General features: G+C 38.5%; 2 protein-coding genes across 3 annotated transcripts in view; both read right to left on the bottom strand.

Annotated features, from left to right (window-relative positions):
- Positions 1-56,839: 56,839 nt before the first annotated feature.
- On the bottom strand, positions 56,840-122,761 carry NSG2 (neuronal vesicle trafficking associated 2). The gene is made up of 5 exons (XM_034405345.3): positions 122,525-122,761; positions 121,639-121,789; positions 93,209-93,328; positions 61,908-62,018; positions 56,840-60,417 (listed from the first exon to the last, which is right to left on the bottom strand). Exons 2-5 carry the CDS (start codon positions 121,765-121,767, stop codon positions 60,226-60,228), a joined length of 552 nt encoding a protein of 183 aa, XP_034261236.1. The 5' UTR covers positions 121,768-121,789; positions 122,525-122,761; the 3' UTR covers positions 56,840-60,225.
- Positions 122,762-141,086: 18,325 nt separating this feature from the next.
- The window catches only part of C2H5orf47 (chromosome 2 C5orf47 homolog), a 13,552-nt gene continuing 10,459 nt past the window's right edge, over positions 141,087-144,179 (bottom strand). For both annotated transcript variants that reach the window (XM_034405374.3, XM_034405383.3), the window contains exons 5-6: positions 143,375-143,424; positions 141,087-141,907 (exon numbers count right to left, since the gene is read on the bottom strand). In XM_034405374.3, the coding sequence (XP_034261265.1) occupies positions 141,881-141,907; positions 143,375-143,424 (77 nt within the window). In that variant the 3' untranslated portion in view covers positions 141,087-141,880. The remainder of the gene's footprint in view (positions 141,908-143,374; positions 143,425-144,179) is intronic.

Raw genomic sequence — 144,179 nt, 5'->3', positions numbered from 1 at the left:
TTCACACAGAAATGCCAAACCTTTTTCTTCCTTTTTTTTAAAAAAAAGATAAAATCTTTACTCTCTAGAATAGAATTCGCATGCCACATGTTCACTTATTACTCATTTTACATACACTTCTCTCCTATCTTTTTGCAATGAAGCCCCTGAGGAGATTACCATTATATAAATTTACAAGCCAAGGCCAACCAATTACCAATCCAACCAAAGCCAATCAATAAAGCATAAAAATAGTAGTGCACAGAAAATCAGAAGAAAACAGCTAGCCAGCAGAACCCTGCTAAAGCCATTTTGAAATTCATTCATTTCATTTCACCCCTTGGTGGGTTACAAATTATATATATCTATGCTTCTCATTTTATGGGTAAGACACTCAATGAGGCATCATATCTTCCGGAGATGCTGGAAGGTTCCTTCTTCCCTGTTTTAGGGAATCCCCTTTTTCAATTTCTTCCAGCCTAATGTGTCTTCCTGGGCTACTGCTCAGGACACCAAGAACATACTGATCAAACATAATGATCAAAAGGTAATACTCACTTTGCATAGCTGTGAGGGATGGGTTCTACTTACCTTTACTACTGGTTTGCAACGGGGTCATGCGTGCTTCTGTGCGTGCACAGAAACTTCCTGATGACGTCGGGGTCGGTGGGTGGAGCCTCCTGCCGGTTTTACTACCGGTTCTATAGAACCGGTCTGAACCAGGGGCAACCAACCACTGCTATGGACTACTTTCCTCTTTCCTCCACAAGAATGACTCAGGCTTTCTGTACTGTCTACAGTATGCCTATGCCATTCCTAAGAAGGAGGATGAACACACTCAAATTGTGTAAAAAGGGATGTCAAGGATGAAAAAAACATGAAAGGAGGGACAGGTATCATTCAAAGTAGGAAGATACCACATCACAAGGTCATGTAAATTATAGTGTTGCCTTTACAGTTGGAATATAGCATCTGATAAGAACATGGGGGACCTTATATGGGCTGATCCAACACTTCTACATAAGAGAATAATAGAGTTGAAAGGGACCTTGGAGTTCTTCTAGTCCAATCCCTTTTCAGGCTCTATACTATTTCAGATAAATGGTTGTCCAATTGTTACTTTCCCCATGTTCTTTTGCAATTATATTTGTATTTTGGTCTGTGACTGCAAATAAAAGTTATTATTAAACTGTATGGTTGTCCAATCTCTTCTTAAGAGAATCTCTTAAGAATCCCTTCTCATTTCTAAGGATGCCTCCAGCCAGTCCTTCTCTACTGATTCTAGTATCCACTAATATAAACATTGTTCCTTATTGTGACCATATATTGACTCCTTTTACATTACAAGGAAAAGACAAGAACCCGGTTTCTGTTACTTGATTCTTTCTCCTTCAGGGTCATCAAGCAGGTTCAGTTTACCTGCTCCTTCTGCTGTCATAGATTTAATAATTGTTCCCTACATTACAATTCATATTATTAAATTCAAGTATAAAAACAGTACCAGAAGGCAGCTGCGCCATAAAGTTACTCAGAAGTAGTTGCCTTCAAAAGCATACATTGATGTATACTGGTCTTTAAATGATGAGACTTTCTTTCATTTGTTACCTACTACTGTGCATCACAAATGAGGATGGATGGGTTTATAAATATGTTTATTTCATTTTCATTCTAGTTAGCTTCAATGGACTGTCTAGCAGCTTGTTTAGAACTGCAGCCATAAAGACATTACAAAGGCATGCATATTCTCAATGCTTCTGCAGCACACATTCTGTGAGGTGTGTGTTTTTTTATCACTATAGAAAACCCTTTTTCTGTTACTTTAAAGATAGGAGCTTGATGCCAACCTATATAGCTAAGGGATGGATCACAAATCCAACAAGGACACAGCTCCTCTTTTTAGACCGTGATTTTGTTAAATCTTTCATTGGCTATTCTTAAAATTAAAATACAGGGTATAAAACAAATCAGTTGGGAACATGCAACATAAAGAAGCAAGGGGAAGGCAGGAGAAATTAAAAAGTTGTCTGAAAAGTTAAAATGGTGACTGCAATCACATAACAAAGTCCTGACCTTTCTAAATGCAGATGAAGTCAATGCACTTAGAAGAGTCAGAGCTTTTATTGCAGGGTAACAGCCAGCTTCTTGATTTTTTTTAATGCTTCCCATTAGTTGCCTTTGCAGAATAACCGATAAAAAAAGTTAGTGATAGAGATAGTGTGGCATGAGGCTTCAACTTAGTTCCTTTGCTCTTTTTATTTTTTTTCTCCAGCTCCCCCAATTTTTGGAGTGCTACCACAAGCTAAGTGATATCCATGACCCAAAGCAGATTGGGCACTCCTGATTTGTACAAGTCCTATCTTAGAAATAGGCAGTGGTGGGATTCAACCAGTTCGCACCACTTCAGGAGAACCAGTTGTTAACTTTCTGAGCAGTTTGGCAAACTGGTTGTTGGAAGAAATCATTAGGGCAGAGAACCGGTTGTTAAATTACTTGAATCCCACCACTGGAAATAAGGAAAAAGTATGTTGATAAGAACATGAAGGAGAATTCTTTTTTGGAAAGTATGCTTTCTGGAAGATACTGAGACTAGTTCTTCTAATATGCAATAAAGAAACTATAATGAGCAACTCAAAACTTTTCACTAGCTAATATTTATCCGCAATTTAAAAATGAAAAATTTAGAGTTGAAGATGTTGTGCAGTACACTTTATTTATTTTCAGCCAGAGGGGGAAATGTTAAAGTCATCCTATTTTTATATTATAGTTTGCATGTGTATAAGAATGTTGGACTTATCCAAAATATGAAACTTGGATTTTAAAAATATCAATCTCCTCCTTGTTTGTGAAATTAGGCAGTCTTTAAAAAGAAAAATCTGGTAGTCTTGGGGATTCAGAGGATAATCTGTATGCATTATTCACATAGTCTCCCATTGCTAATCTAATTTCCAAGAAAATATTTTGTTTTTCCGAAAAAGGATAGCACTAATCTCCATTTAGTCTGGGTGCTTTGCTGAATTCCTAGGTGTTTGCCAACAGAACAAGACTTACTGGCTTCATTAATACCTCTGGTCATGAACTAATCCAGTCAAGTGAGAATTTTCCCAGCTAATGGGTAGACTTTTGAATACTGTAATACTTTTTTTCTTTGTATTTCTTCCATCACTTTATTTTTTTTTTAATACAATTTTTATTGATTTTTTTTTTTACACAAATAAAATATAATAACAATTCTGTTTAACATCGGATTCGCAGTGTTTATACATATATACATGAATAAGTGTCTGGTGTCATTTATACTATACATTTCTAATTGATTTCTGCACCTTTTATTTCTTCCTTAATTCTATCATCTATCCATTTGTACCATCTTCCCCACACAGTATCATAGTCAGAATTTTCATCATCATTTATCTCGTGAGTTAATTTACTTATCTCTGCACACTCTAATATTTTGTTAATTATAAGGTCATCTGGTGGTAGGTCTTTCTTTTTCCAGTATTGAGCATATGCTAGTCTGGCAGCTGTAGTTATTTGTATTAGGAGGTGGACCTTTTCCTTTCCGTACCCTTTCTTTACCATTCCCAGGAGAAATATTTCTGGGTTCAGATCAATGTCTTCTTTAAGTATGTCTTTCAACCATCTCCAAATTTTACTCCAGTACTTTTTTGCTTCGGGGCATGTCCACCATGTATGAAAGAAGGTGCCATGACCATGGCCACATTTCCAACAATTTGGCTGCGCATTGGGGAACATCTTTGCTAGTCTTGCAGGTGCCAAATGCCACCTATGAAGCATTTTGTAGTGATTTTCCTTATATGTGGCTGCTCTAGTTAATTTATAATTTTTATTCCAGGCTTCTTCCCATTCATTAAAGTTCAAACTGTGTCCAATATTTCTCTCCCATGCTCTCAATTGATTTCTGATTATATCCTCGTCTCTGTCTTCCTCTAATAAATAGTTATACAGCTTGGCCAACGCTTTTTTCCCTGGTCCCATCAAAATTTTGTCTAGTCCCTTATATCCTAATTCTAAGCCATACTCTTCTTTATCTTTCTGGTATCTTGATTTTATTTGCAGATAAGTCCACCAATCTAAGATTATACCTTGATCTCTCAGGGCTTCATTTGATTTAATATTTCCCCCTCCATCGATAATATCTTTGTATCTGCACAATTTCTCCATTCCCCACCTGTTGGGGTAAATCATTGCCTCTGCCGTGGAAAGCCAGTTTGGGACTTTTGAATAATATCTCTGCCTAATTCCCACCCACGTTTGTATTAGGGAGTCTCTAATTTTATGCCTGTGGAAGTAGGTTTTCTTTTTATTGTCTTTGTCCCATAGATATGCATGCCACCCTTTCTGTAGGTCATGTCCTTCAATCACTAAGATTCTCTTATTCTCCAAGGTGATCCAATCCTTTATCCATATCAGCTTTGCTGCTCTGTAATACATTTCCCAATTTGGGAGTCCAAATCCTCCCACATTCCTTTTTTCTTGTAGAATTTTGAGTGAGATCCTTGATTTTTTTCCCTCCCAAATAAATTCCCTAACGGTCTTATTTAATTCTGAAAAGAAATTTTTCTTTAAAATTACTGGTAAATTTTGATATAAAAATAGGATCTTGGGGAGGATGCTCATCTTAATTGCCGCAATTTTGCCAATAAGTGATAATTTGATCTTTTTCCATCTATCCAGATCTTGTTTTAATTTATTAATTAATGGAGTATAATTATCTTCTTTTAGAGATGAGCACCTTTTGGTTAGCCAAATTCCTAAGTATTTTATTTTTGGAACAACTTGTAAGCCCAAGGTTTCTTCTATCTCTTTCTTCTGCATCTCAGTTACATTCTTAGTAAGTATTTTGGTTTTAGATTTGTTCAGTTTAAAGCCTGCCACCTCTCCATATTTACCCAATTCCTCTAGTACTTTTTGTCCAGATATTAATGGATCTTCTAATATTAACGCCACGTCATCCGCAAAGGCTTGCGTTTTATAAATCTCTTTTCTAATTTTTAGGCCTTTGATTTCCTCGTTGTTTCTAATGTTTCATAGCAAAACTTCCAGAGCCAAAATAAATAATAGCGGTGACAAAGGGCAGCCTTGCCTTACACCTTTCTTAATTTGAAAAATTCTTGTCCTGTCACCATTTACTAAAATGCTCGCCCTCTGATTTTCATAGATAGTTTTAATCATTTTTTCGAAGTTTTGCCCGAATCCCATTATTTTAATTTGCTTGGTCATAAAATTCCAGTTTAGATTATCGAATGCCTTTTGGGCATCCAAAAAAATTAAGGCCAGCTGCTTTTCTGGATGTTCTTCGTAGTATTCTAGAGTATCTAATACAATTCTCAAATTGTCCCTAATTTGTCGTCCCGGGAGGAATCCATTTTGATCTTTATGAATCCAATTATTTAATATTTTTTTGGTTCTTTCTGCCATTATACACATAAATAGTTTGTAATCAGTGTTTAGAAGTGAGATCGGTCTATAATTTTGAATTTTTTTTGGGTCGGCACCTTCTTTCGGCAGTAGTGTAACATGGGCTTCCCTCCACGAGTCAGGAATTTTTGAGCCTGTCAAAACCTCATTGAAAATTTCCATTAATTTGGGTTGTAGAATTTCTTCCAATTTTTTATATATTTCTCCTGGGAATCCGTCTGGGCCAGGTGATTTATTGTTCTTGAGTTTGGAGAGGGCTTTTTTAAACTCTTCAGTTGTTATCTTAGTATTTAACATCTCCTTCTCTTCCTCCGTTATTTGCGGGAGCTCCGCCTTTGCCAAATATTGATCTATTTTTTCCTCCGAGGTCTCCTCTTCTTTGTATAGGGATTCATAGTACTCTCTCGCTCTTTCTAGTTTATCTTCTTCTTTGTTTAAGAGATTTCCCTCAGCGTCTTCTAATATCTGGATTGTCCCTTTTTCATTTTCCTTTTTTAATTTATAGGCCAGCCACCTGCCCGATTTATTTGCGTTCTCAAAATAGTGCTGTTTTGTTCTTTTTATTTTTTGGGCTAGCTCTTCTTGATCTAGAATATTTAATTTATGTCTCCACACCAACCAATTTTCTTTTGCCACAGTATCTCCAGGCATTTTCTGGAGTTTCCTTTCTGCTTCATCTAGGTGTTTGATAAGATCTTCCCTGGATTTTCTTTTTAGTTTGTTTTTATATGCGGTGTAGGATATTATTACCCCCCTCAAATAAGCCTTCATTGTGTCCCATACTATTTCACGGGGTGTCCCTTGGTTCTCATTTTCTCCAAAAAAAGTCTTTATTTCTCCTTTCAGTTTTTCTACGCACTCTTTGTCACATAATAGTTTTGTATTGAACCTCCATCTCTGTTGTTTCTTTCTCTTTACATTTCTCCATTTTATTTCCAGGGGGTTATGGTCTGCCCAGATGTTTGGGCTAATTTCTGCCATCTCTATTTCTAACCCCAACGTCCTGGTAACCCAAGCCATATCTAATCTCGACCATGACTGTTGCGAGTTGGAATAGAATGTAAATTGTCTTTCGCTTGGGTGCAGAGTTCGCCATATATCGATTAAATTCATTTCCTCCACCAAATCGAAAAAGGTTTTTGGTAAAGTCACTCTTTTATTTTTATTCATTTTATTACTTTTATGGTCATTATCTGGATCTACAATTCCATTGAAATCACCTATCATGCAAATTTCATTATGTTCCATATTCCCTAATTGTTCACGTAACTTTTGAAAAAATTCTCCTTGTTTTTTATTTGGAGCATAAATGCCCACTAATAACATTTTAGAGTTTTCTATCGTAACTTCAACCATAAGTATTCTGCCCTTTGTATCGTTATATTTCAATTCTGCTTCAATTCCTTTTTTAACATAAATTGCTACCCCTCTCTTTCTTTTTTCTGCTAATGAAGTAAATAGTTTACCATATTTTTTATACTCCAAACATTTGCCCTCATCCTTTTTTATATGGACCTCCTGTAAGCAAATTATATCCATATTTTGTTTTGCTAGCTTTGTAAGTGTTAATTTCCTTTTTTTACTATCGTTTAAACCATTGACATTTACTGAGATTAATTTCAAATCCTTCATTCCTATTTTCCTTGCTCGGTTTTAGTTCTTATTTAGTCTTACGGCTCTTACTGGTCTTGTTTTTTTCTCCTTGGCTTCTTCTTCGGTCTTCTTCTCCTCCGCGGTTTCTTCCTCTCCTAGATTTGTCGCCTCTATTTCCTCCTTACTACTTTGTTCTTCTTCTGCACCTCTTAACTGGTCGAGAAAGTCTTGTGCTGTGCTCAAGCTGTCTATTTTTATTTTTCTCCCCTGCCAGGTGATTAGCATCCCCTCTGGCAGGAGCCATCTGAATAATATATTTCTTTTATTCAATTGCACAGCCAAAAATCTGTATCCTTTTCTCACCTCCCTCACTCTTCTCGGGATCTGTTTTAGTATTATCACTTCTTTTCCTCTGTATGTTATTTGTCCATCCCTCGCCATGCTGTATAAGATGTCTTTTACTTTTTTTCTTGCGAATCTAATGTGGACTTCTCTGGGGAGCCTATTCCTCCTCGCATAGTTTGTTTGGACTCTATAGACGTCGTCCAGTTCTCTAATAATCTCGTGTTTGTCTTGTTGGAGTACTTCTGCAATTAGTTCTGCCATCTTCTCTCCCAAATCCTCGTCTTTATCTTCTTCCACATTTTGAAAGCGCAAGTAGAACGACGCCCTGTCCATCTCTAATTGTGTTAATGAATCTTCTAATTCCTTATTTTGCATCGTCAACGTCTGATCTACCATGTCCAATTTCTTCTCATTTTGTTCTATTTTTTGCTCCGCCTTCTGGATCCTTTGCTCGTTGTTCGAGATTGAGACTTGAATCTCATTCATCTTCTGGTCCAGTTGGTGGATATCTGTTTTTAGTTCGGTATGGTTATTGGACATCTTTTCCTGCATGGCCATCATCGTTTCTTGGATTAATGTCAGTGTTGACTGTACTGTTAGTAATGTTGGTGTAGCTATGGCCTTGTCCGTTTTTTGTGAGCCTTCCATTGATTTTTGGGTAGCCGGGGAGGTCATGGATATGGTGGGATTTGAGGGGGTCTTCTTCCCTGTTTTCAGGATCGTTGATGACATGCTCGTCATTTCTTTCAGAATTATTTTTTGTTCTCTAATTATTTTCTCGATATTTCTCCAAATTTTCATACACTGGCTGTCACCTTTTTTTATACTTCCTCAAAGTATAGGGGGGAGATTTTTTTTTTCCAATCAATGTCCAAAATCAATGTCTATTTATCACTTGTGTCACATGTATCACTTCCAATCACTATCTTAAATAGACTTAACAATCAATATCAATTCATCAATCTATATTACTTCCAATCAGTGTCTTAAATAAATAACAAGAGTTGATTTATGACTTATAGTTATGTAATTATAATAGTAATTAATTAGTGTGTTAAGTAAGCAAGACCTGGTAATTCTAATCACAATAACCCGTTAACTCCTAAGTAAATCTATGTTCTATAACTACAATTCTTATATCTAAATTACTGCTTAAAAAAAAGTATTAATTCAAATTTCTATACTTCTGATTACCAATAAGTTAATATATGTAGGAATTGTAATTCTAATATAGCAATATATCAATATATGGAAATATTATTTGTACAGATAAATATAAATGTAAATAGATATAATTAAATACAATTAAATGGTTGAATAAATAAATGTAGATCTAATAAACTTTATAAGAATATATCTTGTATATAAGCAATTAATTAATATAAAGATCTACGCTTCTTGTTGATAACAATAATAATATGCAGAGAATCAAAATATTAAAAAAAAAATTTCCAAAGAAAGAGGGAAAAAGAGGGGGAAATCTCCAAGTTTTTAGTTGGGGGCAAGCAATATTTTCCCAAAAGCAAAGGGGTGATATTCTTTCTTTCTCACTCAGCCGCCAGTCTCATCCAGTCCTGTCTTCTTCTCACGTTTACTTTGCCACTGTCAAAACTCTATGGTAAGCCTCGAAGCTAGATCGTCTCCGTGCCTGCCCTTTTCAGTTTGCTCTGTCAGACTTCTTCAATGGCTGCACTTCCTGTTCTCTGGCACAATTAGATAGAGTCCAATCTCCAGCTTAGTTCATCTTTCTGCTTTAACCAGCAAATAGAGAAAAAAAGAAGTTCTTCCGAATTCTTTTAGCTTCCTTACTCCCTATGCCCACCGATCCTCTTCTTGCGCAGGTAATTCAGCGACCTCAATTTCTTGTTCTCTACGCCGGCTTGTCGAGCTCCGTGGTCTTTCAATCTATTCTCCACTATCCGTTGCCGCTCTTTTCTGTTTAAGCCCTTCTCGCCCGACTCCGCCGGCCCCTTCCTGATGTTCACTCTCACATAGGCAGGGAGGACACGGTTCAATCTCGACACTGCAGCCTCCGATCTTCCTTGCTTCCCGTCTGGTTGTCAGCTACCACAGCTTCGGGTCAGCCATTGAAAGGCTGACTTCACACGCGTTGGCTTGACAGAGCCGCCCGGTTTAGCGAGAAGTGTGTGCGCTTCACTTTCTCGCTCACCCGGCTCTCTCTATTGTCCGCGGGGCTCTCCAGGACCCGTGCCCCCGAAGGGATCCCCAAAACGCGGTGACAAACGGTGTTGAGGGGTGACAGTCACACACTCAGCACCATGTCGCTGCAGCTCGCCAACCGGAAGTCCTCTTCCATCACTTTATTAGCTTTCTAGATTGTCTACTTGTTTGGTAAGGCCAAAGCCAATGTAATATAGTCACCTGTTCTACTATTTCTTTGGATATCCCATAATTGAATCTGATAAGATGACCCAGATGAGGTCTTGCAATTAGATGACCTACAAGCTCCCTTCCAACTCTGCTAATCTATTAAATTTATCTGAACAGCTACACAGCCTTTCCAAAAATCATTCAAAACCATCCACCATTCTTTGCTCTATCCAAGCCTCAGTTATAAATTCTTTTTTGGTGTTCGCTTGCTGCACTTCCATTGCCAGCATTGTTTTGGTTTGTTGCTTTGTGTCTCTTCCTTTTTATGTTTTACTTTGCATTTGTAATGGAAGAACAATGACTAGAATATGTTGCTTTGTTTTTATTTTCTTTCATTTCCTAAGGAACTAACATTAATTCTTTGTTGTTATATAAGTATATCAATAAAAACTCTCCTACATGTAAAAGATGGCTATATGAGATTTGACAGGATTGAATTTATCAACACATACTTCAGCCTTGGGCAGATCTCAGTGCAAGAAGAGCAATTCACTTCCTTGGGGATCACAAGAGACCATGACAAGGAGTGAAGTGAATTTGAGGTGGGAAAGAGGATTGTGTCTGGGAGAATTTAAAGAGCAAGAGTGGGAGCATAAGGCCACTTCCATTTCCACTCTTATCCTTTCCAGAATGTGAAAAACAGCCAAAATGTTGACATTTATTTTCAGTGTTAAATGACAATCTTGGGGGAAAGTAATTGCTTGGAGAGGAGGGTAAGAGAGGAAATGGAAGCAGTTTGATTCCCATTTCCATTTGAACTTTAATTTTTGAAAAATAAATGAAAAGGAATCAAAAACGCATGTTGCTGAATACCAGCTCTCTTGCTATCATATTCTGGCTTTGCGATCTTGGAGTACTGGGGATTGCAGAATGGATTCTGGGGAGCCTCTTAGGGACAGTAGTATTATCATGGCCCATTTCTGACTTGGTTGTTAAGAATTTAGAAGAACCTTTGAGTCGGACTCATATTCATAAGCATTTTTTAAAAAGAAACTTGGATTCTTGCATGAGTCCCCTATTCTTTGCCACAGGGAAGGAGACAAAATAGAGGTTGCATGGATAAATAAAAATACATAATACATAATCACTTCACTCCCATTGCTTAGGCATGGTTTAGAACCCATTAAAAATTAGCTAACTTAGTACATGAGATGTAATTATGAACATGATGACTCAGTGGTTAAAATGCAGTATTGCAGGCTAATTCTGCCAACTGCCAGCAATTCGATCCTGACTGGCTCAAGGTTGACTCACACTTCCATCCCTTCAAGGTCAGTAAAATGAGGACCCAGATTGTTGGGGGCAATATGCTGACTCTGAAAACTGCTTAGAGAGAGCTATGAAGCACTATGAAGCAACATATAAATCTAAGTGCTAGTGTTATGTGCTGTGTGCTATCAGGTTGCTGCTGAATTTTAGCAAACACATAGATAAAATTTCTCCAGAATAATCTGTCCCCAATCTGGCCCTTCATAAAAGTATAATCAAACATGCACTGAGTTTTAATCATATTCCTCATTTGTCTTGATCATGAGGTATAATATTTCACCTGTTTATTCAAAAACATCCTTTTGTGAGGAATCCAACTTGGAATGAATTCTCCAACGTGATTATTGTTTTAGAATGTTTTGCTTTAAACCACTGATGCTGTGGTTTAGTTTGCTGCTGCTATTTTAGTGAAGGCATGCTTGTAAATTCTATTTCCAAATCTCTAATGTGACTATACCCAAAGAACCTGAACAAATCCCTGTTAATCCTCCATTATCATTATCGTGTTCAGATACAAAGCTAACTGCAAAATGTAGGACTGCAGAATTCATGTCTTACTTTTTCAAAATATCTGGTGTTTATGCTAATGGGAAAACCTTTGAATTTTCAAAGGAGCTATCAACAAGAGATATGTGAAAAAGCTGAGGAAATCTCTGAAGTCTTCTGGCAATCTCACATCAAGAAACATTATACAATAGGGCATGTCAAAAATTATCCAGAAGTGCTCTGCTAGTGAATAAGTAGCTCAGCTTTTTTAAGGCTTTACTTGAGGAATCCACTCATTTAAGTTAATGTGAATCCTGAAGCAGTGGAGTTTGAAAATCCCTGGGATGCAGACCAGGCAGAAAAATTAAACTAAAATCTCCTGGGAAACGTCAGTAACCTATCCACTCCAAATTATTGCAATGGAAGCTATATAGATCTCTCCACGAAGCCAGTAGAAGTCAAGCTTGTGATTTAGAGGGCTTTATCTTACCTTTCATGCTTGTTTACATAAAGTCTTGTTGGGGAGAATGTTGTTTTACTATTTACTACAATAATTCAGGGACTGACAAGTCATTCTCAAACTAACTTTGCAATTGCAGTCTTAGGAGTGGGAGGCAAGACTGAGGGTGGGGATTGTAGACAACAATCAAATTTCTTTGCCACATGGGATCTCTCTCTCTCTCTCCCTCTCTCCCTCTCTCTCTCTCTCTCTCTCTCTCTCTCTCTCTCTCTCTCTCTCTCTCTCTGTGTGTGTGTGTGTGTGTGTGTGTGTGTGTGTCTTATTTTCTAGCCATCTCATTTTGTACTATAGAGGCAGTATTATCAGAGAGATTGAGACCAGGAGCTTCAATCAATGTATCCTGGCAAAGAATTACTAGGAGCACTCCAGGAATGTTCCTGCTTTTAGTCATAGTAACCTGAAATCCTGTCTGTTGATTTTATGCAGCTTGGCATGCTTCACAATGCCCTAGCTTTCAGTTAAGCCCCAATCCATCCTGGAGCAAAGTAAAATATGATGGACATTTTAATAATCTAGGCTTGCAAAAATATATATATATATACAGAATCTAGAAAGCCTATGTAAGATTTTTATAACATGTGACATGTTCATTCCATTGTAGTAGTCTAACATTCTTTCAAAACTCATCACATTCCAAACAATGCTTTTCTGTGTTCATCTGACTCTGCTGCTAAATAATAGGAAGGCAGAACTCTGGTGTTCCCACAGAATAGCTAACCATCAGAGAAGCCTTGGAGTGTGTTAGTCCCAGACCAACACAATTTCCTTTCTGGACTGGGGAATCTGACTGCAGAGGGAGGTGGAAAATGCTTACTTGATCTTTATGATTATAATCATGTACTCAGATTGCAAAAGTTTCAGATGCAGCTGATAAGAAGAGCAAATATAAGCAAATACGGATCATAAATGCATTCAGTTTTGTTATCAGGTACAGTTAGAAGCTATGTTGATATATATACTGCTCAAAAAAATAAAGGGAACACAAGCAGAAGACATCCGAGATCTGAATGAATGAAATAGCCTTATTAAATACTTTGTTCTTTACATACAGTAGTTTATACACTGCTCAAACAACTAAAGGAAACACAAAACTACTGTATGTAACGAACAAAGTATTTAATAAGGCTATTTCATTCATTCAGATCTCGGATGTCTTCTGCTTACGTTCCCTTTATTTTTTTTGAGCAGTGAATATATAAAAAAACCCTAGAAACTAGTGGATTGTGATTTCACTGAACTAGGGCTGCATAAAAATCTTGGTTTACATAGGAAGAACCTGGCTAAAGAGAAATACGTACGTACGTACGTACGTACGTATGTATGTATGTATGTATGTATGTATGTATGTATGTATAATAGTAACAGAAATGTGACCCTTTCTTTGACAAAAAGCACAGGTGGAGAGATGAAAATTATAAAGTCTTGAATTAAATGATAGAAGGAATTAGGATTATTTTTTTGAAACCATCTAATTCATATGCCATACTTACATACTATAAAGGTGAATCAGTCAGTTTTGATTTCACTGCGTTTCTTTGTTTGACTGTGTTTCTAACTTCCACATCAATTTGAGATGTATTTATTTTTTAATCACCTGAAAAAAAATCATTAAAATTGCATTCTCATCTCTGAATTTATATATATTTCTATGTATTTTTATCTTAATTCTTTACCGAATGTATTTTAAACTATTTTCGCTATTAATTAATTCAGAAAAGTACACATTCTGAAATGCAACCTAGTTTCCCTTGACAATTTGCAAATGTAAGATTATGTAAACTGTTATTAAAATTGACATTGAATTAAGCTTTCCTCTATTTCTACTTACACATAGTAACATGTTTTTAGCACACAGAAATTGACCTATTCCAGAGTTGCTACAGCTTTGTTCTATATGAGGCAATTTAATTCCATATTTGGATGAATATCAGTTATAAACTCCCTCTAACATTTTCATCTCACATGTCAGGTCTATACACAAATAGTCTTTGAACTGCTAAAAAGAAGGGGAAAAAACACATCCCCATTTCTATCAACCTATTTCTATAGTCCATCCAATTTAAATAAATCATGTACCATTGTAATGTCTGATTAATTTGGCTGAGAAAGCCTGCAGGTAATTTCCAGGCTTCTGAAATCATTTTCAATGCTTAATAGCAACTCTGCTCTAGATGGCGTGACCAGTTAAGAATAGGTGACAGCTTAGAAGGAGCAATCAACAGCATTTGCCCAACTGCCAAGGGACACACCGAATTATCTTTCTTGTTTTTTTTCTCTATATCTCCGAGCCCTTGTCAGTCTTTCTTTCACAGACTTCTCTTGTCACATTCACCCCATACTGTTCTATTTTTGGAGAGTTATCACGCTGATGAATCAACCGATCCTCTCTAAATAAATTCTTTCAAACATGCTTCTTGGTTGAAAAAAATAATAAAAATCCTCAAACATGAAAAGGAACACTTTCAGGCACTTTTATGGACATGGATGAATAGCATTCCCCACCTGCCTCGTCACCGCTTCCAACAGGGACACGCTTTTCCATCTTTACAGTTTTTATTAGTTTATAATATAAAATACAAAAGTAGGAAAGCCAAGAGTAGGAAAAATAAGGGAGGGAAAGGGGAAAGGAGAAAGGAGAGGTGTAGAAAAGGGAAAAAAGTGGGGGGAGGAAAGCATTCATTTCCAACTCCCTCTGGTGCAGTAGAATAAAACAGTAACATCAAACCACAACTTTTTCCTTTTACATAATAGTATAAACTAGCCATTTCTATAACCACAAATCTATCCAATCAGTAAAACCCAAAATCAAAGTTTCATTTTTTTCCACACCTCAAGCACAAAGTCTGCAGCCACACTTTTCAACAAAAGTTCACTAACTGAATGATTTTAAGGCAAGGATTACCTATACATTAGATAGGCATAGGTCTGTTTCAGCCACGCTTTTCAACAAAACAGACCTATGCCTATCTAATGCACAGGTAGTCCTTGTCTTGCAATCATTCATTTAGTGAACTTTCAAAGTTACACCATTGAAATAAATGACCAACAATTGGTTGTCACATTTATGACCATCGCTGCAAGCTCACAGTCACATGATCAAAATTCAGGTGCTTGGCAACTGGCATGGTCTGAAATGTTCCGGGATCGCACAATTGCCGTTGTCACTTTCCTAGCTAGCTTCTCACAAGCAAAGTCAATGGGGGAAGCCAGATTTGCTCATGTCAGAAGCAAGGTGTTTCTGGATTGAAAGGATTAGCCAGTGACATCATCATTGCCCAGGGGATGCCCGGTTGGGGGCTCATTCCCTGTTAATGTATCCTATTTGTCATTGCAAGCAGACAAATAGACACCTATCTATCTAATTTATGATGACACACTTTCAAACTGCTGGGTCAGCAGGAACTGGAGCAAATGATGGGAGTTCACCCATTATGCAACGTTATCAGGGTCTCAAACACAGACTTGCTGGTTGTCAACCCAGTGTCCTAACTAAATGAGCCACTGTGTACCCTAGCTAGAGCTGTGTAAGTTTACTTTTATTGATGGATATTATGTCCCTTTCTCCTCCAGTTCTTTCCAAGTTTTAAATACTTCCTTTAATGCAGACTTCACACGCATTAGTCTTACCTGCATAACTTAGGGGAATGCTTGTTATTAAAAACTATACTAGGCTTTACTCCCAGTTTCTCCTTCTCAGCGAAAATAGTGCAAAGCATTTGTTTGGGTTTCTGAAAAAAGTCAGCAGGGAGCCGTAGCTGAATGCAGGCTGTCATAGAAAAGAATTCAGCAAAAGACAGCTTAAGTTCAAAAATAAGCTGGATTTGACCAAGAGAAGGAAAATATCATCCCTGAATCGTTATGGTAGAAGCAGATGGGCACTGGCTTGGAATCCTGCTGACTGCTCTAGCCTTAAACCCTGTTTCTACTCCCTTCTGTTCATAGGGCCTAAAATGGAGCTATTTTTAAGCTATGCATGCTTTCTCCCATCATATTAATTCCAAAAGTGTTTCTAAGCCCTAATGGTCCTCAGAAACTTTTTTTTTTAAAAAAAGAAAAAAAATCCAAAAGCATAAAGCCAACGCTTTGCAATGCACACAACAGATGTGTTAGAGAAGGAAAGGCTCGGAGCATTTTGGTAAATCAGTTCTTCACAACCGTTCTCTCATTTTGCAACTGGGAAAGGTCCCCAAACAGACATTTTCTGAAAGCACTCACAACATTTTCTCAAAATGTGCCCAGCTGACCCAAAGTAAGTGAGCAGCGACTTAACATATGGATATGTTCGTATGACTAACATTTTCAGTGGGCAACATGGCATAGGGATTACCCCCCCAAAAAAAAAATCTGCAGAACTGCAAGTCTAATTTTTCCAATAGGCCAACGGAATAGCATAATTGTTAAAAAATGATTTATTTCTCCATGTTCACTGGCAAGAAATAAAGTATCGTGTCACAATGATTCAGAGACTGTATGCTAAAATATATGAAGAATAGTTGCAGCAATTGGGCATGGATAGTCTATTGAAGAGAAGGACCAGGGGTGACATAATAGCAGTGTTCCAATATTTGAGGGGCTGCCACAGAGAGGAAGGGAGTCGATCTCTTTTCTAAAGCACCTGAAGGCCAGACAAAGAATAATGGATGGAAACTGATCAAGAAGAGATTCAACCTAGAAATAAGGAGAAATTTTCTGATAGTGAGAACAATCAACAAATGGAACAGCTTGCCTTCGGAAGTTGTTGAAGCTTCATCACTGGAAGCTTTCAATAAGAAAATGGACAGCTATCTGTCAGAAATGGTATAGGGCAGTGATGGTTAACCTTTTTGATGCCGAGTGCCCAAAGTGTGTGCATGCATTCGATGTTATTCGATGCTTCTATTTGTTCACATGATCACCATATAAAGAGACATGTCTTTTTCTGTTATCAACATGAAAACTGTGCTATTAGTGAGTCATTGAAGGAATAGAAAGAAAAGTGAGATGCAAATCTCTCTGTCTCTCTCTCCCTGTCTGCGTGTGGTTGTGTGTGTGTAAAAAAAGAGTCATGTGCACACAACTATGGCCCCAAATGTACCCAGCAAACAGTGTGGTTCACAAAAGGTTTCTGAACAGGTTGCCTATTCACTATTGATTGCTTTTATTGAAAAAAAACTTATCAGTGCCCAACCAAACTGTCACTGTTTTTCTACCTGCCATAAAACTCTGAATTAGCCATGCTATGCCACTGCAGGCCATTGATCCTAGTACAAAATTGATAACAGCATTTTCATTCTGTCCCTCAGTTCCATATAATAAGACATTGATTATTTATAACCAACAAACTTGTCTTAAAAATAAATCAGTTGTCTCCTACTTTATAACCCATGTTCTGTGAGAGAAACAGGAAAGAAATGGATACAAAACTTGTACATTTGGTTCAACTCCATAGCAAGATTCAGAATTCTTTTACGGAGTCTACAGCATCACCTAGACATTTATTCTTTTGAATCACATTTAAGAGGTTCTCAATGGGATTGAGTCGACAAAGTATTTAGGAGACTGGTTCACTCAAAAGCGAATATCTGAGTGAACTATCAGAGAACAATCATAGCAGATAGAATTTTCACGGCACCAGCCATCATCTCGAATACAATATTTTTCAGTTCATGCTCAAAATGAAGAAGAAGTCTGTTATGGATTTCTGTGGAAGCAGATTTGCAAATAAAATAGTCTCCAAAGACAGCATGTCAGTTTCATTGAGCAGAGTCTGCAAGCATCAACTGCTTTCCTTTGTCAATTTTCCACAATTCATTAAGAATACGTGCTAAAGAGGATGATTGCATTCAAGAAATACATTTTAAAGACTGAAAATGTATGTAACAAAGGATTACATTGTTTAGTAGTACCTAGACAAGATGCCCTTTGCCCCACTGTAACTGCCCCATTTGATTGATTTACCTATTTCTTCCTTTCTTATTGCATTTCTATTCTATTTATACAAGGGGAGCCTCCCCTTCTTTTAGCCTATGAAGAAGTAACTCCATAATGTTGATTGGAATAGAAAATAGTGGCTTATCCCAAGCTACCTAATGAACATCTGTGGCTCAAGATCCTATTGAACCTCTTCAAAGCATTAATTGCTGCACCACATGGCACACTCAGATGCAGTTATGAGGGCTTTGCATGCTTTGAAAAAAATGATTCAAAAGAGGTGCTTTGATGAATATTAGAGCAAACAAGCATGTCCCAAAGATGCTTTTTTTTCCAAGGGGCAACTTTCTTGGACTTTCTTGTTTTTTTCTTTGAAGATATTTCATTTCTCATCCAGTTTGAGATGCAGACAACACAGACTCATCACCAATAGCCTGTATCTGTGTTCAACAGTGAAGGGACACAGAGCAGGAAACATCCTGAAGAAAACACAGCTGCAACTTCCCAATGACTCAGGTGACCCCGAGGACACAGATAACCCCCCCCCAAGTAGCTTCAACAACTCTCTAAAAAAATGCAAGTGACCAGCTGTCTGCAAGAAGTACAAATCCTTCCATTTGTTGTGGACCGTCAGTGGCCTGTGCAGCTAGTAGCTGATTCTGACAGCGAGGAAGCTGGTGTGGTGCTGCGCCAGCAGCCTGTGCAGCTGGCACTCAAATCAGACAATGAGGAGATTGGAGAAGATGTGGTGCCAGAGGCGGGGATTCAGTCAGGGCCTTCAGAACCTCCAGAAGTTCCCATAAGTGAAGAGGAAGAAGAGGAGGAGCCTCTTCTCAATGCACGGGCACGCAGAGCTGCCAAAAGGCAGGAGTGGCTCCTCAGGAGGAGGTCTCCTTGAGAGTAAAGCTTGGGGCTAATTGGCCACTCCCTTAGCCTATTTAAGGAAGGACGACAACTGAGGCAATTTGCAGGGAATAACTTAGTTCACTCTCCTTCGCGTCTTGATCTTAGTTCTCTGCAAATTGCTTCTGGGATTCCTGCCAACCACAGTAAGATTACGATTATTTATTCTTTGGATTCTTGTTGGCTGTTAAGAAAGTTAATTAACAGCCTTTGTTTGAAAAAGACTGGTTTAATTTAGTAAACTAAGGTTTGTACAGACTTTGTGTGTGCTGCGTTCTTTGGGGTCCATAGCTGGGGCAGAACACCATTTCCCATCATCCAGTCAGAGCTGAAGAAGCTTCTTGGATGAGAAGTGAAACGACTTCAAAGAAAAAACAAGAAAGTCCAGTTGCCTCTTGAAAAAAGCACCTTTGGGACAACCATGAATTGGATGACTGAGAATCTCCATAGATATTTAGCAAAGAAGCATATTTCAAAACAGTCATGCTTAGACAAGTTCAGTGCCAAATAATCACTCAGGGTGCTCTGCATGTCAAAAGGCACTAGTTTGGTTATTGAGAAAAAGATTGGAATTTCTATGAGAAGATTGGAGGAAATGATGTAGCTGACCAAAGCTGTGGAGATGTTTTGTCACTGGTAATTCCAATTTTGAAAGTTAAATTCTTCACTTTACATAGGAAAGCACAATTGGCTCATGGAAAGTGAGAAGCACACACTAAGGAGATTGTGCACTTATCAAAGTGGAAATGAAGTAAGTCCATATAAAGGAACAGAATGCCACTGAGACTCAGTAAGGATATTGCTAGGTATATTCTTGTCTGTAACTGAAGAAACAACATCAAATCAGTTAGAATTCATGGATATCTAATAAACATCAATATTATACAATTGCCTCCACAGAGGTCAGCCAAGAAAAGGGTGTTAAAAATAAAAATAAAAATGACACTACACTGAATGGTATTTCAATTGCATAACTGATGGTTACATGGTTAAATGGTTAGTGTTTATAAGTTTGTAGTTGCATTTGTTGTATACTCTATGGCTTTTTTTTATGAATATAACAATTTCTTGCTTCCTGTGGCAGTTAAGCAGTAAAGCCCATGTGGACTGTGCACTTTTCTTCTGTAAGGTTGTATATAGAATTTCTAACACTTCTATCAATAAAAGAATATATTAAGCAACAGGTTTGAAATGCAACATCAAGAAAAGATGGAACAAGCAATGGAATATAGAAGCTGGCAAAATGAAGGAACCTAGATTCACAGGAAAATGTGAATTGGAATACAATAATGCAGTAAACTAGACACAAAAAAGAGTTTTTCCCTCATGCCATCAATCTGATAAACACCTAATTCCTACAGCACTGTCTTATGCCTAAGGACATTTACCCATGTAGTAGGGCTGTATTACTATTATTTATTCGTTTGTTTATTTTTATTTATTTGTTAATTTGTAAAACATTTACAAGAAAACAAGTATAGGTATTATCCTTCTCATCTTTTCTATTACCTTCTCCTATTGGTATCTTATGATTTCTCACTTTGTTGTTTGTATGTACACTGAGGGCTTATGTACCGGAGGCAAATTCCTTGTATGTCCAATACACTTGGCCAATAAAAAATCTATTCTATTCTATTCTATTCTATTCTATTCTATTCTATTCTATTCTATTCTATTCTATATTATACTATTCTATTCTATTCTATTCTATTCTATTCTATTCTATTCTATTCTATTCTAAAAGAACTATTCTAAAAGAGTTTTTATTGTTGTTATTTGTTGTTATTACTCTCCCTTCAAGTAATGTGAGCAGACCTAGATATCACCAATGGGCAACATTGGAAACTAATAGCCTATACATATTCTAGGAAATAGAACATGTAAATGTGCAACTCATTTGTGCAACACTTTTAGATGCAGACAGTACAACAGCCCATAAATTATGGCAAAATTTAGAAAATTAAAGAGATGCCAGGAAGATATCACCTTGAAAACATACAATCAGAATATAAGATCAATGAACGTATTCTTTACTTATATGAAAGAGAACATGAGAAGATATTGGGGGGGAAAATAGGAGGTGTCATGAAAATCAAAGTGGGAGAAAATTTCCAACTTTTCAAAGAGGAAAAGATCTAAGTGGTTCTCTGAACGAACTGTCATGATAGCCAAAAAAAGACAGGGCATGAAAAGGTCTAATGACTGTTAACATAGAATTGCTTTTCAATATCAAGTAAAAAAGGACAAAGAAAATATGCCAGTCAAAAGTATCAATATATGGAGGTATATAACAAAAAAAGGAAAAATTAAAAAGCTTTTAAAGAAGATCACAAAAAATATTTGAATTTTAACACCTGAAGTAAGAATATGCAAAAACAACTTCAAAATAGATCTGAAGCAGGCAAATAAATTTAAAGGAAGATGGAAATTCTTTAATAATAACATTATGCAATAATATAAACATAGGCAGAAAGGGAATGTCTTCAGGAACAAAGCCCATTTGAAAGTGAGATATGACGGTGAAGTAAATCATCTGTCAAATTGATGCAGATGGAATATTTATATTCAACTGTTTAAGACTGCAGGAGAACAGACAGTTAAAATGCTAACAATATTATGTCAGTAAATATAAAACAAGTTTAAGTGGCCTATTTTGGAAAAGATCAGTGTATAGAGCTATTCTGAAAAATAAAAATATAAAAGAATGCAAACATTCCTGAACCATTGCACTCAATTTTCATAAATGCAAATTTTTATTTATGAATTTACAAAGAAGAATTGAATTATACATGGAGAGAAAATGAACAAACAGATATCAGAAAAGGCCAAATTAGTTGGCAGGATTAATAAAAGACAGAAGGACACAAGATTAGACAATTTAAAAAGATGTAGCTGCTGTTATGGAATTTAAAAAGGAAAGTGAAATATCCAGGTTAATATTACAATAATAAGCAGACAAAGGAAAATCAGGGGGGAAATGATGGCAAAGAAAGGTGAAGGTGGCAGCTGCCTTGTTTTGCAGGATACAAGTACAAATAGATTAACAGTGTGCAATAGAAGTGAAAATGAAATTAATTCTAAGGCAATCAGAGACAAGTTCATGAAAAAGAGTTAAAACAGTAATAGTATACATTGGACACTAGGAAAGCTTGCTTCTTTCACACACCCAGCCTTGAAAAAGCAAGGCTGTGTGTCCAACACAAAAGGCCAAGTCCACACATGAAGATTCAAATAAGTTAGTTTATTACTAAAAGCCTATGCACAGGAACCTACTCAACTAGTGGTCAACATCTGGTTAGTGTTGGATAAGAGTCAATGGCAGGGGTCCTCAAACTTTTTAAACATTGGGCCAATTCACAGTCCCTCAGACTGTTGGGGGACCAGATCGGCTGGGTGGATGTGGCTAAGTGGTCATGTGACTAGGTGGGCATGTGACTAGGTGGGCATGGCCAATTTAACAGTCCATTAAACAAGGCACACAAATTAAACTTTAATTTGTTTTGCTCCTGGGGCTGTTTTATTTGCTTTTGTTTGCATGTTGCTCTTTTGGTTGCATTTTCTTTTTACTAGATCGTTTTTTCAGTGGTTTAGGAGTCTAGTGGTCCATTTCAGGAAACTCAGTTTTGCAGCAATTCTTCTCAGCCACAAGAAGCTTGAGAAATCTCTCTCTTTCTCTCTCTATCTCTTTGTCACTCTTTCTCTCTCTCTCTTTCCTTCTCTCTCTCCCTCTCTTTCTCTTTTTTCTCTCTCTCTCTTTCTCTCTGTCTGTCTCTCTCTCTTTCTTTGTCTCTCTCTCCCTCTCTCTCCCTCTTTCTTTCTCTCTCACTTTCTCTCTCTCTCCTTCTCTCTCCCTCTCCCTTTCTCTCTCTCTCCTCCTCTCTTTTTCTCTTTCTCTCTTTCTCTCTCCTCTCTTTCTCTTTTTCTTTCTCTCTCTCCCTCTCTTTCTTTCTCTTTCCCTCTCTCTCTTTCCTTCTCTCTCTCCTTCCCTCCCTCTTTCTGTCTCTGTCTCCCTCTCTGTTTCTCTCTCTCTCTCTCTTTCTGTCTATCCCTGTTGTTGAGTTCCAGGCTGCAGGGCTCCCGAAGGCAAGTCCTGCACTCTGCTGAAGGGAGTGGGACAATGTGGGCTGGGCAACCTCGTGATGCTCCGTGGGCCGGATTAATTGCTTCAGCGGGCTGCATGCGGCCCACGGGCCATAGTTTGAGGACCCATGGTCAATGACATTCAAAAGTGTTGGGCTTAGTTTGTTTGTGGCTACATAAGGATTCTAGGCTGATACATATTTTCACTCTGCCCTCACATTCTGCCATTCCTTCTCCTACACTGTGGGATTCAGCCAGTCTCACTAAATGTTGTGTCAGTTCCAGCTGAAGTTGGCCTTATTGGCCGTTTTGGTTTTCTGTCTAGGAATGAAGAAAATACTATAATATACACACTGCAAAACCTTAAGAAAGCCTTGTTGATTACAATGGCTTAAGTGGAGCCACTTATTGACCGTATATTTCCAAACATTGACACTAATTGCGCTCCCTTGGTGGACTATGGAATGGCTGGATATTGCCCTCCAAATATTATTTGTTCCAACCATAATGGAACAAATTAGGAACCTGTTGGAGAATGCCAGCACATGCTAACTATTAAGGAGGAAATATTCTCCACATTAAGGATTTGTCCATAGCAACAAATTATGGGCAGGAGAAAGAGCTCCTGCAGAATCATCCGTGCAAGGTCTCCTTGAATCCAGATGCTTTTAATAATGAAGAAGAAAACCATACATGTATCCTAAAAGCATTTTTATATATACCGCATGATCCCATGCAGAATTATCAAGATCCATTAATCCCACACCCAATGATACTGCCACAATGCAAGTACCATTGAATGATGCCAACTTTATCCTTAGAATGTTGGATTCCCCATGAACAGCCAAAGCTAAACCAGCTCTTGGCAGAGATTCTGCTGCCCTTCTTGGTTGACCATTCCAACATCATGTTCTTACAACATTGACTTGCCAAATCCAGTTCATCTGATTCTTCCTGGATGCTCTCTATTAAACTGGAATATTGCAGGTTGATCAAGGTCAGCAAAATACCATTTTTTATAGATAGTTATGGCAAATTGACATTCTTTTTTTTTTTTTTACAGGAAAGCTAGGCCACATGAAAGGTGGAGTTAGATGGTTACTAGTTCAATTCAATCTTAGTTGCCCCAAGTTACACTGGCATAGAGTGCATTGTTGGATGCACTCCTGGATGATTAGTTATGGATAAATCATCATGGAGAAGATCTACCTATGCAGACTTTATAGGACTGCATAGATAGATCTAGTCCATTATAGGACTTAGAAACCATTTGATGGTACATAATCAATCAAGTAATCAATAATATTTAAATATTTTTTATGTCTCCCACTTTGTTCTGAAATTCTGAGAATTATTCGGAAAAATATTGATAGAGAATATATAGATAGATGGATAAAGATGGATATTGAATAGGAAACAAAATATATTTTTAAGCTCTGCCAAATTACATGCTTTTTATAGTACTTGTGTACTTTTAAAGTTTTGAGTTTGGAAAATGATTTTTTTTTATTATGACTGGTGGTGATGCTTTAGTTTCTTTTAATGAAAGAAATGAAAAATTACAACCCTGATATATTGTGTGTCTGAAATCAGATAGGAATGGATATGGGGGCCATCAGCTCTTGAATATGGGCAAGCAAGTCCTGAGGACTTTTCCTGCTATATTATTTTAATGTAGCACTCTCAATAATAATGGCCAAATTTTATTAAATCACCCATACACAACATATTTCATTCATAAGTCAAATCTTCAGTCCATTCAGGAACTGGGAACATAAATTTATCTTCTCAATCTTGAAGAACAAGTTTTTAGCAATAAGAATAGCATGGAAAATCTATTTCCATTGTCCATCCAACAATTTCAATGTAGTAGAAGTGGATATTGCAAATATCAAAATCTGCCACAAAGTCAGATTGTGAAAGGACTTCTTTCCAGAATATAACACCTAAAGCATATATTTGAGTGCAACAATTATAGTTGCATATCAAACAGGATGGTTTACTTTTTTCTTGTTATACAAGCACATAGGTAGCACTTAAGCTGAATATGTTGTATTTTAAAATCCATTGAAATTTTTTGATGCAGACATGAAGACATTAATAAAAGAGAGATCTTTTAAAGTTTTGAGTTTGGAAAATGATTTTTTTTTATTATGACTGGTGGTGATGCTTTAGTTTCTTTTAATAACTAACATTTTTGTATTGTTATCTTCCTATTGTTTCATGCAAAGGCCAGAGATGGACAGTTATTTCCAAAATAATAAGAACAATTTGGGAAAGACTCAGTGAATTGATAAAAGTGCCAAATCCACTCTAAACATATGGTTGACTATGTGACCAACCATAATAATAAGTTCAGTTTCTCATTAAATTGATTCCATTTCTATAATATAATAATATAAATGTCTATATTTTGTTTTGTTATGATTTGTTAAATTGCATCAAACTTTTGAAATAATTTTAACTAGCTACATATGTTTATCTTTTAAAAGTTCTTTGGTTTCCTCAGCCTTTTTATTGTATTTCTCATCATCCAGCTCCCTCTCCTTCCACTTCACTTTTTTTTTATTTTTAAGTCCTTTGCATAATTTCCCTTTATTTCTTATTCTGCAGAAGGCCATGTAGCAAGGGATGCTATGCTTGAATATCAGAGTAAAGCATCTTTAGAAATCCCTGTATCATTCAGCTGAATTACTTAAGCATCTTGTTGAACAGCAGAAAAATAATCACGTGACATCCTGCCTTTAGTCATATCTTCCTGCTGACTGTTCACATATCTGCCCAGAAAACCACTGCCCAGAACAGCAACTTGCTATTTTAATCTTTGTACACCTCCAAAGTCACTGTTGCAAAATGGGTAGCCATTATTAATGTCAAGGTTGAACCACTTTGCTTCTTTTAAACCTTAACACTATTCAACTTGCCAATGAACTGGGGGGGGGGAGGGAAGGTTGGGAAAACCAGAGCTGGTTTTGATTTTTCAGTACCAAAATGGTGTATCCAAGAAAGTTTTATTTTTGTGAATTTAAAGCTCCCGAGAGTGTTTCTTATTTTGGGTTCACTAGTCAGACAGTTGACAATTTAACTAGATGGACAAACTTCAAACATATATTCACTGATAAGGAGAAGATAGAAGTAAAATACAGTTTAGTTTTTCAAAGAAAAAGTTCCCATAAGAGGAGGAAGTACTATCATGCAGATATTAGAGTCTCAAATTAGCTAAACCAACTCTAGGAAAAAGAATGGGAGGTAATGTTTAGCACCTATGATAGACCTATGAAGATCTAGCTGTTGAAAAGAATTTATGAGCTGATAAACTTGGCTTGAACTAGGCAGCATTTACACTGCTAATTGCTGGCTAATTCAAAAAAAAACAAGAAAAGATTTCTGAAGAGACTTGTTGGTAACCTAGAAAGGTATGCAACAGAAGAAAAGGAAGATGCACCATGGGACCTATTTCCCAAATACAGATTGCCCTAGTAAGCAGAGGGAGGTTTCAGCAGGTTCTGACCAGTTCTGGAGAACTCGTAGCGGAAATTTTGAGTAGTTCGGAGAACTGGTAGTAAAAATTCTGACTGGCCCCGCCCCCATCTATTCTCTGCCTCCCAAGTCCCAGCTGATCGGAAATGGGGATTTTGCAGTACCCTTTTCCCAGAGTGGGGTGGGAATGGAGATTTTACAGTATCCTTCCCCTGCCATGCCCACCAAGCCATGCCGCACCCACCAAGCCACACCCACAGAAACGGTAGTAAAAATTTGTGAAACCCACCACTTCTAGTAGGAATGAAAGATGATGAAAGATTAAAAATTTTGAGTCAGAGAAAAGCCAGAGGCTAACCAGAAAAAAAATACCATTGATATCTGTAAACCTTCCTTAACTCTAGATTAGAAATGTAAATTGAGTATAGAAATGAGCAATGCACATATATCACAGTATTTATGTCAACATTGCAAAGTTCACACATATCCAGATTGAAAGTATTTATGCTACATAAGATTAAGGACTACAGGAGAAAAAAAAGTATTTAGTCATTCCAGTGAAGAAGCTACTTGGGTGAAAAATGTCTTCAAGGAAATACAAGGTCCAGCTGCCTTTTGAAAAAGCATCTTTGGGACAACCATGACCTGCATGACTGAGAATCTCCACAGATTTCCAGAGTTTGGAATCACAAGCTGTTATGGTTTTCTCGCAAAGGAGGAGAACAAGGTGGGAGAAGTTGGCATCTGTAACCAATTTCCCAGCTACCAAATTTGGCTGGGAAATTAAAAGTAAGGCAATGAATAAAAATAACTGCTTGCAGGCTTCTATGTCTGATTCTTTAAAATAAAAGAGGAAGAGGTCTGAAATATTTGCATGGAGCTTCTTTAAAATCCTGAGAATTCACATAAAGCTCCGGTCTCGAGCCAGATGCCAAAAAGGAAAGGATACAACTATTTTAAGGAGAGAAAAGAAAGAATTTTGGTAGATACAGATGTGGTATCCCACCAATAAAGATGAACTGCTTAAAGTATCCTAGAAGATTCCAAGAGCCTTGGTAGTACAGTGGTCTAAGGCACCCTGTTATTAAGCTGGTTATTAAGACCAGCTGCCTGCAATTACTGCAGGTTCGAATCTCTCCAAGGCTCAAGGTTGACTCAGCCTTCCATCCTTTCTAAGGTAGGTAAATTGAGGACCCAGTTGTGGGGGCAATAAGCTGACTTTGTATAAATATACAAAAGGATGAAGGCTATTGCTGAGCACATTGTAAGCCGCCCTGAGTCTCCGGAGAAGGGCGGCATATAAATCAAATTAAAAAAAAAAAAAAAAAAGATTCACAGCAAGCTGAATTCACCCTGAGTGGCAACAGGAGGAGGAATCAGACATGGACTAGTGGCCCAGTAAACCAGATTAATTCTATTCACTGATTCCATCTAAAATATAGTATGGCTAGCCTGCCAACCTAGAAGGAAGCAATAGACCAGATGGGTTTATCAGCCACATTCCAATGTCATGCTGTAATTTCCACTGGGTCCATCTTTTCCTTTTGTCTTGTCTTTGAAATGCAGCAGATTAAAAGTATATAAACTGTGGTTCTGCTTTTGCTCAGGGCCTCTCAGCAAGCTGCCAATACTTTGCTGGGAACTCAGCATATTCTGAATCTGTATGCATGTTAATAAATTAATATTGTATCTTCAAAGGGATTTGGTTGGTTTACGTGAGTCAGGTTTTGGCCGCGACATCATGCAGAGATAAGAAAAGTCATACTTTTGTGAAACTGTTAGCATCTGTTCTCGCTTGCATACTTTTCTCCATGAATGTCTACAAGATGTATATATCAGGTCTGGGTATTCTTTGATATAAATGGAAGGAGAGATGGAGCCAAGACAATTTGCCAGATGCCAACTCCAACCACATTGTCACTATGATCCATAGTAGGTTAGAAATGAATTGAAAGTCATAAGGCTATATACTCTAAAACTGGTTAAGAATCCTTTGTCTTTTGGAATTGCTAAAAAAAAAAAAATTCTGCTCCCTGAAAACCGCCCTGTAGCCCAAAGATTAACCCTAGCCTTGATCAATCTAGTATAAAATTGCTTTGCAGATTCCTTACAACATGACTTTTATGACTATGCAAAAGGACTGAACCATGACAGTGGTTTAAAATGTAAAAGTCCAAGTCTGTCACTTTTCCTTTGTGCTAGGATTAACTAGGATTTGGAGAATTACATTCACATCCCATAGAACTGTCTCTTTTGGAGTTCTCTTTTGTTTCTTTTCTTTTGGCAAGATTGAACCCTTGGAAGGATTTACTTTCTCTTGGTGTTCAAAAGGGGCAATAATATGTTTGCTCAGCAGCAAACAATTAGTGTTTTTGCTATATTTTCACCCAACGGCCTTGGAGATTAGACTCTTCTCTGAGGTGGCAAGCGTTTAAAAACAACAACAAGAAGAAGAGAAATATTTCTGTACAATCAAGGAACAAAAGCAAGAGGAAGAACATTGCTTAGGAAAGAAAATTTGCCTACTGGTTGAAAGGGGGACTTGTAACCAGATAATAGGGGAATGGATTTCAGGAAGATGAAAAAGTGATTTGAAATGGATGCATCACTAAGAAACAAGGGGGCAGGTGCTCCCCCAAAAAAGGAGGGTGACATATTTCCAAGACTAGGATAAAGGTGAAGCATATACTGATTATGTAAGAGCAAAACAACATCCTAATAAATTAACAATTCTCTAAGCCTAAACTGCAGTTCTGAAACCCTCGGAAGAAGATGAAAACATTGGAGGAGAAGGGAATAATTTCAATACAAGAATAAGATTATATATGTGCATTCCAGTGGTGGGTTTCAAATTTTTTTACTACCGGTTCTGTGGGTGTGGCTTGGTGGGTGTGGCATGGCTTGGTGGGCGTGGCAAGGGAAGGATATTGTAAAATCTCCATTCCCATATCATTCCACGGAAGGTTACGGCAAAATCCCCATTTCCTCCCGATCAGCTGAGACTTGGGGGGCAGAGAATAGATGGGGGTGGGGCCAGTCAGAATTTTTACTACAGCTTCTCCAAACTACTCAAAATTTCTGCTACCAGTTCTCCAGAACTGGTCAGAACCTGCTGAAACCCACCTCTGGTGCATTCCATTTCTGAATGGTGAGATTATTTTTAAAGATGCCAGTGCTTAACCAGAGGTATAATCCATGGGAGCAGAATCATTGGAAAATGTTTTATTAGCAACTGCAATAAGAAAGAGGTGAATAAAGTAAGAAAATCACAGCTCTGGCAGTCCAACATTGTCCTTTTTTCTGTTAGACTCTGAAGCCGGTCCATAGCACTACTATGGTATCTGCAGAGAGAAAAGACAGTCCTCTATTGTCTCTTCAGTGCCAGTTTTAGCACAGCTTGAGTTCTTGATCAAAACAGATGAATCATCATTGTCCATCACGGATGTTGGGTCACCCTAGCTGTTGCTGAAAAGCACAGTCTGCCCTTTTCACAGGTGCTAAGAGGCATTATTTCTGAGGAGTCTTGGTACTTCAGAGTTACATGCTATAAATCAATTGTAAAAACCTATCTCATTACCAAGTGTTGGTGATTTGCAACCATATTAAATGGTTAAGGAAACATCAACACACTTTGAAAAATGAAAAATTACAACCCTGATATATTGTGTGTCTGAAATCAGATAGGAATGGATATGGGGGCCATCAGCTCTTGAATATGGGCAAGCAAGTCCTGAGGACTTTTCCTGCTATATTATTTTAATGTAGCACTCTCAATAATAATGGCCAAATTTTATTAAATCACCCATACACAACATATTTCATTCATAAGTCAAATCTTCAGTCCATTCAGGAACTGGGAACATAAATTTATCTTCTCAATCTTGAAGAACAAGTTTTTAGCAATAAGAATAGCATGGAAAATCTATTTCCATTGTCCATCCAACAATTTCAATGTAGTAGAAGTGGATATTGCAAATATCAAAATCTGCCACAAAGTCAGATTGTGAAAGGACTTCTTTCCAGAATATAACACCTAAAGCATATATTTGAGTGCAACAATTATAGTTGCATATCAAACAGGATGGTTTACTTTTTTCTTGTTATACAAGCACATAGGTAGCACTTAAGCTGAATATGTTGTATTTTAAAATCCATTGAAATTTTTTGATGCAGACATGAAGACATTAATAAAAGAGAGATCTCCAATTCTTAATTTTATTTGGTCTTTCCCGTGATGGCGAACCTATGGCATGCGTACCAGAGGTAGCACACAGAGCCCTCTCTGATAGCATGTGAGCTGTCGCCCCAGTTCTGCTCTGCTGTGCATACGCCTCCCACCGGCCAGCTGGTGTTCACGTCTCTGCTGCGCATGTGCTGGGGGGCAGGGCGTGTGCGGGGTGCCATGCACCTTGCACGGGGGCAGGGTTCATGTGCGGGGCATGTGCGTTTTAGTGGGGGCGCACACGCATTGCAATTTGGGGGTTTGGGCACGCACATTTGGGCACTCGGTCTGGAAAAGGTTAGCCATCACAATACTAGGCTTTTTATCAGTGCTAAGCCCTGGGTTAATCAAAATGAAATGTTCCAGAAATAGAATATGACAACCATCAATCAATGTAAAAGTGACAATTTTGCCTACACTATTATATTTTCACCCCGCTACTCAAATTAACTCAAGGTGCTGCAGATACACTATTCCTGTAGTGGAATACAGGAATACAGTAGAAAGCTTGCTTAAAAGTATTAATAACCAAACACCTAAAAGTCAGAATCAAAATAAGAGATTCAGAAATAAACAATAAAATATCATTAACATTACAATATGTTGTCAACTACCTGGAGTCACCTGTGTGTGAGTTGGGTGCCCATATAAATTTGTTTAATATATTTATGAATGAATTAATGAATTAATAATAATTACTTAATTTTCCAATTAATTATTAGAAAAGACACAAATATTGTCTAACATCACCGGTTAATGGCTCTAAACATACAGTACATCAAAAAGAAAGAAAATCAAAAGAGAAAGCATAGAACTTTGTCTATACCAGTGATGGCTAACCTTTTCTTTGTCATGTGCCGAAAGCACGTGCATGTGCCAGCACCCATAATGCAATGCGCCCCCCTGTGCATGTGCGCATAAACCCCCACACTCCCCCCACCCCCCATACATACGTTTGCGACACCCCCTGCTCACCCTGGCCTCTCCTGTGCGTGCACACGTTTCACACACACACCCCTTTTGGACCTAGCAGGCCTCCCTGCAGCCTCCTGGGGTCAAAAATGGGTCGTGGGGTGGGCGCTGCACCCCCCGCCTGTTTTGGGCCTAGCAGGCCTCCATGTAGGCCATGGGGTTGCATACTGCACCCCCCATGCTTCCCCTGCCCCCGCACATGCATGCATGACCCTCCTGTGCATGCACACGCATTTCCCTCATGCGCCCCTGAGCATCCAGAAAATCAGCTGGCCAGTGGGAGGTGCACGCACATGAGCGGTGGTCCTAAGCTGGCTGACAGCTTGTGTGCCTACAGAGAGGGCTCTGCGTGCCAGTTATGGCACATGTGCCATAGGTTCGCCATCGCCGGTCTATACCATCCCTGTATAGAAGGAAAATTACATGGGAAAACACATTTACATTTACACTTTTGATTTAGTAACTGGACACATTTTCTAATTCCTTTGGGAAGTTCAAATATAACCAAATATAATGGTGTACTCTGCTTATATATTTTTGAAAAAGTGTTGTGTGTTCTGATCATATACAGTTTGTTTAGGTGCTGAAACAAATATTCATTTATGTATTCATTTATGCTGCTCTGAGTCACCTTCTGTGAAGGTAAATGAATCCTGGCAAAAATCCAAAAGAATATAAAATGGAACTGTGTTCTGCTAGATCCAACCAACAGCCCATGAAGTTAGTACATCTGTCATACACTGGACCTCACTTACAAAAATGTGTAAAAAGTGAGTTGAAAACTTAGTTTCCTATGCAAGAATAGAATATCTTCTTTGTTGGCTAACTGTACAAACAACAAAGAAACATGTGTCATCGTAAGATTCATATATTATTATTAAATAATACATCAATCAAGGCACTTCCTTTTTATTATTAAAATATTATAATACATTAAAGATAATTCATGTGTTCTTTTGGAAAAACTAATTTGGCTAGTCCTTTGGAAACTCTCCAGATATGACACCTTATTTGAGATGTTTCTTTTCACCACACCTTCTGCATTTTGTATTCGTTTATTCAATGACACCCTTGTCATCTACCGCTTTTGAAAACCAAGAATTACAAGAAAGGATGTTATTTATTTGATGGTTTGCAGCAGGGATGGTAACTGTAAAAATTGTACTAATGATTAGGGATGGAAACATGCTGTAGTCAAGCCGGATTTTATAAACAAAGTGCTTTTTAATCTTAGTTCTTTAATAACCCAAAGATTGTAACAAAAGTAGAGTGGAAGTTACAACGCTTTTCTTAAGTTATACAGGTAGTCTTGTACTTTTGACTGTGATTGAGCTCAGAATTACTTAATTAATTAGTCATGACCATCATTAAACAGGTCACCATGTGACCACACCCAATTTTATGACCTTTTTTGTTATGCTTGTTAAGCAATTCCATTATATCCAATAGGACTCATTTTTTCTGGAAGCAACTGGGCATAAATTGCAAATAATGGCAAAACCCACTAAAAATTATTGTCCGATGATTGCGGGATGTTGCAAATGGCAGTAAAGCTAGTTCCCAAGCACCCAAAATGTGATCATGTGACTGTGGGAGAGGGGTGCAGCCATCAGAACTCCAGAACTGCATTGTACGTACCTTTTGGAGGGTCTGTAATAACTTCAAAAGATCTAAGTGATTGGTCATTTAGCAAGCACCACGTGCATGAGATTTTTCTTTCTTAGCTTCCTGATTTCTTGTAATCTATACTACTTACTGAAACTTCCTGATTTTTCAGCCCAAAGTCATCTCACAGACAAAGGTTAGGGATAACAATAGAGGACTTTGCCATCTATTGAGTATTAGAGATTGACAAATTCTTTAAAAATAGAACCATCTGGCTTGAAGCATCTGTAACAGCAGCTCATCATTTCTGATTCTGTCAAGCATTATTGGCCCATTTTAAAGGGATCTCAGCAGGAAATAAAAGCAGAAGATCAGAGATCAGAGATCAGCAATCTCTTAGACAAAAACAAGTAAAGTCATAGACATTAATCGGGGACCTCAGTTAATCCTTCACTCTAAATGACGCCCTCCTGACCTATGGTCAATAGGTCATGAGGTCCAGAAGAGTTGGCTCTGCATTTCCAACAAGAAGAACTAAGAATACACAGAAGAGAACCTGGAAAACTCTCAGAATAAGTCATTAGAGATATCTGAGAAAGCATCAGTTATTGTCCACCAGTGGTTTGAAATTGTTGCTGCAACGTAGCTTCATTGAAATTGGTAAGATTACTTTGGAATAAGTAGACTGACCCAGTCTCATTCTTCATTGAGTTTTACTTGTTCTAATAAATGCTTGCTGCACAAGAAATAAGATGACAAATAATGTGCAAATGGTTTGAGAGCAGGCATATGATGCCTTTATCAGCCACAGCAGCTTCAGTATATCTGTGTTCAATTTGTTGCCTAATCAGTAAAATATCTTTTAAATTCTATCAGCATATGAAAAAAAATTGGAATGTTGGACTTCAAAAAAAAAAAAGACATCGTACATAAGCAACCATCTTGAGTTCATCACCAAACATCACAGTTGATCACTATCTAATCAACAGCAAGGAAAGAGTTGATCACTGAAGAATATAGCTGTCTCCCTCAATAAATTAACTATTATTCAGCCAATGTGAAAGTTAGCCTCTCTTTGGTTCTTCTGATGCATGGTCAGAATTCCCCACAAGAGGAATTCTATATGCAGAAGTAGGAGAAGATCAGCAGAAGAGAATCAGAGAGAAATAATCTGAATGTGGAAAAAACAAACAAATCCATAAGCAGCATTTGCTCAAGGAAACTATGCAGCTGGACTACTTGTTACATGACAAATACACTGCTCTGTCAGTATTGCATCACTGAAGTTCCAATGTTACTCAACTCCAACAAGTGGCAGACAATAAGATACTTAACTGAGCTCAGAGCAGGCTCATGGCTGTTTTTTCCTATGTCTCAAATTATTATACTGGTTCTGAAAGATTTTGAACCATGTTTTTGTAATATTTATGTAATGTTATTATTACTACTGATAATGTGCATGCATGCATCCCTACATCCCTACATATATATAAGAGATGGGGTTCAAGATTCTGTGTTTGCTTTCAGGTCATTTTTGACTCCTGGTTGATTTAAGAGGAATCTTCTGACTGCACAAGTCAAAAAGAGGGCTGTGAAAATATTTACAGACACCTCGCATCCTGGACATAAACTGTTTCAACTCCTACCCTCAAAACGACACTATAGAGCACTGCACATCAGAACAACTAGACACAAGAAAAGTTTTTTCCCAAACACCATCACTCTGCTAAACAAATGATTCCCTCAACACTGTCAAACTATTTACTAAGTCTGCATTACTATTAATCTTCTCATCTTCTCATCGTTCCCATCACCCATCTCCTCCCACTTATGACTATATGACTGTAGCCTTGTTGCTGGTATCCTTACAATTTATATTGACTCTTTCCTAATATGATTTGATTGCTTATTTGTTCCCTATGACTATCATTAAGTGTTGTACCTTATGATACTTGGCGAATGTATCTTTTCTTTTATGTACACTGTTAGCGTATTTTTTTTAATTTATTTTTTATTTATTTTTATATGCTGCCCTTCTCCGGAGACTCAGGGTGGCTTATAATGCGTTAAGCAATAGCCTTCATACTTTTATATATTTTATACAAAGTCAGCTTATTGCCCCAACAAACTGGGTCATCATTTTACCCACCTTAGAAAGGATGGAAGGCTGAGTCGACCTTGAGCCTGGTGAGAATTGAACTCGCAGTAATTGCAGGCAGCTGGATGTTAAATGCTGCCCTAGTAGGAGGCATTAGCCTCCTACGCCACTCAGGCTCTTGGTATGCACCAAGACAAATTCCTTGTGTGTCCAATCACACTTGGCCAATAAAGAATTCTATTCTATTCTATTCTATTCTATTCTATTCTATTCTATTCTATTCTATTCTATTCTATTCTATTCTATTCTATTCTATTCTATTCTATTCTATATTCCATGGCAATGTTTTTGGCTTTTCTCTAGGGCTAAGAGAGAATGACTGGCCCCACATCCTCCAGCTGGCTTCATACCTAAAACAGCACAAGAATTCATGTCTCCCCAGTTCTAGTCTGGTGCCTCAACTATTATACCAAACGGGCCCTCTTTTTCCAGATGCACCTTTAAATATCTATATAAACTCTCAGGAGATATCATCAAAGGATATGGACTGCAGTGTCATCACTACGCTTAGGTTCCCCAATTATCTTTATCAAAGACAGGTGATAAAAACAGTGTGCAGACTGGATGAGGGATAAGAATACAAACAAGGCAGAGATAATGCTCAGGAATAGATCCTCTGTAGTTTTATCCTGCTGTGAGGGGTTGAAATCTTCGCAAAAGGAGGAGGGTGGGCACAGCTCAGCCACTTGAGCTTCTGGTGCCATTGCTGGAAGGAGGCTGGTAATTATTTATTTTCTTCTGGAGAAATGAGAACAGGAAGCCTATGGGAATATTCACATTTCTACCTCTAAAATTCCCCAAATATAGTTGAACCACTATATACATAGCTGCTGGCAAGCTTTCTTTACTATAGTGAAATATAACAAAGATGAAAACAAGGTAACAGTGGTAATGCAGTCGCAGAACAAAAATTTACATAGCGGTGATTAAAGTTATCTAAAGCTGAAAAAAAGAGGAAAACATCCCTGTTATTACTATAGAATTAGTCCAGTCATTTGACATATTATTAAGTCAAAAGATCTATATATAAGCCTATGTTTTTGCAATATAAGATATTTCAAAAATCAATAGACAACTTATCCTTTCAAGCCACTCTTTAACATCTGAAACACTGTTTTGTTTCAAGCTATACAAGATAATTGCTTTTGCTAAGCCAAAGCTTGACAGAACCAGAATTCATCTTAAAATGTTGACATTTATTTATTTATTTATTTATTTATTTATTTATTTATTTATTTATTTATTTATTTATTTATCGGACTTATATGCCGCCCTTTCTCCACAAGGACTCAGGGCGGCTCACAGCAATAAGCAACAACAAGTCCAAATTAAAATTCAAACAATAAAAGAATCTAAAATTCCCATTAAAACCTGGCCCTTCAGTCCAGGCCAGCCTGGCGAAACAACCATGTTTTAAGGTCATGGTGGAAAGAGCGAAGGTCGGGAGCCACCCGGAGCTCCAAGGGGAGCTGATTCCAGAGGGTAGGTGCACCTACAGAGAAGGCTCGCTTTCTAGGGGCCGTCAGCCGACATTGCTTGGCCGACGGAACCCCAAGTAGGCCCACTCTGTGTGAGCGCACTGGGCAATGGGGAGCTGTTGCTGGCTGCAGGTGATCCGCCAGATACCCTGGGCCCAAGCCATGTAGGGCTTTATAGGTAATCACCAACACCTTGAACCTCACCCAGAGGGCAACCGGTAGCCAATGCAGGTCACCCAGGAGGGGTGTGACATGGGAGCGTCGGGACACTTCCATTAATACCTGCGCCGCTGCATTCTGCACCAACTGAAGCCTCTGAGTGGTTTTCAAGGGTAGCCCCGTGTGTGTGTGTGTGTGTGTGTTTGTTTTCGTAGATTTTCATGGGTACAGGTATCAAGTCTTGGCATATTCGTGTATTTTCCCGTGTAAGATTGAGAGTATCTTGGCGACGTTTCGACGAGGTCCCACTCGTCATCTTCAGGCTGGTGTCTTCGGCTTCGTGCTTGTGCGAGGAAAGCTTGTGCACTTTCCTTGCACAAGCATGAAGCCGAATATGCATATGTACTGAAAGCAAAAGCAGCCTAAAGGAGCATGAACAAACCAGGAAACTCAAATAACTCTCATATTTCATACAACACAAACACACGTCTTTTGTAAACATTATTTAACAAATTCAATAAACATAAAACCAGATTTTCCAATGAACTGGCTTTGTCCTAGGTCACGGGAGTCAAACTTGCTGCGGCACATTATGATCACGTGACGTTTCGCAACTTTGTTCCATTTCCAGAGCTGGCATGGCCTGGATGTGATGCATCCGGTCCGCAGGCCACCAGTTTGACACCCTTGTCCTAGGTCATAGGTTTATTTTACATTTCTTAAAATGTGAATCCATTAATTTTAAACATTTAATTAAACAAAAACATTTAGAAACAATTTTTGCAAAGTTTCGGCTATTTAGAAGACCATCCCACTTTCACTTTCTTTATACATATTGCAGAAACTTCCAGATATTGTTTTCTGTGTTGGTCAACATTTCTATATTTTATTGCATCACAATAAGTACAGGGTTATGGAATTACAAGCTTATGAATAATGATCAAACATGATTATAAATTGGGTCAAGTTGCTAACCAATAAGGAAAAGAGTTTATGGAGATATTAGCAGATTTCTTTACAGGAGCATTTTCATAGGGAAATAAATGAGGACACTCAGGATATAAAGTACAACAACAAATGTATTTGGGACTTTGGAACATGTCAAATATTCACATGTACCCATTGTAATTGGCTAAACATATATCATTGTACTGTACTTGGCTAAACACATATCATTGTCACCCATTTAAAATGTCTATGCTATTAATCAATAACAGATATAAGTGCATGTGTAGATATTCCATTTTAGAGAATTTAGATTTCAAAGGTACTGTATCTGTGCTAAATTATCTTTCCCCATGACCCCATTTCCCCATGTGCAAACCATTCTGTGCATGTGTAGAGGGTAAAAAACAGGTTACTTCCTGGTTAAAAAGCAGGAAGTAACAACGTCTGTGCAGTGGGCGGAGCCTCGTGCTGCTGCCGCTACCATTTCTCCGAACCACCTGCCGCTGCCACTACCGGTTCACCTGAACCGGTGCAAACCAGTAACATTTCACCCCTGCTCTAACCAGTATGCCACCTCAGCTCTTAAACTCACTCCCTATAGTCTACACTGTATTATCTCCTAAAATCAACCTGAAAATGATGTTGGGAGATGCAGCTGATTGTTCCCCACTTTCAAGAGGTCAGGGGAGCCAATGTTTGAAGCATTGTTTCTTTGGTTCTTTAGCATTTGAAATGGCCTTCTGTTTGAGGTCAGACCATCTCTTATCTTGAACATCTTTGGAAGATACTGAAGACCAAGCTCTTCTAGAAGTTCTTTGCATCGCAAGGCCTTTTTCTTTGGCATTGTATGCTTCATAGATTTTAGTTCTTTTCTGAATGTTTCTATGTTCTATTTTTGGGTTTGGAATTTCACATATTTGTAAACCACTGAAATTCTGTTAGATTATGGAATCTAAAAATCTAAGAATAACTCTAATAGTAAATATGACCGTGGGCGATGAGCTGCTCTCCAGAATATCAGAAAGAAGCCATCTCAACCTCCTAGAAGGTCTTCTATGAAACATTTATGAAACCATGTGCTCTACCATGAATCTTACATCTTTGAAATGCTCCTCTCCTCTATGAAAACACTCTATGTACCATTGGCATGATTAAAATAACCAAAGATTCCATGCTTCTATAGTCATCTAATTCAAGAATAATCCGTTTCTGCCGCCTTATTCACAGGAGGTAGAAACAGATAAGCACTGAATTCTAGGACAAATAATAGCTCTCAGAATCTCCTGATTAAAGTAATATGAAGATGTTTAAACATTCACCAATTAAATATTAAAAGGATTTAGATCCAAAGCCTCATTGAACACTTGGTTAAGCATTGCTTAACATGTTGCTGCCTCAATGATTCCTCTGTAAAGTGGCATGTGTTGTTTGCCCTAAAGGAGTAGCAATCATTACAGTTCATGATTGTTTGGCTATATCAATTTCCAAAATGACAGCTAGAAAAAATAAGCCCCACTTAATTAACTATTCAAGTAAGGGGGGAGAGAGAGAGGTTGCATGTTTCCCAACTGAAGAAAAACACATGGATCTTTCAATTCCTCTATTCCGTTAAAGAGTATTAAAGCCAAGATCTAAAGCGACCAAAAAATCACTATTGATTAAATATCTAAATCTTCAGACACAAATGAGTACAGAGATTGTAGCAATAAAAGTGGTTAGAATGCAGCAGTATTACAGGTGACTCTGCCCACAGCCTGGAGTTTAATCCTGATGGGTTCAAGGTTGGCTCAGTGGTGGGTTTCAAAAAATTTTACTACCAGTTCTGTGGGTGTGGCTTGGTGGGTGTGGCATGGCTTGGTGGGCGTGGCAGGGGAAGGCTACTGTAAAATCTCCATTCCCTCCTGATCAGCTGGGACTTGGGAGGCAGAGAATAGATGGGGGTGGGGCCAGTCAGAAGTTTTACTACCGGTTCTCCAAACTATTCAAAATTTCTGCTAACGGTTCTCCAGAACTGGTCAGAACCTGCTGAAACCTACCTGTACTTCTATCCTTCTGAGGTTGGTAAAATGAGGAGCCAGATTATTGGGGGCAATACAATCTCAATTTATTGAGATTGTAAACTGCTCAGAGGGTGAGGTAAAGCACTATGGAGCAGTATATAAGTCTAAGTGCTACTGCTATTGTTAATACAGCAAGCATTCTATCCTTTTATCTTGCTGCTTATGCAGACTGTACCCAGGACTTCCATACACGGATCGTTTCTACTCTTGATTTCCAATCACATTGTCACACTGAGATACATTTCAGAAGGAATTTTGCATGACTCATACACAAAAGCAGTGCTGGGAAAGGCTTGCTTTGACTTCTGACTGAGGCAATAATGTACCTTACTACCTCTTTTGTTCTTTCCTTGATCCAAAGAAGGAACCCAGTCTAGAATATCACGTGTCCCTTCTTGCTAAAACATTTGGTTTCCACCAAATCAGCCAGACATGCTAGGCATGAAACAGGTACCTAGTTCCCATTTACTGTAATTGAGGAAGACAGCCCAGGAAAGAACACTTGGAGAGCTTATAAAGAACCAAATGCATTAATAATAACTAATATCCTATGCATCCTTTTTTGATTAACAAAGGGAAGAAAATAAGATTTGTATGACACACCTTATGGGATATTCATTAGAACTTTTTTTTTAGCTTTGCCTTTTGCTCATTTATCCCTTTGTCCTCAGAACCTCCAAGTGAAGATAGTAAATGTCATTTGATTGGAAAACACAATCAATCTTCTCTCATTCTGAGAATTTGGCTATTGCTCTCCTCTTCATTTCAAATGGCAACGGAGACCTCTAGCTCTCTCTAACTTTCCTCTGCCAGGTTCTCTTGGGTTCTTGGCTGTAAGGATGGATGAATTCAAATTTCTTCCATAGTCAGATGTACTGGATCTGAAATTATGTTGGTAAGGTTTATCAAGAAATATTTTACAAAGTTCTTTAAAAAAAATAATCTAGGATGCATTGGTAGATTCAATAATTATATCTAGTCTCACAGTGAGGAGGATATGACATAGCTGCTTGTTACACTGCTGTAAAAGATTAGGACATAAGATAATTAAGATAATTTTAATTCATCTCACTGATTGAAAAGGAAGGAAGGAGAAAATCCAACAAAAATCTCACCCACTTTAGAATGTTTTCCACTAGTATAATAGTATAGTATATAGTATAGCTTCATCTCTATTTGGGTGACAGAATTGTTCTGCCTCCATTTAAATACGTTTAAATAATTTTTAATCATTTCTATGTGCAACTCCAACCGTACTTTGGACTATTTCATTTATTTATTAAACCAATTTATGTAGCTGTCCATCTCACAAATAAGCAATCTAGGTGGCATACAACACAGCTGAAAGCAATTAATAAATACATTAAAAGGTGTGAAAACCAAAATAAACCAAAGAATAATAGACAAAGGGATGTTTAAAATAGCAGAGCCACTTCAATAATTCACCTGTCCCCTGTAGTCCCCAGGCCTGTTGATATAGCCAGGTAGTTATAATGGAAGCTCAACAATGTTGAGTCCAACCTTGCCTCAGGTGGGAGAAGATTCCATAGTGCAGTCACCACAGTAGGAAAGACCCACCACCTATGGCCCACTAAATGTAACTCCCGAGGCAGTGGAACCCATAACATGCCCCCTCTGCTGGATGTAATATGGGCAGTTGAAATTGGGAAGAGGAAATCCCTCAAATAACCATAATAGTCTGTAACTTGCAAATTACGCTGGTTGCAAGAACTTTAATAACAGACAACATGGTTCCATGTAACAGCTATGTACCACTGAGGCAGACATAGACAAATGGACAAATTTTCTTAATCTCAGCCAAGTGACAATCAGGAGCTCTTCCAGGCCTATTGTGGTGATCTCCATCCATTTATCCACCCATCTATCCCAATAGTGGGTTTCAATTTCGGCCGCTACCATTTCACTTGTGGGCGTGTAGGTGCGTGCACAGTTGTGTGCATGTGCGACGCTTCTGTGCATGCGCAGAAGCTGCTGCGCATGTACAGAGACGTCTGGGCAGGTGGGCGGAGCCTCCCATCACCCAATCTGGGGCAAACCGGTAGCAATCCACCACTGATCCATCCATCCATCCATCCATCCATCCATCCATCCATCCATCCATCCTATCTATTGTCTTCTCATTTCTACTACTTCCCTAAACTTTGGCCACTATAGTTTTTAATCCATCACCTGCTCACACCAAAAATTTGTAGTTCTGCTTGGCAATCTTTGCTTCAAGGGAGCAGTCAGGTTTTTTTTGCCTTCCAGGATCGATTAATTCGCCTATGGTGCTCTTGGAAATAACTTAAGTTTCTGCCACCACCTCATTAGAAATACAGTAGCTCTTCTGTTGATTTATGTTTTTCCCTCCCACCCCATGTCTTTCCATTTCCATGATGTTTCTTGTCCCATTATGTCTTATTAACCTTTGAAATGTTTGTGCAACATCAAGAGACCTTTTCAAAGTTGTTGAGCTGAAAGATTGCTCAGCAATCAATAAGAAAATGGCTCATTAATTTCAATAGGAAAGTCCAACATGTGTGTTCAGTACAGTTTTCCCCTGAAACAAACACTTGAATTTTGGTCTATTGCCTGCATTGGTTGTTCTGCCTGTTTTTATATTAGAGTGGAACCTACATTTAACTCCAAATGTTGCAAAATGACAAAGTGGATTTCCTTCCACTTCTTAACTCTTTAACTGCACATACTTTAGTATTCCAGTTTGTTATGTAGTGCTTATGTTCTTAATTTATAAAAGAAAACAATGATTGCATAATTCTGTTTTAGACAATTTGCATAAACCCATTCACCCATTTTATACAGTTTTCTAAATTTTATTAAAGAAAACAATTTCTTGTAAAAAAATTATTTGTTTGATTTGTTCATCGAGTTTATTTAAGCATTTGAAAGAAACAAGAGTTACTAAGCTTAACAAATGTCTGATTCTAGCAATTAAATTTTCTGATGCTAACAGAGTCACTGTGGACTTGATAAATTTTGAGGCTTTTGATAGTTAGGAAGCAATCAATGATTCTTAATTGTTGTCTATTAATTTATATATTCATTTAAATATTTTCTATAATTTCTTTTTTTCCAATCATACTAAGCTCTTGGTGATTTCATGGCAGCAGCCAGCCAAATTTGGTTGCTGCCCAATAGCTAGACAGCACCAATTCTGATTAATACACAGGTGGGAACCTTCTCTAGGCTAGACTAGGGGGTAAAATAATTCCAGAGGTCAATAGTAAGTCACTCCGGTATTGCCAAGAAAATCATAACTATACCACCAAGTTTCCAACCCAACCCAAAGTACCCTGTAACAATATAGATTATAATTTAACTCCCTCTTCATCCAAAATGCACTGAAATGGATAAACTAGGAAACACATTAACCCAAAGAGGGCTAGCATGCTGAAAACTTGATTATTAATGTATTGAATATATATCTAAACCACTTTTCAGGGCTCATTGCCCTGTCCAAAAGAATTTAGAGGAAAAAGCTAAGACATGCAATCCGTAATGAATACATTAAACAAAAATATATTTCAAAGCTACTACCTTGAAAGTCAAATGTCATGTAAAAGGGGTTGTGTTCTTAAAATCTCCCTTATGTGGATTATGTACCCTAAGCCTAAGGATTGTTAGTGAGATGTAGAAAGCATTTCAGTCTGCCTGCAATTTGGCAGTTTAAATCTCACCAGGCTCAAGGTTGACTCGGCCTTCCATCCTTCCGAGGTGGGGAAAATGAGGACCCAGATTGTTGGGGGCAATAGGCTGACTCTGTAAACCGCTTAGAGAGGGCTGTAAAAGCACTGTAAAGCAGTATACAAGTCTAAGTGCTATTGCTATTGCTATTTTTCTTTTATCAGCAATGACCAATTCAAAGTGCCACCCCTTTTTTCCTCATAATCAGAGATCATTCAGTACAGCTATAGAACACCTCTGCCATTTGTAACAAGAAATATACAAAAAAGTGTGCGAATTTCCAAAAGGACTCTACAGGTAATCCTCGATTTACAACAGTTCATTTAATGACCATTCAAAGTTACAACAGCACTGAAAAAAGTAACTTATGACCGTTTTTCACATTTACAGCCTTCGCAGCTTCCCCATGGTCAGGCAACAGATTCATATTTAAGAGGCTTTCCCTGTCCCGGGATCAAGTGATCACCTCTTGCAACCTTCTTACAAAAAACGGGGAAGCCAGATTCAGTTAACAACCGTGTGACTAACTTAACAACTGCAGTGAGTCACTTAACAACTGTGGCAAGAAAGGTTGTAAAATGGGGCAAAACTCACTTAACAAATATTTCACTTAGCAACAAAAATGTTGGGCTCAATTGTGGCCATAAGTCGAGGACTAGCCGTAGTGCAATAATGACACTTTAACCAAGAACATGAGAACTAAGAACAACCAGTGGATGAGGCACCTGTGTAGGAGAAAGTCTTTTCTTCTAGAAGAGAATTAGTAACACGGGGATTTCAGGAGCTTTCCTTGGCAACAAGGCCCAAGGATTTGAAAAGTGCCACGGAAGTGCAAGGAAGGTTGGCTACAGTCTTTGCTTACTGACCTCGTTTATCTTCTTGTCATATGGCTAATGGTGATAAATATCTGCTTTCTTTATAGAAGAGCGTCAGCATTTAGCTGACTGAGAAGTGACAGTGGATGGAGCAAAAAGCACAATATTAAGACATCAAATAATATTATAGGCTTTAACTAACAGATGTCTGCAACAAAAAGGAAAACCAGGTCAAACATCATCAGTAGGAACCTCTCAAGTGAACAAGATCTATTCATCCAACGTGAGGCCATTCATATGAAAGACCAAAATAAGTGACATGAGAGTTTTACAAAATGTAATTCCTGTACATCTGTATTGGATTTTCAGTCAGCTGAAAATATTGGACATGGAAGTAAAGTACAGTATTTTTTATTCTACATCTGCTAAGTAGTCCATCCACCCCTCACTTCTCTAAGCAGGGTAAACATTGATTGCAGTCAAGAATATTGAAAATTTACACTAACAGGGCAGAAACTGATAATGAAAAACCTAATAGAGGAAGATCAAGTCCTGCAAGAGAAAATACTTACGCAAATAACCACAATATGGAAATTTTACACAGAGTGCAATTTTAAAAATGACACCCCCCCCCCCCCAAAAAAATGGAAGGGTAGAAGAATGAGCCCACTTGAATCCGGAATATCAATAGAATGTTAATAATCTGTTTGAAATAATATGCATAATGTAATCCCATTAGGAGACTGAACAGAATCTAGCGAAATAATGCTGGAGACAAATTATCAATTCTTTTCTAACACAACCGATGGCATTTGCAAAGTAATTCAGCAACAAATCAGCTGGCTTAAATATAATGGTTTGGATTACAAACAATGCTTCTATTCAAGTAAGGAAGTTATAAGGAGATGATTGTTCTTTATTATTCCATCTGCCATCCTCCATATCCTATCTTGTATCGTGCCCAAAGATCCATCAACTCACAATTTATTAGAGGAAGAAGATACTGCAGAAGAGAAGGCCACATTGGATAACTTATTTAAATATCAACTTGGTGAATTGATGCAATTGTCCTGACCCTCTGGAATCTTTTAGTAGCTTTCAATACTGTGTTTCTCCAAAAATAAGACAGGGTCTTATTTTCTTTTGACCCCTGAAATATGGCCTTGGCCTTATTATCGGGGGTCTTATCCCTAAACCTCGGCCCCGAAGCGCTGACCAGCTGCTTTGCCGGTGCCACTCAGGCTGCTGCCTCCAGCAATTGTGGCAGCTTTTTTGTTACTTCCCATGCAAATATCACGAGGTGAGGAGGCAAGGCAGGGGGCCAAAGGGGGGGGACATGCCCCACATGCCCTTGCCATCCATGCAGAATGACCTCACAGAGACCGTTCCTGCAAACCCTAGCTCACGCGCCCCTTCTCTTAGTGGCGGCTGCAAAAAGAGCAGCTGCAAAAAAACTCTTCCCAGTCCTAGCCCTCTCAACCTGGGACTGGAGGGAGGGGGACTGGAGCTCTAAGCAGTGGCCGGTGTGGGCTGTCTGCACAACCATGAAGCAGGATAGACATGGCCAGTTCTTGCCCACAGCATTGCTGCTGAGGATCAGGTCAGAGCCATTGCCGCTTCTGCCCAAGATGAGCAGGCCAGATTTGGTGAGCCGGATGCACCGCTGCTACTCGGGAGAAGAAGAGAGAGAGGAGGTGCTGCGAGAGAGTCCATTTCTGATGTTCTTGTCCTCCTGGGCAGCGGCAGCGCGTTCAGCTCCTCGAATCTGGCTTGCAGATCTTAGCCGGCGAGGGGGATGGCAGATGCAGAGGGGTGGGACAGCGGAGAAGCAAGAAGCATGGAGCGAGATGGGGTTCCCCTTGCCGTCTCTTTCCCCCTCCCTCGCTGGGCATGGCAGGAGCTGGAAGTCAGGTAAGACATGGCAGAGAAGCGAGACGCGTGTCTTACCAGACTTCCAGCTCCTACCATGCCAAGTGAGGGGAGGAGAAGAAGATCAGCCAAGATCAGTAAACCAGATTCGAGGAGCTGAATGGGCTCTCTCGCAGTGCCTCCTCTCTCTCTTCTTCTTCCGAGTGGCAGTGGTGCATCGGGCTCACTGAATCTGGCCTCCTGATTTTGGGCGGCAGTGGCAGCAGCTGTTATCCTATTGTTTGCGCAGCAGCTGTGCATGCGTCTAAGTATTTTGGGTGGGGCTTATTTTCAGGGGGAGCTTATTTTAACTCATGCGCTTGAAAGTCTAATTGGGCTTATTATCCGGACAGGTCCTAGTTTTGGGGAAACACAGTATAATTGTCTACAGAATTTTTTTGGACTAGCATTAGGGATTGGGAGGATGGACCAAAGTTTTACAGTGGTTGTACTTCTTTCTCTGGGGCCAGTTCTAGTCAGTGTTGATTGGTGGTGGTGGTAGTGGTGAGTTCCAGGTCTAGGCCTTTTAAGCTTTTGGAAGGCAGTAAAGAGCTCCCTTTTCCCACAGGGATCCTGTACACAGTTTTGTTAGATACATCAAAGGAGGACAGTTGAGGCACCATGTTTTTATGTTATGGTTTTTGTTGTTTCTTGGTCATATGTTTGTTATGACCTACTTAGAGTTATGTTCTAAGATAGGCAATCAGACAAATCTTTTAAATAACTAAACAAACTTTGTTTTATTCATGGCGTTAAAGATGATGGATGATAAGATCCAAGCCACTATTTCTTAATTTTGGTGTGTTAATTATATTATTTATTTGTTTAGTATAGTACAGGTAGTCCTCAACTTACAACAGTTCATTTAGTGACTGTTTGAAATTACAACGGCACTGAAAAAAGTTGTGACCATTTTTCACATATTGCAGCATCCCCAGGGTCACATGATCAAAATTGAGATGCTTGGCAACTGACTCATATTTGTGATGGTTGCAGTGTCAATGTGATCCCCTTTCTAACCTTCTGACAAGCAAAGTCAATGGGGAAGCCTGATTCACTTAACAACTGTGTGACTAATTTAACAACAACAATGATTCACTTAACAACTGTTGCAACAATGCTCATAAAATGGGGCAAAACTCAATAAATGTTTCACTTAGCAACAGAAATTTTGGGTTCAATTGTGGTTGTAAGTCAAGGACTACCAGTATAGTGTAGTGTAGTGTAGTGTAGTGTAGTGTAGTGTAGTGTAGAGTAGAGTAGAGTAGAGTAGAGTAGAGTAGAGTAGAGTAGAGTAGAGTAGAGTAGAGTAGAGTAACCATTTGAGATAACCTTCAGGTGTAAGGTATTTTTCTCTTTAAGGACATTATAGCTGTATACACTAGTTGTATATATGCTGACAGTAAATCTTGAAACAGGTATTTTAATATCACTTTTAGGGCTCTGCCTATTAATAAATAAATTCTTGCAGCCCAGCTGAATCAGAAATATCCTGATGGGTCAAATATAGGTGAATCTGGAAAATCCTGAAGTGGAATTGATAGATTTAGAAGAAGAATTACGTCATCTCAATGTTCATCTGGAATTGGTTGGAGATATAAGGAGCTCTGCTGGATCCAATCAAGGACCATCCATTCTATCCTTCCATGCCATTCTGAGGCCAACCAAATGTATCCCAGAAGTGCAAAAGCTGAGACAAGAAGTCCTTTTTTATTGTTGTTCTAAAACCCTGATATTTATGCTGTTTGTGATTCTGAAGGTAGCCATCAACCAGCCAGATTGTAATCATTAGTAGCCTGTTCTTCCATTTCTTTGTGGAATGTAAGTTATCAAACAAACAAACAAAACCCCCCACAAACCACTCTGGGTACAACTAGGAAATCATTTTGTGGCTCTTCCAATATCACGGCATAGACTTGTCTTCATGTTTAAACTCAGTTCTATTGTATTTTCAGCATTAAGGACAGCAGGATATATTTGGAAGCTTCCTGCATTCAAGAATAAGTTTGACCCATATTATATGATAGACTTTGGGATAATTCCAGTTTTATTTCTGCAAGAGGTCTTATCCTGTCTTACACACACACACACACACACACACACACACACACACACACACACACACACAGAGGAAAGCCAGCTTCACCCAAGGACTGATTACCAACAACTTCAGTTGAATGATAACCTATAGCCTATTGGGTAGTATCTTCCAAAAGATGAATCCTGAAGAGCAGGGGTGAACTCCAGCAGGTTCTGACAGGTTCTGGAGAAACAGTAGCGGAAATTTTGAGTAGTTTGGAGAACTGGCAAATACCACCTCTGGCTGGCCCCAGGAGTGGGGAGGGAATGGGGATTTTGCAGTATCCTTCCCCAAGCCACGCCCACAGAACCAGTAGTAAAAAAAATTGTATTTCACCACTGCTGAAGAGTTATTGCTTATCCATTGCTATTAAAAATACAAGTACACACTCACATACCTCCACCAAGCTGTCTCAGATCAAGAGATCTGATTTTTTTTTTCAATATAGAAGATATGTGATGGTAATATTATAGAGTTCTCTCCTTGTGCTGGCTGACTGAATATTAAGTCATTTTGCTGTTCTTCAATCCCTGAATCAAGCTACAGTATATATTTTAAGAAGTTTCTTCCACTTGCAAGAAGGGGCTTTAATTCAAAATATGGCACTGCAAACCAATTCCCCAAGCCGGCTTTGAAAAATGTTTTTCTGCAAGCTAAAAATCTAAGTCAAACTCATCAAACGCTGTTAGCTAACAGGGGACCAAACATGACTAATGACAGCCTCTTCAGGCCTAAAGGATACTAACAGAGTTTCATTTTCCTGTCCCCTAATGTTATTTCAAACATCAGTATGCCAAATTGGGAGAATGGGCTCATTAACAGAATATTCAACTATTGGTAATGGGGATGTAAGTATATATTTTCTTGTCTCATATCTTTATTTTCAATTGGCTTCCTACTTTGTAATCATTTTCTACACCTTACATAAAGTTGCAGGTCCTAAAAAGGATTGACATGATAAATATATGTGCACAATAATGGATTGATACCAGTTTTAGTCCTTTTTGAAGTAGGGCAACTGAAATCTATAAAATATGTTAGACATTAATGATCTACATTCATGGATTTCAATAGTTCTACTCCATATGTATCTGAAACTCAGTGCAATCTAATAAATGAACCAATCTCTGGCCAGTGTCATATGCCACATTTTACAAAAGTTTGGCCTGCCTATTTTTCTTTAAAGGATTTGGAACATTTCAATTCAAATTATGATATCAGCTAAAGAATCCCACCATGTGATCAATGTTAGTTTTTGTTTAATGATGCTCACAGAACGCTAAAGTCCTATACGGTACACTATAAACTACATTATCGATTTGACTTCAAAATTATAATGAAATCAGCATTCTTGAGACACTGATAGCCAACAAATAAATTGTGATTGCTCTAAATACTTCTGTGACATCACAGCCAGTGGTGGGATTCAGCCAGTTCGCACCACTTCGGGAGGACTGGTTGTTAACTTCTGAGCAGTTTGGCAAACTGGTTGTTGGAAGAAATCATTAGGGCAGAGAACCGGTTGTTAAATTACTCGAATCCCATCACTGATCATAGCAGACTAACCAGTGATATTTCAAGAAGCAGATCAAGCCAGAAATAACAGACTCAGAAGGACATAAAGCAGTGCAAAGGAGAAATGTTTTTATGGGAGAACAGTAGCATAGTTGCCTCACTAGCAGACTTAAATCTGTAGAAATACTCTACATCATTATTTAAATGCTTTAATTTAAAGATTTAAACTTAATGAGGTGAAGAAAGCAAAATCAAATATAAAGAAATTCTGTCAATCCAATACCAATAAAAAATATTTCAGTAGGATTTTCAAGTATCTAACATTTGAATGTGAGCACGTAATTTGATTTCATTAAAGCAACATTGAGAAACTAGGATCACCACAGGAATCATTGTAAATGTTCACATTGCAGTATTACCAGTAGTGGTTTTCATTTACCTTTGCTACCGGTTCAGAACTGTGAGCATGCACATACGCGCACTCGCTTCACTCACGTGCAGCACTTCTGTGCATGCACAGAGCATCTGTGATGACATCTGGGTGGGTGGGAAGAGCCTCCCGCCGCCAGCACTACTGTCTCACCCGAACCGGAGCAAACCGGTAGAAACCCACCACTGAGTACTACCCAGTGATAAGAATGAGAACTTGATTTTAATTCCTTTCAGGAATAATATATTGATGTTTGAAAAAAAAAAAAGAGCATTAATTCAAAGACTATTCATGTAGTAAACCTCAGTATCTGCTCTGGAGGGTGTCAAGCTAAAAAAAAGTTTACAGCAGACTCTATTGACTGGGCTAGCCGCATGTTAACTTTAAATATTTTTATGAGAAAATGTAAACCATCAATTCTGATTCCCAGGAAATGCTGTGTGGGTGTATGTGAGCAAAATGACTATTTGATATGATAGAGACAAATTGTGCATACAAATTAGGCATCAGCATTTTAGGAAAACTTGTTTTCGGGTTACAGTACATAGAAGGAATACAAATATCAAAAATTGAACAATTTGAATGACTACAAAAGATTCTCCTCAGCTTGGTTGCCATTTCAACAAAGAAACCTGGTTACTAATTCACAACTAGTGTACCTATCCACCATTCTTGGTTTGGGGGATTTGTTTCTGCTGTGCCATCTAGGCTGCAGATTCTGCTTTACTACTATGGAGAATGAAGCAACTGACTTAAGTGGAGATGCCAGGAGATGGCAAACAAGAAGCTAAATGTTTGTGTTGCATTGCCTGAAATAGCCTGTTGCCCACAGGTGAAACTATTGGACAGTAGTAATCAATCATGTCCTAAATGATGAATGACAATTTCCATCACAGGTCTCCAACATGAGATAACTTAATGACATCACTGTGAAGCATCGGGAAATGTCATTCCTGCCCTTGCACTTGCAGGGTGAAAGCTTAACTTCCACTAGGAAACAGGAGTTCGACCAGTTACTGGTAAATTCACTCCACAGCTTTCAGCTTAACCATAATTCTTCCTCTACATTGCCCAAGGATCACATATTATGAAAAGGGTAAAGAAGAAGAGAGAGGCATTTATGTGCAGAATCATGACTGTGTTGTGTCAGATGCTTATAAGGTTGTTCACAGTTTCTATTTGTTTCATATAGCCATTACGAAAGAACGCCCAGTTGTCCAGACCTACATGGAACAAGGTGAGGGATACTGTGGTACTATAGACCATAAATTCCTGGCCATAATTCAAAGATTAGTTGAAGTAATGGCTCTCTTTTGACTTTTGTTGCTTTTTTGTTTGTTGGAGTTCCTGGAATAATTAAACAGCATGATTCAATTCCCAAAAAATATGTTGGAATTCATCTCACACTGTGTACTTATTTTTCCCAGCTGATCCAGCAAATGACTGAACTGACAACAATTTCTTAGGTTAGCAGATTCTAACAGCTGCAGTTGGCATTTCTCTTCTGATTTTGTTCATAAGGCAGAACTAAGGACCTTCAGGCTTAATCCTCCCCACCCCACCCAAAATGACCCCCTGAGTTTGATATGAGGCTGCTGGTTGGGTGTTCCCAAGGAATCTTCTCTTGGAAGTAGAGCACCGTCTATACAAATTCCATTGCACTGGCAAGTGATCACATATATCAAGCCAATACCCTGCGACTGAGAACTAATTAATGTTCTCTGTGGTTATTCTATTATTGATTTAGTTTCATGAATCCAGGCAAATGTTTACAGCTAATTATCTTCCCTATATTCTGACAGAGTTGGGCCGTGTAAAGTGAGGGGAAAAGAATAAAGCACTATTATTTGGTTTCTTCCTCTTGGTTGTAGTTTACTCAGTCATGACAAGTTCTAATGCTAGGGTGCATTTCAGGGATTATGATATATATAATAGCAAGCTTTGCTTGGCCACTTCCCTTTCCTCTGAATTTCTTTTCTATACCTGAATGGTTAACACTGACAAGCAGAAATTAAATTAATTCAGAAGAATAGATTTTTAAAAACAAGCTGCTATTTGCATGTGCATTTAACACAAAAATATAGTGAAATCTTTAAATAACAACAATGATGTTCCAGGAAATAAAAAACAAATCTGAGCCAAGTATTTTTAACTAGATGAAATCTCTTTATGTGATAAACACAGACATCAATTCTTGGGAACATAATGATATGTGGAAATTCAATTTGTGTCACTGCCACATCTGTGCACTTATTGTTCTGTTCCATTTGTTTCCTGGAAAATCCATTTTTGTAAGAAATATCTGGAAAATCAATAAGTTGCTCTCATGCAGATATTTTATTATCCCAATCTGTGCATTTTTTCAGTATAAATTATGTAATTATGCATATGGACCATGGCAAGAGTTGTGGTAGTACAGTGGTTAGAATACAGTACTGCAGGCTACTTCTGCTGACTGCTGGCTACTTCTGCTGACTGCTGGCTGCCAGCAATTCAGAAGTTCAATTCTCACTGGCTCAAGGTTGACTCATCCTTGCAAGGTTGGTAAAATAGGATTCAGATTGTTGGGGGCAATATGCTGACTCTGTAAACCACTTAGAGAGGGCTGTAAAAGCACTGTGAAGCAGTATGTAAGTCTAAGTGCTATTGCTAAATACAACTCAGTCCAAGAATGCATGTTTTGAATGCATTGTTCAGAAACATATATTGATTTTACATATTTGTCAACTTACTTTTCGAGCCAAGAACAATGCCTGGCTGCAAACTCCGCTCACTTCTGCCATCCATGTGGTTAAAGAGTCCATTGTGTTGGATCATGGACTTTGAAAGATAAAAAGTCAATATCGTATGATGATTGGATGTGTATCGCTTTGATGATATGTGAAATATTTCAATGAGTGTTTAACAATAAATTCTTAATATTATCCACATGAACCATTATTGTCATTATTCATTATAAAACTGTTATAGCCTCCCATTCCTAAAAACTCTGGGCAGCTTACAAATATAAATATAAACCAAGAAAAACCAAGAAACTACTTTTTGGAACTCCTGGGCATATGTGTCTGTCCTAATGCCTGGAGAGAGGCTATGACAGAGAAGACTCATTTCCTTAGCCCCTTAAAATGAAAACATGTAATATTTCTCTCCCTCCCCACTCCCCGTCTCTCCCCCTCCCTCACCCCACTCTCTCTCCCTCTTTCACTCCCTCCCTCTTCCCCCTCTCTCCCTCTCTCTCTCTCTCTCCCCCCTCCTCCCTCCTTCTCTCCCCCCTCTCTCTCTCCCTCCCTCTCTCTCTCTCTCTCCTCTGCTATCATTTTGAAAGGCTAAACCAAGCCATCACAAAATGCATTTCTTTTAGGTGCAAATGTTTATCCAAGGCCAATTGATTCATAATTCTGGCAATGTTCTACTGCCAGATATTTTGATGCAGAAAAACTCGGCCACCTTTGCTTGGACTCAAGGATGACAATTATTTTACATTTTAATTGGACTAAACCTATCAGGGAAACTCCTGACAGTGGCATCAGTTATTGCAAGATCCTGAATGTCTCTGCTGTCCCAATTTCAGGCTCTTTTTTTCTTCAGAATATTATTAATATTCACTACCAACATCACACTTACAAAATCCCAAGGGTGGCTGAAAATAGAAAAATGTTCCCTCTTAACAGTATCAGAGAGAATCACAACTGAGCCAAAGAGATTTGCCGGTAGAGATGAGGGATTGGAAATAGAGTCCATAAGAAAATGCAAGAGAAAATACTGACAAACAACCCACAACAGGTTTTTTTCTTTCTATAGAGGTAATTTAAATGGCTCAGCATAAGTCTTATGCTCTCTTTTACTTTTATATCTATAATTCTGTGCCTATGATGTGAGGAATGAAGGTTCCTTGTAATTCAGACTCAACGGCTCACTGAAGTTAAGTACATTGGCTGCCGTTCTGAGTATCTTTTTTTTGACATTTGTGTCCAACTCATTGGATATTTTGCAAAAAAAAGATAAGGGATTTGAAAATTTCAACCACATTTAATAGTTCCACCAAACTCAGTGAGACTTACAACTGAATACACCTCGAAATGCATGTTTATTTAACTTCTAATGAAGTGAATGGTTACTTTACAGTAAACCCAAGTCAGGTACATGTAAAAAATTGGACTGTTAAGTCTCCTCTTGAACATACACATTTAATTTGGGCATTCACACAGTAATGTCATAAATATTTGTATTTTTGTCTTGGTCATTTTTTGACTGCTGCTAGTGATGTCCCCAAAGTTTTTGCCCAATGGGAGAAAAATTTGCTTAGGCAGCTTGTGCAAACATTGATTAATCAACAACTCTGTTACATGAATATGACACAGAATAATTTCAAAGGTATCTTTGTTGTGTTTACAGAATTCATTGGTGGGCAAAATTATTTTTAATCTATAGCCTTGATTTATCTGCATTCCCAATTGATTCTTCATTGGGAAAATTTATAAAAGAAACTAATGTGGGATCAGACTGAAATGTTTCCCCTATTTTCCAAGCTGAAATTTCATAATGAAGAATAGACCTATACCTACATTGGAATATCATCTGTATTTCTTAAGACTAATTTTGCACTGATTATAGTACAACAGTGAATTCTGCTATTAACTCACTTAAAAACAACGTTACTAATATTTTTAAAACAAGCATAATGTTGGGCATTGGAAAAAGGGGATAGTGTTAAGTAAAGTCAGAATGAATCCTGCCACTAGTAAAGCTTTCCCTCTTTATATGAAGACCTGAGAAAATGACTGTGCCTTGTTTCCATCTTGTCTGCATTTTTTTCCCATTGGTTAAATACATACTTGGGAAAAACCCAAGAGCTGGTCTCAACATTGATATTTCCCAATCATGTTTACTGCAACAATTAGCATTGAAAGGATGCAATAGCCACTGTGATTAACTTTGCCTGATAGCCTTAGTTTCCATGAACTGGTTTTATTTCATGTTTAAACCAGGAGTGAAATGCTACCAGTTCGGACCGGTTCAGCTGAACCCGTAGTAGCAGTGATGCGTGGTTCAGAGAACCGGTAGCGGCGGCAGCACAAGTCTCTGCCCACCCGCCCAGACGTCATTACGTCTTTGTTTTTGACCTTCTGCTCATGCGTAGAAGTCTTTGCGCATGTGCAGAGGGTCCAAGCGTGCATGTGACGCATTCGGGAAGCACGCACTTCCAAACCGGTAGGGAAGGTAAATAGATTTTACTCCTGGTTTAAACCATCCCTTGTCCTGTCAAAGGATGGCTTGCATGAAGTAGATTCCACACATGGAGAGTAACATCTTCCCTTCTCGGAGTCACACTGTCATGTCTGCATTTACAATGTAATTTTCTGTAGCGGACAGATTGCAGAAATACAAAAGCTTTCATATAAATTAGAACTTTAATTACACATCTTTAAGTGTGTAATTATTATGGTTTGGTACATTCATGCAGTGTCAAAGTTCTTATAAGTAAAGCTCATCCTACAAGAGGCAGTGAATAAAGATAATGTGTAGATGTATATGTGTTCTTATGCATAATTAATGCTGCATATGCATACTCATTCACTCCTAATTGGCAGTAAAATGTATTGGCACATATATTTTCTCATTTAATCATTATCTTTGTCCTCCCTAATTTCTGGAGCCATGTGATGCATTCTTATACACAAGTCTCTTTTTATCTGATTCATTTTTTAAATTAAAAGTAAGTGTTTTTAGATAGACAAAAATGTTATTGAGTAGCATGGAAAAGGCTTCACTTTATATATTTCACTTACCTTGGCTGATATTGAGAAGACTTTGATTATAACCTCTGTTTCTAGTACGATGTTGATTAAATCATAGTTTTGTTGACTTTTCTCAGGGTTTGAGTAGTTTTCAGGAACAATTTTTCAGCACTTCCCTCCTCCCAGAAAGGTATGAGTTTCTGCAGAATAACTTCAGCTTGGATCTTAAAATAAGTGATGGCTGCAAAATGTTCACAAAAGAAAAGTGTATATACCAAGAATGTTGTGTGGTTGCACGTACGTGGGTCGCTGATGTCTAAGCAAGGTTGTCAGAAGCAGCAGGTTTGAACTGTGAAGGACCCACCCATTTTGAAGTGTAACTCATTGCAATTATGCAATGTTTAATATACTTGACTGGCAGATGCCAGTTGAGTCCTGAAACTGACAGTTGGGATCACTATGAGCCAGAACAACTTATGAATTGAGTTGATCTGACGTAAAGTTGGTGTTAAAAATGTAAGAATAGTCTATTATATTTTGCGAGGGGTGAAATTAACATGCACAATCCATGTTTTATCATTCCTAACATGTTCATCATATTCATGTAAATTCTTAGTGAGAAAATGGAAGGAAACAATGGTACCACAATAGTTGAGACTCTCAGACACATCTAATTTTATTTGTCCTGTCAGAAAAAGTCAAGAACTACACCAAAAATACTTCAGTCTCTTCTATCTACTGACATACAACAACCACAAAATTATAAATTATCCAGTACTGTTCTGGAAATTGTTTACTTTTTTTCCAATGATTTTTTTTTTTACATTTTTAGATGAGAAATGGATTTACAGATGTAGTATGAAGAAAGAGATAAAGACAGGGATAAAAAGACAATGAGATTTGGCACTACAGTTTTGGCTACATTATACAACCATTTATCATTACTTCTTTTGTTTTCCATCTCCAGTAGAGTAGGCTTTCTTTTTTTCTTGCAGGTAAAATATAAATCAGGAATCTGATTAGGAGGCCCATCTTTAGGACTCTTAGTGACAATTTGATTAATTTTAAAACGGCTGTTGTTTGCTTAGCTTTTTTTTTTTTCTACATTCAGCTTGGTTTAATTTGCATAATTTGGGCAATTCCCCCACTGACCAGTCCCAAGCAACTCCTATTAATACAAATTAAGATTTGGTGGATCACACCCTTGGTTTCTTCATGAAACTGAAGGTTAATTTGACACAAACCAGCTTTGCAAAACCAATATATATATATATATATATATATTATAAAGCATAAATTTATATGAGATTACAGAGTTTCCTAATATGATGTCTTAGATCAAACACACTCTTGAACTGCTTCCTCCTGTGCATTTATTCAGTAATTCTTATCATTCTAAATGGCTCTACTGATTTTGTGGAAGCCAATTTGTGGGGTTCTGAGAACTTCTGTTAAAAATTCAGCATGTTTCATTTACTGAAGATGAACTCAATGTAGCTGTAATATAAATCCATGTATCACATACGTCTATGATTGGACTCATGTGACTTGAGTCTTCCATCTAAGCACAGATCAGACCTTGAAGTGGTTGAATCATGTGGCCTTAATCAGTACTATTTTAGGAGACTATGAAGTGCCATTGCCTGTCAAGGTCACTAGTACTAATCCTGCTGCACTAGTAGCCTATATATAACACAATTTGTATAACACAGTTTCTTAGATGATGCCAAGGACTTGGTGCAAATGAACACAGGCATTATATTCCATTAAGAGTAATGTATATGCTTGGTTTTTGAAACATATGTGGATTTTTTTCCTGGGAGGAAAATATGGCTTCCCAATGATTAGCTCCGTATCTCTTTACCACCTACGTATTGACAGTGATATTAGATGTTGGCTTCATTAGTAAAAATGAACCCAAAGTCAGTTAGGAGAATCTTCTTAAAGAGTGAAGCTATGATCTGCAGTAGGTGCAAGGCATGATTACATGAGAGTGTATAGAAATATGCATGGGTTTTTTGGCGGTGGTAGTGGTTTATTCCACAGCTGCTCTGACATTATGTCATGGGTGACTTTTAAAATTATTTTGCATTTCTTTAAAAAAATGTTTAGTCATTGTATAGGGTGAAGGACAATTGAAAAGGGAAGAATTTAAAAATGCCAGCATGCAAATGTGGCATAAAACAGCAAGGTTATACTCCTAAAATCCTTTTAGTAACTTACTCATCATCTACACAATGTGCTAATTTAATTTGATACGTTTCATCAAATACTATCCAATACACAGGAGAACCAGTACCTCCTTCTTGATCCCTATTGCAGAAAATGTGAAGCTGAATAGCCAATATCACTGTTTCAGCTTGTGCTACTTCTAATATAATTTCCACTTTAAAAAATTATTTGCTGCTTACAAGTTTGTTTGTTTGTTTGTTTGCTTGTTTTGGTTGGTTGGTTGGTTGGGTTTTGTTTTTTCTGTCTTTTACATTTTGAGGAGAGGACAGTATTATCCAACTCTTTCAGATTCTCAGGAAAGAAAACGAGCCTTGCCAATAAGGATGATAATTTTCTGAAGCTATCTGATACCCACTGGCATAAGGAGGGCAAGTGTTTACATATTGTCATAATATCACCAGGCAAAACATATAACTTCGGTACTTGTATCTAATCTTGGGATATGAAAGGGCAGGCATATGCCTCGTGATGTCATAATGCATTATTTCATCATTTTGGGGTCATGGTGGCTAGTAGCAGATACCATTGTTATTCCTCTTATTCTGTATCTCTAGCAACATTTTATTTGTGTGGTAACTCACCTGATTGGCTAGCCATTTTTTATTTTTAATGTATTTTGGCAAACATACAGTAAACAGGCTATCTCCTGTGTTACTTTGAATCTCTCTATTGTAAGAGTGGCTGGCCATGTGGTGGGCATTTGCAGTGGTATCTGTCTGTTGCTCTGTTGAGCAAGATTCCCAGGAACCAAGGGGATATAAGCCTCTCTTACTCCTTGAGGAATCAAAATAAAATTTGTTTCACTTCTATAATTTTTTGTCTTCCTCTCAAATTAACCAAAAAAAAAAAGAAGAAGAAGAAACCAACCCCGGGCCCTTCTGAGATAGCAGTTCACCCTCTTTCTCTAAGTTGGATTTTGCTTTGTTGTTTTTGAATTTTGGCGGTCAGTTTTGGATTGTTGGAGGGCAGAATTGTTGTATTCAAAATTGGATTGACAGTCAGGAGACACATAGGAACCTGCTTGCATTCACTCTCACGGCTAATATTTCCCTCTTGAGAAACAACCAAAAATTAGTAGCCACAATCCAATAGTTTAATGCATGTGTGGGGCTTTTGGTAAAGAGACAGGAGTTTCCTTGTATGTAAGGGCTTTCCCATTCATTTTAATGTTAAGGACAGAATAATGCACATTGGAGCACCAGTGGTGCTAAATTGCTTTAAAAGCATCCATATAACATCACCATCCCTTGAAAACTCTTTGAGATGGATTTTTGCCCAAACAATTATGTATTTTATTTGTATATGATGGTTGTGCACTATAAAGTTCCTCCATCGATCTGAACTTTCCTTTCATGTCACATTGTGATAAACAAATTCCCCACCTTTGTTTGCCAAGTTTCAAGGCTGTTTTCTCAGCCAAGAAAGGCCTAATAAATTATGTTTACTGTTTCTTTTACCTTCTTGTCAATGTTTTCTGGGTTTGCTTTTTTTGTTTCATTTTTATTTTCTTAACAAATACTTAGCAATGGTTTTAAAAATATTTGTACATTGTGAGATATAGTCAACACCTAACATGCCTTTGTACAAGATCCTGACTTAGTTACAAATTAACGAGAACAATGCACTAAAGGGGAAGGTGAGAATGAATGAAAGAGAGAAAACTATCCATTAAGATGACACCTGCACTTGGAGTTAGTGTATTCTCGTCACACCGATAAGCAAGGCGCCCTCTGTGAACTAGAGCAATGATTTAGAGACATGATGTGGTTTTCCCACTCCCTCCATCCCCAGGCCATCGCATGGCTTTAATGGCCTTCTGTTTTAGCGGCCTTATTTTCATGATTTACCGATCCTGACGAAAGCCAGGGAGATACAGACCGCGAGCTGGTTTGCTTAGCCATGCTGTAGTGGCTGATGACGGTGTAGAATCTGCCCCGGGAGTTGGAATCCTGAGCTGAATAGTAAGCATCGAGAGAAGCGGGAATGCACCTCTTATGCTGGAGATTAAGGGAAAAAAACAGGTACCATGAATACCAATTAAGCAAAAACACCTTTTTATTTAATGATCTACTTGCCATCAATTTAACTCACCCTGAACCCCTTGCAAAAGTTTAAATATTTTGAGTGCAATTCTAGCTACCAAACCCAGCTCCATGGCAGTTGACTATTGGTTGATTTCAAAAAGCTAAATGTAGAATTGGGTCTGGCTATTACTTAAATGGGTAAAATCCCAGGACTGTAGTTCAGACTATAGAAAATAAGAAATAGAAAAAGAACAAAAGAACAAAAGAGCAATGGGATACCATTCTGCATTGTTGCCAAAATAACTGCATGGATCTGTCCATGGAGCAAAAATCACCAGCAGTTGACTTTGACTCAAAAGAAACATTTATTTCCTGGATGCAATTTGTTCTTAGGATAGTCCTGCAAATCTCAGTAGAACTACAAGTACATATGTTCTCTTTGTAGGGTATAGGCCAGCATTGGCAAACCTTTTTGGCATGCAAGCCAGAAGTGGCACACAGAGCCATCTCTCTGGACATGTGAGCCATTGCCCATTGCTCTTCTGGGTTCCGGCAGGCTGACCAGCTGGTCTTCAAGTGCACGGGAGTGCCAGAAACTGGAAGAGCAACCGCCCGGTGCACATGTGCATGCCGGGTGGCTGCTCTTCTGGTTTCCGGTGCACGCATGTGCACCAGCCACCTGATCTTCCATTTTCTGGCGTGCATGTGCACGTGAAGACCAGCTGGTCAGTGCACATGTGCGGGCCAGAAACCGGAACATCATCTTTCCGGCGCTCACATGTGCATTGGGCAGCTGCTGTTCTGGTTTCTGGTGCTCTCGCGCACATGAAGACCAGCTGGCCAGCGCGCTGGAACCCGGAAGAGCAACGGGCAACAGCTCGCGTGCCCGGAGAGATGGCTCTGCATGCCACTTCCGGCATGCATGCCATAGGTTCGCTGTCACTGGTATAAGCTAATGAAAAGAATATTGTCCTTAGATGTAAAGACATAGACTTGAAATTCAACAAGACAGTGAATCATGCTTGCCAGTAGGTAATTTTTCCTCAGTTTTATTACTCCTACTCCTATTTCTCCCTTTATTCTGTGACAATAAACTGAGGAGCAATAAAGATGTCCCAAAACTTTAAAAATGCATAGTGCGTAACTGTATGCCTCTTACATTTTTAATCTGGTGCTGAGACTAAGCTGAGTCAAAAACCTAGTTTTTGTCAGCCTGTTCAAAAATAAATGGGAGTAGCTGGTTGAGGTCTGCTTGAAGATTTATACCTGTCAGATTCAGAATAATTGAGGCTGTTGGAGGGTATTGCAGACCTTTATTTCCTAAAGCACTAACCACTTTTCAGCATGTTGTTGACAAATTATATCTTCAGTCCTGACAGAGAAAGGTAGGATTAAATTGTAGTCATGCAGCGAACTAGATTCTATCACTAGCTGAGACAGTTCATTCATCCCAGGCTTCTTACCTTATAAACAAATCCATCTGGGCAACTGTGGTCGTAGGTAAATGCTTTGTATACCACAAGAAAGACTATGCAGGCAAGGAATGCAAGAGCCAGGCTTATGAGAATAGTGACCTGCAAAACAATTAACAATTAAATTAATCTCTTGTCATGAATGTTAGCTCCCTAGAAAATCATGTGTATTTATAGTCAGTTTAACAGATTTGTGGCTGCGGTTGTTTTTTAGCACAACATGCAGCACTTAACTCCCATCATCACAGATATTAAAATGAATACTGGTATATTTTCTAAAAGGGTATATTAACACTAGGAAAGCAAATTAATAACTTTGGAGGAGCTATATCAAAGACAGCAAGCTAAACTAGAACAAATTGCAGCAAGCGTTCATGAAATGATATTAGAGATATTAGTTTGATATAGTGGTTAAGGTGCTGGCCTTGAAATCAGGAGGCCTGATTTCTAGGCCTGCTTTAGGCAAAAAAGCCACTGGGTGACTTTAAGACAGTAATTCTCTCAACCTCACCCAACCCATCTAACAGAGATGCTGTTGCAAAGAAAATAGAAAGCAAGAATATTAGGTGTCTCTGCTGCCTTGAGTTACATACCTATATATATACATGTAAGATAGATAATAGATAGATTATAGATGAAATAGAGATAAGAGATCACAGAGACAGAGAGATAATTGTGATAAAACTAAATCATCAACATCAACATATAAAGCAGGGGTGTCCAACTGGTGGCCCACGGGCCGGGTGTGTCACACGCAGGCCATGCCCACCCCAGCTCCGCGAAAGGGAAAATATTGCAAAATGTCATGTGGCGGCAACGTGACGCAGCAAGTTTGATGCCCACGGTCTAAAGCTTTATAGAAAATCAGAAATTGAAGTCCAATCATTGACAAAGTCTATACAAATTTTTAGCACAGATTTAGAAATGGAATTTGGCCTAGGGAGATTTATTGCCTCTGTAGCAATAAATCAGGATAAAATCACAAACAGTAATGTTATTGAAATGGCAAATGGCCAAACTATCAAGAACCATTAGGATGAAGCCTACAAGTATACAGTTGAATAACATCAAGCATAGATAAGTTAAAAGTGTGATTAATAAACAAGACATCCAAGGAGTGAGAATATTACCAAGCACAAAAGTTAGTAATGCTATCAATACCTGGGTCATACTTATGATATGATACACTGCTAGAATTATTAACTGGACACAAGCTGAACTAGACAGTTTAGACCAAAACAAGAAAACTGATCACCATTCACTATGCATTACATCTCTGTAGTGATATCGATGGATTATACCTGCCCCAAAGAAATGGAGGAAGAAGTTTCCTTCAAGTCAGACAAATTGTTGAAGAAGAAAAGTGTGCATTGATTTGTTATGTAAAAGACAGTCAAGAACAAGCATTGATGCAAGTTAAAAATGAGAAATATTAAAGCAACAAGAGAATATTGAAAAAATGTAATAAAAACATGAACAAAAAGTTGGCAAGGAAAAGGATTGCATGGTCAATTTTTACAAATGATCATGTGGAAGGTGGATAAAGGTAAAACCTGGCAATGGTTTACAACTGGAACATTAAAAAAAGAAAGTGAAGATTTCATTTTTGTTGCACAAGAGCAAGGTATTTGAACTAATACAATGAAGACGAGAATTGAAAAATCATCAAATAATTCGAAGTGCACTTTGTGCAAAGAAGCAGATGAAATATAATATCTTGTGAGAGACGGTCATGCAAACTGATTATAAACAATGACATAACACAGTCACCAAAATGATTCACTGCAAAATCTGTAAACATTATCATGTACCAGTAATGAATTAGTAGGAACATGTAGTTGAAAAAGTAGTTGAAAATGAGCAGATTAAATTTTGTGGAATTCTGAATATAGACTGATTAACATCTTGACTCATAACACACCAGATATAACTGTGGTTGAAAGGGAAAAAAAATGTGGATAAATACATAGTAGACAGTAGAGTAGATAGTGGAATAGAAGATAAAGAATTGGAGATAATAGAATAGAAGACAAAGAATCTGAGAGCATCACAAAGTATCAAGATCCAAAAAACTGAAATTAAAAGATTATGGCACAAACCAGCTATGGCAGTCCCAGGGATTATCAGCACACTGGGTGCCAGACCAAAAAAATATTGTACAGCACTTAGAAAATCTGTGTATTGACATTTCCATCTGTCAGCTGGAAAAAACCAAACAACTTGGAGTGCATATATACTATACTGATACATTACAGCATTCTGAGTTCTTGGGGAAGAAGAACAGTGGTGGAATTCAAATTTTTTTACTACCAGTTCCATGGGTGTGGCTTGATGGGCATGGTGTGGCTTGGTGGGTGTGGCAGGGGAAGGATACTGCAAAATCTCCATTCTCACCCCACCCCAGGGGAAGGATACTGTAAAATCGCCATTCTCACCCTACCCCAGGGGAAGGATACTGCAAAATCCCCATTCTCTCCCCACTCCTGGGGGAAGGATATTGCAAAATCTCCATTCCCACCCCACTTTGGGGCCAATCAGAGGTGGTATTTGCCGGTTCTCCAAACTACTCAAAATTTCCGCTATTCCGCTGTCAGAACCTATTGAATAGCACCCCTGAAGAATGAATATGAAGACCGACACCAGCTAAAGAACTTGCAGCTGTGAATTCACATTGTTGTGAAGAGATAATAATCGAATAGCAAAAAAAAAATAGCCTACAAGAAAGATCAAATAGAAAACAGAAAAGAGATATGGCAAAATCAAGTATTACATGGACAGCACATCATACAAAACTAGCAGGTAAGGCGAAAAAACAAGAAGACCTGGCCATGGAAAGTTGAAAAAAGAGATAGAGGGGCTAATTTTCAACAAAATCAATTCTTGAAGAAATGCATATAAGCCAAAATTGAGAAGACAGCACAGACAACAAAAGAAGCTGAAGAAACAGTGGATCAGGGGTGAAATCCAGCAGGTTCTGACAGGTTCTGGAGAACCAGTAGCAGAAAGTTTGAGTAGTTTGGAGAACCAGTAGCAGAAATTTTGAGTAGTTTGGAGACCTGGCAAACACCACCTCTGGCTGGCCCCAGAGTAGGGTGGGAATGGAGATTTTGCAATATCCTTCCCCCAGGAGTGGGGACGGAATGGGGATTTTGCAGTATCCTTCCCTTGGAGTGGGGTGGGAATGGAGATTTTGCAGTATCCTTCCCCTGCCACACCTACCAAGCCACACCATGCCCACCAGGCCACGCCCACAGAACAGGTAGTAAAAAATTTTGGATTTCACCACTGCAGTGGATCACCTAATTAGCTGCTGCAAAAAATGACACAGGCTCATCAGAAACAACTGCATAGCAAAGTAGCAACAATAGTGTATTGGAATATCTACAAGAAACATCACTTGCCTGCAAGCAAGAACTGGTAGAACCACAAAATAGACAAAGTAATAGAAAATGAAGAAGCTAAAGCATTCTGGGACTTTAGAATTCAAACAGACAAGCACCTACCACAACACCGCAGACTTAACAATTGTTGATAAGAAAGAAAAACATGTCTGGGTAGTGCAGTACTTGAAGTCAGCAGAATAGAAGAGAAAGAACTGGAGAAAATCACAAAATACAAAGATCTGCAAATAAAAATTGAATGACTACGGCAAAAGAAAACAAAGATTCAGTCTGAACATCTGGCTGACTATGTGACCAACCACAATAATAACAATAAATATCAACATCTGAAACTATGAATTTCTAGCATATACAACGTAAACAAGCTAATTTGGACTGGAATCTAATATCTCTAGGCAGAAAAACATAAAATATGCAATGCTAAATATCACCAAGTGTGTTTCCATCTGGCAATAAGAACACAATAACACCTATGAAGCCAAGGGTCAAAATAACATAGTTTCCCGCTGAGATTGATCTGGGAACAGCTCAAGGTGAAAACATGACTTTCTGGATGAAAATGACAAAGATGTTATTGGCTGCGATGCACTCTAAGTATAAATGCTGGCTGATTTTGAGTATATTGATGCTGCCTTAGCCCGCTTGTTCAATTAACACCCAGAGAATAGGAGACGAAGGCAGGAGGGAGGAAGCAGAAAATAGATCCAGCCTCAGTACCTGATTTGAAGAAGCCATAAACAGTGATGCTCGTTGCATCCTGCTCCCTCTTTTTTCATTTTTAAAAATGCATTATAATTGGGGCAACTGGTGGGGCATGCATATCTTCAACGCAGAGTGTGTTATTATTTTCACTTCTAAAATGTATTGTTTATCTTCAAGAAAATGTAGCGGCAAAAGATAAATGTAAATATAATGGTATGCACTCCAATATACAAGTATACTGAATTCATTACTAAACTTATGAAATACCCCTCCCCAATACATACCAACTCCTTATAGTGTCCTTGTCAAGGTAAATCAGTCAGGAATCTGTGGTCCAGTAAACCAAATTGTTTCTTCTTTTTTTGTAAAGTTTTTTTTTTATTTTTTACACAAACACACACACAAACATACAATGTATTTTTGCTGAACAGAGTATTTGGCCGGTTAACAAATTTAAACAATTTTTAGTCCTTTCAACTAAAATTACAATTTCTATACCTCCTTTTTGCCATAATATTTATTTTCATCTATTTTTTACCAATATTACCCTTCATTTTCACCTCTAATTTTAACCAAATTCCATTTTCCCTTCTATTCTATATTAAACCCCTTCCCATTATCATCTATTTTTATATCCATCCTCAAATTAATTAATTATGTGGTGTTACAGTTATTTAATTCTTGTAGTAATAATAAAATTGTTTCTATTCACTGACTATATTTCTAAGATAGTAGGGCTAGCATGCTGAGGTAGGAAGGGATAAATAATAAGGTCACAAAGATTTGTTTATCTAAAATATTCCAACATCATGCTGTAGTTGCCACTGTGTTTGCCTTTTTCTTTTTCTTGCTCTTGTAATGTAGTGGACCAAAGGTAGCTAAACTCTTATTTTGCCTTGGCTCATGGATCTTCAGAAAAGTGTCAATGCTTTGCTGGGAGTCCACAATATACTATTTATTGATTTGCATGGAAATAAAATTATGTCATATCTTCAAAGTGATTTGATTGCTTTAAATGAGCCAGGTTTTGGGCACAACAAAAAGAAGGCCAATTTGCAAATATCTGTTGAGACAAAACCGATAACCATTTTTATTAGGAACAACAAAAAGTTTGTTTGCTATAATATATCAAGTACTCAGTAAAACCTCAGTAAAACATGTGTTCCAATATCTGAGGGGCTGCCACAAAGAGGGGGTCAACCTATTCTCCAAAGTACCTGAAGACAGGATAAGAAGCAATGGATGGAAACTAATCAAGGAGAGAAGCAACCTAGAACTAAGGAGAAATTTCCTGACAGTTAGAAGAATTAATCAGTGGAACAACTTGCCTCTAGAAGTTGTAAATGTTCCAACACTGGACGTTTTAAAGAAGACATTGGATATTCATTTGTCTGAAATGGTATGGTATGGTATCCAAGCAGGGGGTTGGACTAGAAGATCTCCAAGGTCCCTTCTGTTATTCTACTCTAGCGTGGAACCTAGAAAGACAGTATGACTGGAAACAGAACATTGAGTTTCACAGCTGAAGATATGATAGTATGTCCTTCTTCTTCCATAAAATCTTTAAAAAACTGGAAAGCTGCCTAGATACACCTCTGTCCAAGGGCAGCCAATCTATTTTAAGGCCAAAGCATCACTGTTCTTTTTTAAAGAGCCTCCAATATTTTTGCTTTGTAAACTAAGGCAGACTTACTGCAATCTCCCTCAAGTAATCCCAGGATTGAGCTCCCCTGTCTCAATGATGGAAAAATCATCAAGAGAGCTGAGAAAGATATCTATGGAAATTCTCAATCATCCAGGTCATCGTTGTCCCAAAGGTGCTTTTTCAAAAGGCAACTGGACTTTCTGATTTTTCTTTGAAGACATTTCGCTTCTCATCCAAGAGCTCTTCGGTCGGTTTGAAAAACCACCTTTGAGTTGAGAAAGATATTTGTGCCTTGACAAACAGTTCTGTCCTAACAAAGTGCTGAAACAGTGCTGATCTGCCTCAATCAGATGCTTCTCATTTGTAAAAGTTGTTAAGCAATGCTGCTGTGTCACACAATGGAAAAAAAATATAGGGGACCATTGCTTTGTTTTTATCAGGGATTCAAAGGGGTATCTCATGCAAATTCTGTAGAAGCAAAGTATCCTTTCAGTTCACTAGTAGCTAGATTGGTTCTGTATCTTGTGATATTCAGGAGGTTTGTCATACTAATCATTCTATCACCCAACCCTACTGCTATCTCCTTTTAGATACTTCCACCACAACCTACAAAATTGAAACCACTTCCATTTGTTTTGTATAAACATTTAGATGCCTCTTCTTGTTTAAAAAAAATCCAAATTGTTTGACAGTACAATTCAAGCAACCATAATGGTAAGCTAAAGCATATACTAAAATATTCTATAAAATATAAACAATAAATCAATCAGATGAAAAGAAGAACCAGCAGTACAGAAGTTAAAACTATCCTAAGAATGTGTGTATTTAGTGGCATTCTCGATTCAAGCTCTTCCTTCCCCTGATGTACTATGTATTAACTTCCAGCCTGTTTTTCAGTTCACTTTGCTTTGGTCTTCCATCACCAGGTTGCAATCTCTTTGACTCTCTCAGCCAATACAAAATTCAAAGCCAGCAAAATAAATACTTACTCATGTCTATACCCAGTTACCTGCAATTAACATTTGAACTAGCTTGAAATTTCTCATTATGAGAAACAGATTATGGTCATCAAAGCCTCCAATTTTAAAGCTATGTTTCAAGTTTGCAACTATTATTATAAATCATGTAATTTAATGGATTCTTTTAAAGAATAGTAAAGTTGACAAAAACCCAGTATAGTAAAGAAATCAAGCCCTTTAGAGACTGAAGGGAAAAATGAGAATAATAAGCATAAATTACCATTTTCCAAATTCTCTTGAAAATGCAAAACTTGATTATTATTGAAATAATACATAATCAGAAAAATGAACTATCTAAATAGTTGTCCAGAAGGAACCTTCCATAAAAGTTCCTTAATCCACAGTGGGAGGAGAATTTGTTTTTTATAATAATTTATGTTTCAGCACTTTCATTTTTCCTAATGCCCCTCTTATTTTTATCATATCTCATATGCCACTTGAATTCTAATGCCTTCATGTGGAAACATTATTTCTCATTCTTCTCAAAACCAGATATCTCGTGTTTACATGGAACTTCATGTTCTAATTTTTTTCCTCTTAGTCTCAACTGCATGATAAAATAAATGTGTAATTGAAAGTGGAAGCCACATATTTAATTCCTTTTAACTTACTGTTATCATAACTCCGTGATTTGATCTACTCATTGAATGATCCTGACTAATGAACAAAGACATATAGTTTACCTGGGCTTGATCTGGGCAGTTCAAATAACCTTATTTTAGTTCAGAACTGATTCAGAATCAACCCATATAGTCAGTATTATTTGTTATGTGCATGCAGGTGCAACCTGTAGAGAGGGAAGGAAGTAGGAAAGGGGAATGGCATCAAGGTGCTTTGGAAACGTGGTTCTCCAAGAGGGATTACATCTTCCAGGCCCATTTCTCCTCTTTTCCATTGATGACCTTACAGAGGTTTGTCCACAGCAACTTTCATTAAAATAAGAAGCATTAGAAATATACTTCACAGTGTTTCTTAATATCACCACTGGTTTTAGAAAACTCAGGAAGCATTTTTAATGCTTGTAAGAATAATTGAATATCCATGCTTTATAGAGATGAATCATCTATTGAGAGTGCCTCTCACAAAGATAAAGTTTAAAAATAGAAGACGGAGGCATGTAGGAAAGCTTGACAATATTAGACAAACACTTTGGCTCTATTTGAAGCCAAGTAATGAATGCATAAATTTAATGAATTTCCCATTTGGACAAATTGGAGGATTCAGTATTAGGTTGAAATTTCATATACAGCTGCCGAGAAGGTTTGGCAGAAGAGACAAGCAAGATATATCCTGTAGGTCTCTATAATATGAAGGATGAATCTTTATGTTGCATCTAGATGGGGATGGGCTGCATGTAAACCAGAGGTGGGTTTCAGCAGGTTCTTACCAGTTCTGGAGAACCGTTAGTGGAAATTTTGAGTAGTTTGGAGAACTGGTAAATACCACCTCTGACTGGCCCTGCCCCCATCTATTCTCTGCCTCCCGAGTCCCAGCTGATCGGGAGGAAATGGGGATTTTGTATTAACCTTCCCCTGGAGTGGAGAGGGAATGGAGATTTTACAGTATTCTTTCCCTGCCACGCCCACCAAGCTACGCCCATCAATCCATGCCACGCCCACCAAGAAACACCCCCAAAACCGACAGTAAAAAAATTTGAAACCCACCACTGATGTAAACCTAATAAATAAATAAATAAATAAAAACATTTTTTTACAGTTTCTTGTAATTTTACAGTTCTTCCCCTTTCACTATCACCCATCCCATCATAATCTTACTTTGGAAGAATGATGGCCCCATTCTACTATAAGTAATATTTTCCCTACATCAGGATAAGCCAGTTTTCCTATGCTTAAAAACAAGTATGGATGGCTGAGGAATTCTGGGAGTTGAAGTCCACAAGTCTTAAAATTGCCAAGTTTGGCATTCCCTGCTCAAAACAGCCACAATACATGGAGCATAGAATTAGAGTTCGGTGCAACTGGAGAGAACAGCTCTACACATTCCAGGGAGAGATCCAGCCACTATTTGGAAAGTTTTATCATCCTTAGACTAGAAAATATTAAAATACCCTGTTTCCCCCAAAATAAGACATCCCCTGATAATAAGCCCAATTGGGCTTTTGGGCACATGGCAATAAGGCCAAGCGCTTATTTCAGGGTTCAAAAAAATATAAGACAGGGTCTTATTTTTGGGAAAATACAGTATTATTTCAAAATAGGTTGTGCATAACATTTAGGACAGTTTAAAGGTGGGAACAAATGGTTGACGTTTCTTTAATAAAAGCACAACATGACTAGAATTAAATTAAGACTCTTATTCTTCAGAAAATGTTTTTCATGTCTCTTCCAACATTTTTTTTTTCCTTTTGGGAACCTCTGATGTCACCATTGCCCGGTTTGCTTTACATATCGTCACCACAAAGCCTGCCTTTTCAGATGATATCTCTGCCATTAATTCTGCCTGCCCTGCTACTCTGGGAGAGCAATGAGATGACAGAACAAACAAGTACATCATGTTTCCAAGTAATTTGTCAAATAATTAAATTAAGCAGCTGGCTCAGTTAGACTGGCCATAATATCATTTCTGGAGCTTGTTTGGATCCTAATGGATTTGATGCTTTAAGTGTTTGTGGAGCCAGGTTGTAGTTAGGAGACATATTTCATTGCCAAGTCCTAAATTTCCAGTGAGGGAATAACAATTACTGTATGCTTAATAAGCACTGGGTGAGTTATAAAATGCTTTCTTTCTAAGCAGATGCACTGAAGTGATAAATGTTTTACACTTGGGTGGGAGGTTTACATAGAAGAAGGTTAATGGGACCAAAATGGTAGCAGCTTTTTTTTTTTAAATGTTCTACGGAAAACTTGCTTGGCTCATGCACAACTTAGATGTGACAGGTTTCATGTTAAAATATTCCGTTATTCCGTTATTCGGTTTCTTCTCCCTCCTGGAGGACATGGAGTGAGCATAATAGGATCCATAGGGAAATGTTTTAATTAATCTATAGCCTGTTCAGTCAATTGACTCTAAATACTGTGCAAGAACATCCAAATCCGCTTGCATATATACAATACTATATAATGGAAACAAACATAATAATCACAGTTAAACATCACAATTAGTCTTAGAAATAGTTACAACAGTTACTCAAATCTCAAAGGCGTGCAGAACAACCATAATTTTGCAAACTTCCATAAAACCATGGGAGCAAATGCTGCCCTTGGGTCAGAAACAAGCTGTTCCAAAATTGGGCAGTGCCCACAGAGAATAGCTCTTCTCATGCCTTTATAGTTAGAGATCTTCAGTAGGCATTCTCTGACCCCATGGGAGAGGCAAACTCAAAAATACCCATGCCATGAACTACTAAATTTTTATAGGTGATAACTAGCACTTTGAATTGTCCTTCGAAACATATCCAGTGCAAGTCCCATTGCAATGGTGCTCTATGGCAGAATCAAGACTGTCTACTTAGCCTATTGACTGCTATGCTTTGCTGCAACAAAGGTTTTTGGTGAAGAGAGGCTGTGACAGAGAAGGCTCATTTCTTTAGTCCCAAGTAAGATAGCCCCATGTAAAGTAATCAATACTGGAGATGACAAAGGGTTGATATTTATTGCTTCCTGTCCTAGGTAAGACTACTCCTGCCTTGGCTTCCATTCTCAGGACCTATACGTTGAGGAATACCTCCAAATTGTGGACCTGCTCTCCTTGGGATAGGGTTAGTGATTCTCAGTACAACTGGATATAATCAGTATATTGATAATATCTCACCTTAAACTAGTGAAACTTCTCCCAGAAGCTTCAAATTGATGTTAAATCAGAGAGGGGAGAAGATCAAGGACTGCCACCCCTTGAGGGAAGACCAACAACCTGATCATTCTCACCATACCTTTTGACAGCCAGCTGAACTCCAGCACCCAAGAAGGAATGGAATCATTATAATATCAGACCTCCAAATCCCAACCACATAAACAATCAAGCAGGACTATACAAATGGCAAAAGTTCTAATAAAACAAGGATGGATGGCCATGCTTTCTTCATCCAAGTTCAGCCACAAGTCACAAATGAGAGTCACCAATTAGGTTTAGTCCTATGCTCAGGTCTGAATCCCAGTTTCAATGGATCTGGACAATCTGTTTTGTCCAAAAGTTCTGCAACTCTTAACCCACCACTGTCCCCACATAGTAGAAATTGGATGTAGGATGATGGTTTCCCAAAATAAATTAATCCAAGGCAGATTATTTATTTATTTATTTATTTATTTATTTATTTATTTATTTATTTATTTATTTATTTATTTGATTTGATTTGATTTGATTTGATTTGATTTGATTTGATTTGATTTGATTTGATTTGATTTGATTTGATTTTTATACCGCCCTTCTCCAACAGGACTCAGGGCGGTGAACAGCCGAGATAAAACATAAAATATAAAATTTTAAAAACAGTTTAAAAGACATTAAATAATTTCGGCCCTCAATTTAAAACAACCCAGTTAAAACCAATTTCAAATTAAAACCGAAAGGATGGGATCAAGCCAGCCCGGCTAGATGAAATAGATGTGTTTTCAGGGCCAGACGAAAAGTCCGGAGGTCTGGTATCATGCGTATCTCTGGGGGTAGGTCGTTCCAGAGGGCAGGTGCCGCCACAGAGAAGGCTCTCCCCCTGGGGGTCGCCAGCCAACATTGTCTGGCCGACGGCACCCTGAGGAGGCCCTCTCTGTGCGAGCGAACTGGTCGGTGGGAGGCTATTGGCGGCAGAAGGCGGTCTCGTAGATACCCCGGCCCTGAGCCATGGAGCACTTTAAAGGTGGTCACCAACATCTTGAAGTGCACCCGGAAGACCACTGGAAGCCAGTGCAGCTTGCGCAGGAGAGGTGTCACATGGGAGCGCCCCGTCGCTCCCATAATCCCCTGCGTGGCTGCATTCTGGATCAACTGGAGCCTCCGGGTGCACCTCAAGGGGAGCCCCATGTAGAGAGCATTGCAGTAGTCCAGGCGGGAAGTGACGAGTGCCTGAGTGACCGTGCATAGGGAGTTCCGATACAGAAAGGGACGTAACTGGCATATCAGGCGGACCTGATAAAAAGCCCCTCTGGCCACGGCCGTCATATGCTCTTCTAAAGACAGCCGTGCATCCAGGAGGACGCCCAAGTTGCGAGCCCTCTCCGTTGGGGCCAGTGATTTGCCCCCAATAACCAGCAATGGCACCAGCTGGCTATATCGGGATGCCGGAAGCCATAGCCACTCAGTCTTGGAAGGGTTGAGTCAGAGCCTGTTTCTCCCCATCCAGGCCCGCACGGCCTCCAGGCACCGGGACATCACTTCAAAGGCATCGTTGGGGTGGCCTGGGGTGGAGATGTACAGCTGAGTGTCATCAGCATACTGATGGAACTCCACCCCAACGCCACGGATGATCTCACCCAGCGGCTTTACATAAATGTTGAACAGAAGGGGTGAGAGGACCGACCCTTGCAACCCTATTGAATAGGGGCAGATCATTGCTTCTCTCAAAATTACCAGCATCAACATACCGGGGGGGGGGAGGAAGGAGGGAGAGGGAGAGAGATTAACTAAATATACATTTGTCTCCAGACATTTAACTAGCCAGGAAAGGGTTAAGTCCACAAGTTCTGGAGATAATGCTACAAAGAACCCTTTTGCCCACTTGCTCAGAAACATCCTAGTAACCATGAAAAAAGCTACCTCCACTATTTTATCATATCCATATCATACCTTGCTTCCTATTCAGAGCAGATATGAGCAATTTTATTTACAATATAGTCAGTCAGATTATGGTAACCTCAGATTGTATAGCCATGTATAATTATATAGTTATAAGACACATTATCAATCACAGATAAATGATTGATTATTGAACGTCTGTATTAGGACTTAGCTTCCTAGCAAACTGCAAAAAGAAAAGAAAAACTTGCTTCATTCAAATCTACAAAATTGAGCTAACTCCACCCAGTCTGCTAAGCCATTTGTGAAGGAAGACCCAGCATTTTCACTGCATGCTTCACAATGAATCCCCAGAGTTGAGCCAGAATGCAAATCCACAAGGTTACAGTGTGTATGTGTGTGTGTATTAAGTTTGGGGGGGGGAAATAAATAGCAAGTATCTTATTATTCCCTGAAGGAATTTCTATTTCAGATTAATCTGTTTTTCTAATCTTAATTTTTCATAATTGTTTATCCCACACATACTGATACCATTCATTCAGTTTTCTTCTATCGATGAATAAATCACCAACATCATAATACTCTGGAATGGGGCATTCACAGAACCAAAAGTCCAACAATACAGTTAGAACAATTAATCACTGGAAAGACTTGCCTCCAGGCGTTGTAGATGCTCCAACACAGGAGATTTTTAAGAAGAGATTGGACAACAATTTGTCTGAAATGGTATAATATAGGGTTTCCTGCTTGAGCCTGGTGTTGGATTAGAAGACCTCCAAGGTTCCTCCCAACTGTTATTCTGTTATTCTGTCCTAAAATCCCAGTGAAATATCTGACAACTACATTGTTTTTCTGAGAGGTCCTTGGTGCTCTCTGAGCTTGGTTGTTTTTGTGCTGATGTTTTGTTTCCCAAACTAGATAACATCATCAGTACTAGTCTGTCATCTAGCATTGATGACGTTAATTCGTTTGGATAATGAAATATCAACAAGAAAACAACCAAGCTCCGAGAGCACCAAGGATCCCTCATGTCAACCCTGAGTTATAAATATTCTCCTGTATTGATACGTTGTTTTATTCTGTTAGCTCAAAGAATCACTACAGTACATCAAACATTGCAATACTGATTAGTAAAGAATTTACTATAAAAGGTTATAAAAGCCAATATTTGTAAAACAATTGATTTTGTCATGCACTTCATATTAAATATCAAATTTTGGTACTGGGAGATATGATTTGACAGTGTCCTTGTCCTTGTTTATTTGTAAATGTGTTGTTATGTGTATTTATAGCCAAGTCTTCCATTGTCAAAATAACATTTAGTGTAGCTTACAAATATCCTTTTCTACAAACAGAACTTTGTAATATGAAGTGCATGACACTGTCTAGTGTACTGAATTGATTGAAAGTTTCAGTAATAAATATGACTAGGAAGTAGTTACACAGCTTTTTCTTCCCTAATTTGGTTTCCATCCTGTGTGTTAGATTTCAGTTCTTGTAATTCTCAGACAGCTAGTCCATTTCAACTGGTGAAAACGATTTTAAAAATTCAGGTTTTGTATGATTGTGAGAATCCATAATCACTGTTTCCATCCTCCATGTATTCCAATTATTTTCACTCCTGTCATCGTTGGTTCTGTCCTGCAGGTCTAACAATGGCATAACTGTAGAAGATCTTTACATTGGAAAGACATGAGCAGCTGAATGCTAAACAGTGTAATATGTAAGGGAAAATAAAAATTAATGATAAACTATGAATAGTGGATTAGATAGGATGCTTAATTTTCTGGTGTTGAGATTCAGAAACATGATTGTTGCTTTTCCAGAAAAAAGGCAATTTCAAGAACATGATCCTTTAACTTCTAATGGGTGTTCTCAGTTGATGAGTACTTTTTAGAGCAGCCTTTCTAAAATGACCTTATAAAAAGGAAAGTTTGTGATGAGAAAAATTGGGACTGACTTGTCTTTCAAATCTGTAAATTGAGCAACTGATTAAATAATAGAGCTCCTATATAACAGCATGTCCCCTAGCTGCCAGCTTTTATAGGTGATATCACATTGCATTATGTTTCATCTAGGGCACTTCACCAAGCGATTAACATGGGATTTTGCATTAATGGAAAGTCCCAGAGCTTGAAGGACATTTTTAAATGCAACACCAAATACAATTCAGCGCTGAAATTATCAAAGAAGTTAGAACATTTGTGGATACTGGAAAGGGAAGACCACATTTGTCAATGATTTGCCTATACTCAGTTAACAGAAAGATTTAAACTGGATAAGAAGAATTTTGTTCTTACCAATGAGAAAACTGATTTTGAGTTGGATTTATGACTAATGACATTAATGACAAAAATGCAGTTGCTAAGATGTATAAATTAGTGTTGAAAATGAATATGGAAAACGAATGTGTGAAAGGGTTTTTTTATCAAATAGTCAAGAAATTGGTTATAACACTTGATCAATGTGCAAATATATAAATAATTGAAATTTACATTGAATTATAACTTTGAAGGGAATTCTTACAAAATGATGTACCACTGGCCTTTAACACCAGATACATTGTTGAATATGTACAGTATAAGGTGTGTCAAAAGTATGTTGGAAATGTAAACAATTTGAAGGCACTTTTTATTACCACTGCTAGCCTGAAAGTACAACTAAAGCCAGAGATTTTTCTTGTAGATTTGATGGACAGATTGAAAAAAAGCATGGAATTTTGTTTTTATATATGATAACAGCAACAAGGCTTCTATATGCATGGAGATGGAAGGATTCACATATTTTTAAAAAATGGAATAGTAGATGGTGAAATTAATGGAGTTGATGGAGATGGTGAAATTGATTGTTTTGATTAAAGCAATCTTTATCTAGCTTCCTTTCTACTTGGAACACCTTTGGATTTTTTATTTTTTGTCTGAAGCTGAAAGAAATGAAATTTTAACCTTGGATTTTGATGATTAGATTGTTTATGATAATAGAAGAACTGTCTGTAATAGTTTATGGTTTACTCTAGTTCAAAGGATAATTGGGTTATTTTCTTTTTGTATTTTATACTTTTTTGACATTTAATAAAGTTTTTTTGAGGGAAAGAACATTTATGGACACAACTAAAGCAGATGGGAAAACCCCTCCAGTTTCAAGTGAAATGATGGCATTCCATCAAAAGCTTCCATTTCTAATGACCTATTTTGCATGGCCAATTTTTCGAGGAAATCAATTTATGACAAAGACATCCAGAAATATTTTTGTTCCCAGAAATCCTTCTGAGATGCAAATTGGAACTTTCAAAATGACAGCCTCTTTACTATTCCTAGCAATAAGGGGTTGTGGTGGTACCAGCTTTAGAGTGGGGTAGCAGGTAATGTCTATTGAAAAATATAGTGGTTTTTTTACTGTATTGTATGGACAGAGAACTTTCCCAGTGCCTCATTTTGTAGTAACATCTTGTAAACAAAAATTATCTGGACAATTTAACAAATTTAACAAATAAAATAAAATACAAGTTCAAAAAACAAAATACAAATGAAATATAAATTCAAAGTAACTAAAAGCAGCACATAGATTTCACCTAAGATCCAGAAAAGTTTAGAAAAGAAATTGCATTTCAATGAAACAATTTAACTATAACAAAGGAGTAAATGTTAAACGTAATGTATCCCTAAGTCACCATCTATGGAGATTCTCAGTAATCCAGGTCATGGTTGTCCCAAAGATACTTTTTCAAAAGGCAACTGGACTTTCTGGTTTTTCTTTGAAGACGTTTCACTTTTCATCCAAGAAGCTTCTTCAGCTCTGACTGAAGAAGCTCCCCACCATCCAGTCAGAGTTGAAGAAGCTTCTTGGATGAGAAGCAAAATGTCTTCAAAGAAAAACTAGAAAGTCCAGTTGCTTCTTGAAAAAGCACCTTTGGGACATCCTGAGTCACCATGGCCCAACTTACTTCCTCTATTATTGATAGCCTACCTTCATTTAGTTATGACAGGTAATTTTAAACAAGGCAAATTTATAAAAGCATCTAAATAGGCATTGCTGCTTCACTGTCACAAAAGTAGATTGAACAGCTGAGGGCAAACGAAGGTTCATTTTCTGGAGTTCGAGTTTTGTATTCTGTTCTGTATCCTCAGATCATTTTTTCACATTTCACTGTTCTACTGGCTCTGACATTTAATATAATATCCCTCAAAATTGAGCTTCACTTGCAAGAGCCCTGCAAAGAAGTGAGTTTACATATAAATACAGAGAAATAATTTCTCTACCTCAAACGCAGTGACCTTTTCATGTGAGATGAGATGAAAAGCAGTAATAGCATATTTATTGCTATGTTCTAGAATTTTAGTTCTGTTTGAGAATGCTGATGGAGCACTGTAGGTTAAGAAACAAAATCATTGTTAGCATTCATGCATCGTACATTACTGTCTCTTGTTCAGAAACTATTATTAATGTTATTATTTTTATTGATTTGGAAGACCCCGATGGCCATCCATTCCAACCCTTTGTACTGTCATTGCAACTGCTGTTGTCTTCATCACACATCCAGCAAGAATGGTTTTCATATTTAAACCATTAAATGTCCCAATTGCAGATATACCATGAAGAGTTAGAATGTGATCTAATTTACAGCATTTTCTATACTGGTTCTATAAGAGGATCTAATACCTTTAAATATAAGTCTATATCCAGTGATGGCATTCAACTTGATGACATGGAATCCAACAGTGGAATATATATGCAACTCTCTTTTTTCACATACACCCCTACCAAATCCATTCCTAACAGTCACAAATAAAAATCTAGGGCAAGAGGATCCTGATGAGTCAAATAATTTTTGCTCCATTTTTCTGGTCAGTGTTATCAGAATGTCTTTTCCCGCTCCATATGTGTATCCTTGATCATTTAGTACCCTTTCAATACCACTCTAATCATATTTATATTGACTTCAGTTTGTTTCCAGTTTTCCTGGAATACATAAACATTTGAACATCACACTAAATCCTGTCCTTAAGAAACTCAACTGCCTTGACAAAGGCTTTCCAGATCCAAAGAGTCCATATTCATCGTAGTATTTGGTATCCTCTTTCTGAGTCAATCCTGATTCTTCAAATATTTTCCTCTATGATACCTAGCATCACACAGTGATTACATACAGTGTTTTATAATATATTTTATAACCAATAGCTGGTTGTCACTAACCTGTTGACAATTTGTTTAAATGAATTGAGCTGAACAGATAAACTGAAAATACATTTTGGAACAAGACTACTTTCTCCTTCACATGCCTTCTTCTGTTAGTTCTTAAACAGAAGCAATGTATCAAATTGTACATAAAGACAGATGAGGAAATCATATAAAATTCTCTCTGTGTACACACACACACACACACACACACACACATAAGAAAGAAAAGCTTTTTTAGATACTGAATGGATATGTTGCCATTTTCTTTAATAAAATTTGATGTTAACAACATATTATTTATAGATATTTATTTAATTTTTAGATTCTGAGTGGTGTGGTGGCCTAGAGGTGCAGACACTCACCTCACACTCAGGAGTTTGAGAGTTCAATTCTAGGCAGTAATAGATGTTTTTTTATTGGGGCGCAAAGAGAAAATATCTTGCAAACTACGCCTAGGCATCAGGAAGGGCATCTGCCAATAAAAACTCAGCTCCATTCAGTCACCCCACCTCCATCCCAATAAAAGGGATTACAGGGAAGTTTTAAAAACTCTATTTCTTAGATTCTGTTTCTACCATACTTAATCATTTAGGCTTATAAATGTTCCTCTCCTACCACATACTTGAAAAAAATTGCATTTAAGTATAAGTTTGTTTGGAAATTTTGACCTTCATGAAAACAGAAAAGCTTATATAAGGAACAACTCTAAATATGAGTTTTGTAAAAGAGAAAAAATATAAAAGATATACTTGGAGTTATGTGACTGATTTTTATAACTGGATTTATTTCAAATTCTTTCTCACTACATGACCCAATTATGTTAAGGTCAGAAGAACAATCGATTATTTATTCTTTATGACAGAAAAATCCAAAACAGGAAATTAATAGGGCTGATCATGTGACAAAATGAGAAAAAAATGTAAACTGTCATATTAAGTGGTATAAGAATGCCCTGCTGAGCAGACCAAGGCTGAAGAAACATCTCTGATGGGATTTAGAGATCACTGACATTATTGCTTGTCTTCCAGAGAAGGGATTGAATGACGTCTGGCGATTTCACATTAACTTCAGTTTGACCAGAAGAACCATGGAAATGAATTTTGCAGAATATTGTGAAAGTGGAAGGAATGCAATGCCATCTACTTATCCATGGAACATACAGTATTTTTAAAAAATATTATTAAACTGGCATGCTGCCTGACTACCAATAACTCTGAATGACTTTAAAACAGAGGGGGTATTCAGCCAATTCGGGCAAACCGGTAGTGGCAACATACGAGTGGGCCCGCCCACCCGCCTACCAGCCCGGGGCCCAATCCTGTCCTATATCACTGTGTTTTTGATGCTGCATGCATGTGCGGATGGCGCACGTGAACCATTTGCTGTATTGTTTGACATCACATGCATGTATGGATGGCACGTGCAAGCGAATTGCCGTGTTTTATGATTCTGCATGCATGCATGGATGGCCCGCGCTTACATTTCCGGTGCTGGGCAAACTGGTTGCTACAGTATGTGAAGCCCATCTCTGCTTTAAAGTAATGTGCTTATTACTTATTGATCCCACAGAAACTATGTTCCCTATGGCAAATTTAGAAGAAATTCAGTGGCACAATAGCAAGGTTGCACAGCACTTTAGCTCTGAAGAAGATAGGCGATTTGGAGCACATAGGACTGTACACAAAGCCCCTATTTGCAATTTCTTAAACCAAAGATGTCTTTTTCTAGATATGTGAAGAGCAGCCATGAAATCTTGGGAAAATATGCATTTGTCCGAAGGAGCTGAAGATAGATCAAGCATCACTGCACTCCTTGAAGCATTTTTTTTTTTTTGCTAAAAAAATACAGCACAGCTTTACTATTTACTACCGTGTTTCCCCGAAAATAAGACCCTGTCTGATATTTTTTTTGAATCCTGAAATAAGCACTTGGCCTTATTGCCATGAGCTCAAAAGTCCAATTGGGCTTATTTTTTTAAATTTGATTTATATGCCGCCCTTCTCCGGAGACTCAGGGCGGCTTACAATGCGTTAAGCAATAGCCTTCATACTTTTGTACATTTCTACAGACAGTTTATTGCCCCCGTAATCTGGGTCCTCATTTTACCTACCTTAGAAAGGATGGAAGGCTGAATCAACCTTGAGATTGGTGAGATTTGAACTTGCAGTAATTGCAAGCAGCAGATATAAGTGGATGTTAATAACAGTGCTTTAGTCTGCTGAGCCACCAGAGCTCCTATTATCAGGGATGTCTTATTTTGGGGGAAACAGGGTTTATATCCCCATGGCATTATTTCTGAATAGAAAAACTAAAGGTTAGTATTGTTTATCAATAGAATAGAAACTGTTGGCGGAATGCAGCTCTTTCTGCCATCCAAGGTTTCTCTACCAGACTGGAAGATGCCTCTCTTGAACTAATTTAGAGACATACTCGCCCACACATCCATACATACTATTGGAAGTGGGGGGAAAGCAATGAATGTCTCATCTTATGAGTGGATGTCTATCACAGATAATTGAAAGAAGCCACTGGATACAAGATTATTACAACAGTCTTCAGGGCCGTAGAGGGAATAAAAAGAATATGAAACATAAGAAAGCTAAAATGGGAAATTGAATTGTTGACATTGACGTTTGATAGATTCCAGAGCTTTCTGAGGAAATAAAAAAATATTTCTCAGATGTGTACACTGCTGTATTCCCAAGATTCTCAATGGCCAAGAAAAATTGTAAATACAATAAATAGAAAAAATAAGACAAATAGAATCCACATAACGTATGTGGTATGCCCAAAAAATCCTCCAGGAAACACCAACTTCAGAAAGTAGAATATATCGCAGATAAACAGATCTCCAGTGAGTGGTCATGTCATCACCAAAAAAAAAGCACTTCTTGGCTCCTTCAATCTCCCCAAAATAGGAGACAAGCATTTCCTTCAGCATGACCAATGTGATCAGCCTGACTCTAATGAAGAACGGCAATCTTGCAACTAACCAGGTGCCAATGCATAAAGGGCTTTATAGGTAAATACCATCACTGTATAAATCATGCTTTGAAGCTAACAGAAAGCTGATGGAGGGTGCACAAATCAAGCGTGATCAGCTACTGCAATGGTCAACTCCTGAAAAACACCCAGTCCATTGCATTTTGCACCATCTGAAATTTCTAAGTAGTCTTTAAGGATGGCCTCATGTAAGTGATGTTCCAATAGTCTAATCAAGTGGTGTTGATAGAATGAGCCATTGTAGTCAGGCCCAAGTAAGGTTGCAACTGGTATTAAATTTGAGCAAAGGCTCTCCTGATCACAGCCTCCACCTACTTATCCAGCAATAGCCATGATAAATCCAAAAGGTCCTCAAATTGTGGATCTACTCTATCGGGAAAGTGCCTTCTCCTTGAGAGACAAGACTAATGCTGTCACAAAATCTACTTTGCTTGGATTTAATTTTAGCCTACATTGACACATCCAGACCCCAACTATCTTCAAATACTAAACCCCCAAGAGTGTCTCTAGAGTGGCTCAAGATGACAATAAACAATTGAGTCTCAATCTCATAAACATGAGTCCCCAACTCATACTCAATCTCATACAATCTGATATGGCACCCCAAACCACATAGATATTCTCTCCCAGTGACCTATAGTATTAATGAACATGAAGGAGAGAATCAATCATGTGTCACCATAGCTAATTGCTATGCTGTTATCCTTTATTTGCAATAAAAATAAGTTAATACATTATAAAATTCTCAAAATTAATAAAATATAGATGATAGGTGTTCATTTAATCTGTTGATGTCCAATACAACTTTTACTTTGTCTAATGCCTATGAAATATATATAGTAAATAGAAGATCAAGAGACAAGATTTCATCTTCATCAGTGAGAAGTATTTTACCTGATCCTTAATAAAGAATATAAACTGAAAAGTAAAAAATAGCAACCTATGAGAAGTTGAAAAAAAGGATATTCAACTCTTTGGAATGTTCATTAAGCTAAAAATGATGTCTCTAATATTTGTCAAAACTCAGAATTCCTTGGTATATACCCCATGACCAAATTTGTCTCAATAAAGGAGGAAATACAAATAATATTTGGTTTGAAATTTTAATCTTCAAAATACTGATCATGAATCATACCTAAGTCTAGAATGATTAGTGGACAGTTCTACTTCATTTTAGGCAGAGAGGCAGTAATGAGGTAAATCAATCCACATATATAATAATAATTCTGTATTTTTTGTACTTTTTTTGAATATCAATATACCTAACGAAAAGTTCAGTAGATAACTTAATACTGAAAAATGAATGGCAAATCCACAAACAACAACAATGCGGGTTGGTTCTGATTGGTGTTATTTTGATGGCCAAAGATGCTTTGATCTAATCAAGAGTGTCATCTGTGGGACAAGAATGATTTGTCACTTGGGGAAAATTCAGATCCTCTTTCACGAAGAGATCTCACAGGCTCCTTGTCAGAAGCTCTGGGGGGGAAAATAGGGATCACCAAAGCCTACCTCTCTTCCCATCTTCATTCAGTAAAGGGAAATCCATAAGATGCTTATTTTACATATTCAGCCATTTTGTTCACCATGATTTCTAGATTCCTGACAGAGAATTTAGGACATTGTAGGAAATAAAACCTTCTATGGGCTTCTGTTTCAGTAGATTTCCACAGCAAAAGAATAAAACTTCCATGTAAAGAAATTCTGACAGGTCTTCTCTGAGGGCAGAACAGAACTGAAATTACTTTGGGACATTGGTGGCTGGGTCTTAATGTTGTTTTAACATTATTTTCCTGTATTCCACCTACATAGAGTGGGAGAAGACATTTGTCATAATGTATGTACAAGATGAGTCATGAAGTTGAAGAATAATTGGTCAAGCTGCCAGAATGCTCCATAACTGAGCTGAGCAACACAGCAATGTAATATCATATTTCAGAAATGACAAGCTCCTGAAATACCATAAGTTTTAAGTAAGAGAAAATAAGAGCAGTTGTGCAGGGACAACAACTCCTTTGGGGAATTATCCCAGAGCCCTATGGAGGTATCTGCACCTAAAATAAACAAAAGCCCAATGGAGTGTATGACACAATACATATATGGGTAGGGCCAGTGGTGGGCTGCTGCTGGTTCGAACCAGTTCAGGCGAACCGGTAGTTTTGATGATCAGATGGCCCCACCCACCTGCCCCCGCCCTAGCCTGTCCTATATTTCCTTCTTTCTGGCTCAGCTGATTCACGCAGCACAGCTGATTTCCGCACCCCCACTGTTCTACTTACTGGGGCTGTCTTAGAAGGTAAGCAGCTGAGCTTCAAATTGCTGTATTTTGAACACTGCACGAAGCACACATGCATGCGCAAAGCACACACTCACAGAACTGGTTGTTAAACCAGTTGCAGCCCACCACTGGGTAGGGCTATAAGCATATTCTACCTAAGATTTCTACAGACACACAGAGGCATTGTGAGCATGGCTTCAGTTTTTCTGCCTCTCCTACCCACTTTAACCCTATTCTTGTAACACAGGTGTGGGAGCAAACAAGTTAAGCTAGTGATTGGGATGCTTACAAAAAAAAGGGAAAGGCTTTGATCACAGCCAACCTCTTGAATCTTCCTGCTTCACCCACCCACCAATATTCTTGCCAAGGTGGATGATAGCTCTCCTATAAAAGCTTCTCTTCTAAAGAAACTCTATGTTGTCCATGATCAAAGTTCATGCTATTAACAGGTTAGTCAATTGGCTCAGAATAAAAGATACATTTAGAACTACTTATCAAGTACAAGGAGTTCTGATATTTCCTACAAAGGTGAACTGGCTTTCACCAGAACTGACTGTTCTAATTTCATTAGAACTGACTATTCTAATTTATGTTACTCACAAGGGTGCGGGTAGAATTGGAGGCTACAAGAGACAAGAAACATTGAAAATAGTTATGTGTTATTAATTCTTTTCTCCCTTGTCATAACATCTATTATAGCTTCCCCTGACACATATTTCCTGTTTTCTACATGTAATTTCCATCTTGTACATGCAACCGTGCAGCTCTGATTGAAGAGACTCATTCCTAAGGCCAAACATTCCCACTGTATGGAGTGTTTTGCAATGCTTTTAGAATAAGAAAACATCAAAGAAGCCACAGATCATTTTGCAAGGAAATACATCAAGTCATTTTCCATATCTCCTGCAAACTCACCCAAGTCAGGGTATCAGATGCATTTTTGGAAAAGATTTACAAAATAAAGAGATGGGAACTCACTGATGTATCCTGATACCTATAACTATCCTCCGTCATCTGAAATTGAATAAAGACTATCCTGGGATAGATAATATTGCTGAAGAATTGCAAGAAGTTGCAAAACCAACTGGAATATCAAATACTCGTGCTCGCTTTGGCAGCACATATACTAAAATTGGAACGATACTGGAATATCAAATACTGCGTATTATGTTGCAACATCAATGTGGTTCTTTTGCATGCAAAGTATCAGTGATAACATTTGTAACGCCTGTGGTGTTTTTGAACACTCCAACACCGAACATTTGAACTGTGGAAAAAAAAATATTTTCAACAACTATACAATAAACAAGAAATTGAGAAGACATGAACATGTAGTAAAAGACATTGCTGAATAGCAAATAGAAATAAGATGGGATGGTCTTATAACAGTTGCCCATTTGAATCCAGTGTTTACTGTAATGTTTTTTGGGGGCCATATTTAGATGTAGTTTGCTCGACTCAATGCAAGAGCAGGGTCTGCTTTAAAGACAGTTCAGAAACCATCACTGAGGTACACTCAATGCACCCTACTAGGAAAGTCATTGAAACATATGTTATCAATCTTGCACCAATTACATAGGCTACCATTCACATACTGACAAAACTAACGGGAAATAGAGAGAAGCACATCCTTGATGTGTAGTATGCATCTTAATCCCTCCTACTTCCATTATAGAATTATACCTCCCCCCCAAAACCTCTAAATAAAAATAATTGATTTTTAGTCAGATCTATCTAGCAAATGGGCTAAACAGATGAAACAGATGGCCAAGTCACACATTACCATCAATGAAAAACACTGGGCTTCTAAAGCTGCAGCCATTTATTGATTTTCTTTTTCAGTGCTGACTGAAAACTGAAGCCATTAAGTACCTTTTGCTCACATGAATTAATCTATGGAATTAATATGGCTATGGCTAATCTGCGGCCTATCCTTAACTGATAGTGAAGGATACAGCAGGCATATGATCTTCTGTATATAATTATCTTTTTACCCAACCTGACAAAGAGTTGGAAAGAAATAATATGAATGGGGTCAGGATTCTGAGTGTCTCTCTCTATGTGTATGGATAATTCTTCGAAAACTGATGAGGACTGGACCACGTTTGGCTCTAGGAGAAGAAAATAAAGACTGAATTCAAAAATAGGTTCAGTCCAGCCAGAGCTGGGGAGGGGTCGTTAAAAATCTCTACCTGTAAAAGATAGTTGGGCATCAAAGTTGAGATAGTGCTGATCCTTTGTTCCAAACTTCCTCCTTTCTCCCTTCAAGTCATGTGATGTGGAACAGAACTATTATTAAGGCCCTCAAAAGGATTCTACAAGTTCTATATACTCAATATACAGTATGGTAGGTCCATGTATCTCAGTTTTTGCAATGTCTCATCAGCCCACCCAATAAAATCTCTTGAATGATATATAAAGGAGATGTCTCTTCGCGTTCTGGGTCCCTATAGGAAGCATATCATTTTCATATTTTTGGAGCTTTTGTGGAGAGGATGGCTATTTTTATTTTTGGAAATAAAAGAATTTAGTTTCTAAATAGAAGGTGCTACTGTTCTTAAAATCAGTATGTTTAAAGGCAAAGATTACGATAAACTTAATGTGACAGAAAATACGCAAACTAAGCAGAATATAATGCTGGAAGGAAAACCTCACTCTCAATTTTCATTATTTTAGGCAAGTTTTCACCCTTTAGCAAAAGTGGAAATTGATATTGGATAATGCAGAAATTTCTATGTCAAGGACATAGCTAAAAAGATTTCTGGAAGTCAAAGGAACATCAATATCCTTGGGAATTTCTATTTCTGTACTCTAATAGGAAAAGTCAGAATATACTGTGAAAAAACAGCATACTGTTTGGCTTAATTTGCATACTTTAGACAGTTCTGCAATAGGCATGTGATCGCAACCTATTTTCAGCAGAAACACAAAACTGCTTTTACAAGTGAGAGATGGAAAGAAAAGCTAGAAGCAATATAGGACATAGCCTAATTGAGAAAGATCCCTTTTTAAATGTTAGATACTTTCTTTTTCCTATATTTTGAGGGTAGGGCAACATTCCTTGGAAGGGAAGGAGTGATAGCAGACATTATTAATTTTGGCCCTAAAATGTTGTTCAGAAGGGATTTTTATGTTTGGGGAAAATAAATATGGCTGCTGCTACAATGAAATTTTCACTCACATGGGAGAGAAAGGAAAGGAAATACAGCAGTTAAATATCTAAACAAGAAAACATATCTTTTTTTCAAAGTGAATGGATTGTTCTTGTTTTATCTAGAACTACAAAACAATAAATAAATTTCCTAATAGCAGCAATTAAAGAAAATTTGTTAAAATATAAATTCACAATGGACCACTCATATAGTTGTTTTTATAAACTTCAACCACTAAGAAAATATCTGTAATCTTACATTTTTCCTCATAAGACTATCTTACCAAAAACAAACAATTAATTAATAATTAATCAGTCTATATTTGAAAAACAGACTCAAATGTTTCAAGCATCACATGACCTTTTAGGAAAGAGATCCTGTAGATCAACAATATCCGCAGAGGGGCCCATTAAGTTCAAATGAGTTTACCCAAAAGTAAATGTGCATCATAATTAGTAAAACTGGGGAAGCAAAACTAAGAAAATTGTCATTTTGGAAAATGAAGGCTTCTCAAACAGCTATATGAATCCCATTGATATTAGTCAAATCACTTGCTCCTTCCTTATATTTGGACACCAAGAATCCTACAGAAAAGCTCTATGGATAATCACTGGATGGAAGGACAAAGAAGGCTGCAGTTCCTCACATCCAATTTAAGAGCAAATCCCATTGAGCATAGTAGTAATTGCTTCTTAATAAGCAATCTCACAAAGATTTAGAAAAGGCAAAAAGATGGCTTATATGTATGGTAAAAGTCCTTTTTTTTTTTTTTTTTTTTAACTGTTCCAGAAAGGTGAAAATGAAATTTCTAGCACATTGCTCACCGGAGAGTTATACTGAGTAACAAGCTTCCATCTAAAAACAGAAAACATGAGGATCTCATTTACAAGATCTGTTAATCTTTATTTCCTTCACCCCTTTCTTTTTCTTTCCTTTCTTTTCTTTTTAAAAAGTGTCAAAATCAAAATCAATAAACATTAAAACATTTATGCCACTTCCCTTCTCCATAAGCACAAATGAAAGTTATTTTTCCAGTACAAGATGTATGTAATCTGAAGGAAGTATATTTAGCAACCTCCTTACAATATGCACTGGAATAAAAATGAAAAGCAATTTTTAAAACCATATAGAAGATAATAAAAATGATCTATTATCTCAACTCATTTGATAATTCAACAAAGTCAATAAAGTTAATCTAGAATATTATGAAAAGCAGGCAGAAGTTTACAGCCTGATCTATTTTCTCTTATGATGATAGGTGATTAATACGTAATACAGAGAGGCCAAAATCAAAAACAGATGAAGTCAGAAAATAGCACTGACATTTTCCATTGAATGACAGATCATTGGATTTATTTGCTGACCCAGATAAAAACCAGTGTGAGAAGAAAGCTTGGGAAGGGAAAGAGAATGATAGAAGTATCTTGGGAGATCAATTAAATTAAATCAATTAAAGAGAAATAAAAGTGATAGGGAACTATGTTGTCAATAATGTGTTTTTGTAATTAAATATGCCTCCATATTTCAGGCTAGAGAGTCCCAATGTTTTCCTGGCTTAAGAAAACATAAGATACTGATTTCAAAGGATTCTCAGAACTTTTAAAAGCATAAAATGTGGCCCTTGCATTGATTTAAGTCCAACTGCTATTAATGTTTACATTTTGTATTGATTGTTGGCAGATTTTTGATTTCCATGTCCATAGGTCATTTCAAACTAACTCTTACAGATCTTATGTTGACACAGAATTCATTGGTATATAGAATAGTACTCCAGTCAACGGAAGTACTCTGCAGCTTCATATGCCACATGATTGCTAATACTATACCCATAAGATCACTTTTCGATGTGGATGCCATCCATATGGCAACATGGATATAGAAGCTGTGTTTCCCACATACTGTATACTGTATATAGAAGGCTTGTCAATTATGCATGAAATTCTGACATATTCTTAATAGATGGGGATTTTATTTATGATGTTTATGGAATTAGCAATGCCTTGTGATCAAACAATGTTTTCCAAGATTGTTTTATTCCAGATACATGTTTCATGGCTGCTGAAGTTTGGAGATCACAGGAAAGTCTTCTGCATTTGATACTAATTTAATAACAAAATTAAATTTATTCTGTCGGATAAAGTCGCTCAGATTCGGATGGACCTGGACTCTGATTGGGCAATTCCAACCGAGATGACGGGGGCAGGTCTTAGTCCTATTGTGTGGGATGAGTTTGAGCCTGTGACTCCTGAGGAAGTGGACAAGGCTGTAGGAGCGATAAGTTCCTCCACTTGTTTGTTGGACCCGTGCCCCTCCTGGCTGGTTTCGGCCAGCAGGGAGGTGACACAAGGCTGGTCTCAGGCTTTAGTTAACACGTTCTTCCCGCAACCGTTAAAGGAAGCAGTTGGAAGGCCCCTCCTCAAGAAGCCTTCCCTGGATCCAGCAGAATTAAAGAACTTTCGTCCAGTCTCCAACCTACCCTTTGCGGGAAAGGTTGTAGAGAAAGTGGTGGCACTTCAGCTCCTGCGGTCATTGGAGGAAACAGATTATCTAGACCCTTTTCAGTCTGGCTTCAGGCCTGGCTATAGGATGGAAACTGCTTTGGTCACGCTGATGGATGATCTCTGGCGAGCTTGAGATGGGGGTCATTCCTCCATCTTGGTGCTACTTGACCTCTCAGCGGCTTTCGATACCATTGACCATGGTATCCTTCTGGGACGACTAAGAGAGCTGGGAGTGGGAGGCACCATGTTACAGTGGTTCTTCTCCTATCTCTCTGGTCGGTCACAGTCGGTGTTGGTAGGAGGACAGAGATCGACCCCTACACCCCTCATTTGCGGGGTGCCTCAGGGCTCAGTCCTCTGTCCCCTCCTATTTAACATCTACATGAAGCCACTGGGTGAGATCATCCGACGATACGGGGTGAGGTATCAGCAATACACTGATGATACCCAGCTGTATATCTCTACCCCGCGTCAATTCAGTGATGTGGTGGATGTGATGTGCCAATGCCTGGAGGCTGTGAGAGTCTGGATGGGAGTCAACAAGCTCAGACTTAACCCAGACAAGACCGAGTGGCTGTGGGTACTGCCTCCTAAAGACTATGTTGATTGTCCATCCTTGGTTCTGGGGGGGGGAGAAATTGTCCCCCGCAGAATGGGCTCGCAATTTAGGTGTCCTCCTAGACTCACAGCTAAGATTAGAGCAACATCTGACAGCTGTGGCTAGGGGGGCCTTTGCACAGGTTCGCCTGGTGCACCAATTGCGACCCTACTTGGATCAGGAGGCTCTCCTCACAGTCATTCATGCCCTTGTCACCTCACGGTTAGATTATTGCAATGCGCTCTACATGGGGCTACCCTTGAAAAGTGTTCGGAAACTACAGTTGGTCCAGAACACAGCCGCGCGAACTGTCGTGGGTGCACCTAGGTACACCCACATTACACCAATTCTCCACAAGCTGCACTGGCTCCCTATTGGTCTCCAGGCACAATTCAAGGTGTTGGTTATTACCTTTAAAGCCCTACATGGCTCAGGGCCAGGTTATCTTCGAGACCGCCTTCTACTGCATAGCTCCCAGCGACCGGTAAGATCCCACAGAGTTGGTCTCCTCCGGGTCCCATCAGCTAAATAATGCCGGGTGGTGGGCCCGCGGGGGAGGGCCTTCTCTGTGGCTGCCCCAGCACTCTGGAACCAGTTACCTCCTGAGGTCCGGACCATCCCCACCCTATTAGCCTTCCGAAAAGCGATGAAGACCTGGCTTTTCCGGCAGGCCTGGGGCCGTTGATCTTGCTTTGCAATCTGATGAGATCTGGCCATGAATGGTGTGAATGTGTTTTAATATCTTTAATGTTTTTAATTTTTAAGTGTTTTTATAGTGATTTTTGAGTGTATTGTGAGCCGCCCTGGGTCTTCGGAGAGGGGCGGCATATAAATTGAATAAATAAATAAATAAATAAATAAATAAATAAATAAATAAATAAATAAATAAATAAATAAATAAATAAATAAAAGTGGAAGCTGCTAGTTTTCTATAGAAAATAAGATACTTTCATTTCAGGTCCTAATTTTTTTAGAATTAAATTCCTTACAGAATCAGACTATAATTCTTTTATTTCCATGTCTATATTAAAATTTCATATCCATTCATGTGCAGTTCATCAAAAAAATATAGACATTTCAGGCACACTTTTCTTTAAAATATACAATTGTATATATTCACAGGCTGCTGCACATTGATTTGAAAGCTGCCAATTAAGTAAATTTACATTAAAATGCAAATTGAACAAATACTTCATGACAGACAGACAGAAAAAAGAAATGACAGGACCCTAAAACTTGCTGCAGTTCATTCTCATATCAAAATTAATGATTCTTCTTTATTGATAAATAAAGCTTATAGCTGTCATCTCATCCTTTAGAACAAACCCAGATCAAAGACAATAGATCATACTTGCCAATGAAAAGGCCTTGACAGATATAGTCTGCAAGCATGAGTTTCATGTTCAAATGCAATTTCTGCTTTTTGATTATATCCATCCAAGAGTGGAAATATTACCAGTAATCATCTTGAGTCAGGGAGATGACATCCTTTTAATCTGGAATTTTTTTTGCAACAGTATAAAACTTTGCAATTGAGCCCAAATTCAATCTGTTGTATAAGCAGGTCTGCTTTTCCACTATGTAATAGGCTAACAACTCTGAAACCTCTATGTCAATAAGAAACAGATGGAGTAGAACATAGATTTAATATAATACATGTTTTTTACAGAAAGATGAAGAATCATTTACCTGTTTAGATTCTGGAAATATCTTGTGATTTTGAGGCCGAACATACCAGAATTCAGATAATTAAGGTAATTAATTAATTAATTAATTAATTAATTAAGGAAACATTTAAATCATGGATATAATGAAGGCAAGTTTCCCCAACTGAATTCTGACTGTAAGTGTAGGTTTCTTGTGGCATGAGTAATAGCAGCTTGGAAGAGTTTGGCTGGGCCTGGCTGAATCCCTCTTCCTCTTCATGTCATACATCTAATCCAATCTCTAATGCAGATGTATTACCATGCATTGGTAAACTGTATATTCCAACCCAAGAATTCTTAAGTCCATGTATACTTTGATCTTGAGTTGTATGCCATTTTAAAAGCAAAATAGGAGAGCTGCTGTCTGTTAATTATTCTATGAAAATTGAAAAGTGGACATTTACCATACCTCTGCATTTCTTACCTTTAACCTTTCTGTTACACCATCAGTGAAACTGACTGTGAATTCAGCAATTTTGGGCACTCTAAGTTTTCCTTTGTTCTTCTGGTCTGGTTGATATTCTGTTCTTGTTTTCACAATCACCTAGACACAAAAATTGACATCTTCAGTTTTCCTCAGCCAAAAGGGAAATATGTAGTTTCATTAAAGAACTGGTTTTCAATAAGTCATCTCTGGGAATAACTTTATGTATGCAGAAATCATTGTTGTAGGTAAAAAATACACACATGCATACACAGAAAGAAACAATGAAGGTTAAATAAATGAACTGACAACATTTTCTATGATAGTGAGAGACTAAACTAAGTCACTCTCCTTAAACCTACTAGTGTCCTGCACTTCACATCTGAGGATAAGGAAAAATGAAAAAAATCCATTTATTTCAGAAAACGACATGGGATAAATGTTAGGACTATTAAAAACTATGTAGCTGAACATCAGCCATTCTGGCCCTGAATTTCAGCAGGGATGCTGTGAGAATCATAGGTTAAGGCCTGAGCCTTACCCCTGACTACTTTGGAAAGTATGGCATTTGGGGAGTCCATTTTGCAAAGACAACCATCCCATACATCATAAGAGTCCCTTATTTGATGAAGTACATCTTACTTAGCCACATCATGTCTTATTTGGCTTATCTAAAGCAACGTTTATATTTCTCATTATAAATATTTTGTTCAACCAATTTTCTGCCAGTGTTGCCAATTAATAATCCATAAATCAAATGAATGGGAATATGAAGACTGCACTTCAAATGATAGTTTTGTATAGGATTTCTCCTTCTATTTCTTGCTCCACCTTCTTCAGGAATATCCAATGACATTGGAACAAGGCTTCAGCCATACTAGGTGTTGCTGAAATCTGACTAGTCTAGTATAACAGTCAATTGGATAGAAATAGAATAGAATAGAATAGAATAGAATAGAATAGAATAGAATAGAATAGAATAGAATAGAATAGAATAGAATAGAATAGAATAGAATTCTTGATTGGCCAAGTGTGATTGGACACCCAAGGAATTTGTCTTGGTGCATATGCTCTCAGTGTACATAAAAGAAAAGATATGTTCGTCAAGAATCATAAGGTAAAACACTTAATGATAGTCATAGGGTACAAATAAGCAATCAAATATTAGGAAACAGTCAATATAAATCATAAGGATACAAGCAACAAAGTTACAGTCATACAGTCATAAGTGGAAGGAGATGGGTGGTGGGAATGATGAGAAGATTAATAGTAGTGCAGACTTAGTAAATAGTTTGACAGTGTTGAGGGAATTATTTGTTTAGCAGAGTGATGGCGTTCGGGGAAAAACTGTTCTTGAATTAAAACGAATTAGAAAATATTCTCAGGAAAACATGCATTTGATTTGAGAAGCAATGTATATGAGCCACGGTGGTGAAGTGGTTAGAATGCAGCACTGCAGGCTACTTCTGCTGACTGCCAGCTGACTGCAATTTGGCAGTTCAAATCTCACCAGGCTCAAGGTTGATTCAGCCTTCCGTCCTTCCAAGGTGAGTAAAATGAGGACCCAAACTGTTGGGGGCAATATGCTGACTCTGTAAACCTCATAGAAAGGGCTGTACAAGCACTATGAAGTGGTATATAAGTCTAAGTACTATTGCTTTTATGTGTGCTCCAACACTCTTGTTCTTTTCAAATCTAAAGCATAGGATAACCTTTATGGTTAATGGCAGGTAAAGGTAGCATAGCAACTTTCTGGCATAATGTGGTACCACAGCATTCCTTCCATTTGAAATACAACACATGCTTAGAATTTGCACATTCAAAATTAACATAGAGTATAATATTTTCTCCTTCTAATCTACAACAAATATTGAAGTAGTTCTAAAGCATGCAACAGTTGTTACATGCTGGACAGTGAAATTACCTAAAAGGAGGATGGACAAAGCTATTTACTGCTATGTCTAAAATGACTCAACTATATCATTCAACCAAGTATTATTTTAGGATACCACTATGATATCCTTTAAATCTTATCCATGTTCCATAACTTTCTATGTTTAGAACATAGCATCTAACTGGGATTCTGATAGTCCTACACATTTTTAAGAACCGTTGCTAAAGCTGTTTAAAAATATGTTGGATGCCACCTACCATGTTTATTAATCCTATAAACAGCAAACTTTATGGCTAATGTTAGATGAGCAATTTCCACTTCAATTCACTTATATAATATACATATAAACACTTCTAACACTGTATTATATTTTGCATTGGCCTTAGATAGTTAGCTACTTTGGAAGCTATTTTTGGCTGAGAAAATGAGATATAAAAGAAATAACAGAACTATGTGTGGATAACGAAACAAATGTTGGAATTTCATCCAGAATTTGGGTGCCAAGCCAGATGGTTTTGTTCCAGAGGCTACAAAATTTGGAGAGCTGCCATTTTCACATCAATCATCAATGAATAATTTTAGACTATGTTTTCTGCATTGTCTTATTTTTAACAGCTGGCAAAGTCACTAATAATTGAGAATCCACACTTCATATCTTAATGTGAGTGCATTCCTTCAAAATAGAATTGGAAATACTATTTTTGATATTTACTTTCAAGATTTATACATGAAGGAAGGCAGTTTTGCTTTGCCAATTGTTTTGCTTTGCCAAAAAGCAAATTGTTTTGCCTTACCAAAAAAAAATATACTATAGTCATTGCCCTTAATAATATATATCTCTGGACAAATAACTTTTCTGCTGAAAATTCTAAGCAGAACAGATTGCTAATAATTTCTTGTAAATTATTCTATTTACTACTCATCTCCAATCCATTTGCTCTCAAAACTCATTGTTCTATTGGCAGCCCAAAACTAGGCCATTTACTCAGAAAGAAAATCCATTAAGATTGATGTGACTTACTTCTAAATAAGTTTGAAAGGAGCACGTTTAAATTCTTCCCTAAAACTATAATGGTTTCCTAGGTAATCTTTGTGTACCCTGAGTGTAAGAAGGGTGTGATGCCTACTACAAAGATGAAGGGAGAACCATGGACAAAATTACCTAGTTTTGTAACAAGGACAAAATTTGAATTATTTGAAAAATCTATTGTTTTCTATTTGTAGTATATTTACAAGGAGATGGCCTCAATTTTTAATTTCAAAACAGATAGGCATGAAGCATTGGTTTTATAGTATCTCCGCAGTATACCAGCAATGTAAATTCTGCTTCTTAAAGAGATGAAGTCTGAGCAGAAAATTGGAAGCATTCCTTGAATATTTTTCTAAATATATGGAAGAAAAGATGACCAATGTAAAGAGGAGAGAGCAGCGTGCTTTGTTATAAGATGCTCTATTTGTAAAAAAAAAAAGAAAAGAAAAGAAAAGAAAAGAAAGAAAGAAAAAAGTATTTGCTTCAAAATTCCTTGATATAGATTTATTGTCCATAGTTTCAGTTCATAAAATAGAAACTGTGTCCTATAAAGGGAGAAAGAAATGCCATGTGAATTTTGTGTCTAATTTATTTTCCTACCTTCTGGTATCTGGGAACATGAGGTTTGATTGTCCAATGCCCATCTTTACTAGCAATACATTGTTTCTGTGTATAATACAAAATGTTGATTATTACCTCTAAATCCTTATATGGCTTTGGGTTTGCATCTGCATGCAAGCAGATAATGCCTGCTGAAGCTCCCAACTTATTCGGTGTGAGTACACATGGAAATAAATATTCTCGGGGCGGGGGCCGTCCCTTTTTACAGAATCATTTATAAGACTAACCCTTATGGCCTTCTGGAGATTTATGAAGAGTTGGTTATTGCAGAAGGTATTTGGAGATTGATTTATTTTTTCTGAAAGAAATGTAGCACCATCTGAGGAATACTACCCTCAGATTTATTGTTATTATCACTGTTGGTTTGTTGTGTTTTTTTTTCTTATGTATTTCTACTAATAGAATAGAATGTGTTTATGATTTTTCTTCTTCTGTGCATGTCCAAGATGGCGCTCCGACGCTGAGTCTCGGCTTCTTGGGGGCGATACCTCGGCTTGGGGGGGCTCAGGGGGGTCATTTCGAATATCTATGACCCCCCGCCCGGGCAAAGCAGCATCTGAGGAGCCCGTTAGGAGCTTTGTCGGCTCCCCGGACCATCCCAGCTCTGAGGGGGATGACGTCGGGACGGCGGTGGGTGATGGTGCCCTGCAGCCTGCAGGGGAGAGGCACTAGCGGCGGCAGCCACGGGCGATCATGGCGGCGGCGGTGGCAGCTCCTGGATGACGTCGGCGTTGTGAGGCCCCTACAGAGGTTCCCCACGCCCCTGGATGCCTCGAGGTGGATCTTTGGAGGCAGGGGGCGGCTGGGGATGTCCATGGGGGGCCGATGGCAACGATGACGATGGGGACTGTGATGGCCGCGGCGGTGACCATGGCGATGGCGCCGAGGTTGGGGCGGCTCCCAAGGGCCTACAGACTTCCAAACAGACGGCACAGGACCCTTCAGCAGTGGATTTAGATCTGATTTCGGGGTGACTGGAGAGTATGTGACCCTTGGGGGAAGGGTTACCTCCAGGGAGACCCAGAGACCCCCCCCCAGGGTGAGCTGGATAGGGGGGGATGAAATAGGGGAGCTTTACCCACTAGAATGGAAGGTTGATGGTTACTGGGGCTGGAAAATGACTACAAACTTATGCGGTTTGAATCCCCCCCCCCCTCCTCCTTCCTTCGGACTGAGTTTTGGCCTATTGGCCTATTACGATCATAGCTTCCCATCCATCTTGGCCTGCTGAACTACTCCTAATTTTTCCCCACTTCCATCTGGCCTGTCTGGATTCCCTACCATGTAGAACTCTTTGACGAACATTTACGAACTTAAACCTCCTTTGAGCTGAATATTGGATTCCCTGATGCCGCTAATCCCAGGAGGGATACTGGTTCTATGGACATAAGGCCCGAGGAGGTGGAATATGGCTATCCTCACCCCTGAGCTTTCTATCAAAGTCTCCATGGGTTGGCCTTGGTGAGAGACGGCCGCCCTGGAAACTTTTGGGGTCGAATGATATGCACCTCCTAAGCCACTGTCGTGAGAGGACAGTGGAGCTTGGCGACCTGACCATGGACTGGAATTTTCCCTATGTCTGTAACATCAGCGGTCCCCCATCCTTGGACTGTTTCCCTTGATGACTATATGTATTCAGTGTTGGAACTCCTCACCCTGCGAGATTCTCCCCTCTCGCAGGTTTGGCCCCCCCACATTATCGAGGGCCTATCTCGATGACGGACTTTGGAGTCCGGAGAGATGGCATGGAGCAAGGAAGAATTTATGGGGCTTTTTAGGGAAATTTTTTAAGATTTTAAGGGGTTCTGGGGGGGGTGTAATTATTCTTTTAAAGATACTGGGAAGACGACTATGGCGGATGGGGGGGGGAAATCCACCAGGGTCAGAGCCATGCCCGGCACAGGGTAATGATTTGGGGGGCACCGGACGAGGGATTGGGAAAGGAATGGGGGACGATATCTATGAGGGCTGTACCATCGGCATGGTAGATGGGAGGGGCAGATATGGCAGGAGCAGGGGACCACATCAGGTGTTGGGGGCTCGCACTCACTGTCTGAGAGCAATTGCTTGCCCCGGTCCCCAAGGCTCTGCTCGGATACTAGGTGGCTTATATACTCAGGAGCTGGGCCTTCAGCTGATGCTGTGCAATGCCAGGTCCATGGTCAATAAGGCCCCCCTCATTCACGATCTTATACAAGAGGGAGGAGCGGACCTGGCGGGTATTACGGAGACCTGGTTGGGCCCGGAGGATGGCGTCCCTCTGGTTGAAATGTGCCCACCAGGCTTCAGAGCATTCCATCAGCCGAGGGCCCAGGGGAGGGAAGGGGGGGTGGCAGTTATTATTAACGAGGATCTGGGTCCGAGGCAGACCACTGTGCCTCAGGTAGCCGGATCTGAGTCCCTCCTTGTGAGGTGGGGGCGTGAGATCCAGATGGGCTTGTTGCTTACGTACCTGGCTCCCTGCCGCGTGGCAACAGCCCTACCTGAGCTACTCGACGTGATAGCCACGGTGGCAGTAGATACACCCAGGCTTTTAGTCATAGGTTATTTCAACTTGCCATCCATTGGTGAAACATCTGAGGTGGCTCAGGAGTTCATGGCTTCCATGACGGCCATGGACCTGACCCAGTTAGTTCATGGCCCTACTCACAGGGGAGGTCCCACTCTGGACTTGATTTTTGTCTCTGGCCAGTGGTTGAGTGGTCTTGTTATAGGGGATATAGACATGGAACCCTTGTCATGGACTGACCACTCACTCCTTCGCCTAGATCTTCGAACCGCAACCCCTCGCCGCAGGGAGGTGGACCCAATTAGATGGATCCACCCCAGGCGCCTGATGGATCCTGATAGGTTCCAGACGGAGCTTGGGCCATTTCCTGAGGATCTAGCACATGACTCGGCCGAGGACCTGGTAGCCGCCTGGGATCGGGCGGCTGGTGGGGCCTTGGACCGAGTCGTGCCTTTGCGGCCTCTGACCCGATGCTGATCCCGTGCGGCTCCTTGGTTTACTGAGGAGCTGAGGGAAATGAAGCGCCGGAAAAGACGCCTGGAGAGCAGTTGGAGGGCCAGTCTCGCTGAATCTGATCGAACACTGGTAAGGTCGCATATTAAGGCCTACCTAGTGGCGATAAAGACGGCAAGGTCTAACTACTTTTCCGCCTCTATTGCATCATCAGGGAATCGTCCGGCCGCCCTGTTTAGGGTGACCCGCTCCCTGCTCCATCCAGGAGTGCGGGAGGATCCCTTAGAAGGCAGGGCGGAGGATTTCGGACAATACCTGTATGACAAAATCACTCAGATCCGGGGGGATTTGGACTCTGACTGGGTAGATCAGGGCAGGGTGATGAGGAACAGTCTTGAAAATGTTATCTGGGAGGAGTTTGATGCTGTGACTCCCGATGATTGTGGACAGGATTTTGGGGAGACTTAGTGCGGCCACATGTTTACTGGACCCGTGTCCCTCCTGGTTGGTACTGGCTTCCCGGGAGGTTACACGAGGCTGGCTTCAGGGCGTCATTAATGCTTCGTTGAGTGAGGGTCACTTCCCCGCTGCCCTGAAAGAGGCAGTGGTGAGGCCTCTCCTCAAGAAGCCGTCCCTGGATCCGGCAATATTGGCTAACTATCGTCCTGTCTCCAACCTTCGCTTCATTGCGAAGGTTGTTGAGAGTGTGGTTGCGCAACAGTTTCCGCAATTCCTGGAGGAAACATCCTATCTAGATCCGTTCCAGTTGGGTTTCAGGTCTGGGCACAGCACGGAAACGGCATTGGTCGCGTTGGTGGATGATCTCTGGAGGGCTCAGGACAGGGGTTGTTCCTCTGTTCTGGTCCTATTAGATCTCTCAGCGGCTTTTGATACCATCGACCATGGTATCATGCTGCACCGGCTGGAAGAGTTGGGGGTGGGAGGTGTGTTGCGGTGGTTCTCCTCCTTTCTCTCCGACCGGTCGCAGTTTGTGTTGGCAGGGGGGCAGAGGTCGACCTCGAGGCCTCTCATCTGTGGAGTGCCACAGGGATCGGTCCTCTCGCTCCTTCTGTTCAACATTTATGTGAAGCCGCTGGGCGAGATCATCCGTGGCTTTGGGGTGAGATACCATCAGTACGCTGATGACACCCAGCTGTACATCTCCACCCCAGGCCACCCCAACGATGCCCTTGAAGTGATGTCCCAGTGCCTGGAGGCTGTGCGGATCTGGATGGGGAGGAACAGGCTCAAGCTCAACCCTTCCAAGACTGAGTGGCTGTGGCTCCTGGCATCCCGATATAGTCAGTTGACTCCATCACTGACTATTGGGGGCGAGTCTTTGGCCCCCACTGAAAGGGCTCACAATCTGGGAGTCCTCCTGGATAGGCAGCTGTCTTTGGAGGAACATCTGATGGCTGTTACCAGGGGGACCTTTTATCAGGTCCGCCTGATTCGCCAGTTGCGGCCCTTTCTCGATCGGGATTCCTTGTGCACAGTCACTCACGCCCTCGTCACCTCTCACCTTGACTACTGCAATGCTCTCTACATGGGGCTCCCCTTGAAGAGCACCCGGAGGCTCCAGCTGGTCCAGAATGCAGCAGCGCAGGTAGTGATGGGAGCAACATGGCGCTCCCATGTAACACCGCTCCTGCGCGAGCTGCACTGGCTCCCGGTGGTCTTCTGGGTGCGCTTCAAGGTGTTGGTTATCACCTTTAAAGTGCTCCATGGCATAGGGCCTAGCTATCTGCGAGACCGCCTGCTGCTACCGATGACCTCCCATCGACCCGTACGCTCCCACAGAGAGGGCCTCCTCAGGGTGCCATCAGCCAAACAATGTAGGCTGGTGACCCTCAGGGGGAGGGCCTTCTTGGTGGGGGCTCCTACCCTCTGGAATCAGTTGCCCCCGGAGATAAGGAGAATCCATGACCTCAATGCCTTCCGTCGTTCCCTTAAAACCCATCTTTTCCAGCAAGCCGGGTTGGCTTAAGAAGAAATTTTTAAATTCTTTTAATCAGTCTGTGATTTCTTAACTTTCAGGCCAAAATGTATATATATTTTTAAATGTTTTTAATATTTGTATTCTATGTTTTTTATCTTGGCTGTACACCGCCCTGAGTCCTCAGGGAGAAGGGCGGTATATAAATTGGAAAAAATTAAATTAAATTAAATTAAATTAAATTAAATTAAATTAAATTAAATTAAATTAAATTAAATTAAATTAAATTAAATTAAATTAAATTAAATTAAATTAAATTAAATTAAATTAAATTAAATTAAATTAAATTAAAATTGAAATGGAAGAAAGAAGGACCCTTCCGGTCGCTATATTCTATCAGATCCTGCAGAGTAGAGTCCCATTTTTATCTGGGAAATGTTGGGGTGGAGGGACATAGTTGGGTTTTAAAGAGAGCTCAGGGTTTTCCACAAGAATCTGCTAAATAGCAGCTTGGAATAGGCATCTGGCTTGGGCTTTGGACTGGATTGCTGCTATGTAGCCTTTCTTTCTGCACAGATCCCAGATGCACCTGTGTTTTCTGAGGATATCTGGGAAATAAAGCACAAAAAGAGCTGAGAAACTCTGGGAAATGGAGTCAAGCTTGTGCTTTGCTTTGCTTTGCTTTGCTTTGCTTTGCTTTGCTTTGCTTCGCTTCGCTTCGCTTCGCTTCGCTTCGCTTCGCTTCGCTTCGCATCAATGTGTTTGGTTGGTTTTTCCATTTTGCTCTTCTGCTCTGCTGTATTCTTTTTACATGTTGTTGTTTTCTATTTATTAGCTACCCAGAATTGTTTATTGGCTATGAATTAAAAATAATTAATTAATATGTATACATTTATTGTTTATTAATATGTATACATTTATTGGGGACACGGTGGCTCAGTGGCTAAGATGCTGAGCTTGTCGATAGAAAGGTCGACAGTTCAGCAGTTCAAATCCCTAGTGCTGTGTAATGGGGTGAGCTCCCATTACTTGTCCCAGCTTCTGCCAACCTAGCAGTTCGAAAGCATATAAAAAATGCAAGTGGAAAAATAGGGACCACCTTTGGTGGGAAGGTAACAGCGTTCTGTGCGCCTTTCTTGTTTAGTCATGCCAGCCACATGACCATGGAGACATCTTTGGACAGTGCTGGCTCTTCAGCTTTGAAACAGAGATGAGCACTGCCCCCTAGAGTTGGGAACAACTAGCACATATGTGTGAGGGGAACCTTTACCTTTACCTTTTATACATTTATCTGTTAGTTTCTTGCCCTCAGAGATATCAGAGGGAAGGGGAGCCAATGACAAAAGCAACATTGCTCTACAAATTCAATTCTCCTTCTATGTGCATTATGCCATCATGAGCATGTACACAAAGGGAGGAGTTTGCATCAAAACAGCACAATGGTGCTTTTATCAGAGCTGTGGACACCTCTCTTTGCCTTATTTATAGTACAAAAGAGGTTTCAGAGGTAAGAATGGGACAGTTTTGAGAGATGTCACACATCAATAAATCAATGGCTTGAGGTTTGAGGTTTCAGGAAGGTTTTTTTCCCCAAAAAATCATCTCAGAAATAAAGGTGTGTCGCCAAGAGGTGAATTTGCAAGCTGTCTGGGCTTCTCCACTTTGCTAATCCATATTACACTAACAATAACAACAGCATTAGTATGTATAAATAACCCTTTAATTTTAACAGCACAATTGAATAAAGGGACTGAGACTTCACCAATGAAGTAATAAATATTATATAATACAGAAGTAACATGGGTACAACAGGATAAAGCAGGGGTGAAATCCAGCAGGTTCTGACAGGTTCTGGAGAACCGGTAGCGGAAAGTTTGAGTAGTTTGGAGAACCGGCAAATATCACCTCTGGCTGGCCCCAGAGTGGGGTGGGAATGGAGATTTTGCAATATCCTTCCCCTGGAGCGGGGTGGGAATGGAGATTTTAAGTATCCTTCCCCTGCCACCAAGCCACACCCACCAAGCCACACCATGCCCATCAAACCACATCCACAGAACCGGTAGTAAAAAAAAATTAATTTCACCACTGGGATAAAGTAACAAGTATTTTTAAAATAAAAACTGTTGGACATCTCAATACAGGAGAGGTTTGGAAAGCTTGTTTTAAAAAAGTACCATATTATGCTAGTAAGATGACAAAATGTCATTAATTCTAATTATTGGCTAGGTAACATGGAACTAAGAGCTTTTAATTAAGAGTTTACCCTGAATTGGTCTTCCTGTTTATATTGAAAGTTCTTGGTGTAAATTAGATGTGATCCTCTTGAGGTGGTCCCCTGCTATTTTGTATCAACAAGTACTGTCTCATTAAACTGAAAAAAGCTCAACTTCCATTAAATTTGGTGAGACCTCTCTTTCCTTTCCTGTTTTCCACTTATATTCCTGGTTGGACCTTGATACTTATTTTCTCCATGCTTTGTAAAGCCTGGACCGTTAATTAAAGAAAATTTGATCATTAACACTAAGCTCGGTAAGGCTCTGTAAATGCATTTGTATTTACAAAGCAAATACAAATGCATCTTTTGATAAACAAGTCAAGCACTGCATTCATTCCCTTTCAACTTTGCACATCTGCAGTCCTTGGATGTTCCTTCCCCCTTCTCTAATCATAAAATGCAATGAAAGCATATCAGAACAACCTCTCTGCAATCTCTGATTCGTTTTCAAATTTAATTCCTTTGTCTCTCTCTTTCAATACGTTTCCTCTATTTAATGTATATTGATGCATTGTTGACTTCTAGAAAACTGGGCAAGAGTTTACTGATGTTAAAAACCCTCCAAAAATATTTCATAGCAGACCTACTCGTTTTATAGACCACATCCAGACTGTCCCTATCTGGCCTACAGTGGCTTGACGTTGGCAGGGAGCAGGATGTCATCAATGGGCACGAAACAGTGTTGGTGGAGGGTGTGGCAGTGGCCCTCCACAACAGGTGCACTTTCTCATGTGGCCCATTGGGAAATTAATTGCCCATGCCCATTTTATATAACACCCAGACACATGTAAACCTCTAGTGTTTGGATATTAATTTTGCAGGAAGAAATAGCATATCTCATCTTTTGACTTAGAAGGCTGGCATTTTAATGGCCTTCCTGGAAACCAGCAGAAAATGGGACTATTCTGATATCTGGAAGAATGTTTCTCTACAGAAGGTGGTAACAATCCTAAAGGCTCATTTCCATAATCCCTGAAGATGCCATTCTCTGAGAAAAAGAATGAGGAGGCAGCCCCAGCCTAACAGAGGATATTGACCAGATGAATACTATGAAGAGTTGCTGGTCCCTCTGATCTCCAAACATTCAGCCGCAAAGGGTTTTAAAGGTGATAGCAGAGGTAGTATTCAGCAGTTCTGACTATTCCGCTACCAGTTCTGGAGAACTGGTAATGGAAATTTTGAATAGTTCGGAGAACCGGTAAATGCCACCTCTGACTGGCTTCACCCCCATCTATTCTCTGCCTCCTGAGTCCCAGCTGATTGGGAGGAAATGGGGTTTTTGCAGTCACCTTTCCCTGGAGTGGGGAGGGAATGGAGATTTTACAGTGTTTACAGATTTTACCCAGTGAAATTCTGTGGATGTGGGAGGATGAGATTCTAAATCTTCCCACTCCTAATCCAACATCATAATTACTCAGCTAAAAATTTCTTTCTCTAGATCCTATTGGATCCAGTCCAATAGGATAAAAGATTAGCCATTAAAACATAACAAAAGGATTTTCCTCAAGACCCTAAAAATAGGTTTTGATACATAAAATGCTTATCATCCCAAAGTGCCATTGATTCCCGCACTTGATGCAATAAATGATTGCCAGTTTCACAGTCCAGTAATGGGATTCAAAGAGATGTGTGGATAAATGGATGGACAGATGGATGGACAGATGGGTGGATGGATATTCATAACACACTGGTTATTTTTAAAAAGCAAATGAGCAAATGAGATAATACGTTTAACTACCCAGAGCTCTTTAAACAGAAATCTGAATGAAGGTGAAATTATTATTTAAAAGTTATGTGGGGAAAAAAATCTGATAAAAATAAGATCAAAGGAATTTATGGAAGCAGATCAGAACTGAAGCTAAGATCAATACAAGGAGCCTCCAATTACAGTCAAGCATCCCCCATGAATGTTTCATGTATAATGAAAGAGTTATGATGAAATAATGTAAGTGTGTGTCCCGACTCATAGTAGAAGACATGTATAACAAACTGGGTTCAACAAAACAGCTAAAAAAGATTGTGTCCTCTGTTTTTTTCTCACTTTTTAAATGGTTCACAATTCCATAGGTCTGTCTGTCACCCTTTGTTCCTGCTACATGCTGAAGAGGAGGAAATGCAAGCTCAGCTCCAGTTTTAATACTATTTCACAGGACATGCTGAGATAGACATACTTGCCATTTACATTCTCGTATATAACCACTTTAAAATACTAAAAATTATCTTGGTAGAATCATAGAATGATCAAGAATAAATGTGTAGAGGGAGGGGAGGGAGGGAGGGAGGGAGGGAGGGAGGGAGGGAGGAAGGAAGGAAGGAAGGAAGGAAGGAAGGAAGGAAGGAAGGAAGGAAGGAAGGAAGGAAGGAAGGAAGGAAGGAAGGGACTCTTCAACCATTAGTTATTTTCCCTAGGTAATACAGGCATCAGCAAGATATAGGGTCCTTTAAAAAGGGGGGGGGTGATTACGTATTAAAGTTATGCTCTTCAGCACAACATCCTCAAAAAGTGTTAAGTGTAAGTATTATTATCAGGCAGTGAATTGAATGCTATCCAGAGCTATGGCCATTGCATTAATTTATTCAGTCAAATTGTTAAGTTTAAAAATAAGGAATTTATCACCTGTTTAATTTTAGCAGCTAAAATAATAATCACTCGATAAAAGAAAACCTTAGACAAAGTAACAATTTAGATGTGGATCAATAAGAAGTCCACAATCAATAAAATTTCTAGAAAATACTAGAAAAGATTACAGATTAGTTCTGAATAATGAAAAATCACAATTTAGGAATCACAATTCTAACAAATCAAGGTGGATTTTATGCATTATCTGTATTGTAACAGACCCATTATCAGAAATAGTTATGGTGCAAGATAACTATTAAGAAGTTTATTGTTGGTTTCCCTTAATTTTTTTCTATACTTTTAATCATTTTATTTTTTCTTTTATTTATACACCATTGATTTATGCTATTCAGTTACTTGTTAATTTTTGCTAATTAGTAATTTTGCTGATTTTGCTAATTGCTATTGTACAAAAACAAAAAAAACCCATGGCATGATATATTAATACTTAATTTTATTTAAGAAGGCAAATCATTATGCTCTTTGGTTACGTAGGGGAGTGGAAGCTTAGGTAAATGCCTTTAGGAACTCAAATTAATAAACACCTTTTAACAAGAATTAATTGAGCCATTCCCACTGCTAAGTACTATCTAGTGCCATGCTATCATCAAAATGCATTGAAATAATATATTTCTAATATATTTCCAGACATATTGCAGGCTTCCAAATAACTACAGTTATACCTTGGTACTCGGTTGCTTTAAAACTCATTGAATTTGGAACTTGACATATTTTCATATGAAAATTTTGTCCTGGAAATTGATTTGTTTGGTATTTGTTTGGTACTTGATGCGGAAGCTAGTACTTGTCACTGTTGGCTGCCTCGTGACTCTTTTTGGCCAAAACAAAGTTAAATCACATGGTTTGTTTGGTACTCATTATTTTTAGTACTCGTCACACCTCCTAGAACCAATTAACAATAAATACCAAGATACCACCGTAGTTGTCTTTTCTCAGGCAATTCCACTTTGCAGATCCATCCATCCATCCATCCATCCATCCATCCATCCATCTATCTATCTATCTATCTATCTATCTATCTATCTATCTATCTATTATAAAATGTATATGCTGCCCATCTCACTGTCCAAAGTGACTGTATTCTTTCTAAGCGATTAAGGAGAATGTGATGCCCATGAAACACAAAAACATGCACCAATCTGATCTTCAAGCTACATCACCTTTTCTCCCTATAAACAATTCCCAAGGAAGATATTGCTCAATCATGACTGGGGAGATATAGTCACAAGCAAAAATAGTAGAAAATACAGTTTATCTTCTAAGATAGGGGTCCCCAACCCCTGGGCCTTGAGCCTTCCGGAACCAGAAGTGGCAGGTAAGTGTGTGCTCGTTGGCTCCATTTGCGCAAGCTTGCCCACCGCATGTGCAGAGAACCATCATGTCCCCCTCCCCAACCAGTCTGCAAAGCCACAAAAACCTGGGGGACTCTGTTCTAGGATCTTTGGGAGAAGTATTTCTAATGATGGGAGTGATGCAGTGATGAGATTCAAGAAATTTTACTACCGATTCTATGGGCATGGCTTGGTGGGCGTGGCAGGGGAAGGATACTGTAAAATCTCCATTCCCTCCCCACTCCAGGGAAAGGTTACTGCAAAATCCCCATTTCCTCCCAATCAGCTGGGACTCGGGAGGCAGAGAATAGATGGGGGTGGGGCCAGTCAGAGGTGGTATTTACCAGTTCTCTGAACTACTCAAAATTTCCACTACCAGTTCTCCAGAACTGGTCAGACCCTGCTGAATACCACCTCTGGAGTGATGGATTTCTTCCCCCCACCCCCAGCCATTTTATTACTTTCCAATAGGTCAGACTCTTCCATCCAAAGCTAGCATTGACAGATTTTCTTAGTCAGAAAAGGTCCTGCTGGAATTATCTCCTTGCTTCACAAACTTCCATTCAGGAGGATGAACAGGAAGAGGGTAAACTGGAAACTTTCCTTCCAGCCCAGAGTTTAATATAAGCTGAAGAAGGACTTAAAATTGCAATGCTCACCTCTTTTCTAAATTTAATCTTCATATTCCAGCATGAACCTTGTGAACTTTGTTTGAAACTTTAATGGATGCCCAAATTAAAAAGGGAATTGGAGAAATTCAGTAAGAAATAAAACATATAATGTAGTGCAAGAATATATTAATTTCCGCCATTTTTAGGCTAGACACTAAGACAATTCAGTATCTTGGCTTGTATTGTCTCAAGACTGTTTTTCATTTTAGGACATTTAGTACCATTAATTTGCACTTTATACTTGCACTTAAAATTCTTTTTTTTTTCTGCCAAGGACAGAGTGAAATATTTAACATGATTGGGTGCTATGAATACTCTTAAATTATTCATTTAAGGAAAGGACATGTAATTCCGGCTTTGCAGCAAAGGAGTATATAATGTATTGCAGGTCAGGTGGCATAAGGAGCACAGAACATGAATTTTTAAATTTTTCTTCTCCAGATTATTAACAATGCCAAAAGAAATTAAGGTTCCTGGTTTGGAATTGGTCTACATATCCTTAGAAAGGTTGTCCTCATAGCTAGAGCATTCCCTTTGTTAGAGAGAAAAAGAGAGCAGCAAACCATAGGAGGGTTCATATATTTGTTTTTCCAAAGACAGATCCCTGACTCATCTAAATCTATTTCAAACTCATATCTAGTTCAATGATTGCCCACTTTGTTTTATCATATATACTGTCTAGGACAGGGGTCCCCAACCTATGGGCAGTGGCCCACTAGTGGGCCATGAGGGGATTGCAACTGGGCCAAGGAAACAGCTGGCGACCGTGTGTGTATGCACATGCATCCTCACTTGCACAAGCAGTGTGTGAGTGTGCATGCACTCCATTTGCATGACTGGCAGGCAAATGGAGCTGCATGTGCATGCTTGCCAGCCACACACAGAGAACCATTCCCTCTCCCTCTGTTACCACTGCAAAGCCAGAAACATTGGGGAACTCTAGTCTAGGATCAGGATAGTAATGGTGATAAGCCTGGGCTTTAGATTTTAAAGTCTCCATCTGAATTTCACAATCAAATTACCCCAAAAGAGTTCTGCATAAGGAGCTTCTTTACATTCTCTAAAACTATGGTCCAGTGAACATGTCCCCAAATGCATATAACCAGTTCTAAAACTGAATAAGCATTAGTAGGATCACATACCTCTCTTGAACTTAGCACATCATTTATTTCAGCCTTGTATCATTTCCATTTATTTCCTTCTTCTTGCCCTTATATCTCATTCACCTTCTCATTCTAAGATTTTTCCCCTGGGTCTAAAAGCAAACTTCAGTTTTCTTCATTCTTTCATTAATTAGCCTTTCCAGGTTTTTATTTCCCCTTTTCATTCCTGAGTGATGTTATTTGTATGGATTGCTTCCACGTGTTTCCTTTTGTTTTATATCTTCATCATTTCCCATCTTAATTTTACCATTCTTCGATTCTCCTACTTTTCTGCTCCTTGCTCTCTCCAGATGTTTTGGCTCATAAACTTTCAACATGCTAGCTAATTATCCATGCTGGTGACCATGATGAATGGAGATGTAATTTGAAATTACAGAGCAGGAGTGGAGAAGCTAAATAATTCTGTTTTCTTCTTCCTCAGAAGGACCCACCCAAGATTCATCTCAAAAGGCTCATCATTTTGACTAGCCTCATTCCACATCACAATTTACTAGGAACATGATCTTTCCTATAGCTTCTTAAGGTTTTATTACAAAGTTGCCTCTCAGATCTATTTCTTTATCCCCAAAGTATAGAATGACTCATGGTGGAAACTGCATAATGGAGATAATGGCTCCTCAAACTCTTAACATCTTTCAGTGATCTTTAAATATTTCTGAATCTCCAGTAGAATCAAGCATTTTTAGAGAAACTTTCCTGTTGGGTTGTGTCCAAAGAGTTGTGTTCAGTGTCTAGGTCTTTGGCTTGTCATGCCCATCGTAGTTCCATTTTGGTGGTCGCCCATTTAAGTAAGTAAGTAATATGGTTTGATCCTGAATAATTTTTCTTTTAGATAAGCCAAAGTTGATAAGATTCAGCCGTATGTTTGGATTTAACATGAATTTAAATTGGATTTAAAATTCAATCCAAACAGGATGGAGATATTGTTCTCCCTGAGAAACTGGACTCTGAGGTTCATCCTATGTCAAATGGGCTTGCACACCAACTGGAAAAGAAAATTCACAGCTTTTACCCCCTCATTAAATCCTTTTTTAAAAATGTGATAACCAGAGTTGTACAGTATTATAGGTGTGTACTTACCATAGAATTGTATGACAGTATCACAGTATTTCTATCCTCCTAAATAATCCCTTGCCTTTTTCACAACTGTCAGACACTGAATCAATATCTTCCCTGAAGTATCTATTATGACCCCAAGATATTTTTTTACTGGTTAAAGACAACAGACTCAATCAGTATATATAAGTACATAGGGCAATTTTTCCCCAGTGCTTTCAGTTTATACTTACTTGAATTGAACCACATTTTCTATTTGCTCAGTTTGAACAGACATCTCTAGAGCTTTTTACAATTACTTTTTGTTTTTATTACCTTGAATAGTTTTCTATTATCTGAAACCTAAGATAGCTCACTGCTTAACTCTAAGATAAGGTTATATACAAAGAATTGAAGGACACTGATCAGAATAAAGGTGTCTGAAGAATTTCTTCTCAGCTTCATTCATTGACAAAATTGCCCATGAATTCTTACCCTTTGCTTTCTATTTTTTAACTCATTAGTAATCCCAAAAAAAACAAAAAACAACCCAGATAGGTCCCTCCCATAATTATTAAGTTTACTCAGAATCCTTTGATGAGGAACTCTACTTAAGACTTATTGAAAATCCAAGAATACAATGTCACTTCCATCCATGTGCCTGTTTAACCTTCTAAAGAAAAATCTACTTTAGTGAGGCAGGGTTTATTTTTGCAGAATCCATTCTGATTTGCCTTCAGCAAGATTGGTTCCTGGGTCCCTTCTTAAAGAACCGGGAGAGAGGGGTGCACCTTATTGAAACCTGCCTTTGGGCCACTCAAGAAATATGGAATCATAACCATCCCTATCCAGGGACTTCTGGAAAGTAAAGAATTCTGAGAGTGGTTAGAATCTGGCTTGATCCTATGTTGGAAATTTTCTTGCTTTGAAGAGATACACAAATATGTGGGAAGGGCCAGGTTGCCAGAGCAACTGACTCATCCCCATCACCTCAGTCTGCCTCACCTGATCAAATTAGGAAGATACGCTAAGGATTCCATCAGCTAGTCAAGAAAAGTGCTTCTCTACCACTGCCCTTGCTCTCTGGAATATTCTCTCTCCAGAGGTCAGGCAGGCCTCCACTTCCTGGTCTTTCAAAGGTGTTTGAAGACCTGGCTCTGGCAACTCACCTGGGACTCACTGGGCAGCCCACAAGCATGGGGACGGTTAGTGCCTTGATGGCTCTTGCCCTACCTTTTAACTTTTATTTCATTGCCAGGAGAGTTATTTTTCCTAATTTTTTATATTGGATTTTTATCTTTGTAAGACAACCAGTGTCACTGAGTGTGAGTTGGATGACCATATAAATTTTCTTAAATAAATAAATGTAATTTATTTATGAAATATATACCTATCTATCTCATTATTGGAACAACTCTGGGTGGCTTTTTAACTTATTCTATTTCTGTTTTTATCTGGCTCTTCTTATTGATGATCATGGTATTTTTATATGGCTTTTAACCTTTGATTTAACCTTTGGTGTTATTAACTGTACATCGTTCAGAGTCACTCTGTGAGTGAGATGGGCAGTGTCCAAATTTGACAAACAAGAAAATGTCTCCTTGTCCTCACACTAAAAATGCATATGTTCTCGCTGGTTTTCTTTTTCTTTTTAATTGATTGCCATTATTTTATATCACACTTTCCAGAATGCAAATACTATTAAGCATAATCAACAATCCTAATGAAAAGCCCAACAAATTATATCTTTCAAAACACAAATGAACACTCTGCCTTTCTTCCCACTAAGCCGTTTGATGATAAAAGCTCTGTGGGAGGAAAGGGAGTTGTCTTCACTCATGTTCTCCCATCCCTTTTCTTTATTCTATTATGAAAAAGGTTGCCAACTAATATGTTTGACATTTTGAAGTACTGGCCTTTACAGTTGAATCCCTGTGGGTATATTCTCCCGTAATAGAAACATTGTTTTTTAAAGACAAAAAAAATCTAAAAGCAAAACTCCTCTGAAGATGCCTTTTGGTCTGACATAAAGTTGCATCAAAGACAAATATCTGAAGGTGTACCTTTTCCCATAATTTATAATGTCATCATGAGTATAAAGCCAAAGAAATCCCATCTCCTTCAGGGAAATTCCAACTGAATAACAAAATATTGTTTCTGCAGAAAGCCCTCTAACCAAAGTTGCTAACTATCTAGTAACAAGAAAAATATATTTTTTCCCACTCAATTTAATGCCAGCCAATTGCTATACATTACATGTAATAACTTGGGTTGGAGGACTGGGGAATAAAGAGAGGATCTTTGCTCTTCCTCAGGCTGCATTGTCTCCTCTTCTTAAATAAGACAACCAAGGAACAATTAGGAACAAGGAACCAGCAGCCTTCAGATGCTGCAGGACAACTGCTATAGCCCCTGTCCACAGTAACCAGGCTTGGCTGGTTCTACTAGTGTATTTCTTTACTATGTTTTTGAATTGTAGTTGTTGTTCTTCTGATTCATTTTGTTTTGTTTTCATTGCTTTTCATGCTGAATTTGATAATTAGTGATATGTTTGCTTGGTTCAACTGTAAAAGATATCTTCTGATTAAGCAAGTGTAGGTAGGAGGTTCTATGTCAGCAATTAATGGGACCATGTCTCAGTAGAAATCTTACAGTTAATCCCCATTATCTCCTGATCATGGTTTGCTTTTGTTAGAGAATCAAGAACAGAGGATCTCCTTACTTCTATCTCATCCCAACTGTCTTAGTCTTCTCCTTATTCTCTGAGTATGGCCATATCATGCATATACCTCCAAGTTGGATAGATGTGAGCAAGAGTAGCCTGGACGTACTATTATGTATAGAATAGCATAAATATAGTTGGAATAAAACTGGGCTTTGTTTGTGCTTGTGCCATATTGTGCAAAATGCACTAAAACTGACAGATATGCTGTCCTCATGGTTATGATTAATGCTAGTAAGATACTGTAGTTTATTCTATCTTGCTGAAATACATTATATGAAAGTGTCATGTAATAAGTGGAGGAGAAGCAGATGTGATAAAGCAATGATAAGAGTTCATCTCTGAGCTTCAACTTTTGTGATAAGAGCAGCAAAATGTCAATTCTTCTTTGCATTATGCACTATTCCCAACAGGTAGATTTACTTAGACTCTTTTTGTGAAAATTGGATATGATAAAATGCCTGCAGGCATGCTGGGTTATGTTTATGATTTCTTGGTAGAAAAAATTGCTTGCATGTACTCTGGTTTGGGTGCCTGTTGGATGGAGCCCAGCAAGGTGAACAAGGCAGAGCCTAATGCTGCTTTTTGGGTTTATTTATTTAACTGATTTATTGATTAAATTTATATGCCACCCATATTACTGTCAAGCAACTCTAGTTGGCTTACAAGCATCATAAAAATAGAGGTACAAGCATTAAATATTAAGCAAACAAATTAAATAGGCTAAAACCAGAATACTCTGGGGTGGAGGTAGGATCTTCTATATATTTTGATATGTTTCTTTTGAGCTTATTACCCTCAAAGAAATAAATACATTTCTCTTTGAGATGAATTGTGCCACGTACAAGTTGGATCTTTGAATTTGCTAGCTCCTACAGGCAGCCCGCTAGGATGTGAATAATTGGATTCGGAAGATTGTCAAATATGAATGTGGATGTCATTTGCTTGAAAGTATGAGTATGGATGAAGTCCTCTTGGGAGCCAGCCATTTTTTATCATTGGAATTTGTTTTCTCTCTCTAACACATATACAGTAGATACAGAAACACGCCGAGTCCCTTTGGAGAAGAAGATGGTGGCAACTTGCCTTCAGAGCTGTATCTGAATTGGTACCAATCAGTAGTCAGACCTGGTCAGAGCACCTAAACAGCATTGTTGCATGGCCTTTGTCAGGACCTTATTGGGGGGAAGGTTTCTTTCTCTTCTTTTCAATGAGTATGGGGAATGGAGGTTGTAGGTATAGTTCTTCAACGGTTCTGCATGTTCCTAAATAAGCAGTTCAAGTTTGTTATCACAGTAATTTGAAACCATAGTTGCTCCAATGTGAGGTAAAACAGGGCTCTCCCCTTTTGGTATTTAATATATATATGAGGTTTCTAAGTAAAGACACTCACCAGTTTGAGGTGAGGAGCCATCAGACTTCTGGGGATGATACTTTATTATCTTAAGCTAAATTGGGCTTGACACAAAATGACTGAACTGATGTCTGCATAGAGCAAAATTAATTTAGATTAAATTCCAAACTTTCTGTACATCCAAGAGCTTTGGTCCTTGGATGGCCTCCTGCTCCATTTGAAGGAACTGGTTCAGTGGTGAAATCCAAATTTTCTTACTACCGGTTCTGTGGGCGTGGCTTGGTGGGTGTGGTATGGCTTGGTGGGCATGGCAGAGGAAGGATACTGCAAAATCCCCATTCCCTCCCCACTCCTGGGGGAAAGGATATTGCAAAATCTCCATTCCCACCCTACTCTGGAGCCAGCCAGAAGTGATATTTGCCGGTTCTTTGAATTACTCAAAATTTCCGCTACCGGTTCTCCGAACTGCTCAAAATTTCCAATACCAGTTCTCCAGAACATGTCAGAACCTGCTGGATTTCACCCCTGAACTGGTTCGTGATCTAAGTGTCCTCTTGGGTTACACATAGAGTTTCAACATCACAGATGGGCCATGGCTAGAGGTCCTTTGTCCAACTTCAACTAGTGGTCTACTTGCAACCATACCTAGACCAGGATTCTTTAGTAATGCTGATTCAAGCTCAACCTGATTAATGTGTTGTACTCTATATGGGGTATCATTTGGAGATGTCCTGAAAGCTGCAGTTGGTCCAAAATGTAGATGTACTTGTGGATCAATCTCACCATTGCAAGATAATATCTCATCTAAAATTGCTGAATTACACCAGTAGGCTTCCAAGGTTGATCACCACCTCTAAAGTCCTATATAGCATACACGAAGCACCTCAAAGCACCACCTCACCAGGATTGAATTTGCCATCTCATATTAATATCTCGATAAATCCTATTAAGGTCCCCAGTCCCCCAGTCCATTGGGGATTAACAGATTGTGGACCAAATGGTAGATCTTTTCTGTTTTTTCCATAATTTGTGCAACTCTCTCCCCTGTAGCATTCTGAAAATCTGCTAAATGCTTTATTTCACTCAGCCTTTTTTTAATCTCAGGTCATTGTTCAATATGCCCGATTTTCTTGGGGGAAATATTTAGAGTTCATGTATTGCTTTGTATAGTTTTATATTTCTATTCTTGGGGTATTCTGATTAGAGTAAGCCTGCAAATAAATAACAAGTGCAAACAATTGCTGAAATTAAGCAAGCTTCTCATTTCCTAATATAGAAATGTGAAATTTAATGGAAATAAACATTTTGATCTGGTACAGCCACTAGTTCTCCTTATATCTGATTAACTTCAAGAAAATTAATTTCCCAACTGTTTAGGTTAAAAGGACATTAAAGGGAATAACAAAGACAATGTCCCTACATTAAAAGGAATAAGGTATCACTGAGCTGATCACAAAAGGTTTTGAAGTCTTTATTGGAATTGAATACTCTGAAGAAATACTTGTAAGAATATAGAGGAATTTTCCACTAAAATTGAAAAATGAATTTCATATTTAATTTTAAAATCTCCCAACCAATCTCTTATTAATGTTGTCCCTGGTAGGTTAAATAAATTATAATGTTTCTTGAAGGCAACAAACAGACTTAAGATATAGATAGTCAAGGAAGAGCAATGTATGCAATTTCAAAGTCATAGCAGTCATTTTTAAGAGGGCAAGTTTATACAAATCTGCTCTACCCCCCCATCCCCAAATTCAATAAAAGTTTACCCTTTGCTTTTAAGAGCTTGCATAGAAAAAGCAAAAGTGTTATTGTGCATTTCTTTTCATTTCTCCTTCATTGACTGCATTATTATTTATTCTCTCACAAGGAACAAAATGTCCACCACCTACAATTGCTGAGTTAAAAATAGTATAGAGTTGTCTGAATCACATTGCTTAAAAGCAGCTCTAGGAGTAGGCCACATGCTTGTACCTCACTTCTTTTAAAAAGAACCTTTTCATGACATACCTAGCCTTTTTCATAGAGGATCACAAGCACTAAATCTGGAATGCTTTAAAATAGAATAGAATAGAATTCTTTATTGGCCAAGTGTGATTGGACATACAAGGAATTTGTCTTGGTGCATATGCTCTCAGTGTACATAAAAGAAAAGATACATTCATCAAGAATCATCAGGTACAACACTTAATGATAGTCATAGAGAACAAATAAGCAAGCAAATCATATTAGGAAACAGTCAATATAAATCGTAAGGATACCAGCAACAAGGTTACAGTCATACTTTATAGACGAAAGAGGAGCTTCATTTAGCCATAGAGTTGCCCTGAAGAAAGTATGGAGTCATTTAAACTACTTCCATTTTTTACACCATACCCGACACTTCACAGATATTATCAAACATTTCCAAAAGAAGACAAAACCTGATTCTTTTCCTTATTCTAGATTCTGATTCTCTATGATGCTGGTGACTTTGTGCCTTCAAGTCACTCTGGACTTCTGGTGATTACATGGACAAGGCCATGTAGTTTTCTTGGCAACATTTCTCAGTGCTGGTTTTGAAATTGCCCAGAAAGAAAATGACTGGCCCTAAATCACCCAGTTGACTTTATGCCTAGGCAGGACTAGAACTCACAGTCTCCTGGTTTCTAGTTCAATGCCTTTAACCACTGCCACGAGCTGATTCTCTTCTATATGATACTAAGTAATAAAACACAGATGTAGCACTATATTTGTTTCCAAACCATAGCAGTGGATGCCTCACTGTCTACAAGATAACTCTTGATTTGGCAAAAATCAATGTGTTTTCATGACCATTAGTCTGATTATTGTAGTGCCACAATCTAAATTCCCCATCTTTAAGATTCTCTTGTGAACAAAGAAGGAGAAGAGCTGGTTGTGTTGGAACAGTTTAATCCTTTTTAGTTATATTACATTAAGAGACAAGACACCATCCATACTATTGTTGTTTTAGGCAGTATGAAAAAAAATAAACTTCTGTATGGCCTTAGTTGGAGTACTCTACACATATGTATAGAGATATGTACTCAAACAGATACTATGAGCTATATTATGAGAAGAATTGAAAGGAGAGATACTATGAGAAGAATTGACAAAAGAATAGCAAATTCGGAATTGAGATATCCCTATTTTTTGATTTTGAGAAAGTTATTGCCTTTTCCAAGACACTAAATAAAGTATTCAGAAGAATCTTTTCTCCAATTTGTTTTTTTTAAATAGATTATAACATAATACTTTATTTTTCTTTCTATTGCCATCAATGAGCTTGCTTTCTTTCACTAAAAGCTTCTTAGAAAAGGCCTAATTTCATCTTAAATATAGATGAAACATTAAAGTTGCAGATATAACTCAAGGTGCACAGGAAATGTGTAGGTAAATATAAGTTCCTTCTATATCAGGTTAGATGAGTTATCACACGATACCAAATTATTATGTATATATAGTTTATGCTCTGCCAGTATTTATTATCAGTTATCTTTACATATGCAGATGTTTTTTATGCTCTGAAGTTAGCAAACAAATAACATAATTTTAACTATTGTTTTGGAGGGGGGAATAATCATCTGCACTGCATGTAGAAAATTACAGTTAATTTCCAAAGCTTTTATATAGGAAATTGAGCTTGCTTGATTCTTATAAAAATATTGTAAGGTAAAGTTGATGATTTGTTATCATTTCCTAATATCCTCCAAGGCTCTTTTCCTGGAACATCTACCAGAATTGTGCCTCTCCTATAGAAAAAGTTGATTTTTTAAAAAAAATATGATAATTGTATACATTGTGGTATATACTTCTATGTATTTCTCAGTTAACTTCCTGTCTTCCAGGGATAATATGACTTACAAGTCTTGACCAAAGGCCAAATAGAATCTGACACATTCACAAGACAACAGTTGGGAAATGACAGCATAATTCAGTTTTGCTCATGTCTTTATTCATGATAAGTAAGCAAAGTCCCAGTCCTTGGCTTAAATACTGTACTGTAATGGAAATCTGGGTAAAGGAAACAAAAATGATAGCGATTGTGTAACACCTTATATTGTTCTAGATTCGAAGTAGCCCAGGTTCAAATCCCAGAAAGGGTATGGCTAGCTGTCGAGAGCTAAATAGCTTGAAATAGATCTATACTAGTCTCCCTTTATTTCTTTGTCAGTAAAATATAAATTCAACACACCTTATATTGTTATGTCACCCTAGACAAGCTCAAATAATCTCTAGTTCACCAAATATTTGAGACTCTAAAATCCTCAATTATGAGCAACATCATCAAGACATTGTAGAAATTATTATCCAGAACATCTACATCCCCAGATAAAGCAGCTGCCACATGATTTTTTTTCAAGGTTTTTCAAGATCTGCTTAAGCCCTTGTCTGCCAAATCTGACAGCCACATAATCTATTTTGTATTGCATTGCTAATAACTTGCTTGCCCCAGCTATTCATCCAGGTGCATCCTTGCCTAAATAAAATGAAGCTTATATCACTTTTATTCCAACTTGAAACTGATAAATATTTGCCTAAATTAATTGTGTGGTAGAAAAGGGGTATTTTCATGACCCAAGGAAAATATGTTATCCACTGGATCAACAAATTACATCTCTTTTATTAGAAATTCTGTGTATCTGATAAACAATATTCTTCTGCCACCAGTAGCCTCTCACCGACCAGTTCGCTCCCATAGAGAGGGGCTCCTTAGGGTGCCGTCGGCCAAACAATGTCGACTGGTGGCCCCCAGGGGGAGAGCCTTCTCTGTGGGGGCACCTGCCATCTGGAACGAGCTCCCCCCAGAGATACGGAGGATCCAAAACTTACGCAACTTCCGCCGCGCCCTAAAAATGTTTTTATTCCAACAGGCTGGTCTGGCCTAACTCTCCCTTTTAAATTGGGTTTTAAATGTTTTTTAGATAAATTGGATGTCTTAATTTGTTTTTTGAGCCTAAATTATTTAATCTGTTTTTAATACTTTTTAACTTTTGTATGTCTTTGTATTTTATTTTGGCTGTTCACTGCCCTGAGTCCTTCGGGAGTAGGGCGGTATACAAATATGAAATAATAAATAAATAAATAAATAAACAGATTACATCTCTTTTATTAGAAATTCTGTGTATCTGATAAACAATATTCTTGTCTGCAATATGAACTATTCTTAAGTTCAATGTAATTTTTTTAAAATTTTAAAACACGGTAGACTTTGTTGAATCAGGTATAACGCTTATCTGGTGGGATATTCTACCTCCATTATAGCCAATCATGAAACCCACAAGCAGGACATAAAGGCACCAGAACACTTCTGGAGGTGTTCCACAGCAAAGTACTGAGAAGCCCATTGTTCTGATTTAGCAATTTTTATATAACAATCAAGAGTGATAATCATTTTTCAGATTATTATTCTTGAAGTGTTTAGAACAGTCTCTCCAAAAACATGGGCAGTCCCTTCTCTATTGGCCTTTGGAAAGGCCATGAAGACTTGACTTTTCCTCCAGGTTTTGGGACTAGGACATTAGAATGGGATGTGGCATGAGGATTTGTGGCATGAGGATTTGTGTCTTTTAGTTTTGGTTTTCATTGGGCCTCAATGCCATTTAGTTGTTTTTGTTTGTTTGCTTTGTTTTAATGTAATTCTGCTTTGGTTTGCTGCCTAGAGACTCTTGGATAGATAGGTATCCATATACATTGGATAAATAAATAAATTTAAAATTATTGGAAAGAAACAAATATTACAAGATTCAAAATAATCTTTTTTCAAAAAATTATCATCACATTATTTCTATCAAACCCATTGCTTCTAAGAACTGATTCACATTACACCACTTTGCAATCAGAAATGCAATTTTATGGATTGTTAATCTTTTCTATCATTTTATCTCTCAATCACTGCATCACCAAACTACTTAGCAGAATTCCTCTAGATAAGAAAAGACATTATGACTGATTATAATGTATTAAAGAGAGGACTTTTAATGTTTTGGCAGGAGAGTGCCATTATTGAGATGAATTAAGCATAATTTGTTTAATTTGCTCTTTTCACCTTTATGTGCATGCCTACAGTCCACGTAGTATGTTTTCTACAAATTTGGGTCTGAGAACCGAATAGACAGATGCACTGCAGTCATTTTCTATCCACATTAAACACAGATTAAATGAATTTGAGACACATTTATGACCTTACTTTGTCTCCCCCAAAAATAATACTAAAGAATAGGATAATGTGTACAGATTAGACAACAGACTGTATTAAAATAATGGCTCAGTAAATCAATGATACTGACTTTTGAAGATCCCATTCAAAATCTAAGCTTTGACTTGGTGGACAAAAGCGTTCTCTTCCCATAAATTAATATAGGTAGGGGTACAAGAATATAGGCATAAAACATCTCTCTGCATCACTTTGTCAAAAGCATTCATTGCAGCAGGTTACATTCATGTCAGATAAACAACTGGGATTGCAGTTTTAAAGCTAATTTTAAAATACACAAATTCATTGAGATTGTTCTAATAAGCGTATTTTCCCCATCTCTGTTTTATTGGATAAAAGGATGAGCAGACTCTACCATTTTTCAGGCTTGAGCCATGATCCATTTCTATTATATGCTGGTCTGCTCCGCTTTTGAAAACAGACAGGTGCACACAGCAAAAGTCAACCCCTTTAAAGGGAACAATGGGTCTTTTCTAAGATTCTGAAAGGCGATAGAACAGAATACTTAGAAAACCTATATTGCCTATTCTTTCTCTCTCTCTCTCTTTGCTTTAGATTTTGTTTTGTTTTCCATTTACCTTTTCTGGAGCTGGGAACTGTAAATGATTGACTTCCAAGGGTGTTATCAAAGGAACCGTCTGAAAACCATCCTCATTGGACGGCTGCTGCTTGTTCTTTTCATTCAAATTGCTTCCCAGCTTCACCATCCTTAGATCTCACTTTCCAGACCTAAAACATATTAAGGTGATCAGTGTTAAAGGGGGTAAAAAGGAGGATAGGACAGAAAGGAGGGAAAATTAAGGACAGAATATGTCAGCTTGCCATATTTCAATCACCCTGCAGGTCATATGGTTCCCACTTGCATATCTCTGTTAAATTGGAAGGGAGGAAAAGAGGGAGGGGGAAGAGGAGGAAGCATTTTACCTTTATTTCTTGCTTTAAAGAATGTATCATCAGTCTAAACCACCCACAAGGGAGTTCACCTAAGCATTTGTTGGTTTAGCTCCAAACAAAGATTGTTTCATATCAAGATCGGGTTGTAGGAGTGAACCTAGCTTGGCTCCTTTGTTGCTAACAGAAAATATCTAAACAGGGGGTGCATTTGGCCCAGGTTTTTAACTGTATATTACATCTATTTTTTTAAAAAAAAAACATAGCAACTACACAAAACCTTTCAGAAGTGATGCTTAATAACAATCATTCTTTAACAGCCCCTTCTTCTCTGGCAACTGACGTATTCCGGAATGAATTACAATCTATGAACAAATTAACAAATAAAACACATTGTCAAAGATATTCGAGAGCCCCTTTTCCTCTTCGGTTTTTTTTTTCCCCTTAGCCCAGATGCATTTGCGCCAGTAATCAGGGGCGGGTCACAAATACATGCCTCAGAATCAGACGATCGAGGGGGGGGGAATCCTCCTCCCGCCCCCCACCCCCGTTATCCTCCCACTATCTACTTACTGCAGGGCACACAGCTCGCTCTTGGAAGGAAGTTCGCGACGGATTGCGCCAAAAAAAAAGCTGGTTTTTAACCCCCCCGGTGGTGCTGAATGGACAGCGCCTCGTTCCTCAGCCGGCTGGTTCCAAAAGCTACTGAAAGAGGATCAAGGAGTGAGCGCAGAGACAGCCGCTCGAGTCTGCGGCAGGCAAACACTCCCAAGCTGGGGCGGCGGCTTCCGTGCGGGATCTGGCACCACCTGCTGTCGCCCAAGGCGGCCACAAGCGCTAGCAAGGAGAAAAAGAGACGGTGCTTAGCGACAACGCCACCTACAGTCTGCACAGAGCACAGGCAGGCGACGTTCCGGCTCAGCCTGGCCTGCCTGTTTCCAGCAGCATGCTCAGAGTTTTAAGTCTGCACCAAGTCCACCTCCCATCTGCTGTGATGTCGTTGACAGATAGGTGACGTTTTCAGGAATTAGAGCAGATGTAGCAACAGCAGGCAGAGCCGTGTTTGCCCAGAAATCCTAAGCAGGAATTTTCAAAAGGTTCATTCTTCAGTTCTTGGGGAAAAAAACATTCTCTGGAAGATGTGGACGGTTGAAACAGTAGGGCTCTAAGAATATGTATCAGAACATAGAGAGATGGTAAATTATAATACATTTCCAAATAGTCAAGCCAGAGCAATGCACCTATTGAACTCAAGTTACTCTCAAGTAATATATGTTTAAGACCAGACCATAACACGTGAAGATTAGCTAGTCTTTAAAACAAGAAAAAAACCTTCCTTTCAACCTATATGTAAAGTGGAATAGACATAAGAAAGTTATGGATTATATTTCCTCTGGTGTAATATTCATTCTAGCTGTCCATGTATCTTGCTGAGTTGCATTTCTCCTTAATTCCAGCTTAATCATTGATTGGGGCTCACTGTTAAATTTCAACTCTATTTTCTTGAGGGAAACATTTGGCAAAGAAAGCAAGTTTCATTTCCAACTTTTGGCGGGAAACAGCCAAAAGATGGACTTTCTAAAGATAAGAAACACCTTATAATACATGTCATAACAGCGGTCAGGTTAACCTTTGCAAAATACTGGAAGGACAAACAAACCCCTCCAGAGGTGATAATAATAAACAAAATCCTAGAATGCACAGAAATGGTAAAATTAACAAGTGCTCTTAACGATGATGCGAATTCAAAATTCAAGACAGTATGGGAAAGGTGGTATAAATGGTGGAATAATAGAATGAGATTGTAAGGATATGTCTATGTTCAATAATGGTAGATTTGAATGTAATAGATATGTATATAATGTATATAACATAAATATGTAACTACACGACACCTCAGATGTTAACAGAGATTTGATGTTTTTTTTTGTTTAAATTTTTTTAAAAAAAAAAAACAATAAAGTATATATTAAAAAAGGGAAACAGCCTCCTGTTCTTTCATTTTAGTGGCACAGAATTCCAGAGAGCTGACACACCAACACTACTTTAGACACCATTTTTTCCTTTAGTATCATGCTTTTTATTTGTACTGTTGAGGATTCTCTCAATATGGGAAATAAATACTTTGCCTATTGTTGTCAATATTTATAGTGTTTTGGAATGCTCCCCCCCTCCCAGACGTTATTGTACAGTACAGAAAACATAGCCTTTGTTGTCAGACTGAAGACTCACTGCCATGTGGGTTTAAGTGATCCAAGTCCATTTGACATTTGACAGAGTTACGTGGTGTATACTTTTACTATGCTAAACTAATGAACAGAATAAAAATATAGATGTATATAATTATATAAACTTGTAATTAATTGTAGTTGTTGCTCTGGAGTTGGGTGGCACCAAAATTGAATAATGATACTGATACTGATACTGATACTTATACTAATAATAATAATAATAATAATAATAATAATAATAATAATAACAACAACAACAACAACAACAACAACTATTATTATTCAAGAAATTGCAGCTTCCTGCAATAATACCAGTGGAACTGCAAAAAACTGTGCTACTCGGAACATCATATATTTTAAGAAGGTACTTGGTTGATACCTAGGACACTGGCAGCAACCCGTATCAACCATTAGCACCAGTCAATGGTATTTGTGACACATTTTTAAATGTCCAATTGACTGAGTTTCATTTTTAATGAAGAAAAGAGAATAATAATGACAATGATGATGATAATAATGGGGGAGGAAGGAAGAATTAAGGTTATAAACGCTCACAAATGATAATACTATATTGCTCAACCCTTCAATGGAAGAGAGGGGAGGAGAGGAGAAGGGAGGAGAGGGGAAGGAGTCAATTAAGTGCAGATAGAGAATAATCCATGCACAGAGACATAATAACTCTGAAATTGATCCCAAAGAAGAACTGAAATTCTGAATTTCTTTATTCTAATCAATAGCCAAAGCTAGGATGAATCATCCACGTACAATATGAACACCATATGCAGGAGCACAGCTGAAAACCCAGTGATTTCTATTTTTCATGTCTCAAATTACAGTGTTTTGTGTACATTTAGTAATCAATTAGAAACATAGCAGGAAATAAAAGATTGAGGGAATGAGCAAGGAAAAAAGTGGCAGATAAATTCTGCTCCTTCATTATGAGGTTATCTGAATATTAGTAAGATGTAGCAATAAGAAAACTAAGTGGAATGTAATTACTTTTGACTAATTGTCATGAGGTTAAATTGCCTTTAAATCAATTATGATAGTTTAAAGTTCATCATGACAATTAAAAAGAAAATATCTGACCTGTGTTTCTTTTTGTTGGTTAGAGCCAGATTTGGAGAAAATGTAACATTCTGTTTCTCTGTGTTTCTAGAAATAAAAACTTGTGTGGAAATTTGAGAAGAAAAATTTGTGCTATCTCCTAAAAGCTGTGGAAGCCCTCATGGCTGTTTTTGAAAGTTCAAAAGGCTGATTTTAAGGTTGAAATGCCTTTGTATTACAACTTGCCAAATCAATTATTTATACATTTATATGAAGTAACAGTAATGTGTTTTATATAAACTTGGTATTTTCTGTTTGAAGCTAACAGCTTTGCCCAAACAGAGAGAGAAAGAACAAGTTAAAACTCAGTATGAACACCATTAAAAAAGCAAACAGAAAAGTAACTTGGAAGCAGTAAATCAAAAAGAAATTTAGAGATTATATTGCATATTAAATATGAACTGACATCCATCCAAACAACCAATAGAACATAATGGAAGCACTAAATGTTGCTTACTGTCAAAATACCTTGTATTCTTATTTAATTTTGTGATTAAGAGTCCCATAGAATGAGACTATATTTTTTCTCCTACTATCAATCAAATGTTGACAGAAATGGACCAACTAGCTTGTCACTGACATTGGAGGCTGGGAGAGAATAGCCAAGCCCAAAGTCACCCACTAGCTTTCATGTCTAAAACAGGACTAGAACTCTCAGCCTCCTAGTTTCTAGCCTGGTGCCTTGATCACTAGACCAAACTGGCTCTCAGCATGGGAAATATATCCTTTTCAATTTAAGCAAATCAAGAAGTTGTTACGTTTTACAATTATCTTTGCTGATCTGTTAATTTTAAGAGTCCAAGCTATCCATTCCAAATCATTTTGGGAAGCACGACTACAATGCCACTAAACAAACTGCCAGATTAGTACAATATCAGCACTATTCATATTTATATTACTGTATTATTAAAATCAGCTCTTCAGTTTTATTAGCATGTCTGAATTATGGATAACTAATCCCATTTTCTCTCTTCTTGTAAACGTATTTAAGTTTTTTTCTTCTTATTCTGCATGTTACTCAGACAAAACTTTTATTAAATAAATCAGATATACAGTTAAAAATTGAAATAGCTATACAAACTATAAAGGTAGTCCTCGACTTACAACAGTTCATTTAGTGACTATTTGAAGTTATCAGCACTGAAAAAGTGAGTTATGACTGTTTTTCACACTTATGACCATTGCAGCATCTCCATGGTCAGGTGATCAAACTTCAGACACTTGGCAACTGACTCATATTTATGAGTGTCCCAGGATTATGGCATCACCTTTTGCGATCTTCCAATCAGCAAAGTCAGTGGGGAAGACAGATTCACTTAACAATCGTGTAACTAACTTAACAGCTGCAGTGATTCACTTAACAACTGTGACAAGAAAGATCTAAGAATGGGACGAAATTCACTTAACAAATGTCTCACTTAGCAACAGAAATTTTGGGCTCAGTTGTGGACATAAGTTGAGGACTACTTGCATATGCATTTTCTAGCAGCCATATTTTGCAATGTTTTAAGGGAAGAAAAAGCTTTCTCTCTCTTGAAAAAACATTTGAAAATGCATCTATACATTGTAGTAGTATTTACCTGCACAATAATGTTCTAACTGGGTATGTACAGTACAGGGGTGGGTTCTAAATTTTTTTACTACCAGTTCTGTGGGCGTGGCTTATTTTGTGGGCGTGGCTTGATGGTCATGTGACAGTGGGCATGGCTTGATGGTCATGTGACAGTAGGCATGGCTTGATGGTCATGTGACTGGGTAGGCGTGGCCAACTCAATGTCACTCACGTCAAGGGGTGCCTTGCCTGGCTCATCCCCTCCCAGCCATTCCTTGTCACACCAGCCTCAACGTATCTATAGTTCTGTAAAAATGTTGTTCACCTTTTTTCAACTTTATTATCTACATACTATAGATGCACTTTCATGGACCACTGAAAGGAGGAAATGGCTCACATGCTTTGCCCAAGAGTGTGATAGGCAACAGGCTTTTTTAAGGGGCTGCCAGAAAGAAGGGGGGGCAATGTATTTTCCAAAGCACCAGAAGGCAAAACAAGAAGCAATGGATGGAAACTGGACAAAGAGAGAAGCAACCTAAAACTAAGGAGAAACTTTCTGACAGTGTGAACCAATATAGGTGCAGTAATATTTCAGTCATAATTTCACATATAAAATAGCCATTCGTGTAATACAACCTGCATATTGTATAAAACAATCATTAGTATTATGGCTGATGTTTGACAGCAAGCCTAAAAGTCAAAGATTACAAGAGTGCTTCTTTCTCTGTATGTATACAAAACATCAAATACCAGGAATAGCATATTAAAATGGACTTACGCAGTGGTGGGTTTCAAAAATTTTTACTACTGGTTCTGTGGGTGGTGGCTTGGTGGGTGTGGCATGGCGGGCATGACAGGGGAAGGTTACTCCAAAATCCCCATTCCCTCCCCACCCCACTAACCTGCTCTGGGAAGGAATCAAACTCCCTCCTCTTCATTTCCCCAAATAAAACATTACTCATAAGAAAAGCAAGGAAGAATCAAGCTGCTAACAAGGAACCTGCCTGATACTCATTCCACATTCCTGCCAGCTACATAAAGGAAACTTTGTAAGAAGAAAACAGCTACCGGTGTTTAGAGATAACAGAAAGTGGAAGCCGGACGTTCGACTCCATTTACAAGCAGGCAGAAAACTCATTCAAGACAGGATATTTCACAATGGAAATCACCCAAACCTTTTTAGAAACACAAAGCCCATGTTGCACAAACCGCAAAACTTCAAAAACAAACTTTATCCAGTTTGTTGTTCAGCTGACCCAGAAACGAACTGCTGCTGCTTCTTGGCTTGTCAATTTAAAGCGATAGAATCTTTTTTTTTTCCTTCTTTGCCAAGTAATCTCCTAGCTGAGAAGCGAGTCCTGATTTTTTCCTTCTAGCTGATCAGTTGGGAGGCTTCTTGGCTTGTCAATTTAAAGCGACGGTGTCTTGGTTTTTTTTTTCTCTTCTTTGTCAAGTGAGCCCTGATTTTTTTCTTCTAGCCAATCAGCTGGGAGTCAGGAGGCAGCAAATAGATTGGGGGCGGAGCCAGGCAGAGGTGGTATTTACTGGTTCTCCGAACTACTCAAAATTTCCACTACTGGTTTGCAAGAACCAGGGAGAACCAGTAGCAACCCGCCACTGGTACAGTATAAATATTAATAAGGAAATCAATGCCATAGAACTAGAAGTTCTATTTGTTCAAGGTTGAACCATTCTGTGCATGCATTTGAGCATTGTTGAAAGTCAGGCTATGACCTAAACAATAATTAATGAACAGGTTTTATAACTCTACAAAATATAGGAATAGGCAAAGTCTAGCATCTAACTAACTACAGCCTATCAAGAGGAGGATCAAATGGAAAAAGGCTGCACAAAAGATGACTGAAGCACATGAAAACCAAATTTCACCATGTACAGATGCTCAGGTAAAATTCCCTGAATTCAATCACCATCCTTCAAAACAGATGCACAATTAAAGACACAGGTCACTGATTTGAAACCAAAAGAAATGTTTAAACAGCAGTTGTTTTGTTGCAGTGGAATACAAATCAGATCAGATCCCCCAATCAATACATTGCTGACAGATCCATTTACTAAGTCTTTCCCCAGAGATCAACAGAGAACTCTTCAAAAATTACCATGTGGGAGTTTTAGATTAGTAGACATAGGGATGTTGGAGAGTCAAATCCAATGACTCTGACTCTTCAACACTTCATGGCCCCAATACGACAGTAAGTGTAGATAGTTAAGGATTATTTCTGGAACCTATTGTCGTCTACCATTCCATCTGTTCTTTGTTCAAAAGATTGTTAATCTGAGATTACTTCCTCCTGCCATTCTTCCTAGGCACACATGCACAAAGCACATGCTTTTAGATATTCTCCTGGTAACATTTAGTTAGCCAGATGCTAGGCTATGCCTATCCCTATAATGTATTTCATATAAATGAATCTCCTTTTGTTATAGTTATAAAACATAATTATTGCTCAGATTAGATTCCAACACTAATGCACATTTTCACATATGCACAGTGCAAGAGTTACATGTGCTTCAAGATTTGCCCACATTACATCTCTGTTCAGTGTGCTGCATTGGTTGCCAGTTGGATTCCTGGTCTAATTCAAGGTTCTGGTTGTAACCTTTAAAGTCCTACATGGCATGGAACTGTGTTATTTGAGAAACCATCTCCCTCCCACCCCAGCTACTCTATTTTTCACACTATAAAACACACTTCCCCCCCCCAAAAAAAAGTGGTTGGAAATGTCTGTGCATCTTATAGAGCGAATGTTGCTGAAGCCCCGCCCACCCACCAGCCCCCACCTTTTGAACTCTGCCTCCCAGTAATTTGCCTCCTTGCAGCAAACAGCAAACAGCCTGGTCAGCTTCAGCACAACCTGATTTAGCACAAGCAGCTGATTGGCAGTTGGATTGGCCTCCTGGAATACCACCGATCAGCTGTTCCAGGCTGCAGGGATTGCCGTGGCCCATCGCCGCCGCCTATCACCACTGCCTATTCCTACTGCCTATTGCCGCCTTCACATGCCCCATTTTCAGCCTCCGTGCACCCCATTTTTGGCCTTCACGGACCCCATTTTCGGCCTCCATGGCAATCGGCAGCAATTGATAGTGGCGATCCTCATCACCTGGAAAGGGCCAAAAATGGGACACATGGAGGCCGAACACAGGTCATACAGAGGCTAAAAATGGGGTGCACGAAGGCAGCAATAGGCAGTGGCGATGAGTGGCAATGGCAGCGATGGATGGCGATGGAGGCAATGGGTGGCGATGATCCCCGCAGCCTGGAACAGCTGTTTGGCGGTATTCTGGGAGGCCGATCCAATTGCCAATCAGCTGCTTGTGCTAAATCAGGCTGTGCTGAAGCTGACCAGGCTGTTTGATGTTTGCTGCAAAGAGGCAAATTGCTGGGAGGCAGAGGCAATTTTTTTTTCTTGTTTTCCTCCCCAAAAGCTAGTCTAATGGTCTGGAGTGTCTTATAGTGCAAAAAATATGGAATATTTATCCAGATATAATAAGAGAAGCATGGGTTCAATTAGCCAGGGAGTGTTATTGGGTGGAACTTAGGAAGAAAGCCTTTTCTACCATAGCCCCTGCACTGTGGAGCATCATTCCCCTTGAGATGAAGTTGACCTCAAATCCACTGCTTATCTCATACCTTGATTGGCAAAATCTATTCTCTGGCTGTAATACTGCTGACGACTATTACAACATTTTCTTGAGTGAACTCAAAAGAATCATTAAACTTTACGTACCACTAATACCCCACAAAACCAGAAAAAATAAACTACCAATAACAATAAGGAAATTACAATCCAGAAAAAAATGTTTTTGGCGAAAAAACAAAACAAACTACGTAGTTAACTTCAAAAACCACTATAAAAACTTATGCCAACAGATAAAGATTGAATGACCAATTATCACATCAAGCAAGAAGAAAACCTTCTACGCACAAAATCCACTCGTGCCTTCTATAATTTTGTAAACAACAAACTTAAAGACTCGAGATCCATCCCACCCCTAAAAAGACCAAACAATGAAGATTGTATTGACGAAACCATTAAAGCCGATCTCTTTAACACATTCTTCGGCTCAGTCTTTGTAAACAGCAACAACACATACCCAATATTTTCCAGTCATACTACAGACAATTACAATGATTACGGTGATCTTATACATATTGATTTTACAGAAGACAATGTTGAAAAGGCACTATGCAATCTAAAACCATCTCTATCTATTTGACCTGATAGATATTTCTTAAAAAAGCTTTCCACTGCAATTGAAGAACCTCTAAGCATAATTTTTGAAAAATCTTTCAGTACCAGCACCTTGCCCTACCAATAGTCACAAGCCAGGGTCATCCCTATCTTCAAAAAGGGAGACCCTAGCCTAGTTGAAAATTACAGACCACTCTCCTTATATTGCGTCAACTGCAAAGTCATGGAATCAGTCATTAACCAATCTATTACCCTACACCTAGAGACAAACAACCTACTTTCTAACAAACAATTCGGGTTCAGAAAAAAATTATCCTGTAATCTACAACTACTACATTGCAAAAACATATGGACTACACATCTCAATCAGTACACATCTCAATAGACGCAGTTTACATAGATTTCTGTAAAGCTTTTGATTCAGTGGTACACGACAAATTACTTCTAAAACTAAAATCCTATGGCATTTCTGGACTCCTACATAAATGGATAGCTGCCTTCCTGCCAAACAGACAACAAGTGGTCAAAATAGGAAGCGCTCTATCAAATCCTGTACATGTTAATAGCGGTGTTCCCCAAGGCAGTGTCTTAGGTTCAACACTCTTCATACTTTACATAAATGACCTTTGTGATCATATTAAAAGGAACTGTGTTCTCTTTGCTGATGATGTTAAACTATTCAACACCACTAACAATGCAACTACTCTTCAAAAAGACCTTGACTATGGTCTAACAAGTGGCAATTCCAAATATCAACCAACAAATGCTCTGTCTTGCACATTGCCAAAAAAAAATCAAAACATAAAATACAAATTAGATGGATATGACCTTGTAGATGACCCTCACTCTGTCAAGGACCTTGGAGTATTCATTTCTAATGATCTAAGTGCCCAAGCCCACTGTAACAACATTGCCAAAAAGGCATTAAGAGTTGTTAACCTAATCTTGCGTAGCTTCTTCTCTGATAATGTTGTACTACTAACTAGAGCATACAAAACATTTGCTAGATAATTCTTGAATACAGCTCATCTGTCTGGAACCCACACTGCATATTGGACATAAATATAATTGAGAGAGTCCAGAGATATTATACGAGAAGAGTCCTCCACTCCTCTAACCGCAATAAAATACCTTATGCCACCAGACTTCAAATTTTGGGCTTAGACAACTTAGAACTATGCCGACTTCAGTCTGACCTAAGCATAGTACATAAAATTATCTGCCACAATGTACTTCCTGTCAATGACTACTTCAGCTTCAATCACAACAATACACATTTTAATAGATATAATAGTTAATAGATATAAACTCAAGGTAAACCATTCCAAACTCGATTGCAGAAAATATGACTTCAGTAACAGAGTGGTCAATGCCTGGAATGCGCTACCTGACTCGGTAGTTTCTTCCCCAAACCCACCAAAACTTTAACCTTAAATTGTCTACTGTTCACCATTCCTAAGAGGTCTGTAAGGGGCATGCATAAGTGCACCAGCGTGCCTACCGTCCCTGTCCTAATATTCCTTTTTACTTACTCCTTTCATGTATTCAAATTATGTTTATACTTTTACCTGTTATCTTATATATGCTTGACAAATAAACTTATGACTTACGACTTTCCTGTTTTTTATCACTGAGTTTGGATATCCCACAATAGAATAGAACCTGCCAAATGGCTAACATGGCAGGGGTTTCAAACTGGATTTCTTCGAGGGCCAGAGCAGCATTGTAGTTCTCCTCCACGGTTTGGCCTGGGGGAAGAGATGGGACAGATGCCTTCTGCAGCATCCTACTGGCCAAAACAGGGCACAGGGGGGCTGCATGCAGCAAATTATTGTCATATAGCATGGGTGTGAAACTCAAGGCCCATGGGCCAGATCCAACCCATAGGGTGCTTGAATCTGGCCCATGGGACCAGCCTGGAAATAGCAAATGTGCCTCTGGCAGCAAAAACAGGTACATTTTCGGCTTGTATAGCCTCCTGCAGCACTCTGTCAGTCAAAGCGGGGCATGGGGGCTGCCAGAGCCAGAGCCACTGCATGCCGGTCCTTTGCTATTTCCAGGCTGGATCTGGCCCACGGGCCTTGAGTTTGACACCCCTGCTATATGACAATAAATGGAATGCACTCTTTGCATGTTTTGCTAGCATTTTGTTTTTAATTGATTTCTATTTTTTTAATTTAAAATGGTTATTTTAATGGTTTAATATATTATTATTATTATTATCATCATCATCATCATCATCGTCATCATCATTATCATTATCAATGCCATTTATAGTTATTGTGTGTGAAGGGTTACTATGCAAATGTGATTAAATAAATAAATTGTTTCAGTTTCAACCAGTCTTTATTATAGGAGGTGTCTGAAAGATTGAAAAACGCTTAAGCTTCCTGTGACTGTTATTGCTTTTCAATTTGCCAATGAGAGAAAGGTGAGATGGAATGTGGAGGCTACAATCTTCAACACTGAGAACCAAGGACACTTGTGCAAGTGTCTGCCAAGATGGACTGTTATCAAAACAACAAGCTGATTCCTAATTGGACAATGTGACCCGTTCCATGGGAGGAGAGGATGAGTTAAAAACTCCTTTTTAATTATGCAGGGTTGCATGGGAAAATAGAGAGCTGGTTTTGCTTTCTTCTGTGCCAGAATGATGTACTCAATAAAGACTTGATTTGGGGATTTTAAAGTTCCTGAAGATGCCTGCTTTTATTGGGTCTGTTAGTCGGACGATTGACAGTGTCATCCACAAGCTCTCCCCATCACCACAAACACTCTTCCAGGAATAGACCTATCTGAAGTAAACCTATCTGAAAGAATTAATGTGCTTTTTAAAAATTTTGGACAAATAATTTTTTGTCTTCCCTGGAGTTTTCAGAGGCTGGATATTGTTCATTCTACAAAGCATGTTCACCCTCATTGAGTGATTGTGAATGCAAATAACATGAAAAATGGATTGGAAGATTAATTATATGATGACTCAAACACATATTCTGAATCAATCTAAAATTATAGTTGGAAATATGAATATAATATGCCATAGCTTGGGCATGTAGCATGCAAAATCTGGGCAAAATTTATAAAGGGGTACTAATATATATTCAGCTCAGACAATCCTATTTCAGTTTAATAAACTGAGATACATACAAGCCATTTCTTTTCATAGTTTTCACAACCGTGATTAGGCACTTCATGGCTAATTAAAGCATACCATAAAGAAAAGGGGTAGTGTGCAGAAAACAAAGGCTGGTGCATAGCATATTAAACAGGGGTAATTTGACAACAGCTGAAGAAAATATAAAAATAAACCTGCTGACATTGTGCAGCTGCAACACAGCAAGTTTTTCCAATAGCCTCCTTCCACATGGTTTTGATCAAGAATAGTAGCAGACTTTAGGTTTATAGGATCTTCTTTGTTGTTGGATTTTATTTACTAGAACCCCAAGAAAGCCAAGGGCAAACTAATTACTCAAGGGGCATAATCACCTTTAACTGAAGAAGGCAAAAGTTCTGGAAAAGTGGGAGTGCTCAGGTCCTGTTGGAGAGAGACATGGCAGAGCCAGGTGGACGAGTAAAGAGGGGAATTAGTTTAGAGTCGCTATGTAGTCATAAGAGAGTGAAGTCCAATACACCCACACCCATGAATGCCATTGAACCTCATCTAGTTTTACCCAGGTGCAAACCGTTGAGAAGATGTGACAGATCACCTCTACTAAATGTTGTCAACTTGCAAGGCTGAGGAAGCGTGCCTGCTGTGACCCCTGTCTTCAGGAACAGCATTCCATTGCAGGATCGAGCTGAGGATTTTGTGCAGTATCTGCATGACAAAATCGCTCAAATTCGGGAAGGCTTGGACTGGGTGGATCCAGACGGGATGATGGAGGTGGGTCCTGAGAATATTATCTGGGAGGAGTTTGACTCTGTGGCTCCCGAGGACGTGGACAGGATTCTGGGGAGGCTTAGTGCGGCCACATGTTTATTGGACCCTGTCCCTCCTGGTTGGTGCTGGCTTCCCAGGAGGTTACACAAGGCTGGCTCCAGAGGATCATTAATGCTTCGTTGAGTGAGGGTTTCTTGCCTCCCACCTTGAAAGAGGCGTTGGTGAGGTCCCTCCTCAAGAAGCTTTCTCTGGATCCAGCTGTTTTGGCGAATTACCGTCCAGTCTCCAACCTTCACTTTCTGTCGAAGGTTGTTGAGAGTGTGGTTGCGCGACAACTTCCCCAGCACCTGGATGACGCTGTCTATCTAGATCCGTTCCAGTCTGGTTTCAGGCCTGGATACAGCATGGAAACGGCATTGGTCGCATTGGTTGATGATCTCTGGAGGGCTCAGGACAGGGGTTGTTCCTCTGTCCTGGTCCTATTAGATCTCTCAGCGGCTTTTGATACCATCGACCATGGTATCATGCTGCGCCGGCTGGAGGGACTGAGGGTTGGGGGCACCGTATTATGGTGGTTCTCTTCCTTTCTCTCTGACCAGTCGCAGTCTGTGTTGGCGGGGGGCAGAGGTCGTCCTCGAGGTGCCTTATGTGGGGGGTGCCACAGGGGTAGGTCCTCTCATCCCTTCTGTTCAACATTTATGTGAAGCTGCTGGGTGAGATCATCCGTGCTTTTGGGGTGCAGTTCCATCAGTACGCTGATGACACTCAGCTGTACATCTCCACCCCAGACCACCCCAATGATGCTCTTGAAGTGATCTCCCGGTGCCTGGAGGCTGTTTGGGTCTGGATGGGGAGAAACAGACTTCGACTCAACCCCTCCAAGACTGAGTGGCTGTGGCTTCCGGTGAACCGATATAGCCAGCTGGTGCCATCACTGGCTATTGGGAGTGAGTCATTGGCCCCCATGGAGAGGGCTCACAACTTGGGTGTCTTTCTGGATGCACTGCTGTCTTTAGAAGAGCATATGATGGCCGTGGCCAGGGGGGCTTTTTATCAGGTTCGCCTGATCCACCAGTTGCATCCCTTTCTGGATCGGGACTCCCTGCACACGGTCACTCATGCCCTCGTCACTTCCCGACGGGACTACTGAAATGCTCTCTACATTGGGCTCCCCTTGAAGAGCATCCGGAGGCTCCAACTGGTCCAAAATGCGTCTGTGCGGGTGATTATGGGAGCGGCGGGGCGCTCCCATGTAACTCCTCTCCTGCACGAGCTGCATTGGCTCCCAGTAGTCTTCCGGGTGTGATTCAAGGTGTTGATTAACATCTTTAAAGCGCTCCATGGCTTAGGACCTGGGTACTTATGGGACCGCCTTTTGCTACCAAGAGCCTACCACCGGCCAGTACGCTCCCACAGGGCGGGGCTCCTCGGGGTGCCGTTGGTCAGACAATGTTGACTGGCGACCCCCCGGGGGAGAGCCTTCTCAGTGGGGGTTCCTGCCCTCTGGAATGAGCTGCCCCCGGAAGTACGGAGGATTCTGGACTTGCGCACCTTCTGCCGAGCCCTGAAGACTTTGTTATTCCAGCAAGCCGGGCTAGCCTAATTTTAACAATTTTAAATTTTAAATTGGATTTTAATGGGATGTTTTAAATTATGGGCCAAAATATTTAATCTGGTTTTAAATTGTTTTTTAATTTTTATATTTATGTATTTGATCTTGGCTGTTCACCACCCTGAGTCCTTCGGGAGAAGGGCGGTATATAAATATAATAAATAGATAGATAGATAGATAGATAGATAGATAGATAGATAGATAGATAGGGACTGTGCCCTCTTCCTAGGGTTCTGGAAAGCCTTCAAAATCTGACTTTGGCCCCAAGCCTGGGGCTGATGTTATTTTTATACTTTGGGATGGGGCTATTCTGTTTGATTTGTGTTGCTTTTCAGATTGTTTTAGTCCAGATTATCTAGGTGGTTTTGTTTTATCTGTTTTTATGGATTTTTTGGTTTTATATGCGACCCGGTATCCACTGAAGTTGAACGACTACAATAAATTTTAAATTATAATAATAGCAATTAACACATTAGATACTCAGCAGGAATAGTGGACTAGACTCAAGTGGAATTAAAAGCACTGGATAGGAGGACCAGAAAAATAATGACAATGAATTATGCCCTTTATCCATGCAGCAATGTTGACTACTTGCTAAGGAACATAGATGAGTGTGGAATATTGCAAATAGAAAATGGAAGAAGAAAAAGGACACTGGAAGAATATCTGAAGGACAATGAAGATGCACTGAAGCTAGTACACCATGGAAGCTTACCGAATACCGAAGAGACCAAACTGGTTTACAAGAAAAAAACAAAGGAAAAATAGAAGAGACATGGCAAGGAAGAGTATTACATGGCCAATACATGTGCATGTGCATGCACGTGCACACAGACACACACAACTAGATAATAACAAGTCCCGGCAATGGCTAAGAGTGGGAAAATTGAAAAAAGAGACCAAGGAGCAGTGGTGGGATTCAGCCACTTCGCACCACTTCAGGAGAACCAGTTGTTAACCTTCTGAGCAGTTTGGTGAGCTGGTTGTTGAAAGAAATCATTAGGGCAGAGAACCGGTTGTTAAATTATTTGAATCCCACCACTGCCAAGGGGATAATTCTGATTGCACAAGACCAAGCCTTAAGAACAAATGTATGCAAAGTCTGAATTAAGAAGACAGCAACAGACAACAAAATCTGCCTGTACAAAGAAACTGAAGAAATTATGGACCCCCTAGTTAGCTGTTGCAAGAAAATCATTCAGACTGGATATAAACAGTGGCTTGGCAAAGTAACAAAATTGGGTCATTGGAATATCTGCAAGAAATACCACTTGCCTACAAGCAGCAATGGATGGGACCACAAAATAGACAAAATAATAGAAAATGAAGAAATGAAAGTGCTCGGACACTTTATAATTCAAGCAGACAAGCACACTTGACTACTTGACAGACTTAACAATTGTCCAGAAAAAAAAAATCTGGATAGTGGATATTGCAGTACCTGGAGACAGTACCTGGAGACAGCAGAATAGAAGAGAAATAACTGGAGAAAATCACAAACTACAAAGACCTGAAAGTAGAAGTAGAATAGCTGTGGCAAAAGCAAGCAAAGACAATACTTATAATGCCTTGGGTGCATTACATCTAGATTACCACTTGAACACCATTGACACTGACAAAATCACCATCAGTCAATTGCAAAAGGCAACTTTATTGGCACAGTTTTCATCTGTAATAATGAGATCCTAGGCTAATGAACAATCTATAGACTAATAAAGGAGAATATTTATAGCTCAGGGTTGACATGAAAAATAACATCATCAATGCTAGCTGATGATGTTACCTAGTTTGGGTAATGAAACATCTGCAAAAAAACCAATCAAGCTCAGAGAGCACCAAGGACCCCTCACTCAGGTCTGTAGACTCTTAAGTAAACAGTGTATTGCAAGCATTTCTGTTGCTAGTGAGTAGACCTGCTCTTCATCAGATCATAGAAAGGCTGTTAGAAACCAAAAATCCTCTGCCTATTAGGTTCTAAATGGGAAATAATTCAGTGGGCTTGTTATAATCCTATCCCTCTCATCTCAACAAACTTAGTAAAAATTCAGCAAGAATCTTGGAAATAATTAGCTTTGGTTTCAGCAGTGGTGGGTTTCAAAATTGTTTATTACTGGTTCTGTGGGTGTGGCTTGGTGGGTGTGGCAGGGGAAGGTTACTGCAAAATCTCCATTTCCTCCCCACTCCAGGGAAAGGTTACTGCAAAATCCCCATTTCGTCCCAATCAGCTGGGACTTGGGAGGCAGAGAATAGATGGGGGCGGAGCCAGACCGAATTTTTACTACCGGTTCTCTGAACTACTCAAAATTTCCGCTACCGGTTCCCCAGAACTGGTCAGAACCTGCTGAAACCCACCTCTGGGTTTCAGGCTGCTTCCAAAGAGCTGGCCAGGGCAACCACATGTATTGAGTAGGACCTCCCACCCAGTCAATTCTACACCTCTCTCTGAGGTGTTCTTCAGATTAAGAAGATGGTAACAGCATACTGGCTTCAGTCTTTATGACCTTGATGCTTCTATTTGGAGGCTTCTCAAAGCAAGGCATCAAAATCCATGTGCTTTCTTGAAGTGGGTGGATGTATGGAAATCTCATTCAGTGAATGACATTAGAGGCAGATAAAGTTATTAACAACCAGAGTAGCCGTGGCTGTGGGCTAGGCCCTATTTTACTTGACCTGTGTGTGCAACCCAAAGCCTCTATTCCATTGCACCTAATGCTTGAGCTCATTCTGGTAGAGAAAAAATATCTTCCCATAGCCGTAGATGCAGGCTGGTGACCCCCAGGGGGAGGGCCTTCTCTGTGGGGGCACCTACCCTCTGGAATCAGTTGCCCCCTGAGATAAGGAGAATCCATGACCTCAGTGCCTTCCTCCGTGCCCTTAAAACTTTCTTTTTTCAACAAGCCGGGCTGGCTTAATTTCTTTTTAAGGGTTTTATTAATTGTTCTGTTTTGCTTATCGTTTTTAATTAATGGGGCCAAATCTATATATATATTTAAATGTGTTTTAATATTTGTATTTGATGTTTTTATCTGGCTGTTCACCGCCCTGAGTCCTCAGGGAGAAGGGCGGTATACAAATTCAAAAATAAAATAAAAATAAATAAAATAAATAGGCAGATATATTCCCTGAGGCTGTAGGAATTCAATAAAATAAAGCACCTCAGATGTTGATTGGGTGCAATTTTTACTTGGACCTATCATTTTACATGAATGTTTTCTCTCATTCTCATTCAAGGATACCTTTGTAAAACAAAGACAATTAATTCTCTCCCAGTTCACTCTTATCATATTGATCAGACTTATTCATCATCAACTGAAAAAACTTCAGAAAATAAAAGCATTGTGGGGTTTTTTTTCCACATTCAATTTTAAAATGTAGAATCTAAGGACATACAACCTCATTTGCATACCATATATACCAGACATAATTAATACAAGGTTTCATTCCTGAGGGATGTTAATATCAAGGACAGATGAAAGCAATCAACATCTTTTAAAAAGACTTTTATCTTGTAATAAATAATAATATCTTGTAGGGTTCCCTAATGAAAATCTAAGCCTATATACTGTCTGTTGCTACATTTAATTCTCCTAACACCAAGCTGTAAATGAGTTATAATTCGATCAGAGAAAACTAGCACAAATGTATTTTCTTATGAGCAGGTCTTATTGAATAGCAGCTTCCAACATTTTTATCCTTGGCCAGACTGCAGGAAACAGCAATTTAATGGCTACAGATTCTCCACTTTTAGGTTGGACCAATGCCCAAGTTTGTAACAGTAACTATTTGACTGCAATTTAGATATTTTCTTCAAATCCAAGTATAACCTTTTAAAGATCTGCACTGAATGGGATAAGTTGTCTTTCAGGAAAGTACAATGATGTTATGGAAAATCCTGCATTTCGTGTGTCTAGATTTTTTTTTATTCTTGGGTTGATTGTTTTGGGGTTCTCAAACAAGCTTAACATCTGGTAATCTGAAAGCAGGAATTGGAAATTAAATACAATATATTTAGTCAATTAACTATGAAGTCATCAGCTACTTTTAACTAATATTGCATTAAATTCCCAATGAAAAGGGTAAGAGTAAAGAAGTCAAACTTGTTTTTTTTTTAATTTTGGCTTTTTTTTTTCTTTTTTTTTTGCTGTTCCTATTTGTGCAGTTTATATATTGCAGGCAGCAATTTTAGGCCTTACAGTGTGCTAAGCTCCTGCACTGTAAACTATCAAACTATCACATCTCTATTTTAGAGAAATTTCATGCAGAAGAGTATTTATGTATTACCACTAGGGAACAGGAAATTGCATGGAAATGCATTACCTACATCTAGACTATATTTTGTACATGGATGCTGAATATCAACTCTGTGACAACATTCTCAGGTGGAATGCTATGCTGAAGGCATGAAGTTGAAGATGAAGACATGAAGATGTAGATGGGGGCAGAAATGTTCAAATTTATTGTTCTAGAGCCTAAATAAATAAATAACATTATAAATGCTGGTATTATGATTGATAATAAACAATAACAAGTGTGACAATGTTCTATTGTTCAGGAAAGGATCATTTTTATTGGGGTTTTCAGGAAACATATTACTCTTAGATAATATAATTTTGCAGTATGACTCATGAGGTTTCCAGGCAATAATCCATAGAGGCAAGGAAGCAATGAAAAGTTATATAATGACAGTGAATGTTGGAAGGAGAATGACCCTTCCTTTTAACACTTTGTAGGTTACACGGTTGAATAACATTGGGATGCCTAACTGCAATAATAAAATACTGCCACTGCATCCCATCTTCATCACCTTTATGAATTCACACTTTGCTGCTTCACTTTACTTATGGCAACCTGAGATTGATGACTGACTGCTACTTAAATGTTTAAACTTACATACAAAGATTCAGTATGCAATTTTAATTGCATGGGAATAAAATTAATTCAGAACTTCAGATGTTTCGACTTACATATTTATTTCATACAAACTTATTTTTTCTGAAATTCTAACTATTCTTTCAGTAGCATTAGATCCATATTATATTGTATTCTTATATAAGAATTTATACAAAATACTAACAAAGAGCATTGTTTACTCAGAATTTAAACAAAATATTATAACAGTGTAATGTAATCATAAATGCACTAAATGCAGTAATCACAAATACATACTTTTCACTTTATATTGTATATTCTTTATATAAACTATATGGCACTTATGTTCCAGCACTTCTGATGGTGGGAATGTTTTTCTCTTGAATGGTTGGTGCTAATTGTATATAACAATGAAAATAATAACAATAAATAAATCTTCTTTTTCTTATTTCTTTTTTTTTTTTTTACACCCATCCAAAAATTGCCTCATCCTAAAAGAAAACGATTAAATATCTTGGTTAAGAACATCTTGTTAAAACAAACAAATGCACTGAGTATTTCTTTTCAGCATATATCAAGTTGAAAAACTTTAATTTATCTATCTGCAAAATCGTAATTTATTAAGAGCCTTCTATGTGTGCAGATATATTTTGCAGAATATACAGTATAACTGCAGAATATTCTGCGCATATTGTAGAAAAGCCAGTCTTACTTCTTATCCAAACCCATTGCATAGTGTGGTGAGAGTGAAATGAAAAGGAGCTTTTTTTGAATGAAATGCAAAATAATAATGTTTTAAGCCTTAGAAATGAAAGACCATTAAAAAGAAACTCAAGCTGATTTTCCCTTAAATCCCTGGATTATAAAATGAAGGAAAGGAAAACACACTTTGGCTGTCAAGTTTCCACTATACAGTCTACATCAATAAGGTAGATTTCTAACATTTTTATGGAATCTGTTTCCTGACATAATCTGCCTCGAAGGGCCGATAGGCATGGAATAAAATTGATCCTCCCTATGTATCTTGGTAATATGGTAATATTTGATACTAACAGAGACTCCTCCCTAACATTAAAGTATAATAGGAGAAATTACCATAAATAAACAAATTTATTCCTTGGGATTTGCACTCAGCAAATATTAATACTATATTCTACAAATTCAAATAATGAAAAACAATTTGACTAAATAGTCTCCTTCTGTTAGCAATCAAAAAAATGAAATATGGTAAACAATATAATTTCAAAATGTACATGTTTGGAATCTATAGTTTCATGCTAGACATATCCATGTCTTGGGTCTATTATAAAAGAAAATAATATCTTTCAATTAATAAATAATATCTCTTGAGGAAACCATTATGAAAAATTGCATCGACAAAAGTTCCCTTAGTTTATTTGGAATAAAAGTGTATATACCACCTTGGATGAAAAGGCAAACTCGTAGTATTTTGTAACAGCTTTAAAAATCACCTACAGTAGCTGTTCAATAACTTAATCTTTTTTACCATAATATCTACTTTCCTAGTGCCACGCATTCCATTGTCATTATTGACTTTATTACTGACATTTATTTGTCTCTGAAATTAGCTTTGACCAATGTAAATACATGTGGTTGGGCAAAAAAAGTGTTTCCAAACCAATTTTTTATTATTGCTACAAAATAAGGGGGTGGGTACAATTATTAAAAAGGAGCACAAAGGACCTAACATGCTATACCAAAAGTGGAGTGAAAATTACAGTGGAAAATAATAAAATGCTAGAAGATATACAGTAAAAGAAATATAAGTTAAAAACTAAAACTATATACAATATACAAAGCAATAATGTAACTGTAACCCAAAGTATTTCTACAAGTAAATCTAATGAATGGTTTCCATTGGGCCAAAGTGTATAAATGCCATATTTTCATATATTTTAATCCTATTTTGTCATTGAAACAAAACTTGTTTTACTTACTGTGTCAGTAAAAGAAATTTCACTTTGCAAATTCTGATTTATATCTGTACCTGTATAAGAATTTCAGATATAGAATAGATTAGATTTCATTTTATCCTGCCTTGTATTTTTGGTCAATTCAAGACAGTGTACATACTTAACACCCTTGTCAGTGGTGGGTTGCCCCCGGTTCGCACCGGTTCTATAGAACCAGTAGTAAAACCAGCGGGAGGCTCCGCCCACTGATCCTGACATCATCAAAATGCTTCTGTGCATGTGCGCGCAAGCAAAGCGAGCGCACGTGGCCCCACTGCAAACTAGTAGTAAAGGTAAGTAGAACCCACCCCTGACCCTTGTGTCTTATTTTCCTTCACAAAAACTCTATCAGGTGGATTGGGCTGAAAGAGAAAGATTGGCCCAAAGTAGCCCAACCAGCTTTCATGCGTAAAACTAGAACTCACATATTCCTGGTTTCTAACCCAGCACTTTAGTCACTACAGTGAACAGTACTTTGTTTTATGGGGGAAATGACTTTCATAATCCCCATTAAACAATGTATAGTATTAAAATTATATTAGATAAAGATAAGAGAACACATTGCACATCACTTATAAACCTGTTTCTTCAGATTTGTTATTCTGTATCTTACAATCCTATTTGGACTACTCCATTTATTTTCACAATTTATCTGATAAAGAATTCAGATCAATAGGAAACTTATCTCTTTGGTGCAATATTGTGCAAAATCTAGTAATTAAAAAAAGGCATTAGAATCAAGCGCTTTCAGCTAAATAGAGTTTAATAAGTGAGCCACAATTAAAGCTCT

This window comes from Pantherophis guttatus, chromosome 2 (assembly GCF_059756535.1).
Source record: "Pantherophis guttatus breed Tessera chromosome 2, ASM5975653v1, whole genome shotgun sequence".
Lineage (NCBI taxonomy): Eukaryota > Metazoa > Chordata > Lepidosauria > Squamata > Colubridae > Pantherophis > Pantherophis guttatus.
The sequence above is the reverse complement of the archived record's forward strand: the minus strand, read 5'-3'. Positions and strand labels throughout refer to the sequence as shown.

Excerpts from the sequence above, each read along its gene's own strand:
- NSG2 (XM_034405345.3), bottom strand. The coding sequence starts at position 121,767 with ATGGTGAAGCTGGGAAGCAATTTGAATGAAAAGAACAAGCAGCAGCCG. Across the intron at positions 93,329-121,638 it reads AGTTCCCAGCTCCAGAAAAG|GTGATTGTGAAAACAAGAAC; the intron begins GTAAATGGAAAA and ends TTTTGTGTCTAG. Across the intron at positions 60,418-61,907 it reads CAGATGGATTTGTTTATAAG|CATAAGAGGTGCATTCCCGC; the intron begins GTAAGAAGCCTG and ends CTTAATCTCCAG.